Source organism: Chlamydomonas reinhardtii, chromosome 1, assembly GCF_000002595.2.
Source record: "Chlamydomonas reinhardtii strain CC-503 cw92 mt+ chromosome 1, whole genome shotgun sequence".
NCBI classification, from domain to species: Eukaryota; Viridiplantae; Chlorophyta; class Chlorophyceae; order Chlamydomonadales; family Chlamydomonadaceae; genus Chlamydomonas; species Chlamydomonas reinhardtii.
The window spans coordinates 947,137-1,074,630 of record NC_057004.1 but is presented as its reverse complement, the minus strand read 5'-3'; the positions used below and the strand labels follow the sequence as shown (position 1 = coordinate 1,074,630).

Here is a 127,494-nt window from a genome sequence, read left to right as displayed (position 1 = left end):
CCGTACGTGCCCGCCCTGCCCTCCTGTGCCAGGGGCTAACGGCCGCAACACTGCTGAGATGATGTGGCCAGCTTCTGATGGCGGCGGGTGGCTGGAGCCGAGCTGGCGCGATGTGGTCACTGTCGTGGAGTGGGACATGCATCACCAGCCGCAGCTGATGGCGCGTGTCAACCGGAGCCACATCTGGCTGACCAGCTGGACTCGCATGCGGTGCCATCTCGTCTCACAGCTGTTCCGCGGGCTTGAAGAGTTTGGGTACTGGGTGGAGAAGGAGGGTTGGAAACGGGATGCCGCTCAGGCGCCTGAGCCACAGCAGCCGCAGCATCAGCCCGTCGCGCCTCAGCCGGCTGCCGCCGCCACCACGAGCAACCGCAGCTCCAATGCAGAGCCACCAGCTGACATCAAGGCTGCAGCGCTGCGCCTTCGCGGGTTTGTCCGGTGAGCGAGCGCAACCAGCATTAAGTTCATCGAGTTGCTGTATATTGCCTCATTAGACAACCGTATCGACTTGACGTGCGGGGATGCCCTCACTCCTCAGGCTGTTCAATAGCACCATGATGGCGTTGGAGCGCGAGGAGCCCATCACGCGCACGGAAGACCCATTCCTGGTGCAGCTCCTGCGCAACGCGGAGACCGTGTACAACTGGCACGACGCTCTCAACGGAAACAGCTGGGCTCTACAAGTGCCTCCGCGTGCTTGCTCTATGATGTCCATTCTGCTCGCCATATCTTTTGCAGGAATACCGCCAGCTGGTTCCCACCTGACCTGGTCCACAACCTTGATTGCATACGTGTACAGGTCACTTGCTACGGAGTCGTGGCTTTGGTGCGCAGCTACATCGGAGAGGGCTCTGGTCGTTCAGTGGCACTGGCTACGCTGAACCAGAACTGCGTGGAAAACGCGTTCTCTCAGCTCCGCTGGCATGGTCAGAACCCCGCCCCAGACGCGCGCCGCGTGATGGATGGCGAGCAGCACTTGCGCACCAACGAGGTCCTGCTGGTCACAAGCCATGCACGGCTGCAGCACCAGCGGAACGGCTCGTACGCGCCAGCTGCCCAGGCCGATGCTGGCCACGCCAGCATCGAGGCTGTCAACAGCCTTCTGCACTGGCGCCGGCGGGGGGCCGCAAGGGGTGCCGCTGCGCCCAGCACGTGGCGCCTTTCGGACTTCCCTGCTGACAGGAACCTCTCCGCTGGCACGACAGTCCCGGACCAGCCTGCAAAGTCAGCTGCAGCGGCTGCGCTGCGGCAGCTGGCGTGGCAGGATCTGGTGGGCACGGCTGCCTTCAGCAAGCACCGTTCCACTTACCCCTCACTGTTTGCGGCCTTGCAGCCGGATGTTGGCGTCAGTCACGCCTGGGAGGCCTACTGTGCCTGGCTACTGCCAGCTGTCGAGCAGGCGCTGGTTCAGTCCAACGGCACGATGGCTGCTGCGAAGCACGTCTTTGGCGCGCAGCTTTCTGACACCTGCTACGCTGCGTGGAAGTGGCTGTGCGCACAGCCGGCAGTTGGCCCAGTCAGCATGCCTCCGTTCACAGACACCACGCCTCTTGTGCAATCGCGCGTCCATCAGCAGGCTGCTGCCGCCACCAGCAACACAACAGCGGCAGGTACAGCACCTGCTGACAACCTGCCGGTAACCGCGGCGGACTGGCAACAGCTGGGCCAGCCAGCGTGCCTGGCACACAGCTATGTCTTTGCGGCTGCCGTACGTGTTGGTGTGCTGCGCGGCTTGCTGCTGCCGGCGACAGCCCAGCAGGCAACTGCAGCACCGCGGCGCCGTACAAAGCAGCCAAAGCAGCCGGCGCCGTCACCCCAAGATGAAACTTTCACGCTTTTCAGCAACTATACCGCTTGTGGCCGCGTTACGGGCTGGGCATTGAACAGCACCCTGCGCGCTGCCAAGAAGGAGGCGGAGCGAGGCAGCAGCACTGCTTCTGCGCGTGCAAGCCTGGTGGAGCAGCTGGTCAGCTCGCGTGACGACGGCTGCTACAGGCGCAGCTTTGATTCGGACTTGCTGCCGGAGCTGAAGCTGGGCAGCATCGTCACCCCGCACCCTGCCATCACGAACTTCTTTTATCAGGTACAGCACCGCCTGCTCGGGCATGTGAAGAGCGCCAGCAGTGTGCTTCACGGAGGGCCTCTTGTCGTGAAGGGCTGGCTTGACGAGGTGCGGTACGACGAGGCGAGTTGGGAGGCCTTCCAGCACGCCTGCGGTGAGGCTGGTGTGCAGGTGCAGCCCCAGCAGCCGCCGCAGCCGGCGGCCGTGCCCCATCCCACGCCTACGCCCGCTCCGCAGCGGCCGGCCGCGGCTGTGCCCCATCCCACGCCTGCGCCTGCTCCGCAGCGGCCGGCGGCGGCCGTGCCCCAGCCCACGCCTACGCCCGCTCCACAGCGGCCGGCGGCGGCCGTGCCCCAGCCCACGCCCACGCCGGCTCTACAGCAGCCGGCGGCGGCCGTGCCCCAGCCCACGCCCACGCCGGCTCTACAGCAGCCGGCGGCGGCTGTGCCCCATCCCACGCCCACGCCCGCTCCACAGCGGCCGGCGGCGGCCGTGCCCCAGCCCACGCCCACGCCGGCTCTACAGCAGCCGGCGGCGGCCGTGCCCCATCCCACGCCCACGCCGGCTCTACAGCGGCCGGCGGCGGCCGTGCCCCAGCCCACGCCCACGCCGGCTCTACAGCAGCCGGCGGCGGCCGTGCCCCAGCCCACGCCCACGCCGGCTCTACAGCAGCCGGCGGCGGCCGTGCCCCATCCCACGCCCACGCCGGCTCTACAGCAGCCGGCGGCGGCCGTGCCCCATCCCACGCCCACGCCAGCTCTACAGCAGCCGGTGGCGGCCGTGCCCCATCCCACGCCTACGCCCGCTCCGCAGCAGCCGGCGGCGGCCGTGCCCCAACCCACGCCCACGCCTGCTCCGCAGCAGCCGGCGGCGGCCGTGCCCCAGCCCACGCCCACGCCTGCTCCGCAGCAGCCGGCGGCAGCCGTACCCCAGCCCACGCCCACGCCTGCTCCGCAGCAGCCGGCGGCAGCCGTGCCCCAGCCCCCCGCTCCACAGCAGCCGGCGGCGGCCGTGCCCCAGCCCACACCCCCACCCGAGCCTGCGCTGCAGCCTCCTCAGAAAATCTACGCCCTTGAGGGCCTCCGCACTCTCATGGGCGTGCTAATCACCAAGTACGTGCACGCTACCCTCAATGAGTTGCTGCGGCACACCAAACTGCTGGTGCAGCCTGACAAGGCCGACGACCGGGTGCTGCGGGATGAGAGGCGCGCAGACGCAGCTACAGCAGCCCCGAAGGGTGGCAAGAAAGCGGCCAAAGGCGGAGAGGGCAAGTGCCGCGCTCACAAGCAGTCAGCACGCAAGGCGCCAGCAGCTGTGGCAGATGAGTCCGAGGAGGAATCCGAACCGGAGCCAGAGTCGCAGCCCAGCGACAGTGACGACTGCGACTCGAGCTACGGTGACAGCTATGTCTGCCAGGTGTGCGGGGACCCTCATCATGCCCCATTGGCTCTGGCCGGCGCCGCTCGGTTCGGGGAGCTTCGGAAAGGCACCAAAGCCGGGCATCGTCGCGAGGGGTCCTTCAGGCCTGGGCCAGGGGGCCGGCGACACGGCGCGTGGCTCATTTTAGGCCGCACATCAATTGAACTAACAGGAGCAACAGGTCCGCGCAGGAAGCACGAAACAGGAATTTCATTTGGCGCGTGTGAAGATTGCGAAATGCCGCGATGGTCGAGGTCCCGGCAGGCGGGCCTCTCGGGCCGAGACCAATTTATATGGTTCCATTGGAGTCCAAGTTACAGTTTTAATCACTCGGGAGCCTGGGAAAGGGGGGTCCGAACACTACTTAAGCCCGGATCCAGGCAGGATCCAGGGCCCGGGGCGGGAGTTGCATACCCCTCTCCCCTGGTAAGGACGAGTCAAAACGCTAACTCAAGTTAGCGATCCGGTGATCGCAGCAACAGCTTCTTTTTTTTTGAGGAATCATCCTTACAAGGTTGAACAGGGGCAGACGCGCTGCCCCAGGGGTTCGGGGTGTCCAACTGGGCGGTTGTGATCGGCAACCGCCCGGATTCGGCCTGTCGCGGACCCTGGAAGTGGGCCCCGCGCAAGCCTGCCGGCGCAATCTAATAGTAAACACATGGGAAAATAGTTCTGACGTGTCGGGTGTCTAAAATGTGTGCTTCAAAATATTGCCGATATGAGAATCAGCATGCGCTCAACATCGCTGCCATATGCAGCCTGAAGCGATCCCTATGCCATGATATTGCAACTGTTACTGCGATAAGGCACCTGGAGTCGGCTCGCCGCGGGCAGGGTCGCCACAAGGGGCCAAAAACACCGGCCATGCTGGCAATTTTGGGTCGTTTCCCAGAAACGAAGCAAGCAGAACTGTTTCGTCATGTCCCTGGGGACAAATACCTGTTGCTGTCCCCTTTTATGTTTCTAGCTCGAGCGACCAGCTAAATCCATGCCTACATGGCCCTCAAGCTGCGCCGCTCAAGCACCAAACGAGCGCGCCCGGGGCTTGCTCGCTCTCGGTCCTTCACGCGGTTACTATATATGTCAAATGAGCTTCTTTCGGCTGCTCGCACTCGTTGTCGACGCCCCTAAAGAGCTGATCCCAACTCCCCAAACCCGCGCGCAGCTGGTGTAGACGTGATCGGTGCAGCATTGGCGGGCTCTCATGCGCAAGCTATTTGTTATACCATAATCCGTGTTCCTACGGGCCCCTTTACTCAAAAATACGCTTGGATGCAGTCGCCCAACTTCAAACTCCCACTCCGTGACTAGTTAATGTCATTTAGATATCATTTACGCATTTGTCTACGCATGAGAGGACAACCAAAACCAACAGAACGTAAGAAAGCTTCAGGTGTTGGTGAACATGGTGCGCGCGCGATCGGCATTTGGCGATCGGCGTTTGTATGCCTTTTTAATCGGCCGAGATGTTTTATGCCTGAATCATGGCTACATAAGTTGCTGCGCACCCTACAGCGTTTCAGAAACGTCAGGAGAGCCTCAATCGATGTCGACTCTTCCTCGCAAACCACGATAATGTATTTCTGAGCCCATAGGAACCAGCTATGTGTATACACATGTTCGTTTGCCGATTCTTAGCGTCAAAAGGAGCCCTTCAAGGGAAGAACCTGCTGCGCGCGCCTGTCTGAACGCGCATTTGCGCTCTACTGTGCTCTGCGCAGGTCCCCAACCAGCGCGCATGGACCCAGGCGTACAGTTATCATACTTGGGGGGCATGAGCATGCGCGGGGTCCAGGGGACGCGGTTTCAAGGCTTCATGCCTGCCCGCGAAGTGCTAATTCGAGAGCATCCGTCTTGGCTCCTGTCAACGTGTCAGGGGAGCTTAAGGATATTATACCTATAGGTTTCAAGCTTAGTCGCACGAGGGAAGCCACTTCCAGGGGGGGTCGAGGCCAAATGTCGGTGGCAACCGACAGCTAACCGCCGAGTTGGACACCCCGAACCCCTGCGCTGACCCCCTGCTGCCCGAAAGCCGCGGGCGTGGGCCAGCCTGACGCACATCTTTCTGGAGTGTCCAGCTTATGCGCAGGCGAGGACGTGGCTGCAGCAGCTGTGGGCCTGCGTTGCGCCCCAGGCAGCGGCGCCGCCAGTGACGGACGCGGGCTTCATGCTGGGGGACCGCATGGGTATGTGGGCCTCAGGCCCGCGGGGGGCGGGCGCGGTGCTGTGGAGCACTTTGCGGGCCACCTTCTTATACGCCGTCTGGTGTGCGTACTGGTCCCGCGAGCCTGCTAAGCAGACGTCGGAGCATGTGGTTCGGGAGGTGGTCAGCGAGCTGCGCAGGGTGATGCAGCTGCGTTTCACTGCCGCCACGCTAACCCCTGAAACCCTGTCGGCTCTGCCCACTCAGCTTCTCACCGCTCAGCTCAAGGCGGCTAAGCTGGAGCACTTTGTTGCCATCTGGTCGGCGGGTGGCGCGCTTTGTGAAGTGGAGGAGGTTCAGGGTGGGTCACCGAAGTTGAACTTGCGGCTGACGCTTGCATCACCTGTGCAGGCCCCCTAGGTTTCCTTTTGGGCGGCGGTTCGTTCCAGGCGCTGGCGTGGCGTTTATCGTCATCAGCTTATCTGGCGCCCATGTGTTTTAGCTCTGGCTGGCGTCGCAGCGCCTGGGCGGCTGTGGGACTTCCTGCACAGCGCGTCTTGCAGCGGGCTGGAGCCCGCTTAGTCAGCGCCACATCTGGCCCGTTTAGTGTTCTGCTTGTGTCTCCTCTGCCGGTTCTCCTGGGGTGTTGCTTAAGCAACCGACTTGTGGGGGTGGGGTGGGTTTGGGCGGGGCGAGTGCGTAGCGCTGGTGTTTTCTGTTCTGGCGCGCGGTGGTGGTGGTTCTTGCGGTTAGGCTGTGGTGTAGGTTGGTGCTTGGGTTAGGTCCGGCGGTGTTTTTGTGCAACCCCTCCCGGGGGGCGGGGGGGCCAGCCTCCTGCTCTGTCTGCCGGGTCGGGGTGGGGTGGGGTGGGATGGATGGGGGTGGTTGGTGGCGGTTTTTGAGGTGTTTGTTTTCTGGTTTTCTTCTCTTCTCTTCTCTTCTTGCCCTGTCAGGGTTCTGGTCTCGGGGACCAGGCTGCTTTCAGGCAGCAGGGGGGCAGCGCGTCTGCCCCTGTTCAACCTTGTAAGGATGATTCCTCAAAAAAATAAGGAGGAGCACACGGATCACGTTGGCGGCAGAGACGTCGCTGTTCTGGGGATGGGGAACGGGGAGGAAGAGGAGAGCGCACATGAGCTGTCCCAACCGTCAACCTGTCAATCAATCCGTCCCCAGTGCCCAGCCGTCCCCGCACATGCACGGTCCTCACCCAGGTCGTCAAGCAGTCGTTGCAGACTTTGACCGACCAGGGCTGCTGCCCCTCTTTCAGCCCCCCAAGCCGCTTGATGGCCATCTCCTGACACCCGCAGTTGTAGCAGGTCTACATGGTCGGGAGGGTGGGAGGGAGGGGGGCCACAGTTGTAGCAGGTCTGCATGGTTCCGCTAAAGCCAGGCATAAACCCAGCGGCCCACCCACCCACCGGCAATTGCAATCCCACTCAACCCACCCACCTTGGAGGTCTTGTATTCATCGATGATGAACACATGCTTGGCGTAGCGCTCACGGAGCAGCTTGATGAGCCGCCCCGTCGGCGCGCGCCCGCCCCTGACGGAGATGGGGGAGCCGCCCTTCCCTCCCTGGAAGGCCCACGAACCCCACCCCACCACCACCTCCTCCTTGGGCCTGCCGCCCGTGAGCTGCTTGGCGACGCGGTGGAGCGCGCGGTCGCGCTGGATGAACGCAGCCCAGCGCTTTCGGCGGAAGGCGGAGACGTGGTAGTGCCACAGCACGTGCAACGCGCCCCGGGACCCCGCCTCTGCCGGCCCCGCCGCCTCCGCCTGCCCCGCCGCCTGCCCCGCCTCCTGCCCCGCCGCCTGCCCTGCCGCCCCACTGACGAAGAGGTAGCGCAGGCGCTCTTCAAACCGGGCCGCCGACGCGGTCGCCGCCGTGGGGATGCCGCCGACGTACTCCTGCAGGGCTGGCGCAAGCTGTGGGCGGTTTGGCTGGAGTCGTTCCAGGCCTGACATGTGCCGCCAGTGGCCCATGCTCATATGGAATCGGCCCCGCTTCTGGCGCCGCCGCCGCGCTGTCCTGGCTCGCGGCTGCCAGTGCTTTGATTGCTTCCGGCGGTTTTTTTTTTTTTTGAGGAGGCGGTGGCCCCCCTTACGCCCGCCACCCTTGCGCCTGCGACGCGGCTCCGGCGGCAGCTGCCCAGGGCACAACTCCTCATAGCGCATCCAGCTGCTTGTCGTGCAGCTCGAGCAGGGAGCGCTGGGCAGGGCTGACACCCTCCCAAGCCCAGGGCCCTGGCTGGTACAGCGGAGACCGTGCTGCCATGAACCAATTCCCTCCCCCGCACGGGTCCACACCGATGATCTGCGTGGCCTTCATCTCCTCCAGGGTGCACAGCTCCTCCGCATCGGCGGGCGCGGTCGCCGGCTTCAAGTTGGCCAGCGGCTTGTTGTGCGCTTCTCGCGCCACGCTGCAGGCCACCCCGTCCGTGGTGATGTAGTTGGCGAAGGGGGCGTTGCGGGAGGTCACACCCCCGAGCTGGAACAGGCCCCAGCCGACGGCGTTCAGCGTGGCAGACGACTGCATGCCCCCGCCGCCAAACGCGGCCTGGACAAACGAGGAGGGTGCCACGGCGCCCGCGCCTGCACCGGCGAAGACCTCGCCATGGCGCCTTGCCAGGGTGGGCAGCAGCCCAGGAAGGCGGGCCATGGACGTGTTGTCAAGGGGCACATAGATCGGCGCGAAGGAGGGGCTGGGGGTCAGCGTGAACGGACGAGCGCGATGCAGTTCCCGGCGCAAGGACGCAAGCCGCTGCGTGTCCTCTCGCGTCAACGGCTGCGCCTGCGTCAGTTGCTGCACCTGCGCCCCCAGCTGATCGCGGCGTGCCTCAAGGCCTGCGAGAATCTCCGCGGCCCATTCCATGTGCCGCGTGCTGGCCTTCTTGTACGTGGCCTGCGCCCCCTTGACCTCCCACAGCAACAGCTCTGCGGCCCTTTTCGACGCACGCTGGGTGTTGACGTAGTCAACGAGGGCGGTCCAGGCTTGCGCGGCGGCGGCCCCGCCCGCAGGGCCGGCGCCCTGTGCCGCCGCCGCAGCCGCCGCGCCCGCGGCTTGCGCGGCGGCGGACCCGCCCGCAGGGCCGGCGCCCTGTGCCGCCGCCGCCGCCGCCGCGCCCGCGGCTTGCGCGGCGGCGCCCTGGGCCCAACCCACCCACCAGCGCGGCTGCTCTAACTCGCCGTCGTAGAGCACGGCATGCGCCATGCTCCATGCCAGCTTGTCCAGCTTTTCCGTGGCTGGAGTACGGAGCTGCGGGACATGGAACGTGGGAAAGGAGAAAAACTTTAGTAAAGGCGCCGCTTCCTTCGGCGGAAGGCGGAGAAGTGGTAGTGCCACAGCACGTGCACCGCGCCCCGGGGCCCCGCCTCTGCCGGCCCCGCCGCCTCCGCCTTTTTTTTTTTGAGGAATCATCCTTACAAGGTTGAACAGGGGCAGACGCGCTGCCCCCCTGCTGCCTGAAAGCAGCCTGGTCCCCGAGACCAGAACCCTGACAGGGCAAGAAGAGAAGAAAAGAGAAGAAAACAGAAAGCAAACACCTCGAAAACCGCCACCAACCACCCCCACCCATCCCACCACACCCCACCCCGACCCGGCAGACAGAGCAGGAGGCTGGCCCCCCCGCCCCCCGGGAGGGGTTGCACAAAAACACCGCCGGACCTAACCCAAGCACCAACCTACACCACAGCCTAACCGCAAGAACCACCACCACCGCGCGCCAGGAAAGAAAACACCAGCGCTACGCACTCGCCCCGCCCAAACCCACCCCACCCCCACAAGTCGGTTGCTTAAGCAACACCCCAGGAGAACCGGCAGAGGAGACACAAGCAGAAAACTAAGCGGGCCAGATGTGGCGCTGACTAAGCGGGCTCCAGCCCGCTGCAAGACGCGCTGTGCAGGAAGTCCCACAGCCGCCCAGGCGCTGCGACGCCAGCCAGAGCTAAAACACATGGGCGCCAGATAAGCTGATGACGATAAACGCCACGCCAGCGCCTGGAACGAACCGCCGCCCGAAAGGAAACCTAGGGGGCCTGCACAGGTGATGCAAGCGTCAGCCGCAAGTTCAACTTCGGTGACCCACCCTGAACCTCCTCCACTTCACACAGCGCGCCACCCGTCGTCCAGATGGCAACAAAGTGCTCCAGCTTAGCCGCCTTGAGCTGTGCGGTGAGAAGCTGAGTGGGCAGAGCCGACAGGGTTTCAGGGGTTAGCGTGGCGGCAGTGAAGCGCAGCCGCATCACCCTGCGCAGCTCGCTGACAACCTCCCGAACCACATGCTCCGACGTCTGCTTAGCAGGCTCGCGGGACCAGTACGCACACCAGACGGCGTACAAGAAGGTGGCCCGCAAAGTGCTCCACAGCACCGCGCCCGCCCCCCGCGGGCCTGAGGCCCACATACCCATGCGGTCCCCCAGCATGAAGCCCGCGTCCGTCACTGGCGGCGCCGCTGCCTGGGGCGCAACGCAGGCCTACAGCTGCTGCAGCCACGTCCTCGCCTGCGCATAAGCTGGACACTCCAGGAAGATGTGCGTCAGGCTGGCCCACGCCCGCGGGCCAGGTGGCCCGCAGGCGGGGTGAGGACAGTGCGCCCCCAACCGCCAGCACCCCGTGGTCACCCGTGGACGAATTCCCTTGCCCGCCCTGTACAGCCCACAAGGCAGGTAAGCATGTTGCAGCCGGTACACAAGTACCTTGGCCCCCCGACTGGCGTGGCTGTCCCACAGCCTCTGCCACATACCCCGCAGAAGGGACGCATCCGGGGGCGGCATGCGTGGGTCGCCCTCCACTGCCGCTGCTGCTGCCGCCGCCGCCGTGGCAGGCCCTGTGCTAGGCCCCGCCCCGCCCGCCGCCTGCTCCTGCAGCCGCGCGGACCGCCGCGGCCCCTCACCTGACTGCTGGGACGGGGACGCATACGACTGCAGTTCTCTCGCCGGCGTGTTCTGCAGCCCGGCTGCCGCAGAGGTGCGGTGGAGCCAGGGGTCCAGAGCCACCGGGTTATTGTGGAAATGCTGCGCCGCCGTGGTGGTCAGCTGCGCCGCTGCACGCTGCCCCGCCTCCTGCCCCGCCTCCTGCCCCGCCTCCTGCCCCGCCTCCTGCCCCGCCGCCTCCGCCTGCCCCACCTCTGCCGGCCCCACCTCCGCCTGCCCCACCTCGCGAAGCTCGTCGTCGATGCGGCAGCGAAAGCTGCGCGCCAGCCAGGCTGCGAAGTTTGCGCCGTAGTGGTTGTAGTGGACCAGTACGCACACCAGACGGCGTATAAGAAGGTGGTCCGCAAAGTGCTCCACAGCACCGCGCCCGCCCCCCGCGGGCCTGAGGCCCACATACCCATGCGGTCCCCCAGCATGAAGCCCGCGTCCGTCACTGGCGGCGCCGCTGCCTGGGGCGCAACGCAGGCCCACAGCTGCTGCAGCCACGTCCTCGCCTGCGCTGGACACTCCAGGAAGATGTGCGTTAGGCTGGCCGCACGTAATGCCTAAAAAAATGGTAATGCCCATACATGCTTAAAAACGCGTATTTTCCCACGTATGTACTACCGTATGTAGAGAACTACCACTTCCGGAGATCTACAACCCCCTCAGCAGGGTGCCGGGCAAGCGGGCAGTCCGGTTTCACCAAGAGCATCCCGGTCACCCCACCAGGAAGGGTCCTGGTTTACCAAAACCCATCCACACCTTGGTGGTGTGTAGACCCCCCCCCCTGTGGTGCAGGGAGTCCCTGGATGGGGTACGAGGCTGGAGCTCTGGGCCTGCCACTGGAGAGCTTTCAAGTTCAAGATCCAAGATTCAAGTGGAGCTCTGGGCCTGTCAACTGGAGAGCTCTAGATGATCTGTGTGGTCAAGACAGTGGCTGTGGTTGTCACCTAGCTGTTGAGAACTCCAGTAGGTGTGTGGTGTCACCTAGCTGTTGAGGTCTCCAGTAGGTGTGTGGTGGTACAAATTTCTCTTCTCTTCTCTGATCTCTGGCCCTATCGAGGTTCTGTGATATGATCCAGGCTGCCTTGGCAGTCGGGTGGTAGTGCGTCTACCACTGCAACCTTGTAAGGATGACTTCCAAAAAAAAAGGCGTTGCCGAGCCTCGCACACTTCATACTGCAAGAAATCCAGCTCGCCGTGGCCGTGCAGCAGCGGGTAGCACTGGAGCTGCGCCCGCCCACGGGCCGATCAGGTGGGGCTCCATGGGCCACGCGAGGGCCTTTTCGCCAGGCGCTGCAGTATCATACGCCAGGCGCTCGGCCAGCGTCCACAGCGCCTGCTTCTTACGGGCTGGCAGCATGCAGGATGACTTTTAAAAAAGAATGCAGGCTGCGGGCCTGCGGCCCAGTCCGCCACCGAGCCTGGTGCGGGATGGTCCGGGGCGGCCAGAAGCACCCGGCCAGACAAAGTCACCTGGAACAGCCCCCCATCAGGGGCGGACGCCCAGTCCCCCGTGGGCGCCACCAGCCAGGTGGGCGGTGGCGGAGGAGGCATAGGCGGTTGCAGGGCCTTTTTTTAAAAAAATTCATCCTTACAAGGTTGCGGTGGCAGACGCACTACCACCCTACTACTTTGCCTGCATCCACTCAGGCGGGATGGCTGCATAGGCCGCCTGGAGGGCCGGGTGCTGACGGGTTGCCTCCGGAGAGGCCAGGAGCTGCCGCACAGTGATGGGCAAACCAGGGGGCAGGGGCTCGGGCGGTGGCGCCAGAGGCTCGGCAGCGTCCCTGCTGGTGATGGCGGTGTTGTAGAACAGCGGTTCCGCCAGCACCGCCCGCTCATCGTGTTGGCCGGGCTGCTGGAAGGCCACACGCACGTGACGGGCGGGTGGCCCGGAACATAGAGATCGGTGATGTACCAGGCTCTACCAGGCTGTCTTCGGGTATCTTTGCCCAGCAGAAGGGGAGGAGCGTGTGTGCCCCTGGTCAACTCTGTAAGGATGAAGCCTCAAAAAAAGAAAGCAAAACGCATACCCGGACAGGCGCCGTACGACCCACAACAGAGGCAACGCTTTTTTTAGGCTTCATCCTTACAGAGTTGACCAGGGGCAGACACGCTCCCCTCTACTGCTGTGGGGTGTTGAGGGTTGCCTGGTGGGTGCTTGCCTTGTTTGCCTCTTCTCTGCTTGCCTCTCTGCCTCCTCTGCGTCCACATCGGAAACAGAACCGGCCGCCGGGACTGACCGCTGCGACCCATCCCGCCCAGGGCGGCTGCTGGCAGTCTTGTGGCGGCACCGCGAACGGCTAGCCCAGGGTTAGGCAGGGGCTGCCTTTTTTTAAGGCTTCTAAGGCTTCATCCTTACAGAGTTTGACCAGGGGCAGACACGCTCCCCCCGCCTTTTTTTTTGAGGTTTCATCCTTACAGAGTTGACCAGGGGCAGACACGCTCCTCCCCTACTGCTGGGCACAGAGACCCGAGGACAGCCTGGTCCCGCAGACCAGAACCCCGACAGGGCAAGAGGAGAAAGAGAAGAGAAGAAAAGGAGAGACCGCCGGCTGCAGGTGGCTCCAGGGGCCGCCCGGCTCAGCATCTCTTGGGATGCCCATGGATGTCCCAATCAGTACACGTTCCCTTTTCTGTAATGCCTAAAACAAGGAGGTGGCTGCCTTATGGCAGGAAAAGGGCTGATCCCGGGGCCACCTTGACGCGGGCGCCTACTAAGCACACGCCTCTATGTTGGGGGCCTTTGGCATCCCCGCAAATCCGGACATGGCCGGTTGGGTGGGGTGCACAGTCCGTGCTAACCCGCAGCTAACAAACTAGTCACGTCACTCGCCGCCAATCAACACGTGCACCCTCAGCCCCACGCCCTGCTAGCGCCGTTCAGGCTCTCAGCCCGGCCCCGCCGCCGGCGGCGGCCATGGCGGCCGCTGCAGCTTGGTCGGCCGCTCGAAGCCCATCAGCTTCAGCAGGAGGAGCACACGGATCACGTTGGCGGCGGAGACGTCGCGGTTCTGGGGATGGTAATGCCCATGCTAAAAAACGCGTATTTTCCCACGTATTGTACTACCAAGGACGGTGTACTAGTACATAGTACATACTTCGCAACGTACCCTGCTCTTTGGCAAACCCGAACTTGAAGAGCGTAGAACCGAACTGAGGTTCAAAAATCACAATCCGCTGCGTGCCTGCTTCTGCCGCTCAAGTCTCAGCAGTTGTGGAGGATTGTAAATCCGTACTGGTGTCTACACGTAACCCAAACATTCAGATGGCCCTACCTCCATGCCTCCACCCGCATTGTGCATCCCTGTCCTTGCTACACGGCTGCCTGGACGGCTCATGGCAAAACCGGCCCTCTCACATCCAGGGGTAACCCCCTTGTGGCCCTACGACGCGTGCTGGTGGGACCCTGTACGTCTTTCTTCCTGTTTCGCCTAATCACGCAGTCTGACCCGTTCGTGCTCCCCTCTGCTGCGCCATTGCACCGCTCCGCACACTCCTGCCTCCCTACTACAACTCGCTCTTTGCTCGGGCCCTTCTGAGCCCCCCGTGATACCTCGCTCACTCAATCACTCACTCATTCACACGCACACACACGTACACCCCTGATGCTGTAAGTAGCTGTCGCGCAGCGGCTGCTGCTGCACACAGTCGCACTCCAAGCTCTCCAGCGCCACCGTCCTACCCGTCACCCAAGCAGTGCTTCTACACGTCGGGCGGTAGGGCGTAGGGGCTCAGCTCACCCAGTTTGTCCGCATGCTCGCCCAGCACCTGTGTGTTTGTGGGGAGGGGCGATGTGGGCATGTGGGAGAGATTGTGTGTGTGTGTGTGTGTGTGTGTGTGTGTGTGAGTGTGTGTGTGTGTGTGTGTGTGTGTGTGTGTGTGTGTGTGTGTGTGTGTGTGTGTGTGTGTGTGTGTGTGTGTGTGTGTGTGTGTGTGTGTGTGTGTGTGTGTGTGTGTGTGTGTGTGTGTGTGTGTGTGTGTGTGTGTGTGTGTGTGTGTGTGTGTGTGTGTGTGTGTGTGTGTGTGTGTGTGTGGTCGTGTGTGTGTGTGCGCGGTTGCACGGAAGGGGTATCATTAGTGCGTGCGCGTAAGAGGGTTTGAGGCATTAGAGCAGTGCAAACAAGGGGCAGTGGGCAAGGGGGGGGGGGGCGGCGGTCGTTTGCGGTGGTTGTGCCGGCAGGGAAGCCAAGGACGAGATGGCAGACATACCAGAAGCAATGGCTGAAGCCGTACACACTCGCAGCCACCTGACCCACTACCGCTCTAAACCTCCACAATTCGGCCCTACTTTTGATCCAGAGAACGGCAACGGACTGGAAACGGCAACCGCATTCCGCACGCCACCTCCCCTCCTGTCCCCTTCAGCTCTCCACAGATATCCCCACGCACCCGCTCCCGCCCCCACCTGCTGCAGCGCGAACTCGTTCCTGAACAGCAGCACGGGCCGCCCGTACACATCCTTCATCACCGTCGTGTTGAACAGCCGCCCGCAGCCCTCCAGGACCCCCCAGCCGCCCGCCACCCAGCGCGCCACGTTGTACGACAGCGGCTCCAGCGTGGTGTCCACGCCGTACTCGTCCTGTGAAGTGTGCAAAAAAGATGTACGGCAAGGTAGGTTTACGGCAAGGGAGAGGGCCATGGACCATTTCCCCAGTATCGGTCCTTTACGAAGACCTCCACCCCAGCTTGCATGTCAAGCAGGAGACAAGGAAGCAAGGAGGCCACGGGGGAGAAGTCACCCACCCCACCCCCCACGCCTACCTTCATGCGGTACTGCACCACCTCGAACTGCAGCTGCCCCACCGCCGCCAGCACGGGGTCGGTGATGTACTCGTCAGTGCTGTACAGCACCTGTACGGCACCCTCGCCCAGCAGGCCTAAACAGGCAGGTGGCGGGGACAGGGATGGTGAGGCAATGGGACCAGGGTACGAGCACTGAGAATTGGAACAGCGGGCGATGTAGCAGGAAGGAGGGGGTTGTGATACCAGCCCAAGCTATACCAAACCAAAGGAGGGAGGGGAAGAACAGGGGGAAGCAGGCAGGGAAGGAGAAATGCGAGGTGGTGGTGGTGCTAAGGATGCCCGTATGGCTGAATGTCAACACCGCTCACCCTCCACTCCAACCCTCTCACTCGCTCTCAACCTCCACTCCACTCCAACCCTCCCCCGCTCGCTCCCCTGCGATCTCACCCTCCACCCCCTTGAGGAAGGGCTTCTTCTGGTTGGGCGGACAGCGCAGGTAGGCAAACAGCTCGGGCGAGAAGGTGGGGATGGGCGGGAAGGCCAGCGTGGGGCCCGTCACCAGCGTGTCGCCTGGGGGCATGGGAGAAAGGGGCGGGGAAGTGAGGTGAGGTGTGGTGTGGTGAGGCAGGGGTCTGGGGGCCGCAGTGAGGGAAGTCCGCTGCTCATGCTGTGCGTAGCAGCGCGCTGAGGCGGGCTGCAACGCCCACAGCATACCACACCACAACACAACACAACACAACAGGACACGACAAGACACGGGCGCGGCGTCAAGGGACGCACGAGACGCACCGATGGCGAAAGCTCCGGGGTTGGTGAGGCCGATGACGTCTCCCGCAAACCCCTCCTGCACCGTCTGGCGCTCGTTGGCGAACATGCGCTGCGGCGCCGCCAGCGTCACGGTGCGGCCACTGCGGGCCACCCGCACCTTCATGCCCTTCTCGAACTTGCCTGAGTATGTGTGTACGAGGGGAGAGCTGGTTTGGTTTGGTTGACGTGCGTTGATGTGTGTTAGTTGACGTGCTTCATCAAGAAGCCCGGAAGAAGATACAGGAGATGTAGCTGGGTAAGTCAAATATGAGTGGAAGGGTACACTATCTATGGCGTCGAGGCAACCTGAATAATTTGCTCGCCCAGCCCCAGCCGCCCACTCACCCGACACCACGCGCACGAACGCCACCTTGTCGCGGTGCTTGGGGTCCATGTTGGCCTGGATGGCGGGGGGTGAGGGGGGCGGAAATGCCGTATGTGTGTGGGGGGGGGGGTTGCAAGGATGGGTACAGAGAAGGGTAGCGAGGGGGGGGGGATTAGAGGGGCTGCAGGTTACAGAAAAGAAGAGAAAGACGGTTGACAGGTCAAGCATAAGCAGTAACCCATCCCGCCGCCCACCATTGCTGGCGGTTGCCGCCCGCCTCGGCTGTCCTATTCCGCCACCCAATCCATTCCTCACCCCCTATGCCAGTCCCGCATCGGCACCCTCAACCCCACCCAACGTGCCATCCTGCGGCGGTTCCGGCTCAGTCGGCGGTTCCTGGACGACCTGTTATGCCTTAACAACCCCTGGCTTAAGCACCTGCTCTACACCTCCCAGTCCTATGAGGGCCTCCGTGGCCTCTACCCACCGGCCCTGGCTGTCCCTGAGCAGTCCCACCCCCACCTCCCGCCCTCCTGCGTCCCCTTCCTCGACGTCCTCCTCTGCTCCACCGTGCACCTGGGCCGCTGCTGGATCGTCACCCAGCTGTACGACAAGCGTGAGCAGCCAGCCTTTGGTGGGGTCCGCCTCTCCCGTTTCGTCGCCCGCCACTCCTCCGTCAATGAGCAGTGCAAGCGGAACATCTTCGTCAGCCAGTTTCATCGCCTGGCCCGCGTCATCAAGTGCGTGGAAAACTTTGCCTACGAGGCCGCACAGCTGGTGGCCGCCCTCAGTGCGCAAGGCTACTCCCGGCCGTGCATGTTCCGCCAATTCACCACCCTTCTCTGGCGTAACCCCCACCTGTTCTACTTCGTCCGCCGTGGTCACCCGGAGCCCCCCGCCCCCCCTACCCAGCCCCATCAACCCCTTGACCTCCTCGCCCGGCTCCATGTCTACCTTCGTGGCGCGCCGCCACCTGCCCCACCGCCGGCTGCCGGACTACCCTAGCCCCTTAGCATTATTTTATTCCCCCGCCCGCCAACCCCCCGTGAGTACCCGCTGACATTCCCTGACGGCCCGCCGTGTCACCTGCCTGTGCGCGCCACCTGCATGCCCCGCCCTTCCTCCCGACTAACCATCCCTGCATCTGGGTGCCCCCTCTGCGTGCGGGGCATCCAGGCTGGCAGTGCCTGTGGGGAGCCGTACGCGGCCCGCACACTGCCCAGCACCCCGTCATCTCTCCCCTAACTGGTCCCCATGCCTCCCACATCTACCTCTTAACCCTTGCCTCACGCCCTCTCTGCCTCTTTCGCCGCCTGGGCTTGTGTGTAGTCTTGTCTTTGTTATCCCTTCTTTATCCTACTGCCGACACGCCTCGGCCCTTTCACTGTGCCCTGCCCTTCCGATTTTTGCCTTGCCCCTTTCCCACATGTCGTGCTCCTGGCCCGACGCTCCCTGCCTGGCGTCGGGGCTGCTTTCCTGGTCGCCAGGTAAGTCGTGGGTTTTGCTTGTCGCGTCCGCGTGCCTGTCTTGTGCTGTTGTGCGCGTCACCGAGCCCGGGCGGCGACATTTATCGCCGGCGCCGCTCGTCCTGCTGCTCCACGACGCCTCGACCCACATCCCATAAGTATTATCGCTCGCAACTAACGCCTCTGCCTGCACTCTCGTTTTCGTTGGTTTTGGTTTAGTTTGGGCTGGTATTTACAACCCCCCCCTCCCAGGGGCATGAACGGCTACCCCCACCCTCCGCACCTGCAGCTTGAAGACCAGTCCTGTGAAATTGGGCGAGGTGGGCGCCACAGCCACACCGCTGCGGGTGGCGGCGGGGCCTGCGACGTAGCGGCGTTTTTGTTTGTGTGTGCAAGTGTGTTATGGTTAAGACGGGGGGCACGAGCAACAGAGGCAACAGAATGTGCAGGGGAGGACCTGGAGTAGCAGAGACGCGCGGGGGCGCTGGAGGGTGGAGTGGAGTGGAGTGGAGTGTGACATACATACGGTGTTTCCGTGTTTGGCTAGGACCGTGGATCAGAAGCAGGTGGATGGTGGGGGTGGTGTCACGTGACAGCTGACACGAAACACAGTTTGCCCCTGCTGCTCCACGACGCCTCGGCCCCCATCCCATAAGCATTATCACTTGCAACTAACGCCTCTGCCTGTGCTCCGCCCGTTTTCGCTTGCTTTGGTTTAGTTTGGGCTGGAATTTACAACCCTCCCCCCCCACCGCCCGCACCTGGCTTCGCGGCTTGTTGGATGAAGGTCTGTGTGCGTGGGCAGCAGTGGACGGGCAGGAGGACTATGTGATTGCTTGTGCTGTATGACATCGTCGACAAGCGGGCGACATCGCAGCGGCTGACCTCCCCCCTAACATGCACGGCCCTTTTCACACGTACTTTGCTTTAACGCCCACCCTATCCCACCCACTCTCAGGCCCAACGTCGCTCACTGGGGCTGGTGCATCAGCCCCCCCCCCCCACACCACACACACACACACACAGCACACACACACACACACACACACACACACACACACACACACACACACACACACACACACACACACACACACACACACAGCACGCCCACCCCATGCTCCTCACCCACCTCCAGCAGCTCCACGTCCTCCTGCAGCTGCTCCCACAGGTCGGGCTCAATCAGCTGCCGCAGCTCCGGGTCAGACAGCTCGTACTCGGACTTGGAGGCGCCCTTGGCGCGACCCGCCTGGCCGCGCTTCTCGTACAGCACCACCTGAGCAAGGGGGCAGCGGAGGGGGAGGGGGGAGGCGGGTGAGTGGGAGGTGTGGGTTGAAGGTTTGGGTGGTGGCAGAGGGAGACCAGTTGGAAGCAAATGGGGGCACAACGCTTTCTTTTCCTTTCCTTTCCTCTTGAAAGCGCAGCACGTTCAAGGACCCTTGCACGCGTCTTCCCAACCACGTGCCCTGCTGCCCTCCACCTCCAGGCCGCTTGCTCGCCCGCACCTATCATCCCGTTACCCCCGCCCCTTCTCACCCTCTTCCCCTCCCCCCTTCACTTCATATATGATACACACCATCCCATGGATGGCTACCCCCCCCCACACACACACCTTTTGTGTGGGTCTGTGGTACACCCCCACGAAGCGGTCGCCGCTGCCGATGGGCCAGTTGACGGGGTAGCTCTGCAGCCCGAACTCCTTCTCCAGCTGCTCTATGATCTCAAAGCCGTTCAGGGCGGGGCTGCGGCGGGGGAGAGAGGTTGGGCGGTGTGGGCGATGTAGGTGGCGTGGGGTTAGGGTTGGGCGGTGTGGGGGCGGTGTGCGGATGGCGGTGTGTGTGTGTGTGTGTGTGTGTGTGTGTGTGTGTGTGTGTGTGTGTGTGTGTGTGTGTGTGTGTGTGTGTGTGTGTGTTTGTATGCATGTACGAAGGTGTGCGTGAAATTCAGGGCGGGGCAGGGCATACATGCCTGCCTAAGGGGCTGATGTGGACCTCTGGCGCACCCTCCCTCCCACCCATCCTCCCACCCACCCACCGGTCCATCTTGTTCACAAAGGTGAACACGGGCAGGCCGCGCAGCCGAGCCACTGCAAACAGCTGTGGTGGGTGGGGGAGGTAATGGAGGGAGAGGTGGGTTCAGTGACAGGAGGAGCAGCATTGCAATAAAAATGTGACGGGGTGTGCGCACCCCCCCACCCCCGAGGCCAGAGCCAGCGAGAAGCGCAGCGCAGGTGAGGCTGAGGGCCATGCGGCGTCGCAAGCGGATCAGGGCGGGGCCCCAAACGGTGTGTGGGCCCACATAAGGCCCAGACCGATGTCTTTACACGCCTCCCTGTTCAGAGGACAGCGGCCCCCCGGACCCCGCATCTCCACTGCCTCCACACCGCCTCCCATCGCCCCGCCTCCTGTCTCGCCCACAACCCATAACCCTCTCGTTTGATCCTGCCCTCTCTACCCCACCCCACCCCCCTCCACTCGCCTTGCGTGTCTGCGGCTCGATGCCCTTGGCTCCGTCCACCAGCAGCACGGCGTTGTCGGCGGCGGCCAGGGTGCGGTAGGTGTCCTCGCTGAAGTCCTGGGCGGCATGGGGGGCAGGGGCGAGGGGGAGGCGGGGGTTGGGAATACCAGCCCAAACAAAACCAAACACTGCGAAACTAGCGGAGCACAGGCAGGGGGGAGGGGGATTGCACAGAGAAGTGTAGCGAAGTAGACAGCAGGTGTTGTGTTGTGCGTACCGATGACCGACGGGGGGAGGGGGAGTGAGCGAGAGGGAGAGGGTGGGAGAAGGAAGAAGGGGAGGATGTGCACACACCGATACACGGGGGGTTCCAGGCGTTTTGCGGGTAAGTATGACTACCGGGGTCAACGCGGCAAGACGACGCTCGGTATTCGGTAGGTATCCGCAAGTAACTCCGGCACCGCTTGGGCGGGCTTTTTTATAACACACCGATACACGCAGCTCAATGCGAGTTACCGCGTGCGCCCGCCCTTTTGCACCCGTCCCAACAAGGGTCTGCCTCGACCTACCCCCTACACACCATTGACATTGGAGATGATGTCTACTGGAGATTATTACACCAGCTTTCCGCCCCCCCCCCACACACACACATACACACACATACACACACGCACACACACACACATAGCCCCGCACCTGGTGACCGGGCGTGTCCAGCAGGTTCAGCTGGCAGCCGCAGTACTCGAAGGTGAGGGCTGTGGAGGTGATGGAGATGCCGCGCTGCTTCTCCAGCTCCATCCAGTCGGACGTGGCGGAGCGGGAGGACCTGAAGCAGGGAATGGAAAAAGGGAGAGCAGGGGAGGGAGAGGGAGGGGAGGGGAGGAGGAAGAGGATGAGGGGGAGGGAGAGAATGAGGGGTCGGTCAGGGGTGGTTGGTTGGGGATGGGGCAAAGAGGGAGGGTTGGTGAGCCGGCTGCTTGGGCGAGAGCTCTGATGCGTGGGCGCCACAGCAAGCTCCAGGCTCGGGGTCCTGCTTTTACTACCGTGCCCAAGACATTACCATTCGTGGTCCTTCTCCCACGCATCTACAACCCCTGCCGCGGTCCGCCCCCACCCCGTCTGCTCGCCCCCTCCGGCCCCCCTCTCCACCCCCCACCCCTCTGCCGCCACCCACCTGCGCGCCTTGACCTCTCCGGCCTCGTGGATGGCGCCGCCGTACAGCAGCAGCTTCTCGGTCTGTGTGTGCGTGTGTGCGAGTGCGTGGCGTGGTGACGTTGCGGCGAGAATTTGTGTACACACACACACACACACACACACACACACACACACACACACACACACACACACACACACACACACACACACACACGCACGCACACACACACACACACGCACACACCCCTCACGCCCTTGCGCCCACACCATTCATGCCCATACCCACCTCATCTACACTCTCACCACACCCAAACACCCAAGAACCCCACACCCCACACCCACACCCCTCACGCCCACATCCCTCACGCCCATACCCCTCACACCCACGCCCTCACACCCGTCACACCCGCTGCTAGCCCGCTCACCACGACGCTAGGCTGCATGCACTCACCACTACCCTACGCTTACCCGCTGCGAGCCCACTCACCATGGTGGTTTTACCCGCATCGGGGTGTGAGATGATGGCGAAGTTGCGGCGGCGGCCCACCTCGCGCTCCAACACCTCCGCCGTCAGCGCCGCGGCGGCCTGGCGTTGGAGCGCACACGGCGTGGTGGAGCGAAGGCGCGAAGGGGGAGGGGAGATTCCGGTTGGCGTGGGAATGGCACGTGCACAGGAGGTCCAGCCGAGAGCCTCATTACAGGTCAATGATGAAGCTCAAGCCAGTCATCATGATGCTCAATACACGTGGATGCTGCTCCTCTGCTCCCCGCCACTTGCACCAGGCCCAACCGCTGGCAACGCATGTTGCTCACTGCCACCCCAAACACCAACGCCCAACAGCCCCCCTTGGCCAGCACCCAGCCTCCCCCGCCCTCCCCCCGGTTGTGCTGCTGCCGCACCTGCTCCGCCTGCTGCTGCTGCTGCACCGCCCGTACGGTGGCGGCGGTGCCGACCTCGTCCGCCAGTGCCTCAGCCACAGGCGAGGGCGGCAGCTCCGCGGGCTGCTGCTGCTGCTGCGGCTGCTGCTCCTCAGCCACCGCCCGTACCACCTGCAAAGTGTTGCGTTCCGCGTTTTCAACAACACTGACAAGTGCGATTCTTACAGCTCATGCCAGTATGCGTTGAGGGGCGCCGTGCGAAGGGCGTGACACCGCTGGGCAGCAACACGTCCAGGGTTTTGACGCCTGAACCAGTCAGCGCTGGTCGCTTTCGGCTCCAAACCCCTCATACCACCGAGAAGTGCTAAGATGGACTTACTTCGGTGTTAACAGAAGCGCCCTCGCCCTCGCCCACAGCGCGACTGGGCAGCATCGTCCGCTGAGGCCGGGCTGATGGGCGAGAAACCCCGATGCATTGTGACCTAGCAGTGCTACGAATATGGGTGCTCGCGCCTGGCGCTGCTGGCAGGAAGGCCCTCATGCTGCTGAGGTGAAAGGTCAACACAGCCGTGCAAGGCTATTTCCGTGCAATACGTGGTCCTAGTATCTGCTAGACCACTCAGCAGTAACAAGCATTTTCCCAAGCGCCAACCCACATCGACTGGGCCAAGCCGTTCATTCATCAGCGCTTTTGGCGTCGCCCACGACGATGCTCCATTATAACTTGTGATAATTAACACAATACGCATTCACAGTCATAAATTTGATACTGACAAACTTGCGACCGACCGCTTCCATCAACATTTTCCTTCCAGCGCACCTCCAGGTGTTGCGATGTCGCTAGCTAGTAGCATTCACTTAACAGGGCCGCGTTTGACGCTACCTCGCGCGGTGACGTCGCGCCCCAGCGGCGGGAGAAGGTCAGCCATGGTAGTCGCCTCCGCCAGCGACGCAGGGCCAGCGCCCGCGGCGACCGCGTCAGGGGCCGCGGCGGCAGTTACCTCCACTCCCAAGCCTGCGGACGTGGTGACCGTGTACTTTAGGTATGTATCCCTTCCGGAGCTTGCAATTGGAAGTGCAGAAGGGTATCAAGGCTTCCCACTGCGCGTTGGATGCAACGGCAGTGCCTGGCAGTGCCTGCTCAGCCGCCGCGTGTGGTTGCGCCGCCGCTAGCCAACAGGGCCGCAATGACGGCGCATTGTTTAGATATAATACAACTACGCCCTAGCAGAACGGGGGAAGGTCTGCGCTTGGGGTCCGGCGCGACGCGACCACAGCCCATGAAAATGTTGTGTGCTGCTCCGGCGTACAACCTCCCCGCACACCACGCCCACCCTCTGACCATCACCTACCTCTTGCTTACCGACTGCCGGCTCGCCCTGCCCTGCCCACCATGCCACACAGGCAGGAGGGCACCTCCACCACGGCGCGGCCGGGCGAGGACTTCATGGACGTGAGTGCGGTGCAGTGCGTGCAGTGCAGTGCAGTGCAGTGCAGTGCAGTGCAGTGCAGTGCAGTGCAGTGCAGTGCAGTGCAGTGCAGTAGTGCAGTGCAGTGCAGTGCAGTGCAGTGCAGTGCAGTGCAGTGCAGTGCAGTGCAGTGCAGTGCAGTGCAGTGCAGTGCAGTTGCAGTGCAGTAGGGCAGGCACGGGAACATGTGGCCAAGATGGCTGTGTCCAACATGTTCGGCCACACCAGCAAGCAGCCGGGTGCAGCGCTCGTTTGTTGGTCCCGCTGGAAAAGCCAGCGGTTAACTTGCCGCACATCCACACGGTCTCACATCCACATGATTGCCAATTCAGGGTCATGGTTTTGTCGCGCCTCACCAGCCTCGTCCCCTTCCGCCTATTCCACGGCTTTTCCGCCCGGTGTCGCAGGTGGCATCCCGCTGCAAGGCCGACATCCCCACCGGCTGCCTGCACGGGTCCTGCGGCGTGTGCGAGGTGGAGCTGTTCAAGTACCAGGTGGACGCTGAGAGCGGCGAGGCGCGGGAGGCGGGCAACCCAGTGGTGATGCGGGCATGTGTGGCCAAGGTGCCTCGGGGCTGGGGGCGGGTAGAGGTGGGCATGATGGCCATCGACCAGGTGTGGGGGCAGGATGGCTGGGACACGTGATGGGTGAACGACTGTGATGTGTGGGAGCAAGAAGACCTGGTGACTGACATGAAGCGCCTGGAGAGGGGTCTCGGGGAGGAGAGGAGAGGAAAGGAGAGGTAGCGGTTGCAAAGACTTTGTCATTTTGTGGCAACTGGTTGCTGTGAGCAATTCGCAAGTTGTTGCAAAGGAGTGCTTCATTGTAATGAGGTGAATGGATCTGTTGCGTACAGGACTGACTGATGCTACTGATGCTCATTATGTCCTGGCTGTGCTTGCTCATTCTAAAGCAGTGATACCAGTCTAGAGAGCTGGAGGTAGGGTTGAGCCACCATAGTTGTAGGGCCAAGTGCCTGCCCCTGGAAGGTGCACCCCCTAGCTGATGGGCTCATCCATCCACATCATGGGCATTCACGGCCCTGTCATCCTTGTAACAGTTCAGTGCCCGTGAGTTGAGCAACACCACATTGATCAGGCGTTCAGCCAATTCTCTTTAACACCGAGATGTCCAAACTCATATTTTTGGGCTGAGCCCCCTGAGCGAAGCGATCCAGGGGGGGCGAAGCCCCCCAGGATTGCCCCTGTCCGTGCCTGCCTGCCTGCCTGCCTGCCTGCCTGCCTGCGTTGACAAAAAGTGCCAAACTGGTGCAAACCGCGAGCGCCACGTATTATAAATTGCTATTCCCTATTGTAGAAAAATAGGCGGCAGGGAAAACTCGGCTGGAGCGAGAAGCGACCTCGCGAGTCCATGGACATCTTGACTTTCGCGAGGTCGCGAGGTCGCAAGGAAAGCAGCCCTGTCACGCGGATTCCACAAAGGAAGAGTTGCCAACTTCAAACTTTCCCCTTCATGCGGCACGCGCTGATGGAGATGCTGCTTGGCAAACCGCGGCCTGCAGCCCTGCGACCTGCTGGCGGCGGTGGCGGTGCAGGGCCTGGCGGCGGCGGTGGCGGTGGCGGTGGCGGTGGCGGCGGTGCAGGGCCTGGAGACGGCGGTGGCGGCGGCGGTGGCACCGCGCCTACCGGCGGCAACAGCAGCGGCCACGGCGTTGGGCCCGGTGGTGGCGGCGGCACGGGCGGCCCTGGGCCCAGCGGCAGTGGCGGCGCGCATGTTCGGAGCAGAGGGGGCAGGCAAGGCCACGTGGAGGAGGACAGCGCGGCGCCGCCTTCAAAGCGGCGCCGGCGCGCAGGTTGAGACCTGCCGGTGTTGTCTGGTTAGCGACCTGTGCTGACGAGGATGGCGTAGCGGGCAGTCAGCTGCAGCGGCAAGGGTGTTGAGAGGTTTTCCTTGCTGTCTGGTTGGCCTGCTGCCTGCTGCACTAGTGCTTGATAGCTGGGCGCGACTGGGCACATATGGCGGGCGGTGCCTGTACAAACCGACCCCGGCTATGTCCGGGAGATGAGGCTAGTATCGGAACCTTCGGCCTCAGACGGAGGACGTGGCGTGGCGGCACAGCCCACTTTTCCCTTGCGAGGGAGAGCCACCTTTTCTTGTCATCGTCCTGGTCAGCGCCAACGCCTGTCTCTGACTCGGAATCCTGCGCGCGCGGTCTCTCTCGGTGGTGCACAATCAACAACAATCCCCCGAATGCCATGCAGCTCAATTCTCAAGAGGCCCCGGTCCAACAACTACGCACTGACCCCTCGTGCACCGCCATGCTTCAGCCTGGGTACCCTGAAAGGACCTCGCCTCGTCATTGGCTCGTGAACTGCGTCAGCAGGTCCCTCTTGTAATCAATGCAATCGCGCGTTACCCACCGACAACCCAACAACCCGTCACTACACCAGCAAACACAGGCAAACATCACGCAAGCATTCCAGCCAACCAGTCGCACGCTACGAGCCAAGAACCTGCCGGCGCAGGCGTCTGCTACTGCCTGGCCATCTGAACACCACAGGACATGCGCAATCTGGGCAGGCATCCTGTCGCCCGCACATCAGAACCACCCAGCATACCCGCGCCGCACGCTAACACCTACCATCTTACCGTATACTTCTAGTACAGCACTGCGGGACAAACAACGACTTCCATGTCCGCCTGAACCAACGACAACTTACGCTTGCCACTGCGTACCTAGCGGGTCTTTAGTTCGCAGTCGTTGACAACCCGCTGCCTGCCTTGCAATTGCCTGCCCTGATTCATGCGGGCGCTGCGCCCGGCGCCGCCGCGGCTGCCAGAGGTGGCAGCGCCGCCAGCAGCCGCCTCGCCAGGTCCAGCAGCATATCGGACTGGGGGGCAACGCACTCGGCGGGCGGGGCGGCGGGCGGCGCGTCGTCCCCCGTGAGGTTGCACAGGTACCACCTGCGTGTGGGTGACGGTGTGTGTGGCGTGTGGGGTTTGGCGCACCAGCACAGGAGGTGCGCGCCACGGCATGAGGCATGAGATTGAGCCTGACAGCGCTGCAGCCCCCACCCTCATTTCACAAGACATCTTCTACAACCTCTATGATCCCGTGATGCAAGCATGCACGCATGGACCTACCTGATGTTGGTGTCTGCATCCAGCGCGGCTGCTGCACCCGGGTCGTGCTCCACCAGGGACCTGAAGGCCGCTAGAGACACCGCGGCGGCGTCCTGCGCACATGCGGCAGCAAAAGCGTGGGTCATTACGGTGTGTCGCCATGCACCCAGGACCCGCAAATAACTCGCGAGTTCGTCAAATGTATAATCAAATGCACCCAATGGGGCGGCGGCGGTGCGTTTGATACCAGGCGCATGGGTGTACCCGAGCAGAGTGCCGCTTAAGCAAGCTCCTGAAGCTGCCAGTGCCCTTCCGCGGTCCCTCCTAACCCCATCGCAGCCGCCCACCTGCGGCGCCACACCGCGGCTGTCGTCGCAGCAGGGATCCAGCCACGTGACCAGCTCCTGCGCGGACGGGGAGACGAAGCAACAATGATGGGTGCACATTGGGCGCCGGCTCCGAGCACAGTGAAAGGCCTAGGCGCCACCCCGCCGCCTTTTCATGAGTACCGTAGGTAGGATAAGGACAAGCACAGGAGCTGGCACGCTTGCCTCACACCCGCACCTGCAGCAGCACCAGCACCTCAGCTCGCGCCCGGTCGGCAGTCTCCTGCGCCAGCCGCTGCCGCGCCCCGCTCCCTGCTCCAACCCCTGCCCCTGCAGCCGCCGGTGCCCCCGCTCCGGCCGCTGCTGCTACAGCGTCCGGCTGCGCCTGCACCGGCTGTAGCACCGCCAGCAGTCCTGGCCAGGCCATCAGCTCTGCCAGCGCCGCGGCCAGTCCGGCCAGGGGGTCGGCGTAGGCGAGCGGTTCGCACAGCGGGGAGGTGTACTCGCCCTCGTGCAGTGTGGCCGCCACGTCACGAAGCAGCCGCCGAGCGAAGCCTGTGTGTGTCCGGGGGCCGCATGGGGCGCAAGCAGGGGGGCGAGGGGGTAGGCACTCATGCGAACGGTGTGTCAAGAAGGGGGGGGTCAGAAAAGACTGAGCACGGCATCTATGGGTCACCGGATGGGTGGTAGAAATGTGAGTAACGTCAAGTGACGACTGGTGCTTTATGGTACTCTCTCTGCAGGGTAACGCGGTAGCACCCTCCCCCGTTGCAAGCCTAAGCCAACCACGCACCTTCCGCCAGCAGCGCCTGCTGGCCCGCCGGGCAGCTGCGCGCCAGGCCGCCCGCCGCCGCCACCGCCCGCCGCTGGGCGGCCGTTGCCGCGCAGGCCACACCCGAGCCCCCGCGAATGCTCAGCAGACCGCCACCCGGGTGCGCCTCCGCCGCCGGCACCTCCGGCTCCTCCGCCTCACTGCCCGCCCCGCCCTCGCGCAGCTCCTCCTCCACTGAGCCAGACGGCGGCACTGCGTACACCAGCCCCGCGGTGTCGTAGCGCCGGCACAGGCTGCGGGCGGCGCAGGTGAGCAGTGCGGGCCGTTGCAGCTGCTGCGGCAGTGCCGCCACTGGCTGAGGCGCACATGGAGCAGCACAAGCACCAGCACCAGCACCGGCAGTCAAACCCGCAATGGTGCCACTGCTGCCACCGCCGTCGCCAGCATTGCTGAGTACGCCGGATGGCTGCACTGCCGCCACCGGTTCGGCTATTGCTGCCGCTCCCCCCCTGCAGTAAGACAGCACCAGCGCCGCCGCCAGCTCCTCCATCGCGTCCAGCTCCACTGCCTGCAGCGGCGGCGGAGGCGGCGGAGGCGGTGCCGTACCTACCTCGCCCCGGCCCGCTGCAGTAGCGGCGGTGCCAGGGCACGCAGCCGTGACGGACTTGCTGCTGCTGCCGCCACTCAGGATGTCTAGCAGGGACAGCGAGGCCGCCAGACCCGCAGCTGCATCTCCAGACGAGCCTGACGCAGCCAGCGCGGGGGCCGCGGCCGCGGGCGCCGCCGCGACAGCAGCTGCCTTGCCTGCGGCCTGTGCCGCTGTAGCTGCAGCGGCCGCCTTGGCGGCGGACGCGGTGCGCCTGGCGCTGCGGGCCGTGAGCAGCGCGCAAAGCGGCTCTGCCAGGTCAGTCAGGGCCGCGGCCACCAGCGGAGACTGCGGCGCCGCAGCCACCGCCAGCCGCACCACCGCACGGGACCAAGCCGGCGCTGCCGTAGCAGCGGCTGCGGACGCGGCGGCGCTGTTCGTGCCGGCGGCCCCACCGCCTCCACCCCCACCGGCGCAGCCACGCACGCGACCAGCAATGTGCCGCAGCAGTCCGCTCAGCGCATCTGATACCGAAAGCGCAGGCGGTGGCAAGGCAGTTGGCGAGGAGGCAGCGCCCAACTCTGCATGCTCCGCCACCGCCTCCAGCACACACGTCGCCGCCTCCAGCCAAGCGTCCGCCTCCGCTGCCGCCGCCGCACGGGTGCGGCCGCCCGTGCCAGCGCCGCCGTTCCCAGCCGCCCCAGCGGCCGCCGCCGCCGCCGCTGTGACTGAGGCGGCGCGCATCATGGCCTGCAGCAGAGCCGCCAGCGCACCACCACCGGCGCCGCCGTTGCCACCAGCAGCCCCTGCGACTGCGGCACTTGTCCCTCCGTGAGCCCCCGGCGCCATCGGCTGGTGCCACGTCAGCACCCCCAGCTCCGCCGCCGCCGCCAGCACGTCCGCCGCCAGGGTCACGAACACGCTGCCCCTCGCGCCGCCAGTGCCGCTATCATGGCCAGCTCCGCCCGGCCGCAGCAGCCCGGGCCGGTCCGCCAGTGCGCAGGCGACGCCGCACAGCGCACCCAGCAGCCGCGTCAGGCGCTGGCGCTGCTCCGCCACCTGCGCCGGCGTGTACTGCGGCACCTCGCTGTACTCCGGCAGCGCCGCAGCTGCCTGAGCGCCTGAGGCCGGACCCGTCGCGCCCGCCGCCGCAGCCCCCGCGCCCTGAGGTAGAGCCGCGGCCATGGCAACGGGGAGGCCCTCAACGCCTGCGCTGCTCAGCCCACCGGTGCCAACGCCACTGTGGCCGTTGGCCACATGAGGCGCAGGCGCGGGAGCCGGCGCGGCCACCACTGCCGGCAGTGCGCCCACCACACGCCTGCTGCCGGCGGGCTGCTCGCAGGCAAGCAGTGCGGGGTTGTTGGCGCGGACCAGTCCCCCCAGCAGGGCCGCACACGCCACCAAGTGGCTCGGCGACCGCACGCCGGCCGCCGCCACCGCCACCGCCAAGCCGCCATCGCTGTGGTGCCCCGCCGCCGCGGCAGCGGCAGCGGTGGCGTAAGCCCACGCCGCCAGGGCCGCCTCCAGCGCCGCCGCCAGCTGCGTCGCCGCAGCCGCGTCGGCCATGCGCTGCGTGGCATGTGTGCTGCTGCACAGCCGCTGCCACCAGCGCAGCTCTGGATCCAGCAGTACAAGCAGATCCAGAGCCGACAGCTCTAGATCCAAATCCGCCAGCCCACCACCACCGGGCCCGCCTCCCCCAGAGGCCGCAGTCACGGCCCCGGCGGGTGGCGGCGGCGCGGGTGCGCCTCGCGCCAGTCCCGCGCGCACCACGTCGCACACAGCTCTGGCAGCCAGCGCGGCGCAGCTGTGCGGCAGCGTGTGGAACTCCTGGCTCAGGCCCACCTGCATGGGAGTTGAGTTTGTGTTTGTTAGTTGACAACCCCGCAAAACCTACCGGATGCGTTCACAGGCACATTGCGGGTTTCCGGGTGGCCCCCACAGTACGACAATGATGACTTATGTGTCTCCTCCTAGCGGTGCGCTCACGTGGCCCCCACCAGCCACACCTCCTCCCGCTTAACGGGCTGGGCTGGCTTGAGTTCCGGTCTTCGGCTTTTCTTTGGGTCCCGGAATGGTCTACGCCCACAATCTTCTCGCGTCCCCGGCCAGCCGCCACTCACCACCAGCTGCTGCGCCAGTCGCACGATCTCCACCGCAAACGCGTCCCGCGCCGTCACCGCCACCAGCAGCCCGACCGCACCCGTGCCCACCACCGCGACCCCTCCAGGTCCGCCATCGCCAGCCCCTGCCCCAGGCCCTGCCATCCCAGCTTGCACTCGCGTTTGCAGCTGGTCAGGGGCCACAGGTGTCGCATGCCCCGTCCCCGCCCCCGGCAGGGGCAGCGACAGCCTCAGTGCCAGGGCTGTGAGGTAGGGCGCCAGTCCGTCCAGCAGCTCAGCCGCGTGGGGCGGAGAGCTGGCGGCCACCGCCGACACAACCTGCGAGTGGCGCAGGAGGAGAACCGCGGGCGCGTGGGGACGCCGTTTGTCAAAATGGGTTTTGAGGCGCCCAGAGTTGTGGCAGCCATGCTTACGTGAAAGCATCTAGCTCTCCAGCAACAAAGCCCAAATCTGTTTCTGTTCCCTAACTCCATACCCACTCTTCCATCCCGGCTCTCCTGTAGAACGCACCTCGTTAAGCGCCTGCAGCAGCAGCTGCTGCTGCTTGGGCATCTCCGGCACACTCGCCGCAGCCCGGCCCGCCCCACCACCTACCGCAGCCGCCGCGCGCGTATGCCCGTGCTGGTGGTGTCCTGCCCCTGTCACCGCTGCCTGAGTCCCCCCGGACGGCGGCAGCAGGCACACCAGGCGGCCAAGCGAGTCGCACAGCTGCGGCCAGGTGGGTCCGAAGCACAGGTCCTCCAGCAGGTGCGGGTCAGCCACCAGCTTCTCAAGCGCGCCCACGGGGCAGTCGCTGGAGGCCTATTAGGGTAGCAGGGCATGCGGGGAGGTTGACAGGTCTCAATGGGGAGCACGAGGCTGGAAGCGTCACGACGGAGTCTGGAGCCCCCTTGTGCGCCCATGGTCAAGCCTGACGACGCCCAGGCCCCCACACCCATGGTGCGCGTGCCCCAATCCCAACGCCGCCAGCAAAAATGCTGTATGCACCCTCTCCTGCATCCTTTCCTTGCCAAGGGTCCGCTCAGCCCACGCACCAGGTCCTTGAGCAGGCCGTCCACCTCGTCCGGCCCCAGCAGCTCGAAGTGCCCCGGCAGGTCGAACAGCGACTGCTTTGTAGGGGCTACTGGGCCCTGCAGTCAGCGTATGAGGTTTTGGAGCATTTGTATCTGCGTTTATGCCTTGCATGCGTATTTACCTGTACGCCATCGACATTCTGCGTTGCATGGGCAGCCACGGCGGTGACGAACTGTGAGACATACTCTCCAGACTGGATTTGAGCTAAAGCTGCTTCCCGAGCATGAGCCGCAATCGTTTCCGGGGCGACGTCCCTGGACTCCGCGACGGACAGCTGCACGCGCTCGCCCAGCCAATGATAGAAGGCATTGTGGAGCAGCAGATTTACGTTGGTACCCTGCAGATATGAAATACTTCATGGCATTTGGCTTCAAGGTAGAGCGCGACTGTAAACTTCTCCCTCGCACCTGCAGCTCCCCAGCCCTTGCCAGGTGTGCAAGCGCATTTACATCATCGTACGGGGCGTTCAGCAAGTCACAAAGCTCGCCAAGGTGTCGACAGAACGCTGCGATTCCGTCATCTGTTTGGCGCTCCTGGGCTTCCCCGTCAAAATCCCCTAACCTAAGCGGCATCGTGTGTCTATTACATGGGCATGACACTAAACTTTGCTGAAGCAGGGGCCATTTTAAGCAGTTACCTTGAGCACGGATCGCAATTGTGTTTGCCACGCAGTCTGGCTGGGACTCTGCGGGCCAACGATTGATTAACCCGATCAGCAACGCCCGGCTCCTTGATGAACAGCTTCCATCCTCCACACTTCAATGATTGGGGCCGAGGACGACAGAATGGCAGAGCAACGGCTTATTGGCAATAATGATGTGACTATGCCCCATCAGGCCCCATCAGCCTGCCCGGGAACCCCCCTGTCCTAGCCTGCCTGGGAGTTAGGGGGCGGGCAGTCAGTGCTCGTATCTTCCTTCTTTTCGACAGAAATTTACCCAAAATAGCCTCCGGCGGAAGAAATTACAGATTCCTGTGGCCAAAAATCTGTGAGAACGCTTCAGATTTGAGAGGTCTTTCTGAGAATCGCAGAAGACATTTTGGGGGGTTTCTGTCACTTGTCCGGGCCCAAGGCAAGGGTGACTGAGGTTCCCCAGGATAATCTACGGCCGTGTCCTGCTGGTACCATGGGGGCGTGGGTACCACGATAGGTCAGCCTTCTACCAGGGGAGTCATGCCGTGGGTGAGTGAGCATGATGAGCATGGGTGAGGGCGCTGGGGTTTGGCGTGGGGATGGGCCACGATTTGCCATGGAGCCATGGAGCCGGTAGTGTTAACTTGGCAACAGCAACCTCACCCCGCACGCTGTAACAATGGCACATCCCGTGCGGCGGAATATTTTGCTGTGCCGGAGCCGAAACGTAGGCTGGTGGCAACAGCAACCTCACCCAGCACGCTGTAACAATGGCGCATGGCGTGCGGCGGAATATTTTGCTGTGCCGGAGCCGAAACATAGGCTGGTGGCAACAGCAACCTCACCCAGCACGCTGTAACAATGGCGCATGGCGTGCGGCGGAATATTTTGCTGTGCCGGAGCCGGAACGTAGGCTGGTGGCAACAGCAACCTCACCCAGCACGCTGTAACAATGGCGCATGGCGTGCGGCGGGATATTTTGCTGTGCCGGAGCCGAAACGTAGGCTGGTGGCAACAGCAACCTCACCCAGCACGCTGTAACAATGGCGCATGGCGTGCGGCGGAATATTTTGCTGTGCCGGAGCCGAAACGTAGGCTGGTGGCAACAGCAACCTCACCCAGCACGCTGTAACAATGGCACATCCCGTGCGGCGGAATATTTTGCTGTGCCGGAGCCGAAACGTAGGCTGGTGGCAACAGCAACCTCACCCAGCACGCTGTAACAATGGCGCATGGCGTGCGGCGGGATATTTTGCTGTGCCGGAGCCGGAACGTGGGCTGGGGGCAACAGCAACCTCACCCCGCACGCTGTAACAATGGCGCATGGCGTGCGGCGGAATATTTTGCTGTGCCGGAGCCGAAACGTAGGCTGGTGGCAACAGCAACCTCACCCAGCACGCTGTAACAATGGCGCATGGCGTGCGGCGGAATATTTTGCTGTGCCGGAGCCGGAACGTGGGCTGAGGGCAACAGCAACCTCACTTCGCACGCTGTAACAATGGCGCATGGCGTGCGGCGGAATATTTTGCTGTGCCTGAGCCGAAACGTAGGCTGGGGGCAACTGCAGCCGCATTTGGCACGCTGCAACAGGACAACCTTGTTTGGCAGTACGCCGGATGCTCAGTACCAGCCATGGCGTGCCCCTGGCCACCCCCCTGGCCTGACACGAACCGTGCATAGGTCGGGGGCGGAGCTCCCGGAAATTTTTTGGGGAACAAAGGGCGGCAGCGGGTTTCTGAAAATCAAAGATGCCTTTTTCCGGAAATCTGTCACTGGCGCCGCACCTGCCTTCTTAAGATACGAGCACTGCGGGCAGTCCGGCCTCAACATCTTGACAGGGTTACTGTTGTACCGCTATGCCACTGCAGGCCCTTGGTGTATCAAGGTCCCGTCGTAGGGGCATGCTATGGCGCGCCATCGGAGTGTGCTAGGAGGTGGCAATCAGTGCGGCGATAGGAAGCGTGCCCTAAACAGGGCGAACCCACAAGGAGAAGTGAGGGCTAACAGGCAATGTCGCGGCAGACACAGGCATGCCAGGGAAGGGCAGGCGCTGACTGGGCAGTACTCGGCCCGAGTGGATCCGGACATTAAAGCGTGGATGCCTCTTATATACTTACGTAGCTTCGCATTTTTGGCACCAATACTGTTACAATGTAACTCACAGAGCATTGACAAAGGTGAAAGTCAAACCCTAGTCACGAACGTCAGCGCCTTCCATACAAAATAAATACGATAGCAAATGCAATGTTATCTTTGCCAGGCCTTCTGCGAGTGTTGCCTCTCGATGCCCAGCACAAGGTGCTGGGCGACAGCTTCTCAAACCTCGCAGCATGTCGCCAAGCCTGCAAAGACATGCACGAGCTGTGTAAGCACACTGTCTCGCACGTTGACCTATGCGTGAGCATGGAAGCGCTTGCCCAGCTGAGGCAAGGGCCAGCTGCCAAGTCGCCCAGCGTCCTGTTCCCCTCAGCGACGCGACTCTCGCTGCGCCTCCCCGGCACCTCGTCAGCCAGCAGCCAGGCCGCGACTCTCCTGCTGCGCATCATACCCCCCAAGGTCCGGCGGCGCATCACGCACGTCAGCATCTTGCCGGCGTCAGAGGACAGCGCCCTCGACTACTTGCAGCTAATGGTCACAGTGGGCGAGCACCTGCCGTGCCTGCAGAGCCTGTATTTTGTCGATAGTCGCGACCTGCTCCCCAGCAACAAGAACAGCAATAACAACAGTGGTCGTGTGAAGCACTCAGCCTGCCGCCTCCTGAGCATCTTCGGCGCCGTCTCCACCTATATGCCCGGCCTGCAGCGCCTGACGCTGCCGCAGCTCAGCTGCCCAGTGGCCCTGCCGTGGCTCGGCGCGCTGGCCACGCCCGGCTCCCCCCTCTCCCAGCACCTGCGTCAGCTCACGCTCACCACCTGCTCCTATACGGCGCCTGCGCACCTCACGGAGGCGGGGCTGGCAGCGCTTTGCGGCCTTACAGCCCTGGAGCAACTCACCCTGGGCTGCCTGGAGCTAGGCGGCCACCTGGAGGGGGCGCCGGACCGGGGGGAGTACTATCAGCAGTACCAGCAGGGGTACCCGCAGGCGTGGGGCGGCGGCGGCAGCAACGAGGCGGACGACTTGTGGCCACTGCAGCTGCTGCTGGGCGCCCGCCGCCCGCCGCGCCTGCGCCGCCTGGCGCTGGAGGGCGGGTACTTCTCGCTTGCACCTTCGGCGGAGCTGCTGGAGGTCAGCTACGAGCCCGGCCTGCGGTTGCCGCGGCCGTCGGGGTTGTCGGGGCCAGAGGCAGGGGCAGTGGCAGGAGCGGGTGCAGGAGGGGGGGTGGCGACAGCTGCGGGGAGCCCCGGTGGCGGCTGGGGCATCAGCCACGTGCGGGTGCAGCCGCCGCCTTGCCACCCGCTGCTGTGCCTTGATGCAATGGCGGCGGTGCTGCTGGAGGCGACGGAGGCGCTGGGGCAGCGGCGGGTGCCGGAGCTGGCCATACCGCAGCTGGTGGTTGCGGTGGAGGAGCAGCAGCAGGTGGAGGATGAGGAGGAGCAGGCCAGGGTGTTGGGGCCGCAGGGCGCTCTGCCGCAGCTGGTGGCACGGTGTGGGCGGGTGCTGATGGACCGCCTCGTGGTGGAGCAGGAACCGCAGGGTCGCCAGCAGCAGGGACAGCACCAGGACCAGCACCAGGGCCAACCCAGCCGCCAGCATGACGCGGTAGTGGCGGCGGTGGTGCGGGTGCTGGGTCTGCCACGGCTGCTGAAGCTGCGGCATGGCGAGTGGGCCTGCTGCGTACCGGAGGAGCTGATGCCGCCCGCAGCAGGTGAGGGTGCGGCGCCGCCAGCAACAGGGCAGTGTCAGGAGCCACATGCGGGTCGGCCGCGCAAGCGCTTGCGGGCGGCGCTGCAAGACTGGGAACAGCCGCAGCAGGAGCGGTTGCGGCAGCAAGGGCTGGAGGGGGAGGTGGGACAAGCTCGTAACAAGGGGGAGTTGTGTCTGGACACCGCCTGTCCGGAGGAGGTGTTGGCGGCGGCGCTGGACCGGCTGGGCTGTCCCGAGTCGCCGAGTTGTTGCAGCCCTTCCGGGATGCTGTTCCGCACCGGCTGCACTGGCGGCGGCAGCGGCGGTGGAACGCAGGCGGTCGTGCTGCATGTGCCGTGGAGGTGGAGGGGAAGCGGCATTGCCGGCTGCGTGCTGAAGGAGGCTGTGCTGCAGGTGGGTGGGGGGGGGGGGGGGTCGGGCGCTGCCAGGTGCTGAGGAAGCGGGCATGGTACCCGCGGGCAGGCAGGCAGGTCGATAGACGGTCCAAGGCACAGTTAGTACTGGCTGACCGGCTGATATCCTTCCATGTACCCTTCCATGTGTGTGCTCTGAAACCTTGCCTTGTCTGGCTGTTGGTGCATGACTCACGGCACAGGTCCTGACCGACTTGTGGACCCAGGCCAGCGGGCAGGATGGCCGACGCGGTAAGCACGGTGGCGCTGGCACCAGCGGCAGCGGCGACGACGGGGAGGCGATGTCAGCTACAGAGCGCAACAGTGGGAGCAGCGGCGGCGGCGCTGGCGTTGGTAGTGTTTGCGGAACTGGAGCTGACGTCCAGGCTGGCCTGCTGGCGGTGCGGCTTCAACGGCTGCTGGCTTTGGACTCGGGCGTGCGGCGACTGTGGTCAGAAGGCTCGAGCTGAGGACTGCGATTGATGTATCATACAAAGGAGGACGGGTACTTATGAAGAAACCGATAAAGTGATTACCAGTTTTGAGATGACTAGTGACTCTTTGAAAGCAGCATTTATGAGAGTTGGTTATGGGACGTGGGGCTCGCGTTGCCGCTTCTTGATGAGGCTTGGGATAAGAACGGGGGACTTGCTATCCTTCTGGCATATTGGTGGCTGGCGACGGGGCAACGGCGGCTGTGGACGGCGGTGCAGCTGCAGATGACTGCGCCGAGGGAGGCCGCCGCGCACTGCCCTGACTGACTTCCTCAGCACATCCAGCACCTGGTCGCCCAGCCCCCCCTGGCCCCACCCAAACTGCGGGAGGCGGTGCTGCTGCCGTCTGCGGCTGTAGCAGCCGCACGGCGCGGGCGCGTGGCGGCGCTGGGCTGGCTGCTGCGGGAGCTCGGGGCCGGGCAGGTGGCGGCGGCGGCGGCCGCGCGGCAGGCTGGTGGTGGTGCGGGTGCCTGTGCACCAGCGGCTGGTGCAAGCGGCAGAGGCGGACTGCATGGTGGCTCTGAGGGAGAGGGCGAAGTTGAGGAGGCCGACAGTGATGGTCGATGGCTGCGCTGGCTGACACGGTGTGCGGCCGCGGCGGGGCATGTGGGTGCGCTGCGGCTGCTGGCGGAGGGCCACGGGGTGCGCATCGACCTGGAGGAGCTGACGGAGGCGGTGTGGGAGGCATGGAAGGGCCGGGTGGCCGGCGCCAGGTGAGGTGAGTTGGCTGGCTGGCTGGCTGGCTGCGGCTTGTTCGCATGTGCGCGTATGTTGTCGATTGGCGGCAAGCTTCGGACGGCAGGGTGGCATGCAAGGGGGAGACGCGGGACGAGGACGGAGCGGCACCAGAGAGATTGCTTTGGAACCTGTGGTTGTGGCGCTAGCGGACCGCGGCCGCACAGACATGCGTGCATGACCTTGGCCATCCCCTTACATGCTCCTCTTGGCCATTAGTGCCAACCTGTCCTGATGTCGCCTACTGCTGTACAACCGCAACACATACATACGCAGGGCGCCCGCGCGGTTTTGATTTGCTAACCCACAGGTGTTTGTTTCCCTTGTGCTGTCTACACAGGTACTTACTCATGAGCCCGCAGCCCGACGGCTCGCTTGGCGCACTGCTGGAGGAGGACTGGGAGGACATGGAGAGCGTTGAGAAGGATGATGACGATGACGGCATTGACAGCGGGGCGGGAGATGGCGACACGACAGCCACGGCCACTGCTACAGCTGCTACTGGACTGACATGCTGCGCAAGTGTGGTAGGCGTGCGCCAGCATGCCGCTGCTGCAGCACCTGCACAGCGCGCGCCGGGCCACCGTGGGAGTGGACGTGGTGGCCGAGGGCGGCAGCATCCAGGGTGGCGGCGGTGCTGGCAGAGCTGTGTGCTAGTGGTAAGCGTTGTGTGGGTGCAGCGGGTGCGGGCGCAGATGCGGGTGCGGGTGGCGCAAGCGGTGCGTGTCCGGGTCTGTATGTAGCCAGCGGCTCGGGCGACGAGTTCGCCGGCTCGTTTCCTGATTGCACTCCCAAGGTTGTTCGGGTTCCTGCAAGGACGGTGGCGGCCGGGCGGGCTGTGGTGTGGCGGCGCGTCACGGCTGGCTGGCGGGCGCTGGTGAAGGAGGAGGGGAGGAGGGGAGCTGGGAGGAGCTGGACAGGGCTGCGGCGGTGCTGGCAGAGCTGCGTGCTAGTGGTAAGAGTGGTGTGGGTGCAGCGGGTGTGGATGGGTGCGGGTGCGTGTGGCGTGAGCCGTGCGAGTGCGGGTCTGGGTGAAGCCAGCCGTTCGCGAGACGAGTTCACCGAGCATTGCACTCCCAAGGTTGTTCGGGTTCCTGCAAGGACGGCGGCCGGGCGGGCTGAGGTGGCGACGGCGCGTCACGGCTGGCTGGCTGGGCGAGTGGCTCCCAGCCATCTGTGCTGGCTGCAGGTGCGGAGGCTGGCAGCGGCGGCGGCGGTGCAGGCTGCGGAGCGGGAGCGGATGATGCAGGTGTGGGTAGTCTAGGTGCTGGTGGTCTAGGTGCACGGGGAACTAAGGGGACGAGACTGGCTCTGAACTTCATTCCAATGAGATGACGCGGCACAGGCCTTACAGGCAACGTCACCTACCCAGGGCCAACTGCTTTAATGTACATGCTAGCATACGGTACAGACGGGGAGACTTCCCGCCTTCACTCGAGCTTCTCGTTTGTCTTTGCACTCAACGGGCAGTCAGGGCTTCCGTATACCGCGTTGATAGCATGGTAGTCGGCAGGTACTCCTCGCTGGCGTCGCCAAGCGTGCGCTGCGTGTGCATCCTCAAGGGCCAAGCCTCAGCAGATCGCCTGTGCCGCTCCCTGCATTGATGAGTTCTTATGGCGCGCTGAGAAGTTACACACTCCGCGCCATACTACGCACGCGAAAAACATGGCGGCAATGGGCACGCCTGAATGTCCTTTCGCATGCATTCTGGGGAACTCCACTACAGCAGCCCTCGACGCAAATTCGCCCGGCCTCCCGTCCAGTCATGGTGGTTGCTTGAGTCCCACGTGCTCCGGACTCCGTCTTCAGCGCCCTTGATAACACCGCCTACACACTGCTCCACGTGTGCATGCAAATACACGCTGGCACATATCGTATCCAGTTAAGTCCGTCGAGATTGAATTCCTCACTGTCCCACCCTCCGTCGCACGTGGCACCTCGAGCCTCACCAACCCGCATCCGCACCCGTACTTGAAGCAGCTACACTACACAGCACACGCACCGACGCCAACACATACGCATACAGGATATGATGACGCACAGCGCGGCCTGCGCCCCTGCCGCGGCTGCACACCGGAGGCCATGTGCCTCCGGTGTTGCCGGGTCAGTTATATCCTTCGAGCAGCCAACACAAGTACCACACTACCTTCATCACACACACAGTGCAGATCATATTGCATCAAGTTCAGGCTCTGCTGAACCCACTGTCAATTTCTCACGTTGGCCGGGCCCCTCTCCTGCCTATAAAAGGACCCACCCACCCCACACATGCGCTATCTCACCTCTACACTACCTAGGGCATGAGCCGCCAATACTCCACCGGCGGTGCTACGTTAACCGCCGCCGACCCCCTTCTCCCCTACCACCCAGTGATTAGCGCTTGGCCGCGGCCGCGCTCGGCGACTTTGCCGAGCTGTAATACCCGTTCCCATTGCCATTCCCATTCCCGTTTCCATGCTCCTCCTCGTCGTCCTCGCCTGCCTGTGCTGCCGCCGCTGCCGTCTGCGCCTCCTTCTGCGCTGCCGCCTCCACCTCCGCTGCTGCCGCCGCGGCCTCTGCCTCGCGCTGTTCGCGGCTCTTGCGGCGCATGGGCTTGCGCGGCTTGCCCGAGATGAGGTGCTCAAAGGGGTTGGGCGCCAGGTGCACCACGGGCGCCTGCTCCACGCTGTCGGCCAGGATGCGGTTGATGTCGGCGTCCCTGTGCGCGTGAGTTGTGACAGCACAACGGGGCAGCAGATAGGCGTTGTCAAGCGATACTCCAGTTGAGTGGCAGCGGAATGGTGTCACACGGCCACCAATGATAAGGGCCGTCAGTGCTAGTGTGCGCGGCCGTGCGTCCCCAAGCCCTAGGCAGCCTACACACAGTTCAGACCATGAACCGCGGCAACACTCACTTGCACACCTCCCGCGCCTCCTTCTCCGCCTCCTCATCTCCGCCCACTGCAGCGCCGGGCATGGATGGTGAGGTGAATCAAGGGCGGGTCCACAGCGGCGAGACAGGTCGAGTCTGTTGTGTCTGGTGACGTATCAACCGACAGCCTTGGCAGGGGTCACCGACTCACTGCCCCCGTGCTCCTAAGCCCCCTCGCACCATGCATGGTGCTGTTAGCGACTATGACCCAAGGGCAAAGGCGCTAACCCGACGGAGTCCATTCCTCCCCGTCATTGGCATAGCCATATGAATGCTAATCGCACAGACACTTATATTCAACAGGTGCCACCTCATTCCATGTCCATCGCCCAGCGGAGCCGTGCCCGTCAGATGTCCCCCGTCACCCGTCCTGCTGTGGCAGCGCCCCCCATCATGTGCGCACGCACCCAGAATGCATGACTGCATGGGGACACGTGGCAAGCCCCCTTGCCCCCGCACCGCATCAAGTGCTGGACCCCACCCCACCCTGCCTCCTCACGCTCACCCAGGATGATGGCGCCAGTGGTCTCCGGGTCGTAGGTCAGCGTGTCGTCGTCATCAAACGCGTCCTGCGAGCAACAGGTGCAACCGCACGTGTGTCTTAGCATTTCTGGTAAGCACGGGTGCAGAGAGCGCGTGTGCACGTTTCCCATCAAACGTGAAAGGACCTCGGCTGTGTACAGACGTGCTGCACACACATCCTCACATGCAGGCCCGCTGTTTACCGGTAGACGCCCGCCAGCCTATGCAAACGTGCCCTGCTCGTGCCTCTTCCAAACCACCCACACCTGGAAGCTGGCGGTGGTTGTGAACACGCGCACCGGCCCCCGCGCCTCCCAGGCCGCAAACTCCTCCTTGAACACCACACTGGCGCCGTTGGGAACCTGCAGGGATGGGGTTGGTGTGGGTGTGTGAGATGATAATAGTATGGCGTGGGCACAGCGTTGCTCCATTGGGTGGGTGGAGGAGGTTGTTCGGAATGCAAACATGCAATGTTGCCGACACGGTCCTTGCTCGCGCACCTTGTAGTACACGCGCACGTCGCGCCGGAAGCCCAGATTGAGGTTGGCCACGTCCGAGGACGACTCCAGCAGCGCGCGACAGGTGGCGATGCCACGGCCCTCCACAAAGATGACCACCTGGGCAAGTTGGTCGTGTTTCGGGTTTGGGGATGGGTTGGAGGGGGTATTGTGGGTTGGAGGAAGGTCGGAGCTGGAGGAGCGGCGTGGCGGTGGGGCGCGTGGAGGCCGAGCCTGCGTTTAAGTCAGAGGCGCGCAGTATGGGGAGCCATGTGCCCCACGCAGACCGCCTGTCACAGCCCAACGCGTGCAACACGCCAATCAATCAGCGCCCGTAGCCACGCCCTGATCTCGCTCTCCCCAGCCGTCTGCCTTTCTTTGTGTTGTCCAGCGTCCCTCAAACGATGGGTTACTTGCGTTCGCTCTTGCCCTGCTCCCTGCCCCGCTTTCTTTGTCTGCAATACAGAGATACGAACCTGCACGACCTTACGCCCGCGCGCCCCCCTCATGCGCCCCGAACTATTTCGTTGGTCTCGGGCAGATAACAACTCCACTGGGTTTGTTAGTTTGAGCTGGTAACGTATTTCCACACACGCGGACACCCCCCCCCCCCGCGGGCCTGCCTCACCGTGGGGCAGGCGTATATGGCCATGAGCGGGCTGTTGCGCAGGTCCAGCCCAGTGCCGGCGAAGGGGCCCACCTCCACCACGTCGTCCGGCCCCAGGCCCCACACCTCGGGCGCCTCCTTGCGGGTCACTAGCACCGTCAGGTGAGCCTGCGCCGGGGTGCAGGTGTGGGTGCAGGTGTGGGTGCGGAGGTGAAGGTTGTGAGGTGGGGGGGAAGGATGAGAGGTGGAGACGAGAGAGGACTGGGATGGTGTAAAGCGTGAGTGAGTGAGAGGTTGTAGTGCTTGTGAACTGGGTTGTGACCAGGATCACCAATATGACCATGTCCAGCCCACACTCGCTTCAACCTACACAGCACATCAGTCTCATCTCCGTCTGGCCCAAGCGGCACGCCCCTGCGTTGCCCCGGCCTCGTTGGGTTTGGCCAAGCCACCCCGGTGTTAGATTCTAGTTGGAAATGTTGAACCCCCTCCCCTCCCTGAGCCCCGCGGCCCACCTTGACGCTGATGGGCTCCCGCACCGCCTTGATCTCCTGGGCAAACAGGTCGCCCCGGACCTGTGCGCAGCGGTATGCGTGTGCGTGTGCATGAGGTTCGGGCGGGTGTGAGGCGAAGCAAGCGGTGTCAAGCCTAGGCGCCTCCGATGTCTCCAGGCAGCCGTGTGAAACCAGGCGACCTCATCCGCCATACATGCCCAGTACGGTATGCACAAGCCAACCCCCTGAGGATCTGCATCGCCCGCCCCGCGAAAGATCATGTGTATGGACTGCGACCCAACGTGCCGCCCTTCGTTGTTTTCAACCCCTGCCTACGTCGTTTTGTACATGCATGCACATGGCTGCCCCACCCGTTCACGCACAACCCGTGCTTGCACATTTTGCACGCACAGTGCCAACGCTTCCCCCTGCAGTGCAATCCTAACCCACCTTGAACAGCGGCTCGTTGTTGATCTCCTCTGGGAAGGGCGGCGTGGCAGCTGGGCAGGAGGGCGAGTTGGGACGATGAAATCCGGTTAGCGAGCAGTACGAAGCAGTACATGGGTGCTGCTGCTATAAGAGCAAGACTCACACTCCACGCTTCCCTTGCGTTCACCTTAACGTCCACCGCCTATCACTCCTCAAACCTCCAGTCCACCGCCCTCTTCTTCCCCTTTACCCCAAATCAACACCCACTCCACCTCCCCGCTGCCGCACGCTCTCACCTGCGCAGTGCCGCTCCAGGCCGTTGTTGACTCGCAGCACGGCGCGCTGCCCCGCGGCCTTGTAGGCGGCGGCCAGCGGGATGCGCTCGCGGCTGACCTCCACCGACATGGTCACGGCGCGGTACAGTGGCGACACCTGCAGGCGGGGGGAGGTCAGGGGCGAGGTGGGGAGGGGCCAGGGGGACGGCGTGGCCGTGCGAGCTGAAGAGCATCGGGACACAGCCAAGGCTGTGGTCAGGAGCCATGTCACCAGTTGAGAAGCGCCCCCATCAAGCAAGGAAACTGGCTTAACTCCCGTGGCCCGCCTCTGCCCCAGCTCCTGGTCTGCCTGCGCCCGCCCCCCCTCTCCGCACACGTACCTGCACGTTTGACACGAAGCTGCCGATGTTCCAGGCGGGCTGGTCCTCGGCGCAGAACTTGGCCTCATACCACTTGTAGCGGTCCTTGCCCTGGATAAGGTCCTGTGGGGGCAGGGGCAGGGGGTTGTGTGGGGCGGGGGCAGAGGAGCAGGTGTGGGAGTCGTAATGTTTGAGCGTGGCAGTGACACTGCTGTTGTCAGTGATAATAAGATGTCAACGCCTTGCACGCTCTCTGCATGCTTGCTGCCGTGCCTGCGGGCATGCTCCCGAAATGTCCCAGTCCCCGTAGGCGCCCGGTCCTTAGGGAGCCACTTACGTCCTCGTCTATCTCCACAGGCCCAGCCCGCACGGTTACCACGGTGGACCGGCCCAACCCTGGCGCTCGGCGTGTCGAGGATCTGCGAGCGCGTACAAACAAGTGCAAGAGTAGGCTTGAAGTTTGGGCACCAGGATCTGGGAAAAGCGAGCCGGCAACGAAAGTGATATGCAAGCATTCTGCGTATCCGCGCCCTCACCTGCGCCCGCGCGCGCCAGGGCATACGGATGGAAGCTTTTTCCCTTGAGATTGGTCCTGTGATGGTTGGCAAGGCAGAGAGGCGCTTAATTGGAACGCCGAAACGGGGCCTCCCGAAAGCCCATGCCTTTTTGCTGCAAGCAGCCTACCCGCGCGCCACGGCTGACGCAGCCCCTCAGCTTATAACCCAGCATCGCTATTGGTCTGATAGCTTTGGTTTGGCGCTGGTATTGACGCTGGGAGAGCGGAGGGGCCGACAATCGAGTTGCAAACCAAGACGAAAGCGCGAGCCTACTCCTACAGGGGCGATAGATCTTGTGACGCGAGAAATTGTGGCTTACGGCTGTAGGGTATCAAGCTTTGTAGGGCATGGCGGATGGCGCGGGGGTGCCTTTCGTTGAAAAGGAGTGTTGCATGGGCGGCATGGGGCAGAATGCTCAGTCTCTGCAATTTTGCTTCCTGCTAAAGAACGCATCATGCATAGCATCGAATTCTGGTTGTAAGAACCTGCTCTGGGCAGGGGCGCAAGCGTTTTCGTCTACAGCTTCTAGAGCATCACAACGGAAATGGAGCTCACGCCGCAGTGCCTGGCGCATGTGTTCAGGTAGTTTTGAAACAACCAAGTGCATGCCCTGGTGTCTGAATTTTCGCGGAAAGACCTAAACTTCGTGTAACTTTGTATGCGTGCAGTCAGCTTCCCGCACGCGACGCTGCGCGGGCGGCATGCGTTCAGCGCTTGTGGCGTGATCTGGTGCAGCCGGATGAGCGCCTCTGGAAGCACTTCATGGAGGAAGACCTGGGCATGGTGACAAAGGCCAGCCCGGACGGCACGGAGGCGTCGACGTACAGGTGTTGACATGGCTATGTTTCGACGGGCGAGCCGCTAGCGGAGCCACACCCTTGTCCGGGTCAACCGCACTGAACTTGAACCAACGACCCAGCTCCCCCGGCGCTTGTGTGCAGCGGGCAGGACTGCGGTTCTGTTGTGCTGTTGTAGAAAGTGGCACAGTGAAGTTAGTTGCGGCTGGGAAGGAAGGACATGGGGGGGGGATGGGTAAGGACATACATGTCCGTTCCCCCTCCCTGAACCCCCTGCACTCACCGTGCCAAACACACACCCTCCCCTATGCTTCGTATGGCCAGGTCCGCCTACTGCGCCTGGCGCAAAGCCTACGGACCCGAGTACTGGCCCTTCCTGCCGCGGGCCATCCGGGCGTGGGGCCAGATCAAGGTGGGCTGCTCGAGGGAGGGTGGCGGGAAGGGAGGTGGGCAGGGCCGGTGGCGGGGCCTGGGATTGGGAGAGGGGGTTGTTGTCACCATCCCCAATTTCCCCAGGGGTGCCGCAGGATGTTCTGTGGGACCACAAGGCAGCGTCAAGACCTGTATGCATCATGATGGGCCTTACCCAAACCACTCCACAATTCCCTGACTCCCTGCTACTGCCGGCGCCCGATTGCGCTTCTGCTGCGGCTGCTGCAGGGCTGGCTGGAGGTGAATTACCCAGCCATACGCGCATCCATCCAGGTAATTACGAGTGCGCGCGTGTATGTGTAGACTACATCGTGGGCGGGCTCGAACCTCTTCCGAATGCATCACACAACACTCTCATCGCTACATACAGTGTCCGCCTGCACCCCCATCCGCCCCCCTCCTGCAGGACGGCACCTCGGAGGAGGAGATCCGCTCCGTGGAGGGGCTGCTGGGTTTCAGCCTGCCGCCAGCCATCAAGGTCATCTACAGGTGTGCGCAGGCCAGGGAAGGAACGGGTGGGCGCGCGGGCGATGTGGTACAGAATGGCTGGCAGCGCATCCCGCTGTGATGCCGCCGTCGTCTGCACCTCATGCCATTCCTACCGGTCTCGGTTTACTCCAGACGCTACACCTGTCCACCTTTCCTCGCTCCTCACCATATGCACACACGTGCGCACGCACACGCACTCGCCCGCCAGGCTGCACAACGGCCAGGCTCTGCTGTTCGACGCCTCACGCGACCGCCGCCACGCCGCGGCCAAGGCGGCGAGGGCGGGCGTCAGCGGCGGCCCCGGCGGCGGCGGCCCGCCCCCCGGCGCGGGCCTGGGCCCCGAGAGCGAGGAGGAGCTGGGCTCCATATTCCACGGCCTGTTTGGAGGGTGAGAGGAGGGGCAGGAGGAAGAGGCTGGGGTGGGGAGGAGGGGCAGGAAGCGGGCGGGAGAGCAGAGGGTCACACGGCCTGGTGTACACAGGCTGAGGAACGGGATGGGACAGGCGTGGAGGCAGTTCGCCTATGCTTGGCACCGGTACAGTGTACGTAAACCATCACCATCGCCACTCCTGCTGCTAAACCTTCTCCCGCCCATCCAACTCCCCTCCCCCTCCTCACCCCTGTCCCTCCCCCCAGCTACTCTGTGTACAGCCACCTGGTGGTCAGCCGCCTCATGCCGCTGAGGCGGGCCGCCATGTGGACGCAGGAGCTGGAGCTGGTGAGGGGAGGGCAGGGGCCTGGGAGAGGGGGCGCGAAGAGGGGAAGGGGAGTCACTCTGCCTGTGACAGACGAAGTGAAATGAGAGCGGCACTGGAGCTGGTGAGGGGAGGGGCAAAGGACGAAGACCTTCGGGGGGAGCGTGGCTGAGAAAGCGGGGGGCGAGGGCGGGGCGGGGTAGGGGGCAGGGGCCAGGAGGAAGGCGCGGATATGACGGGTTCAACATGGTAGGGAAGTCACGCATGGGTGGAGCGCCAGAGAGGGGGATGGTCTGGCAGCAACATGATGACCCCTGGAAAAGGCGGCCGCAGTTCAAAGTCCGACCTGAACCCCTCCGCGCCTCCCCGCCGCCCCCAGCACAAGTTGCGGCCGCAGCTGCTGGCGTTCGCGTGCAGCTTCCGCGTGCGCGACAAGATGTTTGTGGCGGACGCGGCCACTGGCGGGCTGGCGGTGGCGCGGCGGGGCGGGCGAGGCATGGCGCTGCAGCCCGCGGCGCCGGCGGCGGACAGCGAGCCGGGTGGGTGCGTGGGCGGGAAGGAGGTTGGGTGGGTGCTAGAGGAGGTAGCAAAAGGGGTGGGGGTAAGTGGGCAGGCTGGAGGAGCTGACGCAAGGGGGGAGGGGCGTGGGGGAGGGGGCAGAGGGGGAGGGGCTGAAGGGCTGCCAGAGGGGGTAAGGGAGGAGGGAGTTGGGGACATGGGCCTGGTATGTTGGGAGGGACAGGAGTGCGGTGGTGGCACACCCGTTGGCATGCAGGGACTATGCGTGTTGGGAGGGTGTGTTGCGCGCATGTTGTGGCGTGTTGCGCGGAGGCGGTGAGATGCTTTCATATGGGCGGAGACGGTTCACAACGAGTGCCCCGTCCCCGTTGACAAACACACAGGTGCCTGCGACGGCGTGTTGCGATGGTTTGAGGAGTACGCGCGGCGACTGGAGGCTGGGTACTACGAGGTGCGTGGGTAGGCGGCAGGGGAGAGCGGGTCATCAACCGCTCTACCTGCCCCCCCTCGCGTCGGCACTCAGAAGTTGTGATGCAACCACACCGTTGTCCATGAACGGCTGACTCCCGCCCCCTCAGGTGGCGGTGCTGGATGAGGACTACCCGCAGGGCTCCCGCGCCATCAGCCTGTTCCCGCTGAGGCAGCCCGAGATGAAGGAGGAGGTCACTCGCGGCGTGCGGGTGAGGCCTGCAGCGGCTGGGGGGGGGGGGGGTTACATTCATGCTTAATTAAGGGGGGGGCGGGGTGGGTGTGGGGAGCGGGCGAAAGCGGGGCAGCGGGTGGAGGAGGAAAATCGGGATGCAGGGCAGAGTGCCAGTCCGAGTACGAGTGGTCTGCCCGAGGTTGCGTCGGGTATAACTCGTACGATAGCTGCCGTCATCCCCGTCCTCTGGATTCCGCTCGCTCCCTTCCATCTCCTCCTGTCGCTCGGTGCAGGTCCGCGCCAGTATGGTGTATGCGCCCGAGGAAAGCCCCGCTGGCAAGCACCTTTTCGCATACACCATTCGGTTCGCGTTGCAGGTGCGCACGGGGCGGGGCGCGGGGCGGAGTGGCGTGGGGCGGGGCGCGGGGCGGAGTGGCGTGGGGCGGGGCGGGGCAGGGCGGTGGTGTGTGCCTCTGCATAGTGGCCCCTGGGCCCCGTTCCGATTGCGCGACTCCGCCAGAGCGTCCCGAGCTTATTCCGCACCGTGATCTGCATCCACCTCGGCTGCCTGCACATCTGTCCGCCATCTCACGTGCCGCACGTCCTGCGTGTTCCTTCCCCTGCGTTCTGTTGCCCACAGGACACGCAGTCGCAGCTGGCCGCGCTGCCGCCCGGCTCCAGCGCCGCGCAGTGCCTGGCCCGCTGCCAGCTCAGCACCCGACACTGGCGCATACGGGACGAGCGGGGCGAGGTGGCGGACGAGGTGCGGGTGCTCTTGTGCGTGTGTGTATTTGCTGTTCCCCCTGCCCTGCACCCCGCTCCTAAGACGGACCTGTTCGGCGTGTCGTAGGCTGCATACCCGCGTCTCTTACTGGGAACTGTGGAAACAAGCCTCCTGCCCCTCCCGTGTCTCCCTCCCGTGTCCCCCTCCCGTGTCCCCCTCCCCGTCCTCCTCTCCTGCCCCCGCCTCTCTGCCCCCTCAGGTCCACGGCGAGGGTGTGATTGGCAAGTACCCGCTGCTGGAGGCGGGCGGACCCGAGTTCGCCTACTGCTCGTGCACACACCAGGCCGCGCCGCAGGTGTGGCTGAGCGGCAAGGGAGGGCAGGAAGGGAGGGGCGGGTGGGAGGTTGAGTGCGGCAGTCCGGCAGTACCGGGGAGAGCATAGCGGCGCGGCTTACTTCCCACTATGTTTAACACCTGACGGAAGGCCAAGCAGCGCGGGGCATCTCCCCGTCACGTTTTATAAGCAACGTTTTCACACTACCTAACGTTTTCACACTACCTACCCTACACCGCTACTGCCTGCGTCGCCACACCCCTCACCTGCCCTTACTACAAGGCATTATGGCACACGCCGCACCACGGCACACACCGCACCAACACCACACCCAACCACCTCACCACCACACACACAGGGCTCCATGGAGGGCGAGTTCCGATTCGTGGAGGGCAGCCTGGAGCGGCAGCTGGGGGCGGGCTTCGACGTGGCGTGCCCGCGATTCCACCTGGAGGTCCCGCCCTTCATTTTCTGAAGGTCAGGGGGTAATGGGAGCTAGGGCAGCAGGATGGTGTAAGGACTGGAGCGATTTGCGGGTCGTGCATACCACCTTGTGGCACCACACTGGTCACACACACACACGCGATGGGCTGGTGTTTGGGTGGCATGTGCAGGGCCGGTTTAGCTTTCAGGCTGTAATGTCCAAGGGCGTTGGGGTGGGGCCAAAGCATGTAGTTAGCATCTTGAGGACGCACGCTGATGTTGGCGACGCACGCTGATGACTTCAGCTGCTGTGGGCGATGTTGCAGTTGCTGCTGATGTCCTGTTACCGTGCGTGCGGTGCGCACTAACACCAGTTGTTGTTGGTGCTGAAATAATTGCCGCGCATGTGTGCATTACTAGTTGGTTGGTTGACCCGTTCTTTCCATGATGGTTTGCAAAGGCGCATGTTTGTACCTAGGGCTGGATACGGTAGCACTGTCAAGATGTTAAAGCTAGGATGGCGCGAACGCACGAGCCAAAAGACGGTACACACGCGCGGCCCCGTGGACTTCAGTCGGCTGTGCGCCGCTCGTCCAGCGTGACGACCGTATCGTATGCATGGTGATCCAGGGTGATCTGAGGCTACGTACGCACACGCAGTTCCAATCACAGCAACGTGCCTTGCCAAAATAGCTGGAGCCTGGATCGAGCGTTACCAGTACAAAGGCGAAGTAAGGATGACAGGTTGACATCGCGCAGCGTAATGGCGGCGGTAATGCCCGTGCGTAATGCCCGCAACAAACGAACCGTGGCAGCTGTATAACCCTCAGACTACATCTCGAAATCCGCTAGCTCACTGTACCTATGCACTTCCTGCCTACGCGCCCGGCGCGAGGCCCCCCACACACTGGGCTTTGACACGCACTTTGGTGATGAACCTGGCTGCTTGGTCCGACAAATAACAACTGCCTGAGGCCCCGGCGTACATGTGTGTGGCCCCTGTTCCCGGATCTCGCCGCACTTGGCATTGGCTGAAGCTACAGGAATGAATGAACCCACTGTCATGTGGACAGACGCCTCGCTGGTGTGCCTGAATCAGCCTGATGTGCCTCCTAAGAAACCCGTGGCTTCACACCCTCCAAGCCAATCAACACTTGCCACCTTGCTAGCCCTTGCCGCTAATTCCATCTGCCACCGCCTCCTGTGCCTCAGCTGCGCGCCTTTTGGTAGACCTTCTCCACAGCCCCTTGCGTCATGGCCTGCGCAACGAATGCCACCAGCACGATTAAGAGCACAATATTAACAATGCATGCTGGTGCACACAGCGCACACTGATGATTCTGGCGTGCTTCCAGGAGCCAACCCGCACTTCTGATACTATGCCCCTCCCAAGCTGTGTTAACGGGTCATGCAACATGGCGACAGGGCCTTTGCCCACGGCCATTGCCCGACACAAGTGCAAACCCACGCGTTCTCATGACCGGCTCTCACCGCGTGTCGTGCGGCCGTGAACAGGTAGTCGCTCAGTCGGTTGACGTACATGTTGACCTGACGGGGGAGCGGAGGCGGAGGCGCACGCGGAGGGCAAAGGTGAGTGACAGGTGGGACAGGGCCGCTATATGCGCCAAGTGCGTGTGGCGGTACTGCGCCGAGCTGTTGCGTTGAACATCAGCCCGAGCCCCAGCGCCCGCACCAGATACCACAGCAGCCGGACACTTTGCCACCAGTCGTGACGCGCTCTGCGTCCTCGCGCACAATATCAAACCCGGCACGCTCCACCCCATCCCTGACCGCTCAGAACTAGGTGGATCCACTCCACTTGCCCCCCTTGCCTCGCTCACCTCACTGCTGACTGCCTGCCTCCGCGACAGCACCACAACACTGCGCTCAGCTCTCCGGCACACCTGCACGAAATCAGACACAAGGGCACACACATGAAAAGGAGCGGTGTGCACCATAGCGGTTTCATCACATAGCGGTGATCCCCACAGCCCCGGGGTCAATCTGCCGCAGCCCCGGGGTGATCAGAGCGTGCAGGGCACACAGCACCAGTTGGCAGATGCACATAGACAACAGGAGATGCAAGGTCATTACCCATCGCGAACCTTGAATGCGCATGTCACTGTTCTCTCTTATCCGTCATAGCCTTCGCGGCCAGTTGCCACCCCCTTCCCATCCTTTGGACCCCCCTACGCCACGAAACCCCGCAGCCCCACGCCTGGTGCCACCTGCCGCACCGCCCCTTCAATCTCCTTCACTCTTCTAAGCGCCACCTAGCCATCAACCCATCAACCAAATCCACCAGCTAACAGCGTACAATCCCCCTTCTCCGTCCCGTCTCTGTTGTACTCACTGATCGAGCGTGATGCAGGCACGCGGCCGCCTGGCCGCCCGAGGGCAGTATGAACTTGGTGAGCTTGGGCAGGTCCTCATCCATGGCGTCAATCCAGGCCTGTGTAAAAGGAACACAAGGGAAGGAAGCAAGGTCAAAGCCGGCAAGGACACACATGCTGCTTGTGCCTCACGCATTGCTCTTGCTATGCTTGGGTGCCACCACAGTACGTACACCCATGTGTCCCTGCAAGACTCCCGGCAATTCCTGTGTGCCGCGCCCGCATCCATCCCCATGTCAAAACCCCACCCCCTGAGCCCTTTCCTCAGACCGGCTCCCACCTCCAGTTGCTCGGTGTGCTCCTTCCCCGCGAAGTGCGTGCGCTGCAGCTTGTCCTCATCGCTGGTGGGTAGGGGGGTGGCCACCGCACTGCCCACGTCGATCAGCCGCGACTGGATTGTCTCCAGCTGGGTGGAGGGAGGGAGAGGCAGGAGGCAGAGCACGAGGAGGGCGGCGGCGGCGGCGGCACAGGCGGTGCAAGAGTTGAGAGGGTTGCTGGCGGGTATTGGGTTGTTTGGTGGTGAGGAAACATGGCCGTGCAGGTACGGGGCTGTCCAGCCGGTACGGCCTGACACGGTATCCTTGGTCGCCATAGGTGCGGGTTTGATTACAGAGGATCTCCAAGACGCTGCACAAAACTGCGCCGCATAATCGCTGCTAAACACAGCTGCATGCGCCCGAGCCCCTCTTGCCTGCTCCAGCATTTTTGTGTTTGTGATGAAAGCCGACGCCACCCCCAGCGCCGAGTTCAGCTCGTCCACGTCGCCAAGCGCCTGAAACACGTCGTCGTCCTTGTACAGCCGCTCGCCATTGAACAGTGAGGCCTGACCCGCATCCCCAGATCGCGTGTAGATCTTCATGGCGGCGGGCAAGAGAGCTGCAAGGTGCGTGAGGCGTACGTGCGCCTGGCGTGCGTGTGCAGTCCTTGCGTGTCTGAGCCCTGCGACCGCCCTTGAGCTAGGTTATGTGCACTGAAGCCTAAGAAGCGCTTTGTGTGGCTAGATTACGTGGGTAGCTATTAGAAAACCGCAGCGCAACACAAGATTGCAAGTGGCGCTATGCAAATGTCTTTAGGATAGAGCGGTTCTCTTCGTTTTGGAATGATTGGGCATGGACAGTGTTGCTAAGGATGTCAGGTGTGGCGCCGGCTCCTGTGAGAAAACCCCGCCTCATCGCGCCCATGTCATGACGCGAAATTGCAGCAAATGTCGCTAGACTCGCCAAAGCTCAGGTTGACTGCTCCAGATTGTGTTTTAGAAGCACGATATTAACCAATTCAACTTGTGGGCAGGAACCGCCCCTCGTCGATAGTCAAAGACTTCTTTTGGCTGTCTTTGATATCTCCACCTTTCGCCTGTCTTACCTGCTATAGCAACCATATGATACAATAGCAACTCCAGTATCATAACTGCGGCACTTGTATAGCAAGTCCGGGAACGGGAACGGTCAACTGTCTCAAGCTCCGTTTGAAGCATTGCCATCAAAAGGCGGGATGGCTGCCATGGAATCCGAGCTATTTCTGTTAAAGCGTTCATTCGAGGTGAGCCGAAGCATTTCGGCGAGGTCAACGCGACCCCATGCCGACAAGCGGCGACCCACAGAATTAAACGCCCACTGCAATTATGGTGTGGCTCGGAATGAGTTTATGTCGATATGTTATATGGGGCCAGCTTGAGCGCTTGAGTTTGGGCCCTCCGGCCTCGATGTGCGTGGCTCGGTGGGCCCCTGGTCCCTAAACCCCTGTAGCGCACACACCCACGATGCCGGCGGGCCGCAGGCTGCGCTTCACCAGGGGCCTGGAGACGTGGACCAGGCACAGAGCTGGGGCTCACCCCCGCATAGGTCAATATATCATGTTGTAGTTTGGACGTCTGCGCGGTCTGGTGCCCTGCCTCTGCCCTGCCCTTGCCAAAATCTCTTGCCGCCTCCTTGGCTATGCCGCACCAGCGCCTGGACCAGCAATATCGGCGCGCCGAGGAGAAGATAGGTGACTTCCGGGAAAAGCTGAAGGAGGCGCGCGGCGAGCTGTCAACTAAGGACCGGCAGCTGGAGGCGACGCGCCGACTGCTTGCCAAGCTGGGCCAGGAGAAGTCGGAGCTGGCGGTGGGTGGAGAACCGATGGGGTGGGGCCGGAGGGGTTTGCTTTGACCATTACCAATAGAAAACAAGAGGCACGAAGATGCAGGCGCAGGCTTAAAGGCCCGAGTCCGACGAATAGGTCCGTCCACAGGTCTGCGTAGGGGAGGGGGGCAAGGAGTGTGGCACGGAGGGATGTTGTCTCAAAGAAGCCGAGACCCAGGTCCTTGCCATGCTCGGCGTGGCATACAGCCTGCGTTGGCATGAATGTGCAGTCGTGTGGGATCCTGGCCTCTGCAGGCGGTGGCGGAGGAGAGCCGCGACCTGAGCCGCAAGCTGGGCGCCAAGCTGTCGCTCAGCGGCGGCGAAGTGCCGGAGCTCACAGCCAAGCTGCAGCGCAGCAAGCGCAAGGTGTGTACGAATGCTGGGTTAGGAACGAACAAGAAGAAAGGGTCAGCACTGTGCATGCGAATGCGCAAGCAGGCAACAGTACGTGTGTGCTCGTATGTGTCCGTGTTTGTAAGACGGGACATGCAGCTTGAACGGTGGGGGATGCGCCCGGGCGTGTGTGCCTCCTGGAGAGGGCGTGTCAAGCAGCGAGGCAGCACCACTCCTAGCATGGCCGGGCCGGGCACACCCGCAGGCAACAGATGGACACGCACCCGCGCCTCCCAACCATATTGCGCGTCCCCGTTCCGCAACCCACAACCCACGTGCACGGCACATCGCACGTGGCAATGCCGCAGGTGACGGAGCTGACGGCGCAGCTGCACGAGGCCCAGACACGGCTGCTGCTGGCGGAAGAGGCCACGCGGCAGCAGTCGGCCGAGGTGGTAGTGCTCAAAAAGGTGGGGGCAACAAGGGGAAAGACTGGGAAAGGGGGTTGGGGCTTGGCAGCCTACGTACCGTGGTGAAGCGGATGACTACGGGGGCTCGCGACCATCAACGAAACCACACACACGCCCGCACGTCCCCCTCGCGCACTTCGGTAATCGTATCGCCTCAAGCCGCCCAACCCGCTGTCGCGCCTGCCTGTCAGGCTCTGGGCCTGCGCTCGGAGCTGCCTGACTTCAGCGGCTATGGCTATGACGGCCAGGCGCAGCTGCTGCAGTCACTGGCCAAGGTGGGGATCAAGTCAGGGGGAAGTCAAAGCCTTCCCCATATGGGCGGCACCGTTTATGCTTCTCCCAAACGGGCGGCACCGGTGCTGTCTGTGCGGGGCGTGATTCTACTTTGGTAGGGTGGGCCCGAATACCAGTGTCGTTCTGTACTGCCATGCGCCACCGCCGACACCACCCCCTCCACCTCCACCCCTACCATCACTCACCACCGCAGAGCCAGGAGGAGAGTGCCGCGCTGGTGGGGCAGTTGGCGGACAGCGGCCGGCGGGTGAACGCGCTGGAGCAGCAGGTGCGCGCGTTCTTGGGGCCGAGAGGTAAAGTGCAAGGGCAAGGGCTAAGGAGAGCGGGCAGAGTTGAAGGGGATGGAATCCCAATGCGGACAGATGAGGGAGATGGAGGTCAACCCAAACCCCACCCTTCCCCTCCACTCGACCCATCTCCACACACAACCCCTCACCCTCCGCCTCCGCCCCCACACGCAGGTGGTTCACCTGCATGGCGAGCTGGAGCGGCTGGTGGGCGCCCGTGTGGCGGCGGAGGAGGCGCTGCTGGGGGCCAGGCGCGAGGCGGCGGACGCACACGGCAGGGCGGCGGCCACACAGGTGTGCGCGGGTGCAGGGTGCCGTGCGTATCGCCAGGCATGCAAACGGCGGCCATGGTTTGCGGCTGCGCGCCTCCAGTGTGCCCGCTGCGGACGTGACCAGTAGACCACCTACGCCGTCACCTATGCATTTTCCCACACCGCCAACCGCGCAATCAATTTGCCACCCACATCCCTAACCGCACACAGATTGATTTAGATGAGCTGCAGAGTCAGATGCGCCGCACCAATGCGCACCTGGAGGAGGTGGGCTTGGCCGGACCGGGTGGGGGCTGGGTGGGGCCGCGTGTGGGCCGTGCCAAACGGGATGGGCGGGCTGGGCATGGGCTGGGCATGGGCTGGGCATGGGCTGGGCGACGGCCTGCAGCGGGCTTAAAAATGGGCAACAGGAAAGTGCCGCCAAGCGCACCACGATTCCACCGGCTGCCTCACGCGGTACATGTTAAATGCGTGGCTGCATCATGCTCCAGCTCCAGGTGTTTGCGCTGCTCCCGAGGGTTGACACACCAACGCCAACATCAACACCTCGATACCTCCTGGCTGGACGCGGCTGTGTCGTTGCGCCTGTGTGATAAAGAAACATGTGTGTGCGTTAGGTGCTGGCGGCGCGGCGCGCAGCTGACGACCGCTGTGACGAGCTGGCCAGTAAGATCAGGGCCCTCAAGGACAAAACGGCCGCAGCGGACCGGAGCAACAAGGCACAGGTGTGCGTCGCATGCGGGCGTGGAGGGGTTGGAGTTGGGGTTGGGGCGTGCCGCATGCCGTCGCGAGTCACATGCCTTAACGCGGCTGGGCAGCACGCCGCCTACAAGCATCTGCAGTGGATGCCAGCGGCTGTGGCGGGTGTCTCTCTAGCCTAAAACTTGTGTCTGGCCATTACACACTCGCAGATTGAGTCGCTGCGCAGTGAGATCAGATCTGTGGTGGAGGCGTCTGAGGCGGCGGCGGAGCAGGTGTGCGGGTGCGGGTGCATGAGGAAATAGCGGCGGAGAAGGCCGGCGGCGCCTGTGACGTCAGGACTTCTTGCATGCTCGCGCTCTCTGTCCTTCACAACGCCCCCTTACCGCGCACACACCTGCCGCTTGTCCCCTCCCTTTGCGTCACACAGGGCCGAGCGGTGCACGCGGCTCGTGAGGCAGCTCTGGAGGCGCAGGTGGCTGGGCTGCAGAAGCAGGTGCTGGAGCAAGAGGTGAGCAGTGGGTGCAGCGGTCACGTGCGGCCCTCGTGTGCGGGGTAGGAGCCAGGAACTGGGTGGACCGGGCTTTGGCCACGTGAGCCGTACTTGGCAGGATAGGTTCACAACAGCCAGCTTCAACACATGGCAGTGTGTACACCAGCACAGGTTGCCGCCAGGTCCAAATGCTACTACATACACGTCCTTTCTTTGCATGTGTGCACCTGCGCACCCCTACCTGACACACCCCACCTCCTCCCCAACCCCCCACGGCCCTCAGGCCCGGGCCGCGCAGTCCGCCCGCGACCACGAGGTTGACTTGCTTCGACTACAGAGCCGGGCAGGGGCGCTTGAGGCCAGCCTGGAGGGAAGCAAGCTGCGGGAGGGCTCGCTGTGAGTTTGTGGCGTGGCGGTGGAGGGGCTTAGACGGGGTGGGCGTAACGGGGTGGGTGGTTAGAGAGAGTGTGTGTGGATGTGTGCGTGTGTGTGTTTCACACACAATCCCCGGCGCCGCATGGTATTGCATGCGTTATTTTTGCTTCCGGCACGCCTGTCGGCCTGGTGCCAGCCCCAGCCCCAGCAATTCTCGCGCTACCTGAAATATCCCTACCTCATTCACGCCGCCCTCTCCCTGCAACACCCCACAGCGAGCGTGACGCTGCTGCCCTGCGTGAGGAGGTGGAGCGGCTGGCCCGGAACAATCAGGACCTGTCGGTGAGTGCGAGGAGCCTGCGTGGGGTGGTGCAGGGGGCTGCCTCCAGCGCACCTTCCTTCGCTGAGACCGCGCCGCGCCGCGCCGAGTAGCGGGCCTGTTTCTGGGGCTCCGGTCATGCCATGCATGCGGTGGCGCAGTCGTGGACGTGTTTGCGCTACAGCCCTGCCTATGCACGTTGCTGTGTGTGCAGATGGGATTGGCGGCGGCGCGGGCCGAGGCGGCGGCGAATGCGGAGCGCGCAGAGGATGCGGCAGCCAGCACCGACAGCGAGCGGCGCCTGCGCATGCAGGTGCGTGTGTTTAAAGGGACACATAACGGCTGCGTGTCGGCTCGGTGACTGGCAGCAGGCTGCACTCAAAAGCAATTTAATACCGCTTCACATACCGTATACACACTCGCACAAATGACCTGGTGTGCAGGCTGCAGCTCAGATGGAGGCTGCCACCAACCGGGGCGCGGTGCGTGAAGAGCAGCTGGGTCTGGATGCGGCGCGGCTGCGGGCGGAGGGAGCCACCATGGCCCTGGCCAATGAGAGACTCACAGCAGAGATCAAGGTGGGTGGGTTGGGTGGGTGGGTGGGTGGGTGGGTGGGTGGGTGGGTGGGTGGGTGGGAGTGTGATGGGACAGGGTTCAGGCAGGTTGGCGAGGTCCCATAGGGTGCAGCTGACGCCCATACCCCAAGCAGACAGCAAACAGTTTGAGCTGATGGGCTGCGGAGAGTCGGAGCCCATGTAACACACCCACACAATTACACCGCATCGTCTTGCACTCGGTGCTGTCTCTCTCAGCAATGTTACCGCCTTCGGCGTCCGTTCGCAAACCTACTCATGCTATGTCCAGGGAGTAGCAAAACAGATATGGGGGATTGCGGGCCGTACCCGTGCGGGTGAGGATTCGGGATCCATCTCCCCACGGCCGGCCCGGCGGCGCCCACCGAACGCCGCCCTTCTAAACCAGGTCTGCCCCGCCGCGCCTACCTTGCGCCGGGCAGAAACTACCCCCCGGACACGTCCTCTGGCAAACCAGACAAGTCAAACTATAATAGCGTCGCCATCAGTGCCCCCACTGTCAGCCTTCAACATAACACTGTGGTCAGGAGAACGAGGGGTGGGTGGGCGGGAAACACAAAACTAGCGTGCCGTGCACTAACGAGTCTCTCACTGCCTACTGACACGATTCTACACCAAACGTCAGGACCGCAAGCGAACCGGGGGAGGGGGCGCCGTACCGTCCTCGCGCTTTTCGGGCAGAATTCCAGATTTTGTAGCGCATGTAATTGCATTTGATTGAGTAGCTACTAGTTGCTACATATGACTTACTCCCAGGTCAAAATGTGCTCTCGCTGAGAGGTCGCGGTTGCGTCACCGGGCTTTGCATCCGGGCTTGTTATCGAGCAGGAGTGATGGAAACCTTTACTTATCAATCAGTTCATCTGTTCTATTTCCATAGACGACCACAGGGGACTAGCTTTGCGACATTCAAGTATCCATTGCGACAAACTTCGCTATCTCGGGAAACAAAAGAAATAGAATCGCTCTACAAGTCATACACTTTCTATTAATACTTTTAAAAGGGTCTGGGTCGGCTCCTGGGTCGACTTTTCCTCAATGGCGCCCAAGCCCGGCACGGACGCTGGCGCGGGGAGTGGCGCGGGGACCCCAGAGCCCCCATTCGGCGCGCGCGTTGGTCGCCGGCCTTCCACACCATATCAGCAATGGGTTACGGATTCCCAGGCTAATAGTGCTATGATTGCGGCCTCTGAGGGTGAGGCCAAGAGCTCCTTCCGGGAGGCTGTCCCAGCCAACACAGCGGGCTGGGCTGAGGCTGAGGGCAGCAACACCGGCGCCGCACAGGACGCCAAGGCGAAGTCGGCCGCTGAACGCAGCCGCTTCACCGCCGAGGCTGCAGCCTTCATTGCAGCTCCGGCTAAGAAGGCGGCGGATAAGGCGACAGCCAAGCTAGCGAAGAAGTGAAGGGGGTCATGGGGTCAGATGGGGTAGAGGTCCGTGAGTGTTTCCGTTTCCGTTACGGGCGTACAGTACCTAGTATGGTTGTTTGATACTCCGCTGCGGCAGCGTCTGCCTCAGGCTCCGCTGCGGCAGCGGCTGCCTTAGGCCCTGCTGCGGCGGCTTCCGCGGCAGGTCCCGCCGCAGCTTCGGCCATCGCTGCAGCGGCCAAACGCCAGGCGCCTGTCGCTCTATGCGCCTGCTGTGCTGGCTGCAGGGGTCCCCTGCGGACCTTAGCTGGCCTAGTGTTCGGGGAAGGTACCTGTGCGGATGCAGCGCCATTCTGCTGCTGCGATGGCGCCGCTGGCCCGGGACTGGCGTGCACGGCTCCCGCAGTGGAGGACGCCTCGCGAGCACGGCGCGCGGCAGCCGTTACTGCGGCGAACCCCACAAGTCCTGGAATGTTCTCCTGACCTGCTTCCTTCAGTTGCTTCTCATACCGCTGCTTGGCCACTGCGGCCCGCTTCCCTTTCGGCATGTTGAGAACCCTCCTCCGCCAAAACACGCTCGACTAGAAGATTCCTAACATCATACAGCAACTAGGACAAATTCTACTAGTTACATGTAAGAAGGCAAGTGTTTAGATGCCGGGCGACCGGTCAATCAATGTGACTTGGGCTCGTCTTGGAGCTTTGAGGGAAACTAAAGAAATAGAATCAGGCGTTGCTCAAGAAGGAAGTAGGTGTGAAAGTTGGATTGGTAAAATATGGTGTCCCGACCGAGTTTACGCCGTCGAAGACAGGACAGGCCGACCGCATGGGGACTGAAAACGAAAGTTCCTGTTCCTTGCGAGATAGGGCCACGGATTGAGGTCAAATACATCTAAAGCAGTACGGGATCATTATATGCCACTCAACAGCATGCGAGGAGGCACTTTGGTCAAAAGTGCGGACATGCCAATTCTTCGTGACGCTTCGCATTTCGCCGCTCCTTGAGCTTCTTACATGATTAATATAGTATCGAGTATCGACGGCAGTGACTAGTGCATGTGGAGAACGGTACCCCTATATGGGCTTGCGGTCCTGACCAAACGGAACTTAACAAATAGCCCACCGAGGCCACACGCTTACTACCTTCAGCCCTTGCCTAGCGATGGGGTTCGACACGCCTTGACCCCAGGCCTTCGTCCGCACTTGTCCCCTTCCCCCGCCTCTCACAACCGTGGGCGTCCCTCCTTCCTTAGCCCCGCTTCAAAACTTATTTTACGCTACGTGCGGGCAAAGCCTTTCTCCGCCTAAAACAGCCCTTTGCAGCGGCAGAGCAGGAGTGTAACTGGAGAGAGGATAGTCGAAACAGCTGGACTGCACTTTGGAAGGGGGCAGATGGATGGATGATTTGGAATGCATGGATTGCTCCTCCCTTGGAATGGGGACTTTCATCCTTGGGCTCCTCCAAACCCCCTCATCACTCCTCCCCCTGTACAGGAATGCCAAGAGCAGCTGTCCTCCTCAGCCGCTCGCCAGGCCGCCAACGAGCGCCACATCGAGGAGTTGCACGCCACCATACAGTCCCTCACCAAGTCCAAGGTGGGGGCGGGGAGCAGAGGGAGGGGCACTAGAGAGGGAGGATACGGAGGAGGAGGCGGGGAGAACAGTTGTGCCAGCTAGGAGGGCCTGTGGCCTTGTGCACGACACTGCCCTGGAAGTTGGATTGTGTGCACCACGACATGCCTGCTGCGCTCACCACCCACCTCGCGTGCGTGGGCACTGGCGCCCCCCCTTATCCCCGCCACTCCCGTCCCCTTAACTCTGTCCTTGGGCGTGGCTACACACACACACACACACACACACACACACACACACGCACGCACGCACACACACCCTCACATGCACACGCTGTCGCACCCTACAGACCAAGCTGCAGAGTACCATGCTTGAGCAACTGTCGCTGTTCAAATCCAAGCTGCAGCAGGTGCGTGTGTATGTTCGAAGGGAAACAGGACGAGTGCACAGGCTTGTGTGTGGCATGTGTGGTATCACACCGTGTGTGTATGGTTGTAAGTGCGGGGGAGCTGGGATGGCGGCCTGCATCCACGCAAGATGGAGCGCCCAACACTGCGGTCCTTCGTTTGGCCTCGCGCGCGTCTGCAGGTGGAGCACGAAAACCTAGCGCTGCGCACCGCACTGGCAGGCAGCAGCAGCAGCGCAGCAACAGCGGCCGCGGCGGCAGCTGCGTCTTCGCCCTCGCCCTCTCTGGCTGCACTGGCGGCCGCGTCACGCAGCCCTGCAGCCGTTGCATCGGGCTACCGTGGCTCCCCGGCGCATGGGGATTCAATCGCAGCGGCCGCGGCGGCGGCGGTGGTGGCTTCGGAGCGGTATGGTGGAGCTGGTGCTGCTACAGCCACCAGTGGGCTGTATGGAGGCGGCGGTGCGGGGCCCGGCAGTAGCAGCTATAGCCAACACCACCACCTGTTGCGGGGAAGTGCTGCTGCCGGCGGGGTGCAGACGTCGTACCGGGTAGGCGTCAGCCCCCGAGTGTATGACAGTGACGACGAGTGAGCGGTGTGTTGATTGCTGATGATGCTGTGGTGAGGTGGCACGGATGCTTTATGCCGGCCAGGCCGGTCCATGGATTAGGCCATATGTGGATGTGTGTAGGCCAGAAAGGTGGAACCCGAAAGACGTGTTAGGGTAGGGGGGCGGGGCTTGCGAGGCGTGGAACTGGGCGGCGGGTTTGGGATGCGCGCTGCGCTTCGCGGGCGAGCTCCAAAATTCGTAACGTCACGATGAGTCGGCTTGGGTGTGTCACTTGCCCTCGAGTGCTTCTCAGCTTACTCGAGCTGTGTTGGCAGTGTGAGTTTGCTGCGGAGTGCGGGTTTGGTTACAGAGTTATCCTGGCGGGCGTAATAAGCTTTCTTGCGTACGTGCTAGCAATAGGGTATCGCTAGATGACAGAATCCGTGCGAACATTCGCTTGCACAACTTGTAGTTGTAACGCAAGTTAGCACCCTGTAGGCAGCAGTTGATTGCTTCGAATCCTTGCGTTCGCGTCGCTGCGCCTGCTATACAAGTCTTACGCTTATATATCTTTCCAACTAGTACTTTGTCACCTTTGCCGGACGTCGTCAACGGCACCTGTCGGGCAGCAGCTCGTGCAATAATGGCGCGGCGCACCTACGCGAACGCTGCTTGGCTACTGGTCGCAGTCCTTGCATGTGGAGTGGTTGCGACCCGTGGTGAGTACGCTGTGTATCAGCAAAGCGAACGGAATTCCGGCCACCTCGGCACCTCGCTCGCTCGGGCACACGCATGGGTCAGCACGCATAGCCTGCAAGGACCTGGGCCATTACCGCATCTCAGAAGTCGACATGGCAACCATTTTATTTGTTGCTTTGGCGAGAGCTCAGCTGTACTGCTCGGCTGCTGGGTCACGGCGGTGACGGACGGTGGCTCCCGCCGCTGTCTGTGTGTTGCGGCGGTGGTTCGCGCGCCGTTGGTGTGCACCCTTACATCGCGTACACATGCTCCGTGCTGAACAGCGCCAAGACACGCCATCTACCAACCAACGCTGCTATCCCTGCGCATTTGCCATGTGCTTGCAGCTCAGTACTGTACCGCGCTATACGCCCCAGTCTGCGATGTCAAGACCGGGACGACCTACCCGAACCTGTGGTGCGTTACGGCGGTATCATTCCGGGAGCACACCCTAGCGTTACTGTACACGTCCTGGCTATTGCTTGGCTAGTGCTATTCCCCCCTTCATCTGCAAGGGCCTGCTCCAACCTGCTCCATCTGCCCCCTTCCAACGCTGACATCCGCCCTGCTGCCCACACCCCACCATCACGTCCCCAGCACTGCGCTGAACAGCGGGCTTACTAAGGACCGGCTCAAGGATGGCGAGTGCGCTGACCCGTGAGTGGAGTGGCATTCCGCCCAGCGGCGGCGGCAGGGTCCAAGAGTGTTGAGGGATGCCTGTTTGTCGGGTGTTGACAAGGTTCGAGGAGCTTGCATGCCGGCCCGTTTGGCTTCTGCTGATGCGTGCGCACTCTTTCTTAAGAGCCGAGACCGGTCATGCCGGCGCTGCACAACGAACCCTGCTTGGTCGGGCCGCAGGTGCGTTTGCCCGCTCTACCTGACTCCCATCTGCGACACACACGGCCGCTCCTGGGGCAACCCGGTAAGAAAACCCGGCAACTGCCACAAATCGTGTGAATGGTGCCTCAGTATCAGACTGTGCAGGCGCCCTGCGCGCATGGCGCGCTCACCAGCCGTGCGCCGACAACATCGCTCGGGAATGTTCACCTGATCCCCTGACAGCCCTTGTTCTCCATGTTTCACTCATTCCTTCCCATACCCACCCAACCGGTCCTCTACTCACAACATACTGCACTCATGCCCCCACCTCGGCGCCGCAGTGCCTGGCCCGCTGTGGCGGCATCCCGGCGGGCGCATGGCGGCCCGGCCCCTGCGACTCCCCCAAGCGCTTCGTGGGCGGCGTGGAGGACGTGACTGCCAAGTAAGTGCGGGGTCGCTAGTTAGGTAGGGGCATGCACGTGGAATGCCCTGAGGGCATTGGCTGGGCGCAACCTAGTTGCGCGCGTACACGAAAACACGTGATGGTATATGCGGCTCGGGAGGCGTCCCCCTGGGGCACTGGATGCGATCTGGTCGCATGCATGTGTGCGCCTGCGCACGTCAGCACATCAAACGTCCTCTTGACGCAGAGCCTTGGACACGCATCCCGGAACCGATTAGATGTGTGATTTACCGTGGGTATGCCGTCCTGTCAACTGCCCGCAGCTGCGGTAACAAGGTCCAGTGCCTGCGGGACCCCTGCTCCGACCCCTGGCCCTCCACCTGCTCCAACCCTCTGCCTGCCGGTGTGTGTGTGTGTGTGTGTGTGTGTGTGTGTGTGTGTGTGTGTGTGTGTGTGTGTGTGTGTGTGTGCGTGTGCGTGCGTGTGTGTGTGTGTGTGTGTTGTGTGCGCGCGCGCGTGTGTGTGTGTGTAACTAAAGGGCGAAGTGTACGTCCGTTTAAACCTGTGTAGATTGCTATGTTAGGCGGTTGCTGCCGTGTGCGTGTGCGCGCGGTTAGGTGCATGCCAGTGCGTGCCCGCATATATCGAATACCAGCTGAAGCGTTCCATTCCGAGTACCGTAGCTCCACACCTTCCTGCCTGTCTGCCTGTGTGCATGCCTGCCTGTGAACGCTCCGCGACGTACCAAGCAACCCGCCGTAAGCACGTTGTCAACACGTGCGTGTGTACCGCTGTTGCCCTGCCAGGTGCCGTGTGCCTCAGCAACTACTGCCCCCACCTGACGCTGCCGGGCGGCCAGCAGCCCGGACCCTGCAGTGCCGTGTGGGTGGACCCCGCCACCCGCCAGCCGGTGACCTGCGTCAGCGGTGGCAGCGGCGCGACGGCGCTGTCGGCCACGACTGCATCCACAGACGCGGCGGAGGCGCCCTGCACCTGCCCGCTCGACCGCAACCCGGTGAGGGAGGGAGGGAGGAAGGGAATGGGGATCTTCCTGCTTTTGGTCGCTTGCCATCTTGCCTGCCAGTTGGTGTCATGGGAGCCACGCGCGGCCGTGCGGAGCAGTTGGTAAACACGGCGCACACGGCATCGCGGCATGCCCCTGATGGCCCCTTACCCCACCTGACTCCCTAGACTCCCCCAACATATCTATTCCGGTGCATGGCACATGTCACACGTGCTTATCTGCACCTGCTGCCTGCTACTCTCCCTCATTGCCACACCCAGGTGTGTGTCAACAGGCTGACCTACCCCAGCCTGTGTATGGCCAAGTGCGCGGGCGCGGTCCCCAAGGACGCCACTTCGGGCTGGAAGCTGGGTGTGTGCGGGCCCCAAAACCCCTTCCCCACGTAAGTCCCTAACCAAGCACGTGCGTGTGCCGTGTGCACGCACCCAGTGCATGTGCATGTCGCTCAGACAAAATCCTGCGACGGCGTCAATTGCGTCATTACAGCGGCAGATACACGCTCTGGGTGCGCGGGCGCTTCATTTACCTTGAGGTACTCTGGATATGGTGCCTGCGGTACCTGCTGCGGCTTTGGCACGGTGTGCGTGAGGATGCAGGCCGCCTTCCAGCCATGCCCGGTCCATCCAGGGCTAGCATCGATATCAGCATCCACAGCACCCCGCCTGCTGCACACCGGCATGTATGCCACGCCCACACGCACCCGCGTACCCTGCTGGCGTACGCGATCGACCCACAAGCTCACCCGCCACGCCCACAGGTGCCCGGGCAACCCCAACACGCCGCCGGTGCCGCGCTGCCTGTGGCCCTGCTCCTCGGGGCCCTGCACGGCCGACCCGTCTGCCATCTGTGTGCCCAACCCCTGCGGCACGCTGCTCACCTACCGCGGCTACAAGGTGGGCGCCTGTGACGCGGTCTGGATCGACTCCAAGGGCGCGGTGGTGGATGCGTGCATGCCGCAGCCCGACGACATCTATAGGTGCGTGAGATGGGTCGGTCGGGGTGGGGTGAGACGGATGGGCGGGGGCACGGTGGATGGGGGTGCAGTGTTGTGTCAGGAAGTTGCTTCGTATGTGTCAATACGGTATTCGGAAGCAAGCAGGTTGCTTACTCCTTGCCACATTCCACCACCCCGCCACATTACCAACTCTCGAGTAGCTCATTAGCCTATAACTAAGACGGCATCATATCCGCCCACCCGCTCCACCCGCCACAGCTGCAACGCGGGCAGCCCTCAATTCTTCTGTACCGTTGAGAACTCCAACGCCTGCGACACCGCCACCTGCCCCGGCGCGCCAGCCAGCGCCCAGTGCCTGGTCAAGACCTGCAACCTGACCTACCGTAATCAGCTGCTCCCGGCCTGCGCACCCATTTTCTATGACCCAGCCACTGGCGACGTCTACAACTGCGGTGCATAGGTGCCGCGCCGCCGCCTGCTCCACTAGGGGAAACTAGAGGGTTGCTGTGCGGCCGTGCCGTAGCAGCGGAGTAGCAGGGCCGCCGAAGGGCCGTTGATGAATTGCTCAAGCATTAGCATGGCCAGACATGGCATAGCAGTACAGACATAGTAGCCGGGACACACAGCAAGCGACCGGCGCACACACATCCAGGTCCGTGTTCGTGTACATGGCATGTGCATACCGTATGTTCATACATACACATCTGTGTTCACCTGACATTTTGAAAGCGGTATCTAGCTCATCGTAGCTCATTAATTTTGCCGGACTCGAACGAACGCTCCGTCCCTAGCTGGCATCAAGGCTACCATGTTGTGACCAGTGGGCGCATGCTGCTGCATTTATGAGCGTGGAGGCGTGAACCGTTAGGGCCGTGCGTGGTGGGGCGGCGTCGGGTGAGTTCGCTCAGGCAAGAGCGTGCACCATTGCTGCAATGCCTGCACGTGGGGGGATCATCTTTTAGTAAGTTGTACAGCTTGATGGTGTGCGCATACCGTGCGTCCTTACTTCGTCAAGTCATTAACAATGGTGGCCTGCTTATTACGTACGCCCCACAACTTTATTTGCGAGTGTGGGGCCCTGCTGCACGGCCTGCACCTGCGGGGAGCGGCAAGCAGCGGGCCCCCGCCATGCAAACCCTCAGCGGGAGAGAAAGACTGGGCCCTTCCGGGGTTGCATTCTCGCCGCGTGGAGCTGCGTGCGTACGCGGTCCGAATCTCGCCAACTACCTCTTCCCGGGTGGGGGTGCGGAGCCCCATCCCCCAAACGCTAAAAACTAGGCATTTTGTGCCCCTAGATGCTGTGGGCGAGAACGTGGTTATGGCACTTCTCACCAGCGGCGGCGGCCGATCCCTGGAAGATGCAAGCCCTCCCCTGCTGCGCCCGCATTATCGTGTAAGGGCCAGGGTTACTGAGTACCGGTATGTGCCATACGAGCGAGCCAGGTTGTGCATTTGCATTTACCGTGTAATACCATATCACGCGTGAATCCTATAGCTAGAAAGATGCACTAAAGCATCTATCCCTGCCCAGGAGTACATTAGTGCGCGAGCGGTCCATGTAGCTGCACGGCAGTGCGAAGCCAAGGTTATCTACCGCCCGCCAGCAGCACCAGCAGTGCCTTCCTTGAATACCGTACTGCACACCACGGGGACCACCGGAAAGAACCTGGCTGCCTGAGAGCCATGCCAGCCCCACACATACAGCCCAGCCAGCCGGTCCCCATCGGTCTACGTCCGTAGATACATACGTACACAACCCGGAATGTGTGAGTTGTCGGGCAGCACTCTCGGAGCCCAACAGCAGCCCCATCTCACATCACGTGTGGATGTATGGGGGCACAATACTCCGGGGCAGCGCTTGAGGGACGCCGCCCCATACGCACGGCCGGATGATGTCATTTCGACAAGCATCGACGTGCTCACGTATGAATGTCACACATGCCTGAGCCGAACTCGAACACGCGCACGCAGTGTCACTTGCTGTCTTCCGACATCCAGCATTCCACTCCTGCCTAGCTAGTATCCGATGAGACACTCGCCCCGCTCTCTCTCCTGCTGCACGCTAACCACGTGAACCCACACAGTATATATGGTTCTGTCTTGCACTCACACACGCGCGGCACTGGAGCAAAATCCACCTAATCATAAATAATGCAACACCCAGTGTTCACTAGTTCCCATCATAAGAACGGCATTCTCCTAATCTGCGGCTGACAGCATGGGGGCCGCCGCCGCACTATACTTCTTCCGCGCAGTGGTGTTTAGCCGTGTGCGGTACAGGGCTCCAACGGTGCCACGGCTCCAATCGCCGCACACGGTAGGTGCACATGCGTTGCACGGTGGCGGGCGGGATCAGAGGCACGAAACCGCTGTCGCTGCCGCCCTCGGTGTCGGCACGCGCCGCCGCCGTGGCCCTCTGTAGTAAAGGGGAGGTGGAGGTGGTTGTGTGCAACCAAAGCCCAAGTAAGGGCACCAAAACAACACGCACAGTCGACTACGCCACGAACGACGACAAGCTCGGGCGCCACAGCCCCGCACCCAAAGCTAAACCCAAGCTACCGCCGAACTCAGCACAAGTGCATGCATGTCGGCATGTCACCCCGCTGCACTCCGCCCGCCCTCCGCCCCGCACCTGCAGCGCCATACGTACGTTCAGCTACCCTTCATAGTCCTGCGCCAGAAGCGTCCCCAGCTCCGTCATTGTGCTGAGGTAGGCCTCATCCACCACTCCGTGCTGGGGCCGCAGGTGCGCCGACACGATGAGGCGGAAGGCCTCCGGTGAGGCCGCCGCCGCATCCGTGTGCCGTGCCAGCACCTCCGCTGGAGTAGCTCTGTCCATGTGATATCCCAGGCTGCCAAAGCGACGGCATTCCACTGGCGGAGCGCCCGTGCTCTTGATCTTGGCGCACGACAGCCGATGCGGTGGCGGCGAAGGCGGCGCCAGAGGTGGCGTCCCCAGCAGCTTACGTGACTGCGCGCCCTGCTCCTGCTCTTGCTCCTGGCCCTGCTGGGGCATCAAGTGCTTGGGAATGCGCAGCTGGTAGGGCAGGGGTGGCGGCGGCGTGAAGCCCACGCCAGCACGGCGCCACGCCTCGCTCATGCTCGTGTCGCCATACTCCGAAAAGGTGGACATTACGACCGCGTAGAATGATGCGTCGTCCTTTGCCACCACTGACGCGTGCGCCGGCCCATCTGACGATGACTCGTCGGTGCCCCTTGAGTTCGCAAGGGATCTCACCATCACCGAATGTGCGCGCAGGTGGTGGTTGGACAGGCGCCTCAACAGGCCCTGGGACAGAATGACCCCAGCCCCGCCGTAGTAGCTGATTTCACCCTCTGGAGGGCAATCTGGGGCTTTGGCGAACCTGGGCGGCTGCATGCGCTCCGGCGGCAGCATGCACGGCTGGATGCCTTTGGAGCCACCGCCGCCGGCAGCAGTCGCATTGGGCGCTGGGCAGCGTGTGTCGCGTGAAAATGGTGACCTGGGATGCCGCTTGTTGTTCTCAAAGTGGCAGCGCACCTGCGCGCACAATTCGCACATGGGAGACACCAGCCCTTCAGTCGGACATCATCTACAGGGTATCGCTGTTGTTGCTGCACCTGGTGCCTTCGTGTGGCACCCACCTGCTGAAGCTATTGCCCTGGTTGCTCTCCCCGTCCCAGTCGTGCCTGCTTAGTCCCTGCCCCGTCTACCTGGGCCTTCTCTGTGCCCCGCGTCCACGCCTCCCCCCGCTAACGCCTTGTATTGCACCACCTCCTCACCCCCTCTTAGGTAGCTACCCACCAGGAAGTCTGAGATGGCGATGGGTTTGGTGTGGGACAGCTTCATCTTGCCCAGCATCGCCATCACAGCCGGTAGCGAGAACAGCGTGTCATCATCATCTCCCAGCAGCATCCACCTGTGCGGGAAGGAGCGCAGGTAGAACGTCACGACCCACGCGGCAGCGCAGCAGGCAGCAGGGGACCCGCAATAAGTCTGGTGCCTTGAGAAACGTGCGGCGGTGTATCCGCCTGAGAGGCACGCCCGACCCACCCCGCAGCAAAGCTCCAACATCACATGCACAATGTGCGTGCCTGCCCAGCAGAACGCTGGAAGATTCAGGCTACTGCTCTTGCCGACTCACTTGTATTTCCCACTAACGGCCCGGTGTGCTAGCACGGGCGACATGACATGTCGGAGACTGAGGAGAAGCCCGGGTAGGTCCGGCATGGCCGAGAACGTCTCATTATGCTCCAAGCCCACAGCCCGCAGCTCATCCAGTTTTACCTGCGTTGCAAGTGTGGGGTTGGGCAGTTAAATGATAGCTGAAAGACGCTACGGCGGGCGATTGGATGCGGGATGGTTGCTGGTGGGGACGCCGTGGAGCCGGCACGACAGCGCAGTAGCGGCGCTGACATCCCTTTGTCGGTGACACCATGCTGTGACCGGTATCCCCCACTGCCCCCGACTAGGCCACTGTATTCCGCACACAACAAAAACCCATCATAACCAAGCTCACCCGGTCATCCACAACAATGTGTGTGCGGACGCCGCGGCGCCATGTGCGAGATGCCACTACCGTGTCAATCCGTTTGTGAAAAGTGGGGAACACGATGAGCAGATCCTCGCCAGATAGCGCTTCGGCGGCGCTTACAGCTCCTCTGTTCAGTCCTCCCGCACAAAGAAGCAGGAAGAGCGCATGGACTACGAACCGTCTAACTACGAGCATCTTCGCTGAGTGCTATGCGGTCCAGTACTTGCAATTTGGTATGGATTGTATTTTAGGACAGACAAGGCTTCGGAGCGCAAGTGGTGAGTCAATCCGCAGAGCCGACGAGAAGCGCGACGCCAGGCTCCGATTGTTGCTGTGAGCGGTCGCGGGCGCCTCCAATGATATTAACACTGACACACACTATGGCAGTAATCAACTCAAGCAACTGGTGCACGTTTGCTTCAACCAAGTGCAAGTTTGCAGCTCCAACCAGCGGGGTTTATGATATTGCGCTATATTGTCGCCCAATGTAGCGTTAGTGAGTAGTATTGTGTATGAAATACAAGTGTCTTACTCGCCAGAACTCGGCGTCTGCGGAAATCGAGCAACTGTAGCGGATCCACAATGGTCAAAGTCGCGGCTTTTGATCGCACACAACCTACGGTAATGCTGTATTGCACTTGTTCCACCAAATCCTATACGCTTGATGAGCAGGAACTCTGGCAAACCCCTTGACCCTTAGGCTCGTGACTTCCCCGCGGCCGTCCCTTCCGCACTAAGGCACTAACGCCAACTCCCCCCCAACGCAAAGTTGGCGTTGCCAACGGTTCAATTCCGAGGTTCTCGTCCAGGATCCGGCGTGCTCTTCAAACGCCCCTTCCCCAAGTCTGACTCGCCGCCAGATCGTCTGTGGTTGTAGAGTGACGCTGAATTCCTAGTGCAAGCAAGAGCAGAGGGTGGTGAGAAGCAAAATCCCGAGTGTGATGGCTGTATTTCCAGCCCACAAATCCCACAAGTTGAGTCAGGGCAAGAGTCGCAACGTGGGTTCACGGTTACTAGTTGTAGAGTGACGTGCCCTTGAAGACACCCAGCTCGGAACAGGCACTTGACAACACCCTGAGAGCATACGTACGGCAACTGATCACATGCAGCACATGTGAAGCTGTCCAGGGGCGCCTGTAGGTGCTACGGCGCCATCGTGGGCACCGTCGCCCTACCGTACACGCATGCCCGTCACCTCCTTCTGACCCTCTGCTCTCTCCCGCCCTCTCTGTCTACCTCTCCAGCCACCAGATGCGGACATCGCGGTCGTTCCATCTTCTCCTGGTCTCGGGGTTTACCGAGGCTTCAGTATGGCAAGCTAACTTGCCCTCCAATTTTTACCGTTTCCCGAACTCCAATCGGCGATAGTTGCCAGCATAGCCGGAGGATAACAACTTCCCCAGCTCCACCATTTGCAAGAGATAAGGAACATCCACCTCCCCCTTATGCGGCCTCATGTGAGCAGACACGATGAACTTGAAAGAGTCCGGCGCAATCAATGCAGCCGCCTTGTGCCTTGCCAAGATATCTGCCGGTGTCTCCCATTCATTGTAATGCCCCAACGTTGCGAACCGGCGGCACTCCGGCGGTGGAGGACCATCGCTGTTGCTGCCGCTGATGACGCACGGCAGTCTTGTTCGTTTCGCTATTCTCAGCAGCTTTCGAGAATGCTGCAACTGCTGGGGCGGAGGCGCTGCTGCTGGCGGTACTACAGAGGAAAGGCGCTTAGAGAGAAGCTGGTAGGGCAGGGGCGGCGGCGGCGTGAAGCCCACGCCGGCACGGCGCCACGCCTCGCTCATGCTCGTGTCGCCATACCCCGAGAATGCTGACATCACGACCGCATAAAAGGATGCGTCATCCTTCGCCGCAACGGCTGCGGGCGGCGCCACGGCTGCAGGCGACATTAGGGCTGACGCCGCTGTTAACGACGCCGCCGCGGCATGCGCAGCGGCGTCATGCCCCTCATCCGCTGCCGCCACCAGCACCGGTTGTGCGCGCAAATGCCGCGCCACCAGTCGCTCCAACAAACCGTGTGACAGGATGATCCCGGCCCCGCCATAGAAGTACGTCTGCCCCTCAGGCGGGCAGTCCGGGGCTTCCGCGAACCTGGGTGGCCCGGTGCGCTCCGGGGGAAGCATGCATGGCGGCGTGGGCTCCTGGCTCATCCTGCTGCCACCCGAGCCCATGCCTGCTAAGGGGTCCGCCGCCGCTGCACCGGCCGCCGCGGCGGTGGCCGCTGCACAGCGCAGGTCCCGTGTGACGGGTGCTTTCCAGCGCTTGTTGCTCGACTCGAATCGGCAATGCACCTGCGCAGTACCAAGAGCCCAGTCAAGATCCATTTGAATCGCTCTCGGAAAGGGACGGCGGCTCTCGCGTGCACTTGGGTGGCTTGCATAGGTTTTCCCCGCACGACCCTACCCACCAGGAAGTCTGAGATGGCGATGGGGTCGATGTGTGATACCCGCATCTCCCGCAACATCGCCATCACAGCCGTCAGCGAGAACAGCGTGTCATCATCTCCCAGCAGCATCCACCTGCGGGATTTAGGAGTGGTGCATGTCAACAATCAATATCAACTGCTACAGCAAAGAATGGTGACATGTGGACGGTCGTGTGTCGATTGAAGTGCGGGACACAATAGCAAACAGTCAAGCAGATGGTTACTGATGCAATTGTGCGACTCAGGGTTGAAGGTGGAAGGTTGCATAAACTACGTAGTTACTTGCACTAACCCCGCCCGCGATCGATGCGGGTGAATCCCGGTAATTTGCGCGCCGCTGGTCTCGCACACTTGCACGCCTGAGCTCTAGCTGTCCACACCAGGGCCTCCCCTGGTCCAAACCCTCAGAACATGACTGCATGCCCCGGCTGCATCACCAGCTCCGGGTCCCTCGCACACCCACACATTGTGGCCCCATCCACTCACTTGTACTTGCCGGCGTACTTCCGGTGCGCCAGCAGAGGCGACATAACGAGTCGCAGGCTGCCAGGTATCCCGGGCAGGTCGGGCATGGCTGAGAAGGTCTCATTGTGGTGCAGGCCCATTCCTCGCAGCCCATCCAGCTTGACCTGCGGGTGCAGGGGGCGGGGCATATGGGGCACATGGGGCACGTGGGCGCGGCGCGCTGAGGCTTACATACGGTCTGCATGCACGGGTGTTGGTGCGTATGTAGCAGTACGCGGTATGGGGTTCTAATCATGATCTGCCAATATGCTCGAAACCGTTTGGCCGGTAGCATGTGCCACGTCACGGCTTCAGGAGATTCTACAGCACACACACTGTAGGTTTGACACGCGCTACTGCGCCGCCTGGCTGCTTTCGCTTCTCTGCGACGCAGCTCAGGAGCAAAGGTATGCACGCTACACCGCGGCACTCCATTGAGTATGCGCAAGTCACGCCAGCTACAGCTGATATTGACATGCGCTGCCCGCTGCCATTCGCATCTCCCATACTGCCCCAACTCCGCCGTGCGACTGTAACTCGGACTAGCCTCGAAGCCCCCTCCCAACGCATCACACAAGCCCGGACCTCACCTCATCATCCACCACAATGTGTGTTTGTACCCCCTTTCGCCACGAGCGTGACGCATACACCATGCCAATACGCTTGTGGTGTGTGGGCATCACGACCAACAATTCGTTGGGTGAGAGGGTTGACGCTGCGGCACTTGCTGCAGCTCCGGGATCGCCAGCAGCGGCATTGCACGTTAAGGCCACACATAGGAATACGAGGGCGAGACTCTGCCAAAGGCCAGGCTTGCGCATGAATTGTTCGCGCAACATCAGACAGTTCTATCTCCTCCTGTCGTCCATTCGTTGCTGACTCCCAATCGGTTCCTTTGTGTGAAATTTACTGACTGAGAGGAGTCCTCGTGGAATTTAGGTTAGGCCAGGTCGCCGTGCGCCGGGGCCGTAAGAAGCCAAGAACAGGCTTTGAATTCAGTTCAAGCGATTGCTAAGGCAGATATGTACACCGTTTCAGGATCACTTCAAGTACAGGCGGTTAAATGTGGTCTAACGCAAGAGCCTGTTTTCGTGTAACACAACAGCTGGCTTGCCTGTCAACTCTGTGAACTTGCCACGACAATCATCTATGAATGCTGAAGTAAGTCAGCAGGTCGAAGGCCCGCACGAGCATACATGGTCGGTTGGGCACCGGTAGCCATACATGAGCACGTGTGTTCTCAAGCTAGTTGCCTGATGTTGGTCTCGCAATAAACCGGAACGCCCGAGTTGGTGAAAGATCCCATTAAACGTACTCGGGCTCCGGTTTAAAAGCCTCACATGCGCCAGCCTCTTCGCGCGCGCCAGCGCGCGCTCCCACCTGCACCTACAGGCCTCGCCCTCCCTCGCGGAATTGAAGCATTTGTCACCCAAAGCAAGGGGCGCACACGATTGTCTGCCCGTTGATGGGGGTTGTTGGCTCGTCAGTCAGGGGGGGGGGGGGGGTAGGAAACAAAGTGCCAGACCCCATGCCCCGAAATCCCCCGGGACCCCCCTTGAGGGGACGACCGACCCCCCGACGGACAAAACCTTGTTGTTCAGGGGTTAAAACCCCTCCATTTAATACCAAAGTAGTGTCAATCGACTCCTCTTGACGAGCACTACCACTCCGTGCCATCAGCGGTCCTGTTTTTGAGACTTCGGTCACGGGCGGGATCCTATCCATGGAAATCCCCTCGACCCAGACCACCCCGCGCTCAACTCTTTGCCTCGTGACGGTTGGACAATGTGCATCGGCAGCCTTGTTAGACGTGAACTCATGCGCATCAGCGCTTCAGAGCCCAGCTGTGTCACTGTGTCAGTGCGCATGTGTTGAATGTGGAGACATGTCCCGACATGTCCACGTCCGGACGCGCAACTTAGCCCTCCCACGCTTGGTTTGTGCTTACTACGTCATAACGTACACATATGAGCCTCGCACTGCTGCGTTTGGCCCCTAGTTCTGCTTGTGGGGCGCTTCCCGAAATCCGCCAGGATGGGCTCCCGAAACCCGACGGACTTTCAGGGACGAGGACCGACCCCCAACTTTGGCGGCCCAGAACTTCCTCACCAGACACCCCCTTGAAAAACTAAAAGCACGTGCATAATGCTCTCCTTAAGCTCTGTAATTTTGAGCATGGGGTAAGAAATTGAGCTTTCTACCCCCCCCCCTGTGTCAGTGGTCATCCCCTGCCAGTCCTGCCTGCTCCGTTTATCATTTTGACGACCCCGCCCGGGTTATGTTGAGGCTGCGGAGTGCTGGCGTTCCGCTCCGCACATGACCACGCCCCCCCCCGCAGTCCCGCTCCACCAATCCGACAGCCAGCTATTGCGCATGACAGTGCTTGAGTGCTTCTGCGTCCAGGACATGCTATGAGTCGGCGGGCTCAGACCACATTCGGACTCGGGCACAATCTTGGACTCACTGTTCGCACGACCGCAGACCGACCTCCCCTGACCGCAACCCCCTGTACCCCTGGCCTGAACTGACCCTGTACCCCATCACGAACTACACTCAAGCATACATCACTCGCTTGGCGTACTCATTCCTGACCCATCCCACCCATTGCTGTAATCGTGCCCCCTGCGCTCTCCTTCAAGCATTTCCTAGTGCCCCTCAAGCATTTCCTAGTGCTTCCTCACCTGCTATTTCCCTATCCAGTAATTCTTATCTCAAGCCAGCCCCCGCATGGATAACCGCTCGTCATCCTGCTCCTGGTGCTCAGTTACCTGCTGGTTCCCTAGCAGGCATCCGCTCCACTCCATCCTCTGTTGCACTCCTGCTCCTTGGTTGCTCCACTGTCCTCTCCAGTGCTACGGCCTTTCCTGCCTTTACTTTTGATACTCCATCACCTACTCCGTCCTGCTACTGCTGCCGCCGCTCTGCCTGCCGTGCGCCGCGGTCCAGTATGAACTCGAGCTCCCCCAGTGGCGTCACGCCGCCGGCTGCTGTCCTTGATGTAGCTGCCCCGCCTGCTCCTGCTGGTGCCTCAGGTGCCTCCGCCACTGCGGCCACCGGGTGTGCGGACGGCAGGTCGGGCAGGGCGGCGCTGCCCTCGCCCCAGAACTTGTCGTACTTTGTAACACGCAGCAGGTCGCCGGAGCAAGCAACCTGCAGCCCCGTGCGTGCAGCACGTGTGAACATGTTTCAGCAATGCGGTGACAGACCAGCGTCGTAAGGATAAGAAATGTGGATGGTGACCGACGCTGAACGACTTGTTGGATCGCATAGAAGATGTGGACGCGTGTCAAGGCACGGCGTTGCTGCAATGCTCGGTATCCACTGCGGCCCAGGTAGGCCCGGGCAGTCCGCCGTGCCACAAGACCCGTATGCACTCAATGCCGCTGGCGCGCACCAACCTGACACGCCAGGCGCAGCCGTTGATTTCCCGGGGCTGAGTGCGGCGGGAAGTTGAGGCGCAGCTGCTCCGCCGTGGTCCAGACCGCAGGCTGCACCTCGCCCCTGCAAGGCACAGCGCATGAGGCATTTGGTCGCCAGGTTGGTTTGACGGATGCGCCGACCGCTAATGTGGCACAGTGCAGCAGCAGTGGTAAGTCTGCTGCAGTGCATAAGACGGGCGTTCGGTGGGTGCCCCGGTGGGAGGGCTGCATACCCTGAAACCCCAGTGCCTTGGCATCCACCCCACGCCCCCTCCATCTTCCCCGCTTCTGCGGGGTGAGGCACAGCACAGCGCTGTGCCTGCACGCCGTGCACGTCGCCCGCAACTTCACGGCCCCGACCCCGGAGACTCACTCGATCTCTACCGCACAAGTACCGCAGGAGCCAATGCCACGGCAGTTGATGTACATGGCACCCTGCGTGCCAGCAGCGCCAGCAACCACATTCTCACTTAGGTTGCCGATGAGGCACCAAGGCCGGGCTTAAGCAGGAGGGTAGATAGTATGATTGCGCGCCACGTTATACAATTCGGGCATGTCCGGCTAAGTTTAACACATTGTGCTATGTCCTGCCCGAGTTCCCGTGCATCGCCCTCGCCCCCCCCGCGGGACCGGACAATGTCTACATGTCGCCTGGGCCCCGGTGCCCTGCCCGTCAGCACACGCGCAGGGCTGACAACGAACACTATTTCCCGCAGGAGTAATTTGAGCATGTCTCAAGACGCACGGCAACCGCCGCGACAACGCACCCGCATCACACGACGCGTGTCAACCCACCTCGCTGTGTGGTGTAAGTCCCGCGCGCAGCAGTGCCGTTCTTAGCTTCGAACCCCGCGGCACCTCCACTTCCCGGCCTCTAAAAGCTATCCTAACAGTGTCCGCTTGTCCCGCCGCTTCACATTTTACAGAGTGCGACCTCGACAGCTTTGCACAGGTCTGTGCACGAAGCCTTTGCATCATTTGTCACACACTAACTTGTTCAGTTTGTGGTCGAAGCGTATCATCTGATGGGGGCACACAAACTTTGCAATCAATGCAAGTTCGCCTTGGTCATTTCCATCTCCCCGATGAATTTACACACGGTTGTAACAAAATATTGAAAGCGTTGACCAATCTGCACAGCTCTTCGGTCTTCCGCGTCCCAAAGACTTCTGTTCTGAGTTTGTGAAACCACCACCATGGGACTCCTAACCATTATCAAAAAAGTGAAGCAGAAAGAAAAGGAAATGCGCGTTCTCATGGTCGGCTTAGACAACGCGGGGAAAACAACAATCGTCAAGCGCTTGAATGGCGAGGACATCACGACGATTAGCCCCACTCTGGGCTTTAACATCAAGACGATGTCATTTAAGGGGTGAGCCTGGCCGGGAGCATGCGTGGGGGTTGATTTGACACCGGGAGTGGGGCCGCGGCGTGTGGGGGGTACCAGGGCGGAAGCACGGCGGCGCACCGACACGCGCAAGGTAGGCAGGTAGAGGTAGAGTTGGTTCCTGCTGGACTGGATTGGGCTGCTCATCACGAGCTGGTGACATAAAGGTATCCTAGGGATTCGTGACTGCTGCACTCCTTGCTGCCCAAGCAGTCAGCCCGCCGACTGCCCACTCTCCCTGCATCCCAAGCCTTAAATAGCCCTCCCTTCGCCTGCCCACACCTCGCATATCCTCTTCCCCAGCTACAAATTGAATATCTGGGACATTGGTGGTCAAAAGACGCTGCGCCCCTACTGGCGCAACTACTACGAGAAGACGGACGCGCTGATATGGGTGGTGGACAGCGCAGACCTGGCGCGACTGGAGGACTGCAGGTGTGTGTATGTGTGTGTGTGTGTGTGTGTGTGTGTGTGTGTGTGTGTGTGTGTGTGTGTGTGTGTGTGTGTGTGTGTGTGTGTGTGTGTGTGTGTGTGTGTGTGTGTGTGTGTGTGTGTGTGTGTGTGTGTGTGTGTGTGTGTGTGTGTGTGTGTGTGTGTGTGTGTGTGTGTGTGTGTGTGTGTGTGTGTGTGTGTGTGTGTGTGTGTGTGTGTGTGTGTGTGTGTGTGTGTGTGTGTGTGTGTGTGTGTGTGTGTGTGTGTGTGTGTGTGTGTGTGTGTGTGTGTGTGTGTGTGTGTGTGTGTGTGTGTGTGTGTGTGTGTGTGTGTGTGTGTGTGTGTGTGTGTGTTAAAAAAACGAAACGAAAGCCCGCCCAATGACGCGACGGAGAAGTTACTTACCGATACCCACCATTTTACCGAGCGTCGCGTGACTGTCGTGACCCAGGTAGTCATACTTACCCGCGATAAGCCTGGAACCCCACGGGCGACCATTCGGCCTGACCCCGCGATGCACCTGTATGCGTCCATGCTCCGCACCCTGGGCGCGCTAAACAACGTTTACCCAGCACGCCTAATTCCCAGATTCCCGCCCGCTGGTCGTAGTCGAGCTCACCTATAGGCAAAAGTGGAAGCATGGGCATAGGGCGGCAGCGAGGAAGTGTCACGGGCATGTGAATGGCAACGGCGACAAGAGAGGCGGCGTGCAGCAGACAAGCTAAGTATCACGCGTCCCAAATCCTGCCCACTAAGTACAATAACGCTATGAAAAGAGAGCGAGTTAGCGGTGGCACTGCGACTAAACGGGGTCAAGGCTGCATGGGGGACGTGGCGGGCGGCGGTTGCAGCGTTTCCAGACGTGTCAGGCTGGTGTGTGCGTGTGACGTGTGTGCGCCGTGGGCTGGCGGGAGCTGGCCTCCCGCTCCCCACTCCACGGCGGCACCGAGGCTAGGCACGCTCACGGCCGCAATGGCCGCGGCGGCTGTTCGTGACGAGCCCCCCACCCCCCAGAATCCAGTTACCCCCCTGATAGTGTCAAACACGCGCCGCGGTAGTGCTGCGCCGTACGCCTCGGCGACCTGGCCGTATTCCGTGACGAGGTCCGCCGTCCGCCAGAGCCATCAGGTGGTCGCAGAAGGTGACCGAGCGGTACCGATGGGCATATCGCGCATGCATCGCGGGCACCGGACGGGGTCCCGGACCTGTGACGCGGGCTTAAGAGGCAAATAGCGTGGTGCTGGTACCGCGACCAGCGGGAACAGGGCGACGAAGGTGTTGAGCTCGTCGTCGCCCAGTCCGCCAGGTCGCCCAAACTACCCCAGCTCCGCGCACCCGGCCCATTTGAAAGGTACAGTACAGTTTAGCAAAAGCAATACCCGGGGGCCTAAAAGCCCTCAGCCCAAAGGCCCGCCCATAGGTCCCTCATTGGAAAAGCGAGCCCCAGCCAGAAGCGCCAAGACCCGTCCTGACTTCCTGAAGCCCTGATGGCCCCTGACGATCTACAGATGACACAGGTAGTGCCCTTGTGTTAAAAAAACGAAACGAAAGCCCGCCCAATGACGCGACGGAGTTACTTACCGATACCCACCATTTTACCGAGCGTCGCGTGACTGTCGTGACCCAGGTAGTCATACTTACCCGCGATAAGCCTGGAACCCCACGGGCGACCATTCGGCCTGACCCCGCGATGCACCTGTATGCGTCCATGCTCCGCACCCTGGGCGCGCTAAACAACGTTTACCCAGCACGCCTAATTCCCAGATTCCCGCCCGCTGGTCGTAGTCGAGCTCACCTATAGGCAAATGTGTGTGTGTGTGTGTGTGTGTGTGTGTGTGTGTGTGTGTGTGTGTGTGTGTGTGTGTGTGTGTGTGTGTGTGTGTGTGTGTGTGTGTGTGTGTGCGTGCGTGCGTGCGTGCGTGCGTGCGTGCGTGCGTGCGTGCGTGCGTGCGTGCGTGCGTGCGTGCGTGCGTGCGTGCGTGCGTGCGTGCGTGCGTGCGTGCGTGCGTGCGTGCGTGCGTGTGTGCGTGTGTGTGTGTGTGTGTGTGTGTGTGTGTGTGTGTGTGTGTGTGTGTGTGTGTGTGTGTGTGTGTGTGTGTGTGTGTGTATGTGTGTGTGTGGACGGGTGTGTGTGTGTGTAAGGACCAGCCCAAACTAGACCAAACCAAGCTATAACGAGCGGATCACAGGCAGAGGCGTTAGTTGCACGGGGGGCCAGGAGGAAGGGTGGCGGGGGCGGAAGGGATGGCGTAATGGCGATGATGGCGGCTGGAACTGGGGTGACGGCCGAAGGCGGCGACGTCCGGAGCTTGTGTGCCGTCCGGAGCTGGGGCAGGGGCCGGATCAGGGGGGGCTAGAGAGGGTGGCTGGTGGAGGTGGGATGGCGGGCAGAGCTGAAGAGCTGGCGGCCGGATCTGGGGTGGCGGCTGAAGAGAATGGCTGGCGGAGGGAGGTGGCTGCCGGATTCGGCGTGCCGGGGGTTGCCGGAGGTCGGCGTGGTCGGGGATGAATATGCCCGAGCCCACGAGGGAGGTATCCGTGTCGTCGGGAAGCCCGCACAGCCATGGGAGTGCATGGGTTAGCTCATTCCATTCCCAACTTAAGCAAGACCCAGAGCCATAGGGTAGTGGGGTGGGAGAGGAACGCGCGGAGATGCAGGGGTTGGAGGGGAGCATTGACCGAATCCCCGGCAAACCTAACCATCAAGCGCCACCCACGCTCACTGCCAGGGCCGAGCTGCACAACCTGTTGCGAGAGGAGCGGTTGTTTGGCGCCACGCTCCTCATATTCGCGAACAAGCAGGACATCGCCAGCGCGCTGCCCGTGGCAGAGCTGGAGAAGGTGCGAGGGGGAGAGAGGGAACGAGGATTTGCTCGGGGGCGTTGGGGGCTTTGGGGTTATGTGTCTAAGTCCAATGAGAGGGGGGGCGGGCGGACGGATCTGGAGGAGCAAGGCCTCCGCGAGGGCGGCTCGGGCGGTTTGTGTGCGCGGGGGGCAGGGCCGTGTGGGCGCTTTGGGGATGGGGCGTGCTACCACTGAGAGCTGCAAGAACACCACCCGCCCAGCACTGACGTCCATCTTGCAACCCCGCCCTGCTCCCGCCCTCCTCAGGCGCTAAACATCGGCTCCATCACCAAGCGCCACTGTCGCGTGGTGGCCTGCAGCGCCGTGGACGGCAGTGGGCTGCTGGAGGGCTTTGACTTCGTGGTGCACGACATCAGCAGCCGCATTTACCTGTTCTCGTAGCAGGACAACGCCATCACCGCTTCTCTCCGAGCGTGTCGGCATTCTTCCGCATTTCTCCGCACTCGAAACGAAAGGCGCATTATTGGGGGCGCGTAGTGGAGGGGGGGGCAGTGCACGAGAGGGGCGGCTCCCAGTGGCGATCTTGTTAAAGGGGCGAGTGCGTGGATGGTGGTCATAGATGAGGCAGATTTGATAATGATGGGGACAGGCAGCCGCGGCCCGTTTGTCGTATAACTAAACCCAATTGAACACAATCCGCTGAATCTCTCGCTCATGCAGCAAAGTCCATGTGAGAAGGTGGTGAGAAGTGGCGAGTCAGTACGGTAATACCGTAATGAGGTAGGGGCTCCGAGCTTGCTTGGGTAGGAGCAAGGACTGAGATGGGGACGCAGATTGTCAGAACTGTGGTAGACATACTCATCCGCTGCACTGTATATACTTATCTCAGAGTGTCTCAGTGGCCCATACATATGATTAGGGTTGTTCCTGCCTTGAGAATGAAATGCCTTCTAATGTTATATCTCCCTAGAAGTAATTGAGATGTTTAGGATGAGCATGAGAACGAGGTCCCTAACTTTTAACCTGGGGGGAGTTTGGCCCTGAAACCTTGGCAGTGTGACGGCTGCACCTAACCCAGGTGTTTGCATTGAACGGTGTGACGGTGAGGTGCGCGAGACAGGGTGAACTCAGCTCAGCTGGGGCTCCCACACCTGTCGGCACTTACCACACTGCAACACACCGCAACCTGGGTTTACTGTTGTGCAGCCTATGCTTGTCAGTTCACGCTGCACCTGACAGCACGCACGCCTTCACACGCACTGGGGCACCGCCCGCTCACACACAGCCGCACGCACAGCAGCATGCACAGCCGCACGCACGCACAGCCACACGCACGCTACACCATTCGTCCATACCATCTTTCCAAATCGCAAACTAACGTCCTGAACAATGGTTTATGCTGCGCGTGACTGCACACCTTCACACGCACGGGGGCACGGCAGCACGCACAGCCGCACGCACGCTACACCATTCATGCTTGGCGGGGTCCAGTCATCACCGAACCCGCCGCGAGGACGACGTTGAAGCGAAACCACCACCAAGCGCGGTTCTTTGTCTTAGCGTCCTTAAGCGCGTTGACATAAGCATTGGCACTCAGAGTCTTGTTGCCATATTTGTAATTTTTGGGCTGTCCGGGCTCCTCAGGGCCTTCCTTAGTGACCTCTGGCTTATTAGGAGGGTTGGCCATCGTGTTAAACGATCATATATGTGATTTTGGCCTCAAATGCGGACTGTTTGGCGCCTTTGTCGCTGGTCAGATCCAACCAGATCCGTGTTTCTCATCTGGGCATTCTAACTGGGCCCCGGAAGGTCTTCTACAAAATAGGGGTAGACTAAATGAGAATTATTCTACTTTAAATTATCCTCCTAATAGTCGGCACAACCCTACATATGATACATTAAGGTACGGTCGCACGGGTGGCACAAGGGGCGCGGATGCCTTAGGCACTGTGAAGCGTTGTGGGCTGCATGCCTGAAATGCCATCAGGCACGGCGATCGTGCATCGTGTTTCCGCCACTGGTTTGACCTTTAAAAGCTCGCTCGACTAGGCTCGGCTTCGTACGTGCACATGTTACCCTGCTGCCCACCGCCTGACTAAAGGACCAGCGCCCGGAACTGGGCACGCCCTGGCTGCTAAACCCACTAGGCCCCTCTCCCCCCGTTCCCAGGTCTCCTCTAACGCCGATCTGAGCTTCGTCAGTGCCCTCCACGGTATTAAGGCCATTCGTGGCTCTCGCCAACGCCGCGTCACCAGACACATCGCATCTGGGGAAGTCCACGCCCACCGCAGATGATTGGGTCCTCCGATCAACACGGTGAGCTGACACCTCACTTGATCGCTCAATCTGCACGTGCAGGTGAATGGTGCACGCAGCATCGCGTCATCCCAAAAGGAGTAATCGTTGCGGGCGTGCGCGGCGGCGGCCTCCCAACCCATACACAGCCCTCTGGAGATGACGCCACCGGCGATACCGGCCGATCCGGGGGTTTCAGTGTGTCGAGTACCGTGTGCCTTGCCTGCAGTGCCCCTAGCCCGCGCATGCACACCCCACTAACGCACCTGCCCCCACCCGGCCGGCAGCCGCCGCCCCGTGCGGCTGCCGGTTTCCTGACGGGTGTGGGGAACCGCAATGCGGTCCGCATCCGTCAACTGATTGCTGTCTGCACCCCTTGCCTCCTTGTCTGCGTATGCTTGCGTCCCTTGCCGCCCCTGCGGAGGATTCGTTTGCGTTGGCTGCTTGTGGCTTCCTGGTGTCGCACGGCATGCACCGCACGCGCCCATGCCGACCGCAGTGCGACCGGGATGAGCCATGCAGCGATCGCGCTGTCGTTACTTCCTCGGCCGCCCGGCGCCCTTGCTCATTTATTTAACCGCATCCATCACGTCCCCGTACTTAGTGTTCTTCGTTTAGTCACCCCGCGCAGCGCACAGCCATAACAGCCACAGCCTGCAGCCCGGCTTGCGCACCATGTCCTCGCGGTTGCTTTGGGGTTGACGTTGCTTGCCTAGCGCCTAGCGCCATAGCTTCTACGCTGCAGTGCATCACGCCTCCTGTCCCTCCCTCCCTCCCTCCCTTACATGTCGTGCTGGGCACCGGTGGCGCTGGTGTTCTCCAGGTTGGTTTCGGGCGCATCCTTTCTGGTAGTCCCAACGCCAGCCCGGCCGGCGTCGTCCAGCCCAGCCATCCCAATACAGCAGCCACCTTCCGTCAGCCAGCCATGTATGGGCGCGACCGTCCACAGCGTTTACCGTCGGTTACGAGGTAACTTGTGAATTCGCAACTTGCGCTACTGACTGCCTACTCTCGTGCCGCCTGCAAGCCCACTCCGCCTTCCGCTCTGGTCTACGTACGCATTAGTTCCGCAACACTCGTCAAGCTAAGCGGGCGCCGTACAGATGCGCGCGCAGTACCACATACACACACGAACGGCTCAAACGCATGCCACCAGAGGAAGCCACCCTGCATGCCACAGCCCCAGGAAGCTTGAAGGAAAGCGTGGAGCGCCCGGGGGGGTGGGTGGGCGGGAGGCGGATCAGCAGGGAAGCGAGCGAGCTGGGGCATGCCGACGCATACCGGGACTCCACCAACCCGCCTTAACACTGTCCCATCGGCCATCGCACACCGAGTTGGCGCGTTCAGGTCGCACGGTGTCTTTGTACAAGAAGTCGTGTTTTCCTTAGTATCATAATTTCACTCTGCTCGGAATTCCCCTATGCCGTACCTCCTCGGAATGCGGGGGGCTGCCTAGGCGAGCTTGGGCGTGCCGATTGTTAGCGAGTTCTGGTCGCTACTGCTTGCACGTCGCTACTACTTGACAGGCGACGCAAAGCAAAGACCGACTTTTCAGCAAACTTGTTATTGTACACGTTTGTAAAAGGGATTGCAACCCGAATTACGTATTTGCGAGCAGCGGCATGAGCAGAAGCATTGTACACTGCCACAAGAAGCAAGTTCCGCTTCGGAAAGTACAGAAGTGGGCGAGCGTCTTGCCCACTTGCTAACCATTCATAAATTCTGAATTAGCTTTAAAGATGGTTCGTATAATGACTTTCATGCCGTCGCGAGCCGCACCAAGACTGCTGTGGTTTTCCCTTGTCATTGTGTCGTTCATTGTTGGCCGGTCCATGCCAAAGCGCCACGGCTCTGCTACGAAGAAGCTGGCGTGCACACATGCGCGTCGCAGCCGTTGTTCCGTGGAGCACGTAAGTGGAGGGGTTTCAAAGCCTAGCCTATGCACTTGGCTGAATTGGGCTGCATTTCATGGGCTAATGCTTATAACATGGGTGCTTCGGCCGACATGCAGGCCCCCGCCAGCCCGGACCTCGCCATGCCCAGCGCATGTAGCGTGCCCGCGGGCTCAGAGGTCAGCAGCAGCAGGAGCAGCAGGAGCAGGAACAGGAGCCGCCAAAAGTCCAGCAAGCAGCGCCCTGTTGCGGACCAGCGCTGGCTTGCCCTGGGGCTGAGCGTGATCGGTGTGGGGCTTGGCGTGGGGCTTGGCGTGGGGCTTGGCGTAGGGCTGGGCTGCATCGGTGGCGGCATCAAGCACGGGCTGCGCAGCATCGGCAGTGGGCTGCACAGCATCGGCGGTGGGCTGCTTCAGCTGAGCAGCGAACCTTTCGCCAAGGACAGCAGCACGCTTAAGGCTGCGCCAGAGAGACTTGGATCCAACTTTCGAGCCAATTTTGGTGCCAATGCCACCAAAGTGCACGATAGCTGAGCATGCATCTCTTACGCCGAACCTTTTGGTATGAGCTTTGGGCATGATGTGGCTGGGCTGCAGGTTGGCTAACAGAGAACCAGTTGTTGGGGGGCCGCTGCTGGTAGATGACGGGTAATAATGTACAGAGACATGTGAGCGGTTTACTGGGATGTAAGTTACTCCGACCGGCAGCCATTTTACATGTTCATCATCTACGCCACGCATTCCGGTTTCTGTTACCTCTACTCATCATCACTTGACCAGTTGGGCGAAACTCTTGAATACCGTACTCTCCTGCAGTGCCTTATCTCTTCACACACGTACCATCAGCCAGTGCTCACGCCAGCCAAGTCCCCCCTCAAAACCACAAGCGCCCGCACCATATCACGCTCTCCCCAGCCGCCGCCACAGCGCCGGCCCCGCTTCCCCTCCTCCTCCCCCATCTCCTCCTCCTCCCCCATCTCCGCCTCCTACTGCCAGCACCGCAAGGAATGCCTGTGCCCCTGCTCCTCCTCCACCACCATCTCCCCCTCCTCCATCCGCCGCCCCTCCGCCCAGCACCTCCATCAGATCCGCCACGTTGCACACCATGAGCCCAAACAGCGCCAGCGTCACGGCCGCGGTCATGGCCAGAGCGCCAGTGGTGTCGTCGAAGCTGTGTGTACAGGAGGGTGCGGACAGGGAGGGAGGCGAGGTTGGGATGGGAGATGGGGGCGGGGTAAGACAGGTGGTAGGAGGGGCAGGGGGGCAGGGAGAGCAGGCTGGGAGCGGGGGGTTCTGGGGCCTTCCGCTGGGGTACCGAAAGGAAAAGCGGTGACCCCACGGGGTCCATTACTACCTGCGACTACATGACATCGGTCACAACACAATGATCTCTGTGCCTTTCCCTCCCCTGGCATCCCCCCTGCCCTGCCCTACCGCGTGGGCGCCAGTTCGTAGAAGCGGCTGCTGCGCCACACGAAGGCGCTCAGCCCGTACGCCGCCAGCGCGATGGAAGTGGCCATGAGCACGAAGGCGGTGGTCTCGCCGATGTGAATGGTGGGGTCCTCGGTGGGGTCGGTGTGGGCAGTGGCGGAGAAGCCCAGCATGACTGGGAGGGCGGAGGTGGAGGGGAGGGTTATAGATACCAGCCCAAACTAAACCAAACCCAATGCAAGAGAGGGGAAGAGGAGGCGTGTATAACGAAAGACAGGAGAGTTGCATGTGGGAAAGGTAAGAAGGGTAGAGAGGTGAGGAGACAAGGGTAAGAAGGACAGAAGACATTAGAAGAGGATAGGACGTATGCTTGTGTGTGTGTGTGTGTGTGTGTGTGTGTGTGTGTGTGTGTGTGTGTGTGTGTGTGTGTGTGTGTGTGTGTGTGTGTTAAAGAGCACAAGGAAAACGTTGCGCAAAGACAGTGTATGCGATGCAGCAAAGCGACATGCGTGTGTGTGTGTGTGTGTGTGTGTGTGTGTGTGTGTGTGTGTGTGTGTGTGTGTGTGTGTGTGTGTGTAAGGCACGTGTGAGATGGGGGGTTACATTCATGATTATTTGATTGGGGGAGGGCGTGGCAGGTTGCCACGGCACAGCACACCCGCGCAGCTGCAGCCCGCGCTCCTCAGCCCTGCCCCTGCTGCCCCTCCCCCCTCTCCCCCTCCCGCTGTCCCTCTCACCTGTGGCCACGCCGCCCACGGTTATGGCTGTCCGGAGCCACATCAGGAACACGCGCTCATTGCGCAGGAACTGGCTGGGGTCCACAAACATGAGCTGGGGCGCGTAGGCACGCCCCTGTGGGTGTATGGTTGGCGGCGGTTGTCGGTTGGCGAGTGGTGGTTAGTGAGATGGTGGGGTTGGGAGGCGGTGGTTAGAGCATTGCGGTCGGACGCCGACCGCGGTCCACACCGGACCGGACCGGATCTGTCCCAATGCGACCGACAGCCCTCGGCAGGCCCTCAACGAGCCCTCCCTCAGGCCCTGCGCCACACAAGCCCTCCACCGCTCCCTCTTGAGCCCGTCATTGCCAGGGAACTGGATCGCCTCTGGTACAGCATACCGAAACATCTGGCTCTGTGTCCGTCCGTCCGATCACAGTGCGCCGCAGTGCGCTGCATCCCCGCCCCGCCGTCCACCTCGCCGCGCACATGGCTCGCCACACCCACCTGAAACGCCTGGCGCTGTAGCAGCTTGGCCTGCCAGCCCTGACCCGCGCCCGCAGGCCCACTGCCTGAGGCGCCTGCCGCCGCCGCCGCCACACGGCCCGAGCCGGAGTGCTGCGAGGCCGGAGGGGAAAGGGAGGGAAGAACGCGTCAGCAGACGCCAATGCTGTGTTGCTCTTGCCACGCCCTTGCTCTGACCTGCCCCTCGTACTCCGGCACGCTTACCGGCCACACAAAGTAAACACCCACCCACCCAACCTTTGCCACCCCCTTGTGCTTTCCTACCACACCCACTCACCTGCAGGCGGTGTAGAAGCGGGATCACGGGGCTCTCGCTGTCCAGTCGCTCGGTTGTGTCAGGACACACGTGCCACTCCCCGCCCGCCGCAGCCCCGCCGCCGTGCCCCGATGGCCCTGCTGCGCCACCGGTGGCAGTAGCCGCAGCCGCTCCAGCTGTAGCAGCAGCTGCTGCAGGAAGCTTGAGTCCGCTGCCCGTGTGCGAGATGGGCATGGACACCGTCCGCTGCGGCGGGCCCCGGCCCCCGGCCCACCGACCCAGCATCCCCAGCACCCCCTGACCCTCCACCACCCCTATCTCCGGCCCCAGCACCGCTGCTGCTGCCGGCCCTGCTACTGCTGCAGCAGCCGCGCTGCTACTGCCAGCGTCTGCAGCTGCCGCTCCAGCTGCTCCACTGCGCTTGCTGGTCGTGTCTGCGCCACCGCCACCGCGGCCTTTCGTGTCCCCGCCGTCGCCCTTCTTGCCCCATCCCAGCTTGCTCGCCAGGTTGCTCACGCGGCCTTTCGCCTTCTCCTTCAACGCCTTCTCCTTGGCCTTCTCCTTGGCCGCCGCCTGCTCCAGCACACCCTCCTCCAGCTCAGCCACCACGTTGTGGCCGGCGCGCAGCAGGTCCTGCGGGGTGGATGGGGCGCGTGTGCGTGTGTGTGACAAGCGCCATGGGGAATGCCGCACCCCCATCCACCCCCACTCGATTGGAGTAGCTACCCCCCCCCCCGCCTCTGCTGATGCCCCGCTGATTTGGCCTGGGTTTGGTTTACTTTGGGCTGGTATTTACAACCCCCCCCACGTTATCCCCACCCACCCCCACCTCACCCCCACCTCACCCCCACCCATCCACCCACCCACCCACCCACCCACCCACCCACCCACCCACCCACCCGCCCACCCACCCACCCACCCACCCACCCGCCCCACCCACTCCCACCTCACCCCCACCCGCCCATCCACCCACCCACCCACCTGCAGGTCCTCGTTGGCGACCACGTTGGCGTACAGCGACTTTTGGACAGCCTCGTCGTCGATCCACTGGGGCACCGCCCGCACCTGCGCGCGGGACCGTGTGTGTGGGGGTCGCAGTATAGGGGCGCGTGCATACCGTAGTGTGTGATTGTTGCGTGTGATGCGTTCGCAGCAGCGGGCACGAATGCAAAGCCATGAAGCGTTTGTGACTTCAGCGGGTCAGTGAGCAGTGGAGGGCTAGACGAGACGGGCTGGCCGCGATACACACAATAGGGGCGCACGGTGGCACTGGGCGGGGCGGGGCAGGGGGCAGCCGTGTGGCGCAGTCCCCCACTCACCATGTCCGGGAGTAGTCCGGCGCAGCCGTGCAGGAACTTGGAGAAGTCGTCCATCTGCAGTTTCGTAGGTGGAAATGCTTTCAAATGCGTCTAATTTACGGAAAATAGAGAGAGCCTGTACCGATGAAACCAATTGACATAACCGCAGAGGCACCTTGGCGGCGGGCCAAGAATTGGCACGGTGCTTTTTATTTCACCAGGGGCGGCAGAATTTATGGAAATGCTTCGCTCGGGCCTCCCCGAGTCCACAGACAGCTCCCGCTCCTCCAGTCCCAGCTCATCGCCCGCCGCCCGCTCACCGGCCGCAGCAGCCCGCTGGACAGCAGCGCCGGCAGCCAGGCCGGAGTCTCCTCCTCCAGCTCCGGCCTCAGGAACTGTGTGGGTGAGATGAGGCGGGTAGCAGTGGCGCCACACGGGTGGAGTTGGTGGTTGGGTCAAGGGCGGGAGTGAGAGAGCAGGGCAAGCGGGAGGAAGGTGGGTGTGTAACAGGGAGGGAGGGTGGGGTGATGGTGGGTGCGCGGCGGGGAAGCGGTGACACTCCTTGCCAACCCTCCTCCCCCTCCCCGTCCCCCCTCCCCGTCGCCTCCCCCCCTCCCCCTCCCCCTTCCTCCCTCCCCGCCCACCTTGAGCACGGCGTAGGGGAACTCGATGGCGTCCGCGGGGTGCTCCTGGCGCCACAGCCCGTGTGTGAGCCGGGTGGAAGTGTCGTACGCATACTCCAGCAGCATCTGTGTGTGTGTGTGTGTGTGTGTGTGTTTGGGTTTGGGGGGGGACATATTCATGATTAGCTAAGAAGTTAAGGCGGGGGGGGGGGTTGTGAATTCCAGCCCGAACTAAACCAAACCAAGCTAAAACGAGCGGAACACAGGGGGGGGGGGTTGCAGGGATGTTTGGAAAAGGGCGGGGTACATTCATAATTAGCTAAGAAAATGGTAGACGGCAGCATGTACATGCCAGCCCAAATGGGGGGGGAGGTGCGGGGCGAGGATTGCCTTCATCGTTAGGGTGATTACAGATTACAGATTATAGACAGGACTGCTATAGAAAGGGACTGCTTTCACCGTTGGGGTGGAAACAGACACAAAGGTACAGTACATGCCCAACACGCCGCCTTGCAGTTGCATTTAACGTACGTGTGGCACCCCCCCCCCCCCCAAAAGGGCCGCCCCCACCCACCTGCACGTCCTCCTCCAGCAGGGCGGACATGCCCAGCTCGTCACAGGGCGAGCGGAAGCGAGTCTGACGGAAGCGGACCTGAGGCGGGCGGGGGGCCGGCATGCGGGAGGGAGCGAGGGAGGGAACGTAAATTTGAGTAGGCATTCAACGGTAGTGGCAGGGAGGATGGGATCGGCAACCTTGGCCAGGCCGTGACTGCCCCAACGCCTTTTCCTGGGCCGCCCATAAACCTAATTCATGCTGCTCACGCTTACTGCTGCCCCAACCCATGCCTGCACACCCACCCACCCACCCACCCACCCACCCACCCACCCACCCACCCACCCACCCACCCACCCACCCACCCACCCACCCACCCACCCACCCACCCACCCACCCACCCCACTCCCATACACACGCACCTGCACCATGGGCTGCAGCCCCTTGCTCTCCACCAGGCGGGCCACCTCCGTGAACGTCTTGAACAGAGCATACTCCTGTGGAAGGGTGCGTGCGGCGCGTGTGCATGCGTGTGTGTGCGTGTGTGCGTGCTGCGAAAGGAAAGTGCCCACGGCCGAAACAGTGTCACTCGCTCCTTTCTTCGCCCGCCCCCCTCCGCGGCCCTGACGCACCTGTGCCAGCTTGGTGGGGTCGGCGCTGCTGGTGAGGGCCGAGGAGTGGTAGGAGGCCAGCCGATCCCGGCGGCTGAGCGGCTACAGGGGGTGGTGGAAATGAGGGGTGGCGGCGGCGTTGGCGTCTGGCGTTGGTCCTTGTCAACCCCAGGCATGTCGTTGCAACCTACGCAGCTCCCCTCCCCCCAAACAACACAGGACACACCATCCCGCCACAGACCGGCACACGTAAGTCCCCGTCAGCACACGCCACGGCGGCCCCATGCGGCGCCCTCACCACATGCGCCGAGCCGCCTGCTGAGCCCTCCCTGGCCTCCTCGGGCATCAGCAGCTTGCGCGCGTCCGCCCACGTCCACCGCCCGTTCAGGAAGTCAGACACCTGGCCATCGGAGGGGAGGGCGGAGCGAGGGGGAGGACCCAACCAGGGCAGGAGGGGAGAGGGGCGAGGCTTAGGGGGGTTTGTGGGCACGTCGAGCCTGTGCACGCGCACCCACCCACGCAACCTCCCACCCGCCCTCCCAACCAACAACTGGCCTGGCTGACCCCAGCCCCGCCGCCGGCCCCGGCACGCACCCGGGTCTCCTGGATGGGGAAGCTGTCTGCCTCGCACTCCTCGGGCCGCCAGCCCTCGTGGTGCACCTGCACAGTTGCGTTGTGATTGTGGAGGAGACCAGGCGGGTTCGTGATGTACATGTGTGTCGAGGCCCGGTCGACGCAACACGCACTGTGGCTACGAGGATGCCGTCAACTAGGCTCGGGCCCTCTTTACGCTTCAATCCCATCATCTCCCTTTTGGTTTAGCGTTCTCACAGGACGGTGGTAGCAACCCCTATCCCAGACCCTCCACAGTCCACACTTCCGCCCACCCTCGTTCCCCTCCCCACACACCATCCCATGGATGGCTACCCCCCCCCCCACAACCCCACCTGTCGTATGATGTCCACGGTGTCGGGCAGGCGGCTGCCGTACCAGCGCAGCTGCAGCACCGTGGCGTTGGGCCTGAGGCAGCGTGCGAAGGGAGGGCAGGGGGGTTGCAAGGTTGGGAACACGTAACAAGCAAAGAATCCGGGGCGTAAGGGGGGTAGGGGTGAAGAGGAGCAAGATACATCAAACTAGTAATCAGGCCATGGCGTGGAGACGCTCCCCACGGTGGTTCACGGGTGGGTGCGGGTTTGCGCGGGTTTGGCGTTTGCATGTGACTCTCCCGTTGACAAGCAAAACACACACGCGCACGCAGCACGCAGCACGCAGCGCGCACCTGCCGTATAGCAGGTTGTGGTACAGCTCCAGGGAGGGGTTGTCCAGGAACATCACATTCACCAGGTCGCGGCTGGCCGAGTCACACTCGGCCCACAGCGCCGCCGCGCCGCCGGCGGCGGAGTTGGGCGAGGCGGCGGCGGCGTTGGTTGGCGGCGGCGCCAGAGCCATGTGCTGCATGATCACGTGCTTGACCGCCGCCACGTCCTCGGCACGAACCCAGTAGGTGTGCTTGGTGAACTCCCGGTGGGAGGCGTTGTAGATGCCAACCTGCCGGGCGGCGGCGGCGGCGGCCTGGGCGGCGGCGGCGGCGGCGGCCGAGCCGCTGGGGCCGCCGGCGGATGCGACGGAGGCGGCGTGGAGCTGGGAGAAGATGCGCGACAGCGTTACCTGCGTGTGTGCGTGCGTGTGGAGGGCGCAGGTCAGCGGATGCCAAGCTCACACAAGCGATACCCAGCGACACTGGAGGGTGGGTTCGCCGTCCCATGCGGAGAGGGCGCCGCGGACTGCGGGTGGGGCAGGTAGCCGCGTCGCTGGCGTCAGCCTGCACCCGGCCATCGGGGCCGTAGTCCCCCCTCAGACGCCGCAACCCACCGCACGTGCACGTGCATCCCGCACACGCGTGCCGTGCCCCCAGCCCCACCTGGATGTCGTGGTAATCACCCCGCACCCAGGGCTGCCGGTTGATGTGCAGCTGGAGCAGGGAGAGGGGAGATAGGGGAGGCGAGGGGAGGGGGGTGGCGATCAACCACGTGCGAGGCAGGCAGGCAGGCAGGTGGGGACTACAAAAGCAGGCAGCCAACTCTCGAGCCCAATCCTTCCACGGCGCCACGCATCATGTCCTCGCGTGCGTACCCTCACGCTCGCACCTTCACTCCCACACTCCCGTGCCGGCCTCCCTATCCAGCCGCCCGCACCTCTGCCAGCTACCGCACCCCCCGGCCATGCCCTTCCCCTTCCATGCACTCGCCCTACCTTGTAGAACTGCCAGCAGGGCGCGGAGGGAATGAGCTTGTCGTGCTTCTTCAGAATCTTCTGCAGACCCGCGTAGTTCAGGTTCACGTACCTGTGCATCATCGCGCACGTGTGTTCATGCTTGTACACGTGGATGCCCCTTGGTTGACGCTGGTTCCAATGACGGCCCCCTCAGCACTGACCTTCTCGCCCTCCACCCTTGTGCCACCCACCCACCCTCACCTGTCCCGCCAGCTCAACCTGACCCCACACCCCATGCCCCTCCCCGCACCGTCGCCCACCCTCCCCTCACCTCCACTTCCCCTCCACACCTACTTCCCTCGCCCTCTCGCTCCTCCCACGCCCCCTCCCCTCTCCCCTCCTCCTCACTTCTCCAGCCTCAGGTACTCCTCCCCCAGCCGCCGCGCAATGGCCAGCCAGCGCTCCCGCACCGCCGGCTCCGACAGCGCCGCCTGCCCCCCCTCATTGGAGGACACGGAGGACCGCCGCCCCGCGCCGCCCCCGCCGCCACCTGCGCCTGCGGCATTGCCGCCTGCTGCTACTGCTGCTGCTAGGGAGCTTGGACCCGGCCCGACGGCCCCAGGGCTGGGGCCGGAGCCGGAGCCGGAGCCTCCGCCGCCCCCGCCCCCCGCCGCGGCCGCGGCCCCTCCCGAGGTGATGCCCACCACCACGTCGCGCAGCCGAGCCCGCAGGCCCGCCGCAATGTGCTGCAGGTCAGTGCATGGCGGATGAGCGGGGAGAGAGTTGGTTCAAAGTTGCCTTGCGTTGTTAAGGACGAGGTTGAAAGGGCGTCCGCGCGGAAATGCTCTCCTGTGTAGCACAGGGCCTTTGGATTTGCGCACCTCGCCACTGCGGCCCAGTGAAGAGCTGGATTTTCCCTACCTCCCTGGCACGACTGACTTCAAATGCCAATGCGCCCATCCCCCTTAATCGCTTGCAACTAAATCCTCTGCGTGTGCTCCGCTACTTTGGCTCGGTTCGGGCTGGTACTGACACCCTCCCTTGCGCGTGGTCCGAACCGCTCCTGAACCCCCAGCCTGTCCCAACCCAAGCAGCCTCAGTGACACCGCCCCTGTGGCCTCACCATGGTAAAGTCATTGATGCGCTTCACGTCCTCCTCCAGCACAATGAAGAACTCCTCCTGGGGAGTGGGCTTCGCGCCAGGCTGATGCCCCGCGGTCAGCGACAACGTGGTCGGCACATACACAGGCGCACCCGCCTCCAGAATCTGTTCATAGAAAGCAGGTATTACATGTAAGGATGCGTATGATAGCGGGGCATGCACCCATCAGCCTGCACCAGCACCATCGCCGACAGTTCGCAGACCTGCACGAGCAGCTTTTTGAGCTCGCCATAGCGGATGTAGTTGCCAAACCACGCCGCCTCTTGGTTGGCTGCTAGATAACGCTTGAATTTCATCTGCGTTGACTGAGAACGAGTCTGCGGTGTCGCATTTCGGAGGACCTAGTTGACACCCCGCAGGGGAGGTGGTAGCTCCATTGCTTTCATTGTCATGTGATTTATGAAGATTCCTCAAATGGCTGGGAAAAGCAGGAGCTGGCCGCTCAACTCAACTGGTTAGGAATAGGAGAAGCTTTTGTGGTGGCAGGGAGCTTGAAATTAAGTACTGTTTTTTATACACGGGTCCTCGGAATCAAAATTTTACATTTCATTTGCATACCAAGTCGGTCACGTTGGGACGCACACGGCCGAGCACCCCACGGCGGGCGGCAGCCCCCTCCCCCTCACTAGCGGACCGCCATGCGATCCATGGGGCGTGCACCTAAGGGAGTCAAGTGACAGGGGACGCAACCTGACGCAACGTACGGTGTTAAAGTGCTGAGCACAGAGCAGGCGTGTGCAGGTGAAAAGAGGCTGAACGAGGCTGGTATAGGAATGGCGACTGAAGTCTGAGTATGATCTGGAGTGCCAGAGTCGTAACATACGTTGGACCACAGGTACTGCGGATGCTGGCGTGCGCACAACCTGACCGGGGCGGGCGGGGTCGGGGTCGGGGCCCAGCACCTCTTATTGACATGCTTGAAAAAACGCAACATGCACGGGGAAATGGAGTGTGGGTCCAATGGACGCAAAATCGCTCGTTTTCGCCCGCGCAGCTTCTAAATACTTACGTATTAATGTAATATTAATAGCTGGGCCAACGCTCTATGAAATTACGAGGGCGCGCGCGGAGTTCTCCCCGCGTGCCCGCAGCTCGGCCCTGCTTGGCCCCGCACCCTCGCCATCTGCCGAACCACCCCCCCCAGCACCAAAACCCGTCATACCGTCCCCCACCGCGCGATACAGACTCCACTATCAGTTCTATGTGATCTGGGTGCCGGTGCAGGGGGGTTGGGGCTGTGCGTTGACGTCGGACAGTTGGACGTCGCGAAGTAAGTTCAAGTTCGCCCTTGCGGCGAAACCGTTCAGCCTTACACGTTTTGCAAGTATAATAATAACAGAGTCTCAGCTTAATAGGTCTCACGTTGTGGGGCTGCCAGCACGGCACTAATAAGGACAGGTGCTCGCGCTCACAGCTTACACACCTACGGGATCCCTGACAGGTACATAAGTGCTGAAATTGAAGCAATCTACGTATCTGATAATTAATTAGGACCAGCGCCAGCCTGTGCGATGAAATCGGCCTAATAATTGTCTTTCTTGAGGCATCCGGCTCCATTCTATGCGTTGGAGTGCGCGGAATATGGTTTAGCCTCAGTTACTTTCGCGATCGAGGTTTCCTGACTCGAGTCGGGTATCGGAACTTTGTCGCTGGGGCCTCTTCTTTCTTGTGTACAGTAGCTTCGTGTAACGGATGGCTTAAATAACGGCTGTGTTCAGTCGGCGGGGGCCGGGAACGTGTGTTTACCAACTTGACAGGGGCCCCCCCTTTCTGAAACGTATAGGTGCGCCGCGCCCCCTGCGGGGGCCGGTGCACGCCAACAATCCAGAGATCACAGTGCACACGCCAGTCCTGTCAGACTGTCCATATTGTCATTTAAATACCTGTCATGGTCATAGGTTCCTCCGATAACATCCAGCCGCTTTGGGGGCCATGCACCACCAGTGCTGTACCCCACGGCCCATTACCGTACGTCCTGCGTATGATGGTGTTGCACCACTGTGGCACCGCGGCCTCCGCGCACTACATCTTACTAAGTCATCACTCACTAAGTGCTTCATGCTCCTGTGCTGGCGGTGCCTCCCGCGGCTGCTTATGCCACAGAGAACTCCTGCGTAGAAGGGGCGGACACACGGGGCGGGCAGCACGGTGCGGTTAACGACTGATGCAGGGGCCCTCGACCTCCCCCCCTTCCCCCCAGGGTTCAACTTCTTTGATTTAACTACCCTCTCTCCCCAGCTCCCCCCATCCCACATCGCCTAACACATTCTGCTAACCCCCCACCATGCCCACTCAGCCTCCCCCCATCACTCCTCACCTTGCCGACGGCAGGGTCGCGGTGCCCCACCCACGACCCGTCCTTGGCGAAGTGCCCCTCCTGCACCAGGCTGCTGCTGCTGTAGAAGTAGCTGCCTGCCGTGGGCTTGGAGTCCGCCGCCGCGCCGCCGAACTTGCCCATAAACATGGACCCGTCCGCGTACACCCAGCGGCCGTAGGTGAAGCCGCCGTCCGCCCAGTCGCCCACCAGCTGGCAGCAGGGGCCCTTGTAGTGGTACATGCCCTTGCCGTGGCGCTTGCCCGCCCAGAAGGCGCCCTGGGATTCGCGGGATTTGTGGTGGGAAGTGGGGTTTAAGCGGTTCGGAGGGGACTCGCGGGGAAAGCAAGGTAGGAGGCTGGAGGCATGGTGGGAGCAGGGCGACAGTGGAAGGATGCTTCGGGAGGTACGGTACGATAGGCATTCGGCGCTTCACATATCCCCCCCCCCTGCACCTTGCCTCCCTTACCGGCTTTCTCTCAGCGCTACATCGGCCTGTGCTGCTGCACCCAGCAGCTTGCCCACCCCCCAAACCAATGTGCCCACCCCTACCCCTGCCTCCCGCTTACCCATCCACCTGTCCACCCTGGCCACCCACCCACCTGGTAGATGTCACCATTGGGGTAGGTATATGTCCCCTGGCCCTGCATCACGTCCTCAACCCAGTCGCCTGCAGGCGGCGCGTTAGGGCAGCACCGGCAACATCAGCAGCACGTCAGGCATGTGAGGACAAGGAGACACGCCATGCCCTGCGACAGGGCCCGCGCACTGGTGATCGCCACAGGCACAGCAGCAGCAGCAGCAACAGCCCGGTACCGCCTGAGCGTGCGGACCTATCTGGCCAGGTCAACCCGCGCGACACCCTTGCTCCGTATCTGAAGCATGCCGTACACCTGAGCCCCCGTTCGCCCTTCCACCGCATCCCTCACCTTCATACACGCCCTTGTCAGGGTACACCATTTTCCCTTTCCCGTGCTTCTTGCCGTTCACGTAGTCGCCTGTGTACACAGCGCCGCTGACGCCCCACGTGTATGTCCCTTTCCCCGTCCGCACGCCATGCTCCATCGTCCCCTCAAACTTGTCGCCCGGCTTCTCCTCCTCGTCGTCCTCGCCCATGGGAGGGGGAGGGTACTCCATCTTGCCCTGCACGCCAGACAGGGGTTTGCATGTGCGGTTGAGCCATGGCCCACCAGCGTTGCGACGGGTGCCATGACAACGAGGGCTGTGTTGAACGCTCAGCAACGTCAGGTGGGTATCGCCCTTGCAGCCGCGTCCCAGCCCCGCCCCACCACTTACCAGTCCATGTGGCTTGCCGTCCTCGTCGAGGGGTCCCTCCCACACCTGCAAATACAAGGAAGCGGCCATGGCTGAGCGCGGTCCACGGGCAGTCACGAAAGCAAACTGATGATGTTGCAAATAGGAGCTGCGGCGTACCGGCTGGGGAGGAAGCTCGTCGTCAGCCATTCTGCGTTAGTGCTTTTCGCGCGACGCAAGAAAAACGATGCAATGACTCTAGCGCGAGGTGTGAATGTCAATCAGATTAGTGCCAAAAGTAATCGTTTGACGTGTGTAGCTATAAAGTAAATGTTTGCTCCCAAAACAACGATGTCGAAGGCCCCTCGGGATTGGGACCGATTCCACTACAAACGACTATTTCAGACACTGGGTGCGGAACCCAATGCAGAACGTGCATCATGCAATTGCTGCGATAATTTGGCAAGAGTTCTTGCACATTGTGAAAAACCGGTGTCCAGAATGCAAGGGACACGGCCCACTTCAGCATGTCAACCATTATTGGATCTCCTGGGAAGGCCGATACCATGAAGGTATGAAGATGGGGGAGGTGGGAAGAGGTGAGGGAGCCTACGGCGGACAGGGGGAAGAGCCGTGGGGGAGGGATGCTGGCCGTGGGTGGCGCTGGCAGGGGTGAGGCATCGTCCTGATGGCACGTACCCCGTGGGACCACAGCCTGCTGGAAGTGCAGGGGCATGCTAGCATGCGTGCTTACACCAAATTCACTTATAGTCCTTGACCACGCGCACCACCCCTTTTTCCGTCAACAAACACATTCAAGCCGCGCCACAAACCTCCTCGCTCCGCAGAAATGGCGTCAGTGCAACAGGGCGACATGTGCGTTCGCGTTTGCTTATGGGTGTGCAGCGGAAGCGGCCCTGTACTTTATGAGCCATGTTCGCAACGGCGGTCAGGATAGCGCGGACTGGAGGCTGCCGGCAGCGAGCGGCGGCAACGCGTCCGCGGGTCCGCAGCTTCCCGGCATCTGGGAGCATTGCTAGCAGTGCCCACTGCCCACTCACGTCCACCTGCTCTTCCGGCACTTTCGCCGCGCCGCCCACCCCCTCAGGCTGATGGGCTACAAGGGCAGCGCCAAGCTCAAGGGCAAGGTGTGCATCGTCACAGGTGGGGACTGGGGAGGCAGTGGGCAGGGGCCCTGTCCTCGTGCCATGAGTGATGCACCATCATGTCGACGCCGTGCCCCGATTGCCCCCGATCCGCCCATCCTGCCCACCCGAACCACCCTATCCACATAACCCACCCGACACACCCAGGCGCGGACCGGGGTGCGGGCCGCTACGCCGCCGCCCATTTCGCGCGGGAGGGCGCGGCGGCGGTGGTGGTGGTGGGCCCGGCCGGGTCGGGGCGGCAGGCGGGCGCGGAGGACACCAAGGCTCTGGTCATCAAGGAGGGCACCGCGTGGGTGTGGCGTGTGTGTGTGTGTGTGTGTGTGTGTGTGTGTGTGTGTGTGTGTGTGTGTGTGTGTGTGTGTGTGTGTGTGTGTGTGTGTGTGTGTGTGTGTGTGTGTGTGTGTGTGTGTGTGTGTGTGTGTGTGTGTGTGTGTGTGTGTATGTGTGGCGTGGCTGTATGCGGCGTGTGTGGTTGGAGTCAGGAGTCAGGAGTTTGCCGAGCTGCGGGTGGGAAGGCGCAAGGAAAGAGGCTTGCCAGCTTGTGTGGCGGACGCCCATCTCATCTCCCTTCTCCCTTGCCACTCCGTCCCTGCCTCTCCTTCCCTCCCGTTCTCTCCCTCCCCAGCTGCCTGGTCCTGACGGGTGACGTGGGTGACAGCGCCTTCTGCAATTCAGTGGTGGAGGCAGCGATCAAGGTGGGGAGCAGGGGGTGGGGAGCACGCGGTGGCCCGAACGAGGGGTGGCTCTCGATACGGGTGGGCCCGAAGGAGAACGCTCGAAGGGTGCAGTGGGGGCATATTCAACACCTCCTTTAACCGCTCACACGATTTTGTCCACCTTTTCCTCCCCCGCGTGCTCTCTGGGCGCGTGCAGGAGTACGGCCGTATCGATGTGCTGGTCAACAACGGTGCGTGGTTGCGTACATGCGTGCGTGCGTGCATGTATACGGTATTCGGAACAAAACGCGCGTGTGCATGCATGCGGGGTGTTAGTGTTTGTGCACCAGTTTGTGTGCAGTGCGCGCTGCGTATTCTTTCCTGGCTATCCAGTCTCTACCCTCCTCTCCCGGGGTTACCTGACAACACGCTCGCCACTCGCACACGCACACACGCATGCAGCTGCCGAGCCCTGCCCGGTGACTGACATCACCCAGATGGACCCAGAGGCCATGCGGAAGGCATTCAAGACAAACGTGCGTGGCGTGAGACGTTTGGGGCTTTGGGGCACGGCCATGGGGCCAGCCGGCCTCCATGCAAAGTACCGTACGTTTAGCTGATCAGCACGCACCCCTGAAAAAATAAAACTATTTTTACACCACGCACCCCTAAACCGGCTTCTATTTTGCACCACGCACCCCACGGTGTGGCAACTTTACAGAACCACGCAGCCGTGAACTGCGTGGTTTGTGGTCCCAAGTGTGCGTGTACAAGGGGCTAGGCAACGCAGTGGTGAAACTGCACAGTGCCGTCCATGCGCCGTCACCGCCGTCACCGCCACCACCACGGACCACCGCCACCCTCCGCCACCGCCCCAGCCCCAGCACTCTAATCCGACTCCTCGCTCTCGTCAGAGTACGTGGAATGGATACTCCGTAGTGGTATTCGTTGTATAAGTAGTACTAGCGCTGATAATTTGGCGGTTTGGCGATTTCGGCGGCACGGCACGCCCCAGATCGGTATTTCTGTGGAACCCCGCACCCCACCCGAAACAATTCGTGCAGAACCCCGCACCCCCCCTCAGGTGCGGGGTATTTCTGGTTTTCTGCCAAAATGATTAATTACATGCGTGGTGATAGGGATTAGGTACGGTAGTGCGCGTGTGTTGAGAGCAATGCAGGGCAGCAGCAATGCAGGCATGTGTGTGGCGTGGAAAGGGTGCGATAGGTCGCACGTGCATGCCTGCCCGCCTACGGGTTCGATGGTCTCCGTCTTGTCGGCGGGCTCACTGCATGCTCGGTTACTGCTGCACGTGTGTTTGACACCGCCGCTCATCATTCATCACACATCCCGTGTCACGCGCAGATCTACTCCCAGATCTACATGTGCCGCGTACGTCACATGGATGCCAGCCGTACACCAAAAAGAAAGGGAGCCGGGGCCAGGGCCAGGGCGGGGCGATGCGCTGTACTGCAATGATTGCACGCCCACAAGCAAGTAAGCACGCGCTTACCCACCACATCCACGTCACGCACGCAGGCCGCCTGGCCGCACCTGAAGCGCGGCTCCTCCATCATCAACGCATCCAGGTGTGCGTGCAATGTGTGCAAGATATGTGTGCGTGTGTGATACGAGGCAAAAGGGGAAGGTCGCACCTACGTCATGTATTGTGTTTCTGATCGATGCGTGTGCGTGTGCGTGTATGTATGCGTATGTGTGTCTCGCTCCCTTCACCCCTTTCCCCCCCTCTCGCTTGCCGGCAGCCTGCCCACCGCCAGTGCGGGCGGCGACTCCCTGCTGCTGGACGGCGCCGCCACCGCCGGCGCCGTCACCTCCTTCAGCCGGGCGCTGCACATGAGCGCGGTCAGCAGCGGTGAGGACGGGATACTGGAGTGCTGGTTTAGCAGGTGCTTTTAGTCACAGGAAGGATGGAGTGGAGATGGAGATATGCTGCGGGATTCGCGGTTCCACATGAATGCACACACAAACACACACCCATGCACGGATCTCTTTTCCAAACCGATGCACACACAGGCATCCGTGTAAACGCCGTGACTCCCGGCCCCGTGCTGACGCCCGTGGGCGCTGCCCCAGCCGCCGCCGGCGCCAAGCAAGAGGTGCGTGCAGGCATGACTGGGGTGGGGTACTTGTTGACGACCATGGGTCAATGCTACATGTAGATAAGGTTCGTTGACGCATGCCACTTGTGTGAGCACGAGTCGCTTCACTGGGGTCTGCTCTACCTTTGCATCCGCATTCCTTACTTCCCACCCGCCGCTTTCCTTTCCTTGCCCGTCCCTCCTCCCTTTCTGCCGCCCTCCCCCCGCCCCGCTCCCCCGCCCGTTTCCCCTTCCCACTTCCACCAATCCCCCACACCTCATCCCACAGCCCGCCCAACCCGCCCCATGCATGCGCACATGCCCTTATAACCGCCCCACACATTCGCATGCCCGCACGTGCAGGTGGACAGCGAGGCCGCCGCCGTGTCGAGCGGCCCCTGCTACGTGTTCCTGGCGGGAGAGGACTCCTCGTACATCAGCGGCCAGGTGCTGCACACCGCAGGCGGCGGCCACGTGGGTGGCGGCGTGGCCGGAGGCCGCATGATGATGAGCGTGGGCGCCTGAGGATGCCGCCATCGCTGATGAGCGAGGATGTTGATGACCCTTCTCCCCGCCGGCTTTGCTCCGCGTGCTCGCGCTTCCATGAAGCGGCGCCGGCGGCTGTTTGTGTGCCTGAATCGGTGAGGGGCATGCAGTGCCACTGATGTCGAGATATGCTAGATTAGCCACAGTGATGTTCATATTGCTGTGGCCAGAGGGTTGATTGATTGGTGGGCGCACTGGGCCCGATCTAAGTGCAATTGCCTTGAGTTGCCTGCGTTTATTGCTGCAGCAATAAGTAAAGCGTTGCATGGAAGTTCACATCAATCGGTTAGGCGCGTGTGGCGGGCCACGGGCGAATTGCGCTGCTACACGTATAGTTGCAGGGGCGCCGGCCGCACCGTAGCAAGGTCGGGGGGTGTTGTACTGTTTCTGACGTGTTACTGAGCATGCGTTAATGTAACACGTGTTACTGTTTGTAACAGCACCACCGTTTGATGCACCGCAAAGGCTGACAGCTCCTTGTTCATGTTCTTCAGCTTGCTGTAGCCGGCGGCCTGGGCGGCGCGGATGATGGCGCTCATGGCGTGTGGGGACTAAGAGCCAAGTACACTTCCCGCGGCAATTGCCTGGCACGGGTTGAATGGGTCATCGGAGGCCACCCCAGTGCACAACACCTTATATGGCCACGTCAGTCCCGCCTAAGCACAGGCGCCGCGCCCAGCCCCCGCATGGAGCAGCCGTGCACCCCGACCGCAGCCGAAGCACAGGCCACCTCACACCCGATGCGTTTGGGCCCGGAGGCCACTGATAGGGCAGGCGTAAGGGGGCTACCGGCCCCCGTAAGGGGGCCTCCCCTCGTCGACAGACATTGTCTGGACGGCGAATACGCAACTACTCAACTAGCTACCTCAACCGCACGACACTACCGCACAACAGCAGCACTTGCATCGCAGTTCCAGGCGGTTCTACAACCAGGGCAGGCCAGAACAGCGTAGTCCCGCGAGCGTTGTGCTGTATCCACGCATGTCAGTAACAAGACATGACACACCAGTACTGTTTCACACCCAGCCCTGCTTGTCACCCACGCTTGTAACCCAGCCCTGCAGGTCACCCAGCCCTGCTTGTCACCCACGCTGGTGGTCACCCAGCCCTGCTTGTCACCCACGCTGGTCACCCACGCTGGTCACCCAGCCCTGCTTGTCACCCAGCCCTGCTTGTCATCCCGTATGCTTGTCACCCACGCTGGTCCATACCCACGCGCCATAATCTCAGACTAGCCGTAGGCGCCGCCGCCCTGCACCGCAGCATCAGCATCCGCGGCAGCCGCAGCGGCGGTTGCCGCCGCCGCCGCTCCTGGCGCCGAACGGGTGCAGGGCGCGCGCTGGCCTCCTCCTTGTCGTCCTGCTCCGCCACCACCACTGCCGTGGATGGGGCGCGTGAGCGCCTCAGGCCGCGGCAGTCCCTCCTCCAGGCAGGCGGTGATGAGGCGGATGTTCGCCGCCGCGTTGGCATCGCGATTCCTGTGCCAGCGCGTGCACAAGCACAAGAAAGCCAGTGACATGCAAGGAAAGGCTCAGCTCTGTCCTCGGAGCACCTGTCCTCAGGCCCTCAGCCCACCTGTCCCCAGTTGCCCTCAGCCCCTCGGCCCATGCGTCGTGCTCACCAGACGGTTCCACAGCCGTCGCAGGCCAGAACAGTGTAGCGCCGCGTGCCGTTGTGCGGCAGGATCTTCCGCAGCTCCCGCAGGCCGCAGTTGTAGCAGACCTACACGAGGCACACGCTGCTTGTCATCCCTCCTGCTTGTCACCCACGCTGGCCGCTGGCCATCCACGCTGGTCACGCAGCCCTGCTTGTCACCCACCCTGCTTGTCATCCCTCCAGCTTGTCATCCCTCCTGCTTGTCACCCAGCCCACCCTGCCTGTCCCAGTCCATCCAGCACGTCCCTGTCCACCCTGATCTGCCGGCCTCACTTGCCCTCTCCCCCCTCTCCCCCCGCTTCGGTTTCTGGAATAAACAACCCCCCCCCCGCCGCCCTAGTACCCTACCACCGCGCACCTGCGAGGTGCAGTACTCATCAATCATCACGACGCTGCGGGCGTAGCAGCGCCGCAGCAGCCGCTGCATGGCCTTATGCGGCCCGCGGCTGGGGCGTTTGATGACGGAGTTGTGGCCGGTGCTGGCGTTGCCGTAGCCGATGGACACCTGTGTGCAGCGGGGGTGAAGTTGGTGCGGGTGGGGTGGATGACCTGGGACTCAGGCCCAAGCACAGCCGCGGACAAGGACAGCTGGTAACGCTGCTCGTCATGCACGCATGCTCACTCGCGACATGGGCGCCCCGCCCGTAAGCCGACGCGCCTCACGGTGCAGCACGCGCTGCGACTGTGAGTACACGCCGAACTTCCGTGAGCGGAAGCGGATGTCCGACCAGTGCAGCTGCAGCGGCGCCCATGCCCCCTGCCCAGCTGCTTCACCCCCGCCAGCTCCCGCTGCGACTGCCGCAGTTGCTGCCTCCAGCTTCCGGAGCTTCTTGCTCCAGTACCGTGGCGGCTGCGTCGGTTTGCCTGCCTGCAGGCGGCGCTTGCGGCGGTCATTCCGCCTCCGCCTGCGGGTCTTGACGCTAAAAGTGCTAGGGTCCTCCTCCTCCTCGCTGTCCTCCTCGTCCGCCAGCTTCTTGCGCTTGCGGCTCTTTTGTCGCATATCAAATATCTATTTTACAATGGTAGCAAAAGAAATGCTGCAGTGTAAAAGCAGCCCGTGTTTAGTGGGCTAATGCGGCCCCACCTCTGCAGTCCCAATCTCCAGGGCTGGGTGACAAGCAGGACTGGGTGGCAAGCAGTCCCAAATCCAAAGAAGCATGCAGCGGAGCGTGGGTGACCAGCGTGGGTGACAAGCAGGGCTGGGTGACCAGCGTGGGTGACAAGCAGGGCTGGGTGGCAGGGCTGGGTGACAAGCAGGGCTGGGTGACCAGCGTGGGTGACAAGCAGGGCTGGGTGACCAGCAGGGCTGGGTGACAAGCAGGACTGGGTGGCAAGCAGTCCCAAATCCAAAGAAGCATGCAGCGGAGCGTGGGTGACCAGCGTGGGTGACAAGCAGGGCTGGGTGACCAGCGTGGGTGACAGGGCTGGGTGGCAGGGCTGGGTGACAAGCAGGGCTGGGTGACCAGCGTGGGTGACAAGCAGGGCTGGGTGACCAGCAGGGCTGGGTGACCTGTAACCTGTGCATGGCGGGTCGGGCAGCATGTTCCAAACTCATGAGGGAAAGCAAGTCAGTGGGAAGAGGAGCAGCAAATAATGATGCAAGGAAGTTGCGGTCCGACTTTGTCCGTTGACTTGGGAAGACTTCGGGCGCTAGCCCCTTACAGTGCTGCTCCGTTGGCGTGGGGGTTTTAGGGATCCCTTGTCAGGAGGCGCTGGCGGCCCGCATCCTGGCCCAGTGCTCAGATACTTGAGCTGTAGTGACCGCGGACGCATACCAGTACATTTCGGCTGAAATTTCAAGTCAAGATGAAACGTATTTGTACGGTACCTCGGTCCAAGGCCGCCATGTTCGCGCCGTTGATGAGCGACACTGCCTCGGCTATGGTTGACGGATCGTTTTGGTCACTGCTGTCCGTGATCATGCCCACCTGGCGCAGCATGCATAAGAGCCAAGTACAACCGGAAACCGAAACAGTGGTGGGGTGGGAATATGGGAGTTGCCAGTGCGGGTGGCACAGCTCGAACGAAGTTCAGGTGCGGAGTCGATGGTCAGGAGGTAATGCGTAATGGCAGGCGCGCTGGCGTGCTGGCATTTTGGCCGTGAGGGGGTGCTCGCTTGGGTGTGTGTAGTGAGGCCGCCCAAGTGCTATGGAGGCTGTGCGCCGCGCCTGACTGCCCTCCATTGCCAAGACACACTACCTGGCATGCAAACACGGGAGGCAGACCGCAGGACCAGCAGTGCCCTGGCCTTGCCGTGGCCGGGCGTCCGTCAGCCCCGTACGGCACGCTGTCCATGGACTGACCTAGCGCCTGTTTGGCGGGCCCATAAATGTTCCACCATGGCTGGTGTATGTTCGCGGCCCTAGGCGCGTGTCCACAGCCTACTGGCTGGGCAAGGCGCGCATCGCTGGTTCGCGTGTGGGCATGTCGGCATCTTCAGGGGCCCCGCATTTCGTTAGGATTCGGGCTACCCCCGGGTCAAGGTAGCTTGTTTGCGATCAGATACTTAGATGTATATGCTTAAAGGAGTATGAAGGAACCGACGCCAGGAAAGTGACGACTTTTGGGCTTGCCTTGCGTCGCTCGCGCGAGGGCCTGTCGCGCTGGAAAGGCGAAAACAATTTCGGTCGCCAGCCCCGAGTGTGCCTGACGCGCATACTACATAGTTACATAGTATTTGTGAATTGTGAAATACTCGCACATGTCAGCAAGCACACGACGCAGGTGCGCCAGGTCGTGCCGTCGCACGCGGCCCTCGCCGTGCCGTCCCAGGCCCACCTGGCCCCGCCAAGCCCCTCTGCTGCGTGCCCATTCAGGCCCCGCGCTTCCAGACAGCCCTGGCTATAAGACCAGCAGCCATCAGTATGGTCACACCCGGAAGCGGGTCGCGCGCAGGAGCCCAGAGCACGGCGCCAGGGCAGGGCCCCTGGGCACTGTCCAGCAGGGCTTGCGGGCGCGCTTGTGGCATAGGACAGCCCTTACAAGGGCTGCACCGCTGCGTGATACGTCTCTGCTGTGTATCAAGACCAGATGCAAGCAAAGGGGTACTGCAGAAGGCCTGGCTGACGCACACGCCTCCTCACGCCTCCTCTTTCCCTACGCCACCACTGCCGGATGTGACCGTACTGCTGGCTGCCGCCCTTCCATCCCCAGTTTCTCCACCCGTGTGCCTTTGCCGCCCTTCCATCTCCAGTCCCTCCACCCTCTCCACCCGTGTGCCTCTGCCACCCGAGTCCCTTGCAAAATATAAGGAGTTACGCTGCAAGCAGCCCGTGTGACTTCTGCTGGGGGTCGAGGGTGCAGCTATGTTTTCAGTGCAAGCATGTAAAGGTGCATCAGATATTCACATAGAACTAAGTATGGAGGCCAAACTCGAAGGTCGCAACAAGTACCCCGCATTTAGGGGTGTCCCTGTACACATGCGGCTCTCAGCCGAGGCTCAGTATGATGCATTGAAACAGGCTATTTGTACTCAATGAGCTTCTGAAGGGGTCGACAACCCATGCCTTGGCTGAAAACCGGGTGCGAGTCCAACCCAGTGCAAGGCATTAGCAGGGCATTCGAGTTATGGATATAGAATACAATGTAAGTGTCAATACGTGTATAAAATGAAGCTGCCTCAAACTCATGCAACAAGACTATACAGGATCAACGCCAACGGTAAAGGCAATTATTGCAGGGTTAGATCGTCCCGGTATAACACGCTGTGCTCGCTAAATCGTGTCTTCGGCTCTGAACCAAGTACACAACGCTTTGTGGCTTTGTGCACAACGCTCGGCGCGAGTGAGTTGTTATCTGGGGCGCGGAGACCAATAGCAAGTGTCTATGATGTAAAATAATCAATACTGTTGTCCCGGAATACTGCTATCCCGGAATCCCGACATAAGCCCTGGTGAGCTAGCGTACCTGCCACCTCATCGGAGCAGATCGGAGCCAGGTCGGGCAAGAGGACGGTGTTCCCCTGTCCACGAGTGCCAAACTACCCCAGGGAGGGCTGCAATTTCCTAGATGTGATGTGGAGGCGACAAGCTGGGGCTGTCGCAGGACAGATGGGGGGGCACGCTCGCGCACAGGGGGTTTCACAACTTGGCCGGCACGGCTGCATGGGGCTGGATCCAACCAAACAGTGGTTTTGGCCCAGACCCAGACTTGTCGCTGGTCAGGGGAGTTCATCGACAACGTCAGCGTGCGATGGAACAGGGTAAGGGGCAAGGTGGCGAAGTCCCGATAGTCATTGTCGTACATCCGCCGTGCTCCAAGCCCCACGGCTGCGCCACCCACGCGTGCCACCTGTTGTTACATCTGTGGGTCTACCTGATGCGGGCCAAAACACGGCCGCCACAGCCTACTAGTCTTTCAGTATGAGGATAGGACAGAGCACCCTCAACCGACGGCACTCAGACATCCAGCCAATCAAGCGTCCCCACAGAACTGCAATCTGGGAACACCTCCACCTCTCACTGATTAACGATTTAACGTAACTCCATTACTCATAGAACAGTGGCTTTAAGGCATAACGTCCAGTGGTACGGCTTCTCCTGTGACAGGGCTGTAGGTCTGCAGCTGCGCGTCCGCCATGATGTCACCGTTCACGTCAAACCTGTCCAAGAGGCACGATTACAGTATGTGCGGGGCGTATCCATATTACACTTCCCGCGGCAATTGCCTGGCACGGGTTGAATGGGTCATCGGAGGCCACCCCAGTGCACAACACCTTATATGGCCACGTCAGTCCCGCCTAAGCACAGGCGCCGCGCCCAGCCCCCGCATGGAGCAGCCGTGCACCCCGACCGCAGCCGAAGCACAGGCCACCTCACACCCGATGCGTTTGGGCCCGGAGGCCACTGATAGGGCAGGCGTAAGGGGGCTACCGGCCCCCGTAAGGGGGCCTCCCCTCGTCGACAGACATTGTCTGGACGGCGAATACGCAACTACTCAACTAGCTACCTCAACCGCACGACACTACCGCACAACAGCAGCACTTGCATCGCGATTCCAGGCGGTTCTACAACCAGGGCAGGCCAGAACAGCGTAGTCCCGCGAGCGTTGTGCTGTATCCACGCATGTCAGTAACAAGACAAGACACACCAATACTGTTTCACACCCAGCCCTGCTTGTCACCCACGCTTGTAACCCAGCCCTGCAGGTCACCCAGCCCTGCTTGTCACCCACGCTGGTGGTCACCCAGCCCTGCTTGTCACCCACGCTGGTCACCCACGCTGGTCACCCAGCCCTGCCACCCAGCCCTGTCACCCACGCTGGTCACCCAGCCCTGCTTGTCACCCACGCTGGTGGTCACCCAGCCCTGCTTGTCATCCCGTATGCTTGTCACCCACGCTGGTCCATACCCACGCGCCATAATCTCAGACTAGCCGTAGGCGCCGCCGCCCTGCACCGCAGCATCAGCATCCGCGGCAGCCGCAGCGGCGGTTGCCGCCGCCGCCGCTCCTGGCGCCGCACGGGTGCAGGGCGCGCGCTGGCCTCCTCCTTGTCGTCCTGCTCCGCCACCACCACTGCCGTGGATGGGGCGCGTGAGCGCCTCAGGCCGCGGCAGTCCCTCCTCCAGGCGGGCGGTGATGAGGCGGATGTTCGCCGCCGCGTTGGCATCGCGATTCCTGTGCCAGCGCGTGCACAAGCACAAGAAAGCCAGTGACATGCAAGGAAAGGCTCAGCTCTGTCCTCGGAGCACCTGTCCTCAGGCCCTCAGCCCACCTGTCCCCAGTTGCCCTCAGCCCCTCGGCCCATGCGTCGTGCTCACCAGACGGTTCCACAGCCGTCGCAGGCCAGAACAGTGTAGCGCCGCGTGCCGTTGTGCGGCAGGATCTTCCGCAGCTCCCGCAGGCCGCAGTTGTAGCAGACCTACACGAGGCACACGCTGCTTGTCATCCCTCCTGCTTGTCACCCACGCTGGCCGCTGGCCATCCACGCTGGTCACGCAGCCCTGCTTGTCACCCACCCTGCTTGTCATCCCTCCAGCTTGTCATCCCTCCTGCTTGTCACCCAGCCCACCCTGCCTGTCCCAGTCCATCCAGCACGTCCCTGTCCACCCTGATCTGCCGGCCTCACTTGCCCTCTCCCCCCTCTCCCCCCGCTTCGGTTTCTGGAATAAACAACCCCAGCAGGACTGGGTGGCAAGCAGTCCCAAATCCAAAGAAGCATGCAGCGGAGCGTGGGTGACCAGCGTGGGTGACAAGCAGGGCTGGGTGACCAGCGTGGGTGACAGGGCTGGGTGGCAGGGCTGGGTGACAAGCAGGGCTGGCTGTGGCATTGCATGCATGTGTGCAACTTGTCCTGCATTGGCTAGCTGGCGTCTGCCTCACCTGCCGGTGTTTCCGCCGTAGCGCGGGAAGGTGAAGGTCTTGCTCGACAGCGCCTTGTTGATGTTCTTCAGCTTGCTGTAGCCGGCGGCCTGGGCGGCGCGGATGATGGCGCTCATGGCGTCGTAGGAGTTGCCTGTGCGATTGCGTGGGGAAAGGCGCGCATGCATGGCTCACCTCTGCTGCTCCATTACAGGATTTACAGCATGTGAGACTTACGGACGCGGCACCACTACAGGCGTTATAGACAGGAATGAAGGTGGTGTCAGGATGGGTTTAGCGAAATGTGGGATCAGACTTACTCTGGGCGCCAGCGTCCAGTGTGGGCATATACGTGATGCCAAACATGGACTTGTAGCGGTCGTTCGCCTATGTGTGGCAAGACATGCAAGAAATTAAGCATGGGGTAGGCAGGCAGCATGGTTAGTGCTGCGTGTGGGGGCACCCTTACATAACAGCAACACAAGTTCCGACGAATCTCCGTGCGTGGGCGCTTTTCCTCTAGACATCAACACGCACCTTCGGGTAGATTACGTCATTCACATAGTAGATACCGTCAACCAGAGCAGGGTAAGACTTGGAGCCGTTTGCAGCCGTCACCTCCAGGCCTGCCTTGGCCGCCTCGTCGTACCCTGTGCATGGCAGGCAGGCATGTCCTTGATCAACTTGCTTCATGGGAGTAGTCCGTGGAAACGTGGGGTCCGCACCGAGACCGCCGGCCACTGTGTATGTGAATATCATCTGCGCGCGGAGAACCTACCGTTCGGCATAGCGATGGGGAACTTGGGGTCCACGGCGCGGGCAGTCCTGATGAACGCAACCTCAAGCTCGGGCGCAATCGCAGACGTGGCCATAAAGAAAATAAACCCCGGCTTCGACGCCAGAGCCTGTGTCGTTTTGGTTGATGGGAGAACATTGGAAATTCCAATTTGGAATTGCGTGTTTTGGGAGGGGCGAGAGTACGCACCAGAGGAGGACCTGGACCGTGGTGAAGCTTCATACACTTCCCGCGGCAATTGCCTGGCACGGGTTGAATGGGTCATCGGAGGCCACCCCAGTGCACAACACCTTATATGGCCACGTCAGTCCCGCCTAAGCACAGGCGCCGCGCCCAGCCCCCGCATGGAGCAGCCGTGCACCCCGACCGCAGCCGAAGCACAGGCCACCTCACACCCGATGCGTTTGGGCCCGGAGGCCACTGATAGGGCAGGCGTAAGGGGGCTACCGGCCCCCGTAAGGGGGCCTCCCCTCGTCGACAGACATTGTCTGGACGGCGAATACGCAACTACTCAACTAGCTACCTCAACCGCACGACACTACCGCACAACAGCAGCACTTGCATCGCGATTCCAGGCGGTTCTACAACCAGGGCAGGCCAGAGCAGCGTAGTCCCGCGAGCGTTGTGCTGTATCCACGCATGTCAGTAACAAGACAAGACACACCAATACTGTTTCACACCCAGCCCTGCTTGTCACCCATGCTTGTAACCCAGCCCTGCAGGTCACCCAGCCCTGCTTGTCACCCACGCTGGTGGTCACCCAGCCCAGCTGTCCTCCTCGTCCGCCAGCTTCTTGCGCTTGCGGCTCTTTTGTCGCATATCAAATATCTATTTTACAATGGCTAGCAAAAGAAATGCTGCAGTGTAAAAGCAGCCCGTGTTTAGTGGGCTAATGCGGCCCCACCTCTGCAGTCCCAATCTCCAGGGCTGGGTGACAAGCAGGACTGGGTGGCAAGCAGTCCCAAATCCAAAGAAGCATGCAGCGGAGCGTGGGTGACCAGCGTGGGTGACCAGCAGGGCTGGGTGACCAGCGTGGGTGACAGGGCTGGGTGGCAGGGCTGGGTGACAAGCAGGGCTGGGTGACCAGCGTGGGTGACAAGCAGGGCTGGGTGACCAGCAGGGCTGGGTGACAAGCAGGACTGGGTGGCAAGCAGTCCCAAATCCAAAGAAGCATGCAGCGGAGCGTGGGTGACCAGCGTGGGTGACAAGCAGGGCTGGGTGACCAGCGTGGGTGACAGGGCTGGGTGGCAGGGCTGGGTGACAAGCAGGGCTGGGTGACCAGCGTGGGTGACAAGCAGGGCTGGGTGACCAGCAGGGCTGGGTGACCTGTAACCTGTGCATGGCGGGTCGGGCAGCATGTTCCAAACTCATGAGGGAAAGCAAGTCAGTGGGAAGAGGAGCAGCAAATAATGATGCAAGGAAGTTGCGGTCCGACTTTGTCCGTTGACTTGGGAAGACTTCGGGCGCTAGCCCCTTACAGTGCTGCTCCGTTGGCGTGGGGGTTTTAGGGATCCCTTGTCAGGAGGCGCTGGCGGCCCGCATCCTGGCCCAGTGCTCAGATACAGTGATCTGAAGCTTCATGCAAGCTGGAGAGCCAGGGGGAGCAACATACAATGTTGTCACTACGCACCCATACACACCGGCGCCAATGCGGGCATCCACTAGTACGTGCGTAGCGGCATGGCGCATGTCCGCATGTGCCCAATGAGTCCTTAAGCTCCCGCCCCATCTTTCATTCCCACCCGCCCCATCGCTTCTTCTATCGCCCCAGTCCCTCACTACCAATCCCTCGCCCTTCCTCACCGTCTTCACCAAGTCTTCCATCTGGGGCACGGTGCCATTCTCACTGGAGAACTGGCCCTTGGAGGTCACACTGCCGCCGTGCTGGCCAAAGTACGTCTCAGCAAGGCCAACCCAGTCGGCGGCGAGCAGGGTGTCGTCGTACACGATTGCCATGGTTTTGTACTTGGTGGCGAGGAAGGAAACTAGCTTGTTGAGGTACGCTTGCTGCGTGGTGGGATAGAACAAAGCCGCAGCACGAAGCCGCAAATCATCTAAGCGCAAGAGATGTGGAATCGTAGCGCCTGGTGCTACTAACCTATGCGGTAAGTTCAAGCTGAAGGTGCGGCGTGTGCGTGTGGACATTGTATCCGTTGGCAGCATGTACCGTATGCCGCAGGGGTGCTGCAGATGCTTACGGCAGTGGCGATGGTGCGGTAGATGTAGGGGCCGGCGGTGCTGATGGCGAGGGCGCCCCCGGTGGCGGTGATGGCGGGGACCTTGAGGGCGTTGATGGTGGGGGCGGCGGCCAGGACAGTGCCAGAGCACACTGGGCCGATGATGGCCAAAACCTGTTTGGGAACGTGCAGTACAGATTGTATCCCAACACATGACGCACTCTGCTGTCAAGACAACTTTCTTGCACATTTGACACATACGTGCGGGTTTGGGCAAGCACCCCTGGAAACCCTGTCCGACACGACTTGCCTTCCTCCCCACCTCGCCTTGCCGTTCTCTTAGGGTCCGCTTGACCTCTTAGCTCAAGACCCCCGCCCGCTCACCTTCTCCACCTTCACCAGGCGCTCAACCTCCTTCACGATGTTGTCCGTGTCACAGCCCAGACCGCTGGTCACCAGGTTCACCTTACACTTCCCGCGGCAATTGCCTGGCACGGGTTGAATGGGTCATCGGAGGCCACCCCAGTGCACAACACCTTATATGGCCACGTCAGTCCCGCCTAAGCACAGGCGCCGCGCCCAGCCCCCGCATGGAGCAGCCGTGCACCCCGACCGCAGCCGAAGCACAGGCCACCTCACACCCGATGCGTTTGGGCCCGGAGGCCACTGATAGGGCAGGCGTAAGGGGGCTACCGGCCCCCGTAAGGGGGCCTCCCCTCGTCGACAGACATTGTCTGGACGGCGAATACGCAACTACTCAACTAGCTACCTCAACCGCACGACACTACCGCACAACAGCAGCACTTGCATCGCGATTCCAGGCGGTTCTACAACCAGGGCAGGCCAGAACAGCGTAGTCCCGCGAGCGTTGTGCTGTATCCACGCATGTCAGTAACAAGACAAGACACACCAATACTGTTTCACACCCAGCCCTGCTTGTCACCCACGCTTGTAACCCAGCCCTGCTGGTCACCCAGCCCTGCTTGTCACCCACGCTGGTGGTCACCCAGCCCTGCTTGTCACCCACGCTGGTCACCCACGCTGGTCACCCAGCCCTGCCACCCAGCCCTGTCACCCACGCTGGTCACCCAGCCCTGCTTGTCACCCACGCTGGTGGTCACCCAGCCCTGCTTGTCATCCCGTATGCTTGTCACCCACGCTGGTCCATACCCACGCGTCATAATCTCAGACTAGCCGTAGGCGCCGCCGCCCTGCACCGCAGCATCAGCATCCGCGGCAGCCGCAGCGGCGGTTGCCGCCGCCGCCGGTCCTGGCGCCGCACGGGTGCAGGGCGCGCGCTGGCCTCCTCCTTGTCGTCCTGCTCCGCCACCACCACTGCCGTGGATGGGGCGCGTGAGCGCCTCAGGCCGCGGCAGTCCCTCCTCCAGGCAGGCGGTGATGAGGCGGATGTTCGCCGCCGCGTTGGCATCGCGATTCCTGTGCCAGCGCGTGCACAAGCACAAGAAAGCCAGTGACATGCAAGGAAAGGCTCAGCTCTGTCCTCGGAGCACCTGTCCTCAGGCCCTCAGCCCACCTGTCCCCAGTTGCCCTCAGCCCCTCGGCCCATGCGTCGTGCTCACCAGACGGTTCCACAGCCGTCGCAGGCCAGAACAGTGTAGCGCCGCGTGCCGTTGTGCGGCAGGATCTTCCGCAGCTCCCGCAGGCCGCAGTTGTAGCAGACCTACACGAGGCACACGCTGCTTGTCATCCCTCCTGCTTGTCACCCACGCTGGCCGCTGGCCATCCACGCTGGTCACGCAGCCCTGCTTGTCACCCACCCTGCTTGTCATCCCTCCAGCTTGTCATCCCTCCTGCTTGTCACCCAGCCCACCCTGCCTGTCCCAGTCCATCCAGCACGTCCCTGTCCACCCTGATCTGCCGGCCTCACTTGCCCTCTCCCCCCTCTCCCCCCGCTTCGGTTTCTGGAATAAACAACCCCCCCCCCCCCGCCGCCCTAGTACCCTACCACCGCGCACCTGCGAGGTGCAGTACTCATCAATCATCACGACGCTGCGGGCGTAGCAGCGCCGCAGCAGCCGCTGCATGGCCTTATGCGGCCCGCGGCTCGCAACGTGGTCTTTACGCTAAAAGTGCTAGGGTCCTCCTCCTCCTCGCTGTCCTCCTCGTCCGCCAGCTTCTTGCGCTTGCGGCTCTTTTGTCGCATATCAAATATCTATTTTACAATGGCTAGCAAAAGAAATGCTGCAGTGTAAAAGCAGCCCGTGTTTAGTGGGCTAATGCGGCCCCACCTCTGCAGTCCCAATCTCCAGGGCTGGGTGACAAGCAGGACTGGGTGGCAAGCAGTCCCAAATCCAAAGAAGCATGCAGCGGAGCGTGGGTGACCAGCGTGGGTGACAAGCAGGGCTGGGTGACCAGCGTGGGTGACAGGGCTGGGTGGCAGGGCTGGGTGACAAGCAGGGCTGGGTGACCAGCGTGGGTGACAAGCAGGGCTGGGTGACCAGCAGGGCTGGGTGACAAGCAGGACTGGGTGGCAAGCAGTCCCAAATCCAAAGAAGCATGCAGCGGAGCGTGGGTGACCAGCGTGGGTGACAAGCAGGGCTGGGTGACCAGCGTGGGTGACAGGGCTGGGTGACCAGCGTGGGTGACAAGCAGGGCTGGGTGACCAGCGTGGGTGACAAGCAGGGCTGGGTGACCAGCAGGGCTGGGTGACTTGTGACCTGTGCATGGCGGGTCGGGCAGCATGTTCCAAACTCATGAGGGAAAGCAAGTCAGTGGGAAGAGGAGCAGCAAATAATGATGCAAGGAAGTTGCGGTCCGACTTTGTCCGTTGACTTGGGAAGACTTCGGGCGCTAGCCCCTTACAGTGCTGCTCCGTTGGCGTGGGGGTTTTAGGGATCCCTTGTCAGGAGGCGCTGGCGGCCCGCATCCTGGCCCAGTGCTCAGATACTTGAGCTGTAGTGACCGCGGACGCATACCAGTACATTTCGGCTGAAATTTCAAGTCAAGATGAAACGTATTTGTACGGTACCTCGGTCCAAGGCCGCCATGTTCGCGCCGTTGATGAGCGACACTGCCTCGGCTATGGTTGACGGATCGTTTTGGTCACTGCTGTCCGTGATCATGCCCACCTGGCGCAGCATGTGCAAGCATTGCAAATGACAACAAGCATAGCGCTGTGAATCCGTGCAAGCGGCGAATGAAGTGAAGTGGCAGCAAAACGGCGGTGCACGGCGGTTGGCATGCCGGCAGTTGGGAAGTCGCCTGTCCAAAGTTTAAGCCATGCGAAAGCATAATCGAGGCAGCCTACCTTAATGGGGCGCGGCTGAGAGTTGACTGGTGATGGCGCAGGGCGATACATGCGTTGCAGGACACACGCGTTGGGAACTTGTGCGAATCTCACATGAGCACCAGCTCGGCTGCGCGCAAGTGTTTTAGCGACATCCCGGTGTGCAGCGTATGGACATTATCTAACCTAGCTCCTCACCATTTTGTGCTGCGAGCAAAAGCGCCATAGTAAGCGCGAGCGCGCGGCCCGGCCGCGAGGTGGAGACAGGAGCCATTTTTTGCGCCCAGCAGCGAACGAGTGATTCTACGAGAGAGCTGTGCGGTGGCTGCAGGTGATACACATGTAATAATAAATATTAAACTTTAGGATGGTCTGGCCTGCTGCTAGATTCTAGGAGTCGGATTTGGCAACGGCCAGCGGTTACGGTACGACCGGGGAATTATTTACGCGCAAGTTTACGAGGTTGATCCTGTCCTCCCCAGCCATCCGGCCTAGGTCCGTGATGTGAGGAGATAGGCAGACGTGCCCATACACGCGGCACCGTCCAAGGCCCAAACCGTCCCAAGTGCCTATTCATGACATATGTATGTTATGAATAGCTGTTATGGGCCCTGGCGCGGCCTGTCCGCTCGCCGAGCTCGAGACATACGAGCAAGTTTACGAGCTGCAGATGCTCTAGAATGCGCTCAACCCAAGCGCTTAAATCTTGCATGTATAATATGCAGCGATGGCGGTGGCACACGTCGAAGCAGGGTTGCACAGTCGCGGCAGCGTGGCGCATCCGCTCCAAATGATGGCACCGCCGCTGGTACCGCCACTGCATGGTGCTCGCGCATATGCGGCTTTGTGTACTGTAGGGCTAGCGTTCGATTGGGCATCGCCGGACTGTATGCCCCGTGTACCTGGTTTTTGCGTCTGCTGGTGCTGCAGACCGCCTTATTGGTCGCCTCCTTGTAATGTCGCATTCATGCTGGCCGCATACCGGTATGCCTCCTGCAGGGTAAGGTGGTTTTATCCGTTGACATGGGCAAACTTCGGCTGCTGGTTCCCGTAACGTGTGTGCGTAAAGCAATGAGCTTGTGCGATGGGACAGTGTCAAGGCAGGTTGGTGAAGTCCCGTAGGAGAAGGACGCCCCCCTCGCCCCGCACCACCACCACCACCACCACCACCACCACCACCACCACCACCACCACCCCAGCCGCCCACCCGCTCTCACCAGGGTTGGGCAAGGAAGCGACGACTGGGCGTCAGCGGCGGCGCCCAGGTGGCGGGGCCCTAGCAGTGCGAGCGAGTGCACTCGCGCCCACGTGGGCGCGGCCCCTTGTGTACAGTCGGTTCTGCCGACCCACGGAGCAGCGCCAAGATCTCTCTCCCGGTTGGCTCCGGCGCCTGCAGCTCCCCTTCCCGCGCGCTCAACCTGCTGCTGACTGCTTGCTGGAGCCGTGGGGCCGGAGGCCTGGGCTAGATCGCAGACGCCGGCGCCCGGCGCAGCCACCACACAGCCTGAGCAGAGCGCCGGTCGTGGCTAGTAGCAGCAGCGGCGGCGCGGCCTTACGCCTGACACTGCAGGTACGCGCAGGGCTGGAAAGGCGTGCGTGTGTGGTGCGGCTAAACATGGGCGGCTGGCGGACAGCGAGCGGCGGTGTTCATGGTGGTGGAGGTGAAGGCGTGTGTGTGTGTGTGTGTGTGTGTGTGTGTGTGTGTGTGTGTGTGTGTGTGTGTGTGTGTGTGTGTGTGTGTGTGTGTGTGTGTTAAAAAACGAAACGAAAGCCCGCCCAACGACGCGACGTGTGTGTGTGTGTGTGTGTGTGTGTGTGTGCGCGCGTGTGTTTGTGTGAGTGAGTGCGTGTGTGTGTGCTTGCCCTTGCGCGTTCTGTACCGTATGTGGAGTTGGAGGACCGTCCACAGCATCCAACCGGGTCCCGACATGGGATTATGGGGCGTGTAAAGCAATGAGCAATCCAGACCACCCTGCCTGCCCATACTACCCTGCCCAGTCCGTACTACCCTGCCTGGCAGGGGCAGGCAGGTTTGGGGCAAGAGGGAGGGGGCCAGGTTTGAGGCAGTTTTGGGGCAGTTTTCTTGGGGACAAGGGCAGGTGCAGGCACGTCGCCGTAGGGGCAGGGGAAGGCATGCAGGTATGTATGGGGCAGGTCTGCATGGAGCAGGCTAGGAACGAACACCTCCAAATCCTCCGCCTCCCCTTCCCCTTGTGCTGATGCCGTGTGATATTGTGTAGCAATCGCGTCACCAAAGCTGCATACGACATCCTCCTCATCACCGCCTGTCAGCACTATAACAACGGGAAACCGCGTCTCGGCGCGTCTGGGCCGCGTCTGACCTGTGAGACGCGGTGTCAGACGCGCCGAGACGCTGCGCGTTAAGGGGGAAACGCGGGGGAGACGCGGGGTAGACGCGATGGGGACGCAACCAGAAACAGTGAAGCGGGGCACCATTACAGATAGCGCGTTTCACTGCGTCTGCGAGACGCAATGGAACGCGAGTCGTGACGCGGTACAATTGCATGGAGAGCGCGTCTTAGCTAACGCGATGCGTCACACCAGACGCTAGCCTGATACCCTAGACGCGCTGCGTCTCACACACACGCGATGCACGAGACGCACTGCGTCCTGAGACGCGATTCAGCACGGTCGAACGCTGCAGCAGCGTGTCGCCGCCGCGCGCGACCAAGCGCCATATCCGGCTGTTATCTAGATGGAAGAGGGTCGTGGAAGCGATAAAGTCGAAGACAGAGCCCACAGTGGCATCGACAGGTCCCACGAACGTGACGAGTTGCCCTGAAGGAAGCCTAATGAAGATTTGTAGCTCTTCCGTTTGTGAACTTTGGCTGATAGCGCGAGGAGCAAAGCTCAGGTGAACCGTTGCCAGAGCCGCCAGCACTAACACTAATGTTAACATTGACAGCACTACGTGCGCAGTAAGCGCTGAGGTGGGTTGGTCGGCCTGGAGCCATACAAGCCCGCTGTGAAGCGCGCTCTGAAGGCCCCAGGCCGCCACCAACGGAACAAGGCCCGTTGGCAGACGTATCATGAGTGATTCATGAGTTTGTCAGTCATGTTTATGTTTTCTAAGAGAATAGCGGTCAAACGAGGCAAGGGGCAAACACTTGGTGGTGGGCGACCGATTGCACCGGTGTCACCGATGCTCGCCTGTGCCAATGCCTTTGCTTACTGTATCTAGGCTTATAGGCTTGTTGTAAGCAGTATCGGCACATATCGGCTGGCTGGCGCAGGCTGGCTGAACTGCGCCTAAAGGTTGGTTGGGGCGACGGGGCAGTGGCCAGCCCGCCCGGGTGCAGGGCCAGGGGTGCAGGGGCTTGCGGCAGCAGGCGCAGGTGCAGGGGCCAATCTGCCCATGACAGCCCACATACTGCCGGGCAAGGCTACATTTGTCGCAATAGCAGTATAGGCTAGTGTAAAACACCGTGCGCACCACGGTATGGGTCCCCTTCAAAGTAGTTCGCGTCACTGTTCGCGTCTCAGCACTCGCGTCACGATACGCGGCCAGACGCCCCCTGACGCATCCTGACGCGCTCGGACGCGCTGAGACGCGCCGAGACGCGAGTTTCCCGTCGTTACAGTGAGGAGTATGGACTGCCGCGGCCGGCGGCGCTCACGTGCCCCGACCCTGGCGGTGGAAGAGGAGGAGGCGCACGGCAGGTAGGGCGGTGGCGGCGACGGCGGTGACGCTGCTGGTGATGCGGGCGGCGGGGGAGGTGAAGAGAGCGCAGGCGCGTGCCTGGCGCAGTGCTGCTGGCAGCGGCGGCAGAGGTGGCGACAGGTGCTGCCGCCGGCGCTGGGTGGGCTGCGTCGAGGGGATTTCAATGGATAGGATCTCGCGTGTGACCGAAGCCTCAGAACAGGACCGCTGATGGCACAGCAGCGTGATAATGCTCGTCAAGAGGAGTCGATTGGCACCACTTTGGTAGTAAATGGAGGGGGTATCATAACCCATAAACAACAAGGTGTTGTCCGGGGGGGGTTCGGTCCTCCCTTCAGGGGGGTCCCGGGGGATTTCTGGGCATGGGGTCTGGCACTTTGTTTCCTGGCCCCCCCCTGCTGCGGCCCGCCGGGTATAGTTGGCGAGATTTGGTGACCGTACGCAGCCCCACACGGCGAGAACGCATCCCCGGAAATGCCCAATCTTTGTCGCCCGAGGGCCTGCATTGGGGCCCGTGCCTTACTTGCCGCTCCGCGAATATGCACTTACCCACACATCCAGACATTGCAGCAGTGGTGAGCGCGGCTGAGCGAACTCACCATTTCACCGAAACCGCTCCACCACGGCCCTAACGGTTCACGCCTCCACGCTCACAAATGCAGCAGCATGCGCCCACTGGCCACAACAAGGTAACCTTGATGCCCGCCAGGGTGCGTGTGAGTTTGGCAAAATCAATCATGAGCTAGGGATCTGTACGTATGTATCGGGGGGATGGCACCAGGGGGGGGGGGTAGAAAGCTCAGTTTCTTACCCCATGCTCAATATTACAGAGATTTAGGAGAGCATTATGCACGTGCTTTTAGTTTTGTCAGGGGGTGTCTGGTGAGGAAGTTCTGGGCCGCCAAAGTTGGGGGGGGCGGTCGTCGTTGCTGGGTAAAAGGGGGATCCATTCTCAAAAGTTGGGGCGGGCTCATCTTTGCAGCGGGCTCATCTTTTCCTGGGGGTCCACCGGGTTTCGGGAGCCCATCCTGGCGGATTTCGGGAAGCGCCCCACAGGCAGAACTAGGGGCCAAACGCAGCACTGCGAGGTTCATATGTGCATGTTATGCCGTAATAAACACAAACAAAGCGTGGGAAGGTGAGTTGCGCGTCCGGGGGTGGACATGTCGGGGCATGTCCCAACATTCGACACATGCGCACTGCCACGGCTGGGCTCTCTAGCGCTGGTGCACATGAATTTACGTTTAACAAGGCTGCCGATGCACACTGTGCAACCGTCACACGGCAGAGAGTTGAGCGCGGTGTGGGCTGGGTCAAGAGGAATTCAATGGATAGGATCCTGCGTGTGACCGAAGTCTCAGCACAGGACCGCTGATGGCACAGCGTGATAGTGCTCGTAAAGAGGAGTCGATTGGCATCACTTTGGTATTAAATGGAGGGGCTTTAACCCCTCAACATCAAGGTTTTGTCCGTGGGGGGGGTCGGTCGTCCCCTCAAGGGGGGTCCCGGGGGATTTCGGGGCATGGGGTCTGGCACTTTGTTTCCTACCCCCCCCCCCCTGATGGCACAGCCAATGCTTGAATGTGCACATACAGGGGAACTTGACATATGAGCACAGTTCCCTGCCTCCCTGGCTCCGCTTCCTCGTGCTCAGCAAGTTGAACTGCCTTCAACCCTGTGAAGTCCTCAGTATGGATGCGAGATTACAAAGAAGGGACAGTCCGACAATTGGGGGCACACCGCACCCACACCGCGAGGGACCATCTCCGGCCTGAAGGGAAACCGCCCTCCCCGCAGCTGGCTGCCGACCTTCACCGTGCTACCTGGTGCTACGTACATGAGTCGAAGCCAAGCCGAAGCCCGCCAAAGCCCCATCGAAACACAACACCCAGCATCACTTTTAGGTCTTTTGGCGGCAGCACCAACGCAAAACAAGGCACGACAGGCCAGTGGTCTGCCGACAGCCCCATCAAACGCAAGCACCACACAAATATCACGTCCGAAGACGACGGCGGGCCCGAATGCCCATGTCTGAGAAAGTCTGTGCCGCGGCACCACCAGCTCGCCACAACGCCGCTCGCCGGGCACACCGCCCGCCACCCGCCCCACCAGCTAGCCAGACCGACCCTCCAAACAAGCCCCACCGGCGCCGGGAGACGAGAAGGGCATATGATCGATCCTCTTGGCCCCACTCTTGGCCCGCCTGTCGTTGCCGTGAAGGCCCTCCGCCATGGGAGGCGGTTACATGTTCGGCGGTTTCATCCACGGGCAAGGGGCAGGGGCGGGGCGTGAGTTCAGGAGTGGGGGCGGGCTCGGGCGTGGGCTTGCTGGGGCTGTCTCGGCGAGCACTGTGGCGATGCGCGAGCGACCTCGGAGATGCACACCACATTGCGCTTAAATCCCCATATTAATTTCTTTGTACACAAAGTATGCACTTCACTTATCTGCGGGCAAGAACGCGCATTCCTTCTGGTAACTTGGTCCAAGCCCCCGGCCTCAGTCCCCGGAGGAGCTGCTAGTGCTAAACGTCTACGTAGTAACATACATACAAAAAGCTTCTGCTACATTCGTGCTTTCTGCAACCAAGTGTCCTCCATTCGGTCGCAGCCCTTGACTGCATTACGCTTTCCCCATGTTTAGGCACAAATCATTCCAGACATTGGTACACTGCACTTTGACAGAGGGACCTCCACACTGCACCCACACATTCCTGGGCCGTCAACATCTCGCTTGTCGCCTGGACTCTAGTGTCGCCAAGACTTCGTTGGCCACCGAAGAAATGCCGTTGGCACTGTCTCCTGCGTCCGCTGCCCCCTGCTTGGATTGCGGGGGCATAATGGCTGCCATAGCTGCGCCACCGGGCCAGCGGTTAGGCCGTACAGGTGGCAGCTGCGCAGGGTGCAGGCTGCGCGCCCCGCCCTCGTACGGTGCCGGCGCCCTGCGCGGGCAATACATAGCGGGCCCCAGAGATCCTAGATGGTAATCCGACCTACATGTGATGCAGTGCACTGCAACAAAGTGTCAGTAGCACCCCGCGTTCGCCTGCAGCTGGCCAACGAGAAGTGCATCGGAGCACCGCGGCCCGCGTGAAAGCCTGAGCGCGCATATTACATCAAGTTTCTTACACAGAGTCTGATAAGTGTCGCGGCTGACTAATCGAGCAGACCGCTCTGGGCACTAACAAACAGCCTGGTCGGGTGGGGACGGACGCCATGCGAAGGTCAACACGCCGCCGGCTCGGCGCTGAGACTCTAGCAAGTGAGGGCAGCGCACTAATGCAGCAGGCACTGGTGCGTTTTGGCCGCCAATAGTGGCGCCGCGGCGGTTCCAGCAACACACGCTGCCGTCAAGCTCCAACTGTAACATGTGCTGCGGTCCGCCGGTCCGCCTTGACACCCTCCGACGACGCCCTCCGCCGCGGCCCGATCCCTTCTCGTTGCAGGCTTGGTCCTGCTGGCGGCGTGCCAGCTGAGTGCCTTTGCTGTGGCACAGGACACGCTGCCAGTCGGCATGTATGTGGATGGATCATACCAGGTGGGTGCACTGCCCACGTCTTCAGGCCACACGCGTGCAGGCGTACTGTACGGTGCGTGGGCAGTAGGACCGGCATATGTGTCCCATGGCGTGTGGCGTCGGGCCGGTGCTGTTGTTCCGCACCCCACCTGCTCCACCTGCTGCCGTCCCGCAGTGCCAGAACAAGTGGGACATCGCCGGCACCAACTTGGTCTACTACAGTGGCATGGGCTTTAACGACGAGGTGAGGCGACGTGGCCTAATTGGACTGACAGGGGTGGCGGGGGTTGTGGGAGTGGCGTACCCATATAGCGGTAACGGTACCCTCCACAGCCATCATATGACAGCTTTTACGGTTCCACTGCTACAGGGGTGCTAGGTGTTAGGCTCGGGGTATTGCAGATGCCATCAAGGGCGCGTGTGTTGAAGCCATGGAGTTGACGCCACGGCACACATGCGTATGTTCTAGGCTCCTCACGCTCACCGCATAAAGGGTTCCTCTCATGTCGTCCTGGTGCCCGGCTCGTAGGTGTGCCGCTTCCTGTGCTCCGAGCTGCCTGCCTGCACGATGTACGTGTGGTACAGCAACGGCGTGTGCCAAATCCGCCGAGACGCCTTCCGCCCCTACCACGGCACCACCGGGCCCAATGAGCAGATTGTGAGGTCGTGCGTCAAGACCGATATTCAGAGTGAGTCAAAGGGCTGCATGATTGCTTGCTTGGGATGGATCGCTAAGAGAGGCATAACATGGCGCATATGACGATGTGTGTGTACCTTACCGCCTCCCGCTCGCCCGTGCCTGCAGCCCTGCCACCGCCGCCTCCCCCTCCACCCTCGCCTCCGCCACCCGTCTGGCTTGGAGGTGTGTCTGCTGTGCCAGTACGCTTGCTCAGCTAGCTTGACTGCATTCCTCAAGGGCGTTATTATCTTCATCGTTAAGCTTGACTGCATTCCTCAAGGGTGTTATCTTCACCGCCGCGGCTCCTCCCAAGCTAATGCCTGGACCGACCCATTCCCTTCTCCCTGCATTTGCACAGACCTGAACGGCCAGCCACCAAAAGAGGACGTGTACCTGATTCGTGCCGCCGGTCCCACGCCACGCGCATGCCCTGACGCCAACCTCATAACCGCCAACGCCTACTGCTACTGGACCGGGCAGTTTTCGTTGAAACCGTTCGAGGGCGCCCACCAGGCCTGGATCGTACGCCGTACGAACAGCAGCAGCGGCAGCTACTACGTAACCAACTACTACCGGCAAAGCGTTGCGAGCCCGGCGTGCGAGCGCAATGTGTGGAACTTCCAGCCGCAGTGCGGCAACACTGACATCGACTTGTGAGTGCATGCAAGCGCTGCGGCTTCAATAGCTGGGCCGGTTCACAAAACTACCAACCCACCAACATACCCACCATCTTGCGCTCCTGCTCATCATCATACATGACATGCGCCCTGGTGTGTGACCTCTCGCACATACACCGTCACAGGGCTGCGGCCTGGGGTGGCGCCCAGCAGGAGGTCTTCTTTGAACCCGTGGCGGGGCGGCGCGGCGGCGTGCGCATCCGGGCGGCGGGCCGCAACTGCACCGAGCGCTACCTGGCCGCCGTGCTAGCGTGCCCGGGGTACAACAGTCTGTACTGGGCGCCCCTCAACCTGCGCGACAGCGCCTTTATCTTCGAGATGCTGCCCATCTCCGCATCCTACCCCGTGCCAGATCTGCCAGTCACGCCCAACCCCTCCCGCACGCCCACCCCCAGCCCCAGCCCCAGCCCCGCACCCGCTCCCATTCCTTCTCCCGCTCCCGCGTCCGGCCCCGGTTCGAGCCCTGGAGCCAGCCCCACTCCTGCCTCCTCCCCCGCCCCTGGCGGCTCTTCCCCCGGCTCCTCCCCCGCGTCTTCCCCAGCCCCTGCGCCCACATCCGCACCTTCACCCGCCGAGTGTGGCCGCGGCATGCTGACGGAGGCGGGCGGCTTCGTGCGGTCCGGCCCTCCCTCGCCCAGCCAGCCCCAAAACGTGGTGCTGGGGCTGCTGGCGGTGGGGACCTACCCCTGGTTCTGGGGCAAGTCCAATGTGCTGGTGAGCTAGCGGCTAAGCGGGCAAACAGCATGATGTTACGCGTACACCTGCACACCTGCTTCCCTCAATCACCACCACCACCACCATCACCGCCGCCGCCGCACATTGTCTGCGCGTTCCCATACATGGACAGGGCGTGGCGCCGGACCTGCTGTACACCGACTGCTTCACGCAGCACGGCCTCGTGGGCCCGCCGCAGTACTACCGCGTGCCCGCCAAGGTCGTGCCCGGCGACTCCAACGTCTACGTCGCAAAGACCGACCGCGACGTGTTTGTAGCCGTGCGCGGCACCGACAACGATGCCGACTGGGTCGCGGACTTTGTGGCGGTGTGGGCTGAGGCCAACACGCTGTTCGGCGTGACTGGGAGCTCGGTGAAGCTGCACGCGGGCTTCAAGGACCTGTACGTGTCCATGGCCGACTGGCTCATCCCCACCGTCAACAACACCGTGAGTACTGGCATCCAGCAGCTAGCCAGTCCCGTACACAAAGGCCCTGACAGGCATGCTGTATGCACTGTCCCGCATGCTTCCTGTCCTTGTGTGCTGTACGCACTGTCCCGCATGCTTCCTGTCCTTGTGCCTGCGTTCTCTTCTTACTTGTTTGCTACCGCTGTCAACCCCCACCACCACCCACCAGTACAACTCCCTGCCCCCGGGGGCCAAGATCTGGATCACGGGCCACAGCATGGGCGGTGCCGTGGCGCAGATCGCCTCGCTCCACATCGCCACACGCCTGGGTGCGGATAAGATCGGCGGCGTGGTGGGCTTTGCCTCGCCCCGTGCCGGCGACAGCGGCTATCGCGAGCTGTACAATTCGGTGCTGGGCACCAGGCACCTCAAGTTCCGGGCCGGGTCGGACCCCGTCAGCAACGTGCCGCCGGGG

General features: G+C 62.0%; 23 protein-coding genes across 24 annotated transcripts in view; 9 read left to right on the top strand and 14 right to left on the bottom strand.

The window, feature by feature from the left end:
- Positions 1-6,533: 6,533 nt before the first annotated feature.
- On the bottom strand, positions 6,534-11,155 carry CHLRE_01g006202v5 (uncharacterized protein). Its single transcript, XM_043058196.1, has 5 exons — positions 10,560-11,155; positions 7,798-8,880; positions 7,074-7,550; positions 6,832-6,942; positions 6,534-6,716 (listed from the first exon to the last, which is right to left on the bottom strand). Exons 1-5 carry the CDS (start codon positions 11,121-11,123, stop codon positions 6,606-6,608), a joined length of 2,346 nt encoding a protein of 781 aa, XP_042928110.1. The 5' UTR covers positions 11,124-11,155; the 3' UTR covers positions 6,534-6,605.
- Positions 11,156-12,873: 1,718 nt separating this feature from the next.
- Positions 12,874-23,035, bottom strand: CHLRE_01g006150v5 (uncharacterized protein). The gene is made up of 17 exons (XM_043058195.1): positions 22,756-23,035; positions 22,398-22,547; positions 21,985-22,083; positions 21,517-21,578; positions 21,039-21,168; positions 20,364-20,459; positions 19,920-19,981; positions 19,498-19,627; positions 19,018-19,161; positions 18,647-18,674; positions 18,169-18,245; positions 16,440-16,494; positions 16,077-16,235; positions 15,735-15,857; positions 15,306-15,421; positions 14,950-15,123; positions 12,874-14,312 (listed from the first exon to the last, which is right to left on the bottom strand). Exons 1-17 carry the CDS (start codon positions 22,807-22,809, stop codon positions 14,247-14,249), a joined length of 1,725 nt encoding a protein of 574 aa, XP_042928109.1. The 5' UTR covers positions 22,810-23,035; the 3' UTR covers positions 12,874-14,246.
- Positions 23,036-23,145: 110 nt separating this feature from the next.
- On the top strand, positions 23,146-24,914 carry CHLRE_01g006100v5 (uncharacterized protein). The gene is made up of 3 exons (XM_001702046.2): positions 23,146-23,419; positions 23,781-23,829; positions 24,253-24,914. The coding sequence occupies exons 1-3, from the start codon at positions 23,304-23,306 to the stop codon at positions 24,487-24,489; spliced, it is 402 nt and encodes a 133-aa protein (XP_001702098.1). The 5' UTR covers positions 23,146-23,303; the 3' UTR covers positions 24,490-24,914.
- Positions 24,915-25,833: 919 nt separating this feature from the next.
- On the bottom strand, positions 25,834-32,845 carry CHLRE_01g006050v5 (uncharacterized protein). Its single transcript, XM_001702067.2, has 10 exons — positions 32,218-32,845; positions 31,932-32,147; positions 31,771-31,866; positions 31,247-31,537; positions 30,737-31,054; positions 28,049-30,458; positions 27,494-27,810; positions 27,277-27,333; positions 26,951-27,042; positions 25,834-26,770 (listed from the first exon to the last, which is right to left on the bottom strand). Exons 1-10 carry the CDS (start codon positions 32,380-32,382, stop codon positions 26,608-26,610), a joined length of 4,125 nt encoding a protein of 1,374 aa, XP_001702119.1. The 5' UTR covers positions 32,383-32,845; the 3' UTR covers positions 25,834-26,607.
- Positions 32,846-34,545: 1,700 nt separating this feature from the next.
- On the top strand, positions 34,546-39,201 carry CHLRE_01g006000v5 (uncharacterized protein). Its single transcript, XM_043058194.1, has 3 exons — positions 34,546-36,641; positions 36,844-37,852; positions 38,210-39,201. Exons 1-2 carry the CDS (start codon positions 34,848-34,850, stop codon positions 37,108-37,110), a joined length of 2,061 nt encoding a protein of 686 aa, XP_042928108.1. The 5' UTR covers positions 34,546-34,847; the 3' UTR covers positions 37,111-37,852; positions 38,210-39,201.
- A 4-nt stretch (positions 39,202-39,205) lies between these two features.
- Positions 39,206-44,865, bottom strand: CHLRE_01g005950v5 (uncharacterized protein). The gene is made up of 13 exons (XM_043058193.1): positions 44,648-44,865; positions 44,500-44,555; positions 44,301-44,382; positions 43,985-44,086; positions 43,626-43,761; positions 43,351-43,400; positions 42,922-42,981; positions 42,428-42,574; positions 41,803-41,919; positions 41,569-41,664; positions 41,286-41,349; positions 40,764-40,809; positions 39,206-40,567 (listed from the first exon to the last, which is right to left on the bottom strand). The coding sequence occupies exons 1-13, from the start codon at positions 44,690-44,692 to the stop codon at positions 40,243-40,245; spliced, it is 1,326 nt and encodes a 441-aa protein (XP_042928107.1). The 5' UTR covers positions 44,693-44,865; the 3' UTR covers positions 39,206-40,242.
- A 120-nt stretch (positions 44,866-44,985) lies between these two features.
- Positions 44,986-50,251, top strand: CHLRE_01g005900v5 (uncharacterized protein). The gene is made up of 14 exons (XM_043058192.1): positions 44,986-45,102; positions 45,189-45,347; positions 45,642-45,729; positions 45,978-46,022; positions 46,156-46,238; positions 46,447-46,626; positions 46,875-46,956; positions 47,313-47,472; positions 47,836-47,903; positions 48,031-48,132; positions 48,389-48,472; positions 48,736-48,858; positions 49,079-49,174; positions 49,512-50,251. The coding sequence occupies exons 1-14, from the start codon at positions 45,065-45,067 to the stop codon at positions 49,626-49,628; spliced, it is 1,425 nt and encodes a 474-aa protein (XP_042928106.1). The 5' UTR covers positions 44,986-45,064; the 3' UTR covers positions 49,629-50,251.
- A 2-nt stretch (positions 50,252-50,253) lies between these two features.
- CHLRE_01g005850v5 (uncharacterized protein) lies at positions 50,254-53,205 on the bottom strand. The gene is made up of 6 exons (XM_043058191.1): positions 52,661-53,205; positions 52,250-52,375; positions 51,930-52,028; positions 51,418-51,480; positions 51,068-51,124; positions 50,254-50,835 (listed from the first exon to the last, which is right to left on the bottom strand). The coding sequence occupies exons 1-6, from the start codon at positions 52,826-52,828 to the stop codon at positions 50,785-50,787; spliced, it is 564 nt and encodes a 187-aa protein (XP_042928105.1). The 5' UTR covers positions 52,829-53,205; the 3' UTR covers positions 50,254-50,784.
- A 110-nt stretch (positions 53,206-53,315) lies between these two features.
- CHLRE_01g005813v5 (uncharacterized protein) lies at positions 53,316-62,607 on the top strand. Its single transcript, XM_043058190.1, has 18 exons — positions 53,316-53,508; positions 53,916-54,071; positions 54,345-54,455; positions 54,791-54,892; positions 55,084-55,167; positions 55,380-55,454; positions 55,648-55,767; positions 55,956-56,012; positions 56,363-56,470; positions 56,657-56,719; positions 56,875-56,955; positions 57,221-57,333; positions 57,588-57,654; positions 57,846-57,944; positions 58,075-58,209; positions 61,086-61,187; positions 61,513-61,572; positions 61,752-62,607. Exons 1-18 carry the CDS (start codon positions 53,461-53,463, stop codon positions 62,157-62,159), a joined length of 1,989 nt encoding a protein of 662 aa, XP_042928104.1. The 5' UTR covers positions 53,316-53,460; the 3' UTR covers positions 62,160-62,607.
- Positions 62,608-62,705: 98 nt separating this feature from the next.
- On the top strand, positions 62,706-67,021 carry CHLRE_01g005750v5 (uncharacterized protein). The gene is made up of 10 exons (XM_043058189.1): positions 62,706-62,836; positions 63,203-63,272; positions 63,453-63,512; positions 63,714-63,777; positions 64,016-64,116; positions 64,401-64,480; positions 64,884-65,092; positions 65,362-65,483; positions 65,859-66,077; positions 66,315-67,021. The coding sequence occupies exons 1-10, from the start codon at positions 62,761-62,763 to the stop codon at positions 66,514-66,516; spliced, it is 1,203 nt and encodes a 400-aa protein (XP_042928103.1). The 5' UTR covers positions 62,706-62,760; the 3' UTR covers positions 66,517-67,021.
- Positions 67,022-67,503: 482 nt separating this feature from the next.
- CHLRE_01g005701v5 (uncharacterized protein) lies at positions 67,504-71,064 on the bottom strand. Of its 2 annotated transcripts, none has more exons than XM_043058187.1 (5): positions 70,556-71,064; positions 70,181-70,323; positions 69,841-69,955; positions 68,689-69,576; positions 67,504-68,472 (listed from the first exon to the last, which is right to left on the bottom strand). In XM_043058187.1, exons 1-4 carry the CDS (start codon positions 70,763-70,765, stop codon positions 68,713-68,715), a joined length of 1,332 nt encoding a protein of 443 aa, XP_042928101.1. In that variant the 5' UTR covers positions 70,766-71,064; the 3' UTR covers positions 67,504-68,472; positions 68,689-68,712. The 2 variants fall into 2 exon arrangements, with proteins under 2 accessions (XP_042928101.1, XP_042928102.1); XM_043058188.1 differs by having other exon boundaries at positions 68,707-69,576.
- A 48-nt stretch (positions 71,065-71,112) lies between these two features.
- CHLRE_01g005651v5 (uncharacterized protein) lies at positions 71,113-74,814 on the bottom strand. The gene is made up of 4 exons (XM_001702070.2): positions 74,105-74,814; positions 73,497-73,639; positions 72,993-73,104; positions 71,113-72,876 (listed from the first exon to the last, which is right to left on the bottom strand). The coding sequence occupies exons 1-4, from the start codon at positions 74,165-74,167 to the stop codon at positions 71,908-71,910; spliced, it is 1,287 nt and encodes a 428-aa protein (XP_001702122.2). The 5' UTR covers positions 74,168-74,814; the 3' UTR covers positions 71,113-71,907.
- A 318-nt stretch (positions 74,815-75,132) lies between these two features.
- CHLRE_01g005600v5 (uncharacterized protein) lies at positions 75,133-77,954 on the bottom strand. The gene is made up of 4 exons (XM_001702071.2): positions 77,729-77,954; positions 77,307-77,368; positions 76,913-77,015; positions 75,133-76,664 (listed from the first exon to the last, which is right to left on the bottom strand). The coding sequence occupies exons 1-4, from the start codon at positions 77,909-77,911 to the stop codon at positions 76,419-76,421; spliced, it is 594 nt and encodes a 197-aa protein (XP_001702123.2). The 5' UTR covers positions 77,912-77,954; the 3' UTR covers positions 75,133-76,418.
- A 92-nt stretch (positions 77,955-78,046) lies between these two features.
- Positions 78,047-82,690, top strand: CHLRE_01g005550v5 (uncharacterized protein). The gene is made up of 4 exons (XM_001702052.2): positions 78,047-78,305; positions 78,624-78,755; positions 81,482-81,593; positions 81,864-82,690. The coding sequence occupies exons 1-4, from the start codon at positions 78,178-78,180 to the stop codon at positions 81,996-81,998; spliced, it is 507 nt and encodes a 168-aa protein (XP_001702104.2). The 5' UTR covers positions 78,047-78,177; the 3' UTR covers positions 81,999-82,690.
- Positions 82,691-82,702: 12 nt separating this feature from the next.
- CHLRE_01g005543v5 (uncharacterized protein) lies at positions 82,703-83,384 on the bottom strand. Its single transcript, XM_043058186.1, has one exon. It carries the CDS (start codon positions 83,242-83,244, stop codon positions 83,029-83,031), a length of 216 nt encoding a protein of 71 aa, XP_042928100.1. The 5' UTR covers positions 83,245-83,384; the 3' UTR covers positions 82,703-83,028.
- Positions 83,385-85,274: 1,890 nt separating this feature from the next.
- Positions 85,275-86,440, top strand: CHLRE_01g005534v5 (uncharacterized protein). The gene is made up of 2 exons (XM_043058185.1): positions 85,275-85,762; positions 85,864-86,440. Exon 2 carries the CDS (start codon positions 85,888-85,890, stop codon positions 86,275-86,277), a length of 390 nt encoding a protein of 129 aa, XP_042928099.1. The 5' UTR covers positions 85,275-85,762; positions 85,864-85,887; the 3' UTR covers positions 86,278-86,440.
- A 4-nt stretch (positions 86,441-86,444) lies between these two features.
- On the bottom strand, positions 86,445-95,634 carry CHLRE_01g005500v5 (uncharacterized protein). The gene is made up of 21 exons (XM_043058184.1): positions 95,336-95,634; positions 95,094-95,237; positions 94,379-94,716; positions 94,010-94,100; positions 93,678-93,728; positions 93,036-93,424; positions 92,704-92,776; positions 92,351-92,416; positions 92,055-92,156; positions 91,778-91,858; positions 91,568-91,642; positions 91,167-91,244; positions 90,614-90,718; positions 90,290-90,364; positions 89,991-90,044; positions 89,653-89,736; positions 88,693-89,304; positions 88,398-88,508; positions 87,912-88,026; positions 87,178-87,349; positions 86,445-86,914 (listed from the first exon to the last, which is right to left on the bottom strand). Exons 1-21 carry the CDS (start codon positions 95,426-95,428, stop codon positions 86,644-86,646), a joined length of 3,180 nt encoding a protein of 1,059 aa, XP_042928098.1. The 5' UTR covers positions 95,429-95,634; the 3' UTR covers positions 86,445-86,643.
- Positions 95,635-96,822: 1,188 nt separating this feature from the next.
- On the bottom strand, positions 96,823-99,004 carry CHLRE_01g005450v5 (uncharacterized protein). Its single transcript, XM_001702073.2, has 6 exons — positions 98,881-99,004; positions 98,743-98,787; positions 98,376-98,589; positions 98,049-98,116; positions 97,450-97,725; positions 96,823-97,242 (listed from the first exon to the last, which is right to left on the bottom strand). Exons 1-6 carry the CDS (start codon positions 98,908-98,910, stop codon positions 97,225-97,227), a joined length of 651 nt encoding a protein of 216 aa, XP_001702125.1. The 5' UTR covers positions 98,911-99,004; the 3' UTR covers positions 96,823-97,224.
- A 190-nt stretch (positions 99,005-99,194) lies between these two features.
- On the top strand, positions 99,195-103,619 carry CHLRE_01g005400v5 (uncharacterized protein). The gene is made up of 12 exons (XM_043058183.1): positions 99,195-99,272; positions 99,549-99,576; positions 99,809-99,864; positions 100,014-100,158; positions 100,495-100,564; positions 100,743-100,776; positions 100,988-101,061; positions 101,891-101,917; positions 102,065-102,114; positions 102,289-102,398; positions 102,560-102,642; positions 102,988-103,619. The coding sequence occupies exons 2-12, from the start codon at positions 99,551-99,553 to the stop codon at positions 103,147-103,149; spliced, it is 837 nt and encodes a 278-aa protein (XP_042928097.1). The 5' UTR covers positions 99,195-99,272; positions 99,549-99,550; the 3' UTR covers positions 103,150-103,619.
- A 373-nt stretch (positions 103,620-103,992) lies between these two features.
- CHLRE_01g005350v5 (uncharacterized protein) lies at positions 103,993-106,604 on the bottom strand. Its single transcript, XM_043058182.1, has 4 exons — positions 105,449-106,604; positions 105,185-105,331; positions 104,792-104,892; positions 103,993-104,648 (listed from the first exon to the last, which is right to left on the bottom strand). The coding sequence occupies exons 1-4, from the start codon at positions 105,824-105,826 to the stop codon at positions 104,402-104,404; spliced, it is 873 nt and encodes a 290-aa protein (XP_042928096.1). The 5' UTR covers positions 105,827-106,604; the 3' UTR covers positions 103,993-104,401.
- A 2,506-nt stretch (positions 106,605-109,110) lies between these two features.
- CHLRE_01g005300v5 (uncharacterized protein) lies at positions 109,111-113,994 on the bottom strand. Its single transcript, XM_043058181.1, has 6 exons — positions 113,725-113,994; positions 111,904-112,030; positions 111,663-111,775; positions 111,446-111,512; positions 111,147-111,279; positions 109,111-110,441 (listed from the first exon to the last, which is right to left on the bottom strand). The coding sequence occupies exons 1-6, from the start codon at positions 113,875-113,877 to the stop codon at positions 110,195-110,197; spliced, it is 840 nt and encodes a 279-aa protein (XP_042928095.1). The 5' UTR covers positions 113,878-113,994; the 3' UTR covers positions 109,111-110,194.
- A 248-nt stretch (positions 113,995-114,242) lies between these two features.
- On the bottom strand, positions 114,243-116,264 carry CHLRE_01g005250v5 (uncharacterized protein). The gene is made up of 3 exons (XM_043058180.1): positions 116,075-116,264; positions 115,679-115,779; positions 114,243-115,535 (listed from the first exon to the last, which is right to left on the bottom strand). Exons 1-3 carry the CDS (start codon positions 116,141-116,143, stop codon positions 115,289-115,291), a joined length of 417 nt encoding a protein of 138 aa, XP_042928094.1. The 5' UTR covers positions 116,144-116,264; the 3' UTR covers positions 114,243-115,288.
- Positions 116,265-123,454: 7,190 nt separating this feature from the next.
- Positions 123,455-127,494, top strand: part of CHLRE_01g005200v5 (uncharacterized protein) — an 8,121-nt gene continuing 4,081 nt past the window's right edge. The window contains exons 1-9 of the mRNA XM_043058179.1: positions 123,455-124,285; positions 124,470-124,561; positions 124,716-124,784; positions 125,070-125,229; positions 125,346-125,402; positions 125,578-125,872; positions 126,022-126,610; positions 126,744-127,058; positions 127,249-127,494. The exon at positions 127,249-127,494 is cut by the window's right edge and continues 31 nt beyond it. Coding sequence (XP_042928093.1) covers positions 124,240-124,285; positions 124,470-124,561; positions 124,716-124,784; positions 125,070-125,229; positions 125,346-125,402; positions 125,578-125,872; positions 126,022-126,610; positions 126,744-127,058; positions 127,249-127,494 — 1,869 coding nt within the window. The 5' untranslated portion in view covers positions 123,455-124,239. The remainder of the gene's footprint in view (positions 124,286-124,469; positions 124,562-124,715; positions 124,785-125,069; positions 125,230-125,345; positions 125,403-125,577; positions 125,873-126,021; positions 126,611-126,743; positions 127,059-127,248) is intronic.

Bases quoted from the DNA above. Each gene is read 5' to 3' on its own strand.
- CHLRE_01g006100v5 (XM_001702046.2), top strand. From the start codon at position 23,304: ATGGTAGTCGCCTCCGCCAGCGACGCAGGGCCAGCGCCCGCGGCGACC. The intron at 23,420-23,780 runs GTATGTATCCCT...CATGCCACACAG, and splicing joins GTGGTGACCGTGTACTTTAG to GCAGGAGGGCACCTCCACCA. The intron at 23,830-24,252 runs GTGAGTGCGGTG...CCGGTGTCGCAG, and splicing joins CGGGCGAGGACTTCATGGAC to GTGGCATCCCGCTGCAAGGC.
- CHLRE_01g005450v5 (XM_001702073.2), bottom strand. From the start codon at position 98,910: ATGGCTGACGACGAGCTTCCTCCCCAGCCG. The intron at 98,788-98,880 runs GTACGCCGCAGC...TTGTATTTGCAG, and splicing joins ACGAGCTTCCTCCCCAGCCG to GTGTGGGAGGGACCCCTCGA. The intron at 98,590-98,742 runs GTAAGTGGTGGG...TCTGGCGTGCAG, and splicing joins ACGGCAAGCCACATGGACTG to GGCAAGATGGAGTACCCTCC.
- CHLRE_01g006202v5 (XM_043058196.1), bottom strand. From the start codon at position 11,123: ATGGGCATTACCATTTTTTTAGGCATTACGTGCGGCCAGCCTAACGCA. The intron at 7,551-7,797 runs GCGCTATGAGGA...AACCGCCCACAG, and splicing joins TGCACGACAAGCAGCTGGAT to CTTGCGCCAGCCCTGCAGGA. The intron at 6,943-7,073 runs GTGGGTGGGTTG...CCGACCATGTAG, and splicing joins ATGAATACAAGACCTCCAAG to ACCTGCTACAACTGCGGGTG.
- CHLRE_01g005701v5 (XM_043058187.1), bottom strand. From the start codon at position 70,765: ATGCTCGTAGTTAGACGGTTCGTAGTCCATGCGCTCTTCCTGCTTCTT. The intron at 69,956-70,180 runs GTGAGTCGGCAA...CTTCCCGCACAG, and splicing joins GCCGTTAGTGGGAAATACAA to GTGGATGCTGCTGGGAGATG. The intron at 69,577-69,840 runs GTGGGTAGCTAC...TTGTGCGCGCAG, and splicing joins TCGCCATCTCAGACTTCCTG to GTGCGCTGCCACTTTGAGAA.
- CHLRE_01g006150v5 (XM_043058195.1), bottom strand. From the start codon at position 22,809: ATGCTGCCCAGTCGCGCTGTGGGCGAGGGCGAGGGCGCTTCTGTTAAC. The intron at 19,982-20,363 runs GCGAGTGGAGGG...CACCCACCACAG, and splicing joins TCGAGCCGCAGACACGCAAG to CTGTTTGCAGTGGCTCGGCT. The intron at 15,422-15,734 runs GTGAGATCGCAG...CTGCCTGTTTAG, and splicing joins CTTCCTCAAGGGGGTGGAGG to GCCTGCTGGGCGAGGGTGCC.
- CHLRE_01g006050v5 (XM_001702067.2), bottom strand. From the start codon at position 32,382: ATGCCGCTTAGGTTAGGGGATTTTGACGGGGAAGCCCAGGAGCGCCAA. The intron at 30,459-30,736 runs GTGAGTGGCGGC...ACTCCCATGCAG, and splicing joins GACTGGCGCAGCAGCTGGTG to GTGGGCCTGAGCCAGGAGTT. The intron at 27,334-27,493 runs GTGCGGGTGTGA...CCGTCCGCGCAG, and splicing joins AGGTGCTGGTGCTGCTGCAG to GAGCTGGTCACGTGGCTGGA.
- CHLRE_01g005850v5 (XM_043058191.1), bottom strand. From the start codon at position 52,828: ATGAAGATCTACACGCGATCTGGGGATGCGGGTCAGGCCTCACTGTTC. The intron at 51,481-51,929 runs GTGAGTACAACA...GATTTCGTGCAG, and splicing joins GCCTGCATCACGCTCGATCA to GTGTGCCGGAGAGCTGAGCG. The intron at 50,836-51,067 runs GTGAGAGCCGGT...TTCGTTGCGCAG, and splicing joins TCACGGCCGCACGACACGCG to GCCATGACGCAAGGGGCTGT.
- CHLRE_01g005350v5 (XM_043058182.1), bottom strand. From the start codon at position 105,826: ATGCGACAAAAGAGCCGCAAGCGCAAGAAGCTGGCGGACGAGGAGGAC. The intron at 105,332-105,448 runs GTGAGCATGCGT...CGCTGCACACAG, and splicing joins GCGGGGCGCCCATGTCGCGA to GTGTCCATCGGCTACGGCAA. The intron at 104,649-104,791 runs GTGAGCACGACG...GCGCTGGCACAG, and splicing joins GACGGCTGTGGAACCGTCTG to GAATCGCGATGCCAACGCGG.
- CHLRE_01g005813v5 (XM_043058190.1), top strand. From the start codon at position 53,461: ATGGCTGCCATGGAATCCGAGCTATTTCTGTTAAAGCGTTCATTCGAG. The intron at 53,509-53,915 runs GTGAGCCGAAGC...ATGCCGCACCAG, and splicing joins TGTTAAAGCGTTCATTCGAG to CGCCTGGACCAGCAATATCG. The intron at 56,471-56,656 runs GTGTGCGTCGCA...ACACACTCGCAG, and splicing joins ACCGGAGCAACAAGGCACAG to ATTGAGTCGCTGCGCAGTGA.
- CHLRE_01g005550v5 (XM_001702052.2), top strand. From the start codon at position 78,178: ATGCGCGTTCTCATGGTCGGCTTAGACAACGCGGGGAAAACAACAATC. The intron at 78,306-78,623 runs GTGAGCCTGGCC...CCTCTTCCCCAG, and splicing joins AAGACGATGTCATTTAAGGG to CTACAAATTGAATATCTGGG. The intron at 78,756-81,481 runs GTGTGTGTATGT...GCTCACTGCCAG, and splicing joins GCGCGACTGGAGGACTGCAG to GGCCGAGCTGCACAACCTGT.
- CHLRE_01g005950v5 (XM_043058193.1), bottom strand. From the start codon at position 44,692: ATGCTGGGTTATAAGCTGAGGGGCTGCGTCAGCCGTGGCGCGCGG. The intron at 44,556-44,647 runs GTAGGCTGCTTG...CAACCATCACAG, and splicing joins GCGTCAGCCGTGGCGCGCGG to GACCAATCTCAAGGGAAAAA. The intron at 41,920-42,427 runs GTGAGGCAGGCC...CAACTTGCCCAG, and splicing joins CCATATACGCCTGCCCCACG to GTGGTCATCTTTGTGGAGGG.
- CHLRE_01g005900v5 (XM_043058192.1), top strand. From the start codon at position 45,065: ATGGAGCTCACGCCGCAGTGCCTGGCGCATGTGTTCAG. The intron at 45,348-45,641 runs GTGTTGACATGG...TCGTATGGCCAG, and splicing joins ACGGAGGCGTCGACGTACAG to GTCCGCCTACTGCGCCTGGC. The intron at 46,023-46,155 runs GTAATTACGAGT...CCCCTCCTGCAG, and splicing joins CCATACGCGCATCCATCCAG to GACGGCACCTCGGAGGAGGA.
- CHLRE_01g005543v5 (XM_043058186.1), bottom strand. From the start codon at position 83,244: ATGGCCAACCCTCCTAATAAGCCAGAGGTCACTAAGGAAGGCCCTGAG.
- CHLRE_01g005534v5 (XM_043058185.1), top strand. From the start codon at position 85,888: ATGCCCAGCGCATGTAGCGTGCCCGCGGGCTCAGAGGTCAGCAGCAGC.
- CHLRE_01g005300v5 (XM_043058181.1), bottom strand. From the start codon at position 113,877: ATGGCAATCGTGTACGACGACACCCTGCTCGCCGCCGACTGGGTTGGC. The intron at 112,031-113,724 runs GTGAGGAAGGGC...AAAACGACACAG, and splicing joins TGGAAGACTTGGTGAAGACG to GCTCTGGCGTCGAAGCCGGG. The intron at 111,280-111,445 runs GTAAGTCTGATC...GCAATCGCACAG, and splicing joins ACTGGACGCTGGCGCCCAGA to GCAACTCCTACGACGCCATG.
- CHLRE_01g005400v5 (XM_043058183.1), top strand. From the start codon at position 99,551: ATGGCGTCAGTGCAACAGGGCGACAT. The intron at 100,159-100,494 runs GTGGGTGTGGCG...CTCCCTCCCCAG, and splicing joins GTCATCAAGGAGGGCACCGC to CTGCCTGGTCCTGACGGGTG. The intron at 101,918-102,064 runs GTACGTCACATG...TCACGCACGCAG, and splicing joins CCCAGATCTACATGTGCCGC to GCCGCCTGGCCGCACCTGAA.
- CHLRE_01g005250v5 (XM_043058180.1), bottom strand. From the start codon at position 116,143: ATGCAGCGGCTGCTGCGGCGCTGCTACGCCCGCAGCGTCGTGATGATT. The intron at 115,780-116,074 runs GTGCGCGGTGGT...TGCCTCGTGTAG, and splicing joins ATGAGTACTGCACCTCGCAG to GTCTGCTACAACTGCGGCCT. The intron at 115,536-115,678 runs GTGAGCACGACG...GCGCTGGCACAG, and splicing joins GACGGCTGTGGAACCGTCTG to GAATCGCGATGCCAACGCGG.
- CHLRE_01g005651v5 (XM_001702070.2), bottom strand. From the start codon at position 74,167: ATGGTGTATGCGTCACGCTCGTGGCGAAAGGGGGTACAAACACACATT. The intron at 73,105-73,496 runs GTGAGTGGATGG...TAAATCCCGCAG, and splicing joins AAGTACGCCGGCAAGTACAA to GTGGATGCTGCTGGGAGATG. The intron at 72,877-72,992 runs GTGGGTAGGGTC...GGTACTGCGCAG, and splicing joins TCGCCATCTCAGACTTCCTG to GTGCATTGCCGATTCGAGTC.
- CHLRE_01g006000v5 (XM_043058194.1), top strand. From the start codon at position 34,848: ATGGAAGCGCTTGCCCAGCTGAGGCAAGGGCCAGCTGCCAAGTCGCCC. The intron at 36,642-36,843 runs GTGGGTGGGGGG...CTCACGGCACAG, and splicing joins TGAAGGAGGCTGTGCTGCAG to GTCCTGACCGACTTGTGGAC.
- CHLRE_01g005500v5 (XM_043058184.1), bottom strand. From the start codon at position 95,428: ATGAAATTCAAGCGTTATCTAGCAGCCAACCAAGAGGCGGCGTGGTTT. The intron at 93,729-94,009 runs GTAGGGCGAGTG...TCCCTGCTCCAG, and splicing joins CCTGCTGGCAGTTCTACAAG to CTGCACATCAACCGGCAGCC. The intron at 91,245-91,567 runs GTGCGTGTGTAT...CGCCCGCCTCAG, and splicing joins GGCTGCAGCCCATGGTGCAG to GTCCGCTTCCGTCAGACTCG.
- CHLRE_01g005750v5 (XM_043058189.1), top strand. From the start codon at position 62,761: ATGGCGCGGCGCACCTACGCGAACGCTGCTTGGCTACTGGTCGCAGTC. The intron at 64,117-64,400 runs GTAAGTGCGGGG...AACTGCCCGCAG, and splicing joins GTGGAGGACGTGACTGCCAA to CTGCGGTAACAAGGTCCAGT. The intron at 65,484-65,858 runs GTAAGTCCCTAA...CCACGCCCACAG, and splicing joins CCCCAAAACCCCTTCCCCAC to GTGCCCGGGCAACCCCAACA.
- CHLRE_01g005600v5 (XM_001702071.2), bottom strand. From the start codon at position 77,911: ATGATGCAAAGGCTTCGTGCACAGACCTGTGCAAAGCTGTCGAGGTCG. The intron at 77,369-77,728 runs GTGGGTTGACAC...GCTGGCACGCAG, and splicing joins GACTTACACCACACAGCGAG to GGTGCCATGTACATCAACTG. The intron at 76,665-76,912 runs GTTGGTGCGCGC...ACGGGGCTGCAG, and splicing joins GGCTGCGCCTGGCGTGTCAG to GTTGCTTGCTCCGGCGACCT.